We start from the raw sequence: 126133 nt of genomic DNA on the forward strand, positions 1-126133 counted from the left end.
GCTGGGCACAAGGCTGAATAGGGAGCATGAGAGGGCTGAATGGACACTGCTAATGGAAATCTGAGATCGAAGGCATCAGGGGCACATGTGCACCTAAACTGGAGTATCCAGAGGGAGACACATCTCGGAGTAGAACCTGGGGAAGCTCTGCAGGAAGTTAGGCAAATTAGGCAGCAACATAGACCATGAGCCCCAAAGCAGCTGGCATTCCCCAAAAAACTCAAAGACTCAGCATGACTGACTCCATGAAGGAATCTCTCGCAGCGTGGACTTCCTTAGTGGGGTCACTGAGTCAGCTGCTCACCCAGTACCCAGTGTGACACATTTGTCTCCACTGCCTCAGAGGCACAGGAGGCCTGGTGCGATACCTTGGGTTAGCAGTGACAACACCCTTTCTCCCCCATTGGCTGCATCCCGGGAGCAATCTGTACACCGTCCCCTCCATCAATCACCTTTACCTGTGTCACTGACACCAGATGTGGGCCAGGTCAATGTCCCTGCCCAGTCGCTTGGTTGGCAAGGGTGCAATCTCTGGAAGCCTCAAAGTCACTCACTGAAAAGGCAGTGGAGAAATAAAGCAGGCACTGCCTTTCTCCTTCTCTGCTCTGTCCCATTTCATTTCCCTTTTCTTTCTGTCCCAGATTCACTTATACGATCAATGTCTAACCTGCAGCACTCACTTGTCTGGTGTTTCTTTTACTGAGCTTTTCCTCCATCAGCAGAAGCCTCAGATGTTCTCCCTAGGCAGCGTCTCCTGTGCTGCCCTGGCACCAGAGAGGAATCTGGAAGAGAGCCTAACAATGTAGGTGTGCTCTGATCATGCCTCCATTTCAGGCCACACAATCTGCTCAGCCATCTCCCAGACCAGTTTGCTCATACACTACGCCATACTCACAAAACACAGGAATGAGGCGTGCACATCTTTAGGCACCCTATGTGCCTTGACACCCCTTTGACAATTAATTATGCACCCTGTTAAGTACTTATGTGGCCACTTAGCCAAGTCAGCTGCTCACCCTAATGGGCTTCAAAAATTGCAGCCAGGATGTTAAAACAAACAAAACCACGTCTCTCTGTGTAAACCTTTTAAGGTTATAAGTTGCTTATGTTCATACCCACAAAATATGTGCCCTTCAAACAACTCGTTAATGTATGTCTATATTCCGGCATGCAGCAATTCCGTGCACAGACAGAATCGCATGCAATCTGCATAATCTGTGTGTACATACAGATCATTGCTGGGTAAAGAGACACACAAAAACCCTGAAGTCTTCCTCCTTTGACCCACCAGTCCATTGCCAGTTTCACAGGAGAAATCAGGATTGGTGAGAAAATGTACAACCCACTGTCTCCAGGCTGTGCATAAGTTTCTAACAGGTGCCTAAGTGAAGTACCTGCCCAAATGATTTAATCATTCTGGGCCAGATTTTGCTCTCATTACAAACGCAAGAAGCCAAAATAAATTGATTCAAGCTGATGAATTTACTCTAAGCAGAACAATTGAGAGAGCAGAAATTATAAAAGTGTAGAAGAAAGAAGTAAAGATAATGTAAGGGAACTGGGCTTATTTAGTCTGCAGAAGAGAAGAGAGGGGGGATTTGATAGCAGCCTTCAACTACCTGAAGTGGGGTTCCAAAAAGGATGGAGTTAGGCTGTTCTCAGTGGTGGCAGATGACAGAACAAAGAGCAATGGTCTCAAGTTGCAGTGGGGGAGGTCTAGGTTGGATATTAGGAAAAATTATTTCACTAGGAGGGTGGTGAAGCACTGGAATGCGTTACCTATGGAGGTGGTGGAATCTCCATCCTTAGAAGTTTTTAAGGCTTGACAAAGCCGTGGCTGGGATGATTTAGTTGGGGTTGGTCCTGCTTTGAGCAGGGGGTTGGACTAGATGACCTTCTGAGGTCTCTTCCAACCCTAATCTTCTATGATTCTATGATTAACTGGACAACTAATGAGTTTAATAAGGCTGACCTTGAGAAAAAGGGGACTGGCAAGTCAGGGATATGGAAAACCAAAACAACATACCTTAAGGAATGCTTGCTTCAGAACCTAGAGGAAATGGATGGCACTGCACCTGAGGTCAACTCCTTGCCAATACATCCTTGCTATTGTATTAATTGTACATTGGCACTTCTAATCAAGCAGGGCATGTCATACTAGAGGACTTAGGTCAACATGCACATTTCCCCTTTTAAACTGGACTCTATCTTACATATTTTGTTGTGAGCATTTCAATTCTTACTAATGACATTATGTTAAAAAAAAACAAACCCGACATGCATCACTTGGAAAAAGTGAATACCCCACATAACAAGGGAGCCTGATTTTCAAAAGACAAATGATGTCTCCAAACTAGCCCTTACACAGTTAGGCACTGTTAGCGCCCCGGGTGTCTAAATGCAGCTGAAATCTGGATCCACAATGTGCAGCACCTGACACAAAAAACCTTCTGAGCAATGCTGAAAATGATCAGCGCCAGTATTCCAAAACTCACAGTTAGAAGCTGCAAAGTCTTTCAAGAGCCATTGTCCTCTGAATCTATTTTATTTCCCTATCTCAAGAACAAATCTCCCCATCTGAAGCATCTTGTGGGTGAGAAGAAAAAGAAAGCACATAATATTAATCTGGCAGGTTGGAGCTGGGCATATTTCCTTTATCCATTTCATTCTTGTTTAAATGGTGATACACTACACGTTCCATGAGAGCGAAGTCAGCTGGGTAGAACTGTATTAGTGAGTCCTGTGACAGGGTCAGGCCAGATGGCTACAGGAGAGTGTTAGAAGGCAGATATATTAGTCCCAGATTAAGCAGGTCCATTTTCTTTGGTTAAGGTAACAGGGGCAGTTCCAGAAGAAGAAGAAGGAACTTGCTGGAACAAATTCAGGCAGGCAGGCTAATTAGGACACCTGGAGCCAATTAAGAAGCTGCTAGAATCAATTAGGGCAGGCTGGCTAATCAGGTCACCTGAGTCTAAAAAGGACCTCACTTCAGTTTGTGGCATGCGTGTGAGGAGCTGGGAGCAAGAGGCACTAAGAGCTGAGAGTGAGAATGCATACTGTTGGAGGACTGAGGAGTACAAGCATTATCAGACACCAGGAGGAAGGTCCTGTGGTGAGGATAAAGAAGGTGTTGGGAGGAGGCCATGGGGAAGTAGCCCAGGGAGTTGTAGCGGTCACACAGCTGTTCCAGGAGGCACTCTAGACAGCTGCAGTCCATAGGGCCCTAGGCTGGAACCCGGAGTAGAGGGCGGGCCCGGCTTCCCCCCAAACCTCCCAACGCCTGATCAGACACAGGAGGAGTTGACGTGGACTGTGGGTTCCACCAGAGGGGAAGGTCTCTGGGCTGTTCCCCGATGCACATGGTGGATCAGCAGAGACTGCGGGGATTGTTCTCCTTCCTTTTTCCCCAGGCTGGCCAGTGATGAGGTTAGCTGAGTGAACGGCAGGTTTGAGCCACCAGCAAAAGTGGCCAAAGTGAGGGCTGCCGTGAATCTCTGAGGCAAGCAAATCTGCAAATAAGCGCAGGAACCACCAAGGCAGAGTAGGAACTTTGTCACAGTCCTTATAACAAAATTGCAACTTCCATAGCAACTAGAATCTTGTTTCTCTTGTCTAGCAGTGCACATCACTAGGCAAGAAGATGCCTGACTGACAAGTCTGGGAGTGTGGGGAGCTGCTGTGTGATGTACTGGAAGATCAAAGCTGTCCTGATGAACACTTTCATAGTCCATTTGAAAAAAGATATCATTTAAGCTCTATTCTTCTCAAAACGTCAGGAGCCCTTTGTCCTCTAAGATCTCTGGGACTGCTCTCATTCTCCTTATTATTTTTCCAAAATCATCTGATCTTTATTCTTCTTAGTTTTAATTATATCTTTTTTCACTCACCCATTTCCCAGTGCAAAGCCTTTGCTGCCTTTGTCCATTGTGGCAATAGAAGCATATATTGCATTTAACCCACTTGAGAGATCTGCAGTATTCATGTCAGCCCAGACCCATACTATAGGCCATTGGGAAACCAGAAGTTGGCTAGATGGACTTCTTGCCTTTGGCAGTGTGTGAACTCCATTCTTTGCCTCAGAGCACTGAGAGACATATTGTTGTCTTCCTCCACACAGAATGCCCTTCCCTGTTGAACAATCAAGGCTTGAAGTTTCCAAAAGCAGCTAAAAGAAGTCAGATCTCCTCCCAAAAACAAGTGAACTGTAGTCGAACAGGGGAAGGATCCTCAGCCATTTCAATGCACCCAGATAAGTCCCCCAACAACCTTTATTAAAGCAATGAAGACTTTCATCAAAATGAGTGAAGCCAGCCAGTTCTACAGGCGTGCCAGTTGGGTACCAGCTATTTGATTTCCATTGTCTCAGGTTATCAGTCAGGCTGTGGCACCTGCTAGTATTTTGTTGGCACTGGTAGTTTTTTCAACTCGGAACCTCCTGTAATTTACAGGCAAATTGGTAAGTGTCCTATGTCAGATCTTCACAATGCTGTCTCCCCGGTTCAGACTTTGTACGGTGATTTCAACTTCCCGCATCTAAAGTGGACAACAGATTTGTGAATTTCATCACACAATGATAGAACTGTAATGATGTAAATTGAGCCAAATCCTACTTGCCTAAGTCACGTGAGCAGTCCCCATGAAATCAGTGCTGGTTGGCAGTTTCAGAATAATTTTACACATTACCGATGCAGAAATAGAGGCACAGAGCCGTTCAGTGACTTGCTTAAGATCACATAATACGTGAGTGACAGACCCAGGAACCGAGTTCTGAGCCCTCTGTTCTATCCACTAGACAACATTCCCCAAAATCTGTCAAATTATTCAGACTAATATAATGCAAAAGGAACCATATTTAACTTAAATCCTTAGCATAGGAATACTCATACTTCCAGGTATTCTGAACCGTTTAGAAAGTCACATAACAATTTTTTGTGCCCCAGATAATACCATTTTCCATACCTCTTTCTTACATAGCAATAGATTAGAGCAACTATCCCACTCAGTAACATTCCAGCACCAATTCCCACTGCAATATAGCGTTCATAAGAATTAAGCGCATAAGAATTTAACGTCAAGTGTTCACATCTTTCTCCACTGTAACCTGTCAGGCACCTAAAAGAAAAAGAAATCCACAAGAGTATTCAGAAAATCTTAACTTGAGACTGTAAGATGCCTATTACATTTGATTAATTTTAAACAATTTGCAATTAAAATGTGGAAGGGAACTAAACTGGGGTGGGCAGATTCTATTTTGCAGTCGGAACCCTGTATGTCAAAAAGCTGCTGGATCCCTCGCGCTGAGAATTCCCCTTGATAGAGGGTGTCGTGAGAGAACACTGTGCTCTGGTGATACCTAGCTGTTGTAATGACCATTGGGCCCACAGGCAACCAAGAATAGCTCTAGAAAGCTCCTTTGTGGCCCCTGCCCTGAGTCCAGCAGTCAAACAATGGACACAGCTGTAAATTTAACCCTTCAGCTTCTGATTTCAGCTCGATGCTGCAGTTCTGATATCAGAATGTGTCAAAAGCAGCTTCCAAGCACTTCATCTTCTGCTTTCGCTTTCTCCAGCAAGCTTTAATTCCCAAGAGTATGATGTTGTCACAGCTCTAGTGTCTTGTTAATAGAGAACCTGAATTTGCACAGTGCCTAACTTGAAGCATGTGCGTAGGTCCCACTGGCTTCAGTGGAACTACTCAGACATTAAACTTATGCCCGCATACAGATCAGAGTGCAGGTCAGGATAACAGTGATGTGTAACATACACAGGAAAACAAATATAAACTTGTTTACTTCTCCAAGAGCATTTATTTAAACAATCAATGTATTTACCTGCATATGGGTTTCTTGAGTTCATTATGAAAAGCACAGAGGCCATTAATACAATAACTGTCGTGTTCTTCAAGACAGGATTGCATAAGCTTCAGCGCAATAGGTTTCTTGGTGGAGTCTATTGGGAAAGATGTTGGGGAGGAGGGAAAGTTACATCTGAAGAAATAAAATGGTCTGAAAACAGTAATCGCGTCATTTTTAAACATACAGTCATTTACAAGAGAAAACCCCATTGCACGCAGGTTTAAGGTGATGTAAATATTGCTGACCAATAGCGACACTGCCAACTAAAACAGAACAGAGATGCTGGACACCTTAGCATGGAGTTTTTCAAACACCAGTTTTAAAGAAATGATTTCCTCTTCATTTCTAAGGTGCAGAAGTTTAATGAATATGCTGGATTCATTCCAAGTTAATGTCAGCATAACACAGCCTGAAACCCAGCAGGATAGGGGCACAGGGGATCAGCAGGTTCAGGGAGCTGTAACTTACCTTGCTGTTAGCCAGTGCTTCTGAATCTGGCCGACTGTGATTAATTTTAAATCAAAAGGACAGAACACCATGGCTGTAAGGCAGCTTGCCCATAGTTTGTTCCCAAACCTAGCAGCTGTTTTTGTTATGTAAATGACACATATCAGGACCATTCTTCAGGACTGTGGATAGATCACTATTTGTTGATAGAACGGAGCCAGAGGCCAACAGTAACAGGTCGCAGGATGGGGGGGTGGTGGTGGGGCAAAGGAACGGAAGGTCTCAAAGGCTTGCTGTCGGAGGAAGTATTTGTTTGAACAGGCCTCCTGACTGCCAGAGTTATTGATTGGGAGGAGCGGCCAATCAATGCCTCTTATTTCAGGGAATTGTTTTAAACATAGCCGAGTGAGTTCTTACCTGAATATTTCACAACACTTTCTTTCAGTTGTGACCGCAAGAAAAGCAAAACCATGCAGGATGAGAACACCACCACCTCCAAGTAACTGAAGTCTGGTATTGGTCTTTTGTCAAGCGGAAAGCTTCCCTCCTAGTACATGCTGAAACAATGCTCCAAAAGGGTGCACATGTACTGTATGTTGTTGGAGGTGCCGTCAGAGATGTAAGTCCAACGTCCTGTCCTGACCACTTGTGGTCACTGACGATCCCATGACACATTTCTCAAGGGTAACATTATTAATCCCCCATTTCCTGATCAAATTCCAATCGGAGTCATTCCATTCTGCCTTGCTACGTTCCCCCGTGCGCTCAGCTGGGTGAGCTCTTCCTCTTCTCATGCTAGTCTAAACAGCTCTAGATGGCTCTTGCGTGCCAATGTATTGTAAACCACGTCTGTCTGCACTTTGGTGACGAGTCAAGTGATTCTGACATATAGAGGGCCTGATTCTGTCACCACTACTCAGGCAGAGCGGCAGCTCCCTAAGTGAGTAGCCCCACTGCCATTCAAGATACTGTTATGCTGAGCGGGACTGGAGACTGCATCAATCACGTACCTCTTTTGAGACTGGATGCGAACTCACCCTTCAATTAACAGGATGAGTTAATCAGAAGCCCTTCCACCATCACGCCTGCACCGAAGACAAAAGGGGTTGTGAACCCGCCCAGGAGTTTGGACTGAGTGGGCGGGGGAGAGCTTTGCTGAGAGAGAGAGAGGACCTGACGGAACACAGAGGGGCCTGCCATTGGCAAAAAGCAAACAAGCCAAGCAGTAGCCGGAGAGTACAGTAGTGTTGCCAGCCATCTGGGTTCTACCTGGAGAACCCGGTTTTTGGCTTCTGTGTCCAGGTGCCATTTAGGATTGTCAGGTGCCCAGTTTTTGACCGGAAAGTCCGGTTGAAAAGGTGACCTGGCAGTGTACAGTCAGATGTACTGACTGGACACCAAGAGTCCAGTTACCACAGGGAAGGAGGCGGTGCCAGGTCATTAACCCACACCAGCCCCTGCTCAGCTGGGGCTGCCTCCTACCTGCAGGCAGGCTTGTTGTCAGGCTGCAGGAGCTCCTGTGCCAGCCCTGGAGCAAGAGGGGCCCAGCTGGGGAGGGAGGAAGGTGAAGATGATCCAGCAAGCGACAGGGGGAGGGAGGGAGGGAGAGGAGTAAGGGATGGGGGCGGGGCCTTGGGGGGAAGAGGAAGAGAAGGGGGAGGGGCCTTAGGACTCCTGTTACCAGCAATTAGAAAGGTGACAACCCTAGAAAACAGTGTGACCCTTGAAAAAGCTACAGAGAGTATTTTGGGGTCCATTGGCTAAAGAGGCTTGCAGCTGTAAGCTAAGAAGCGGTTTCCTGCTATTTAACATTTTCTGCACTCACTCAGAGACATAGGACTTCGTACATTCTTTGTAAACAAAACTGCATCAGATAAATACCTGATATCACCAATTGCATCCCCCAGCTGAACATCCCCAGAGCTCCAAACTGCTGCTCAGGGTCAAAAAGAGGCAAAGAGTACAACTCAACATGTGTATTGGTAGGAGCATCAAGCCTCAGGTTTATTAGGTGCTTTGGTATTTTAGGGAATGAAAGGGCCTATACACATTTATTCTTGAAGTAAGTAGATGGTTTATTCCTCCCTTTCAGGAAATGCTGCTGGAGTGGGAAGAACCCACCTTCATTTAAAATGAATTTTTTTAGGTTGTGAAGCAAAATTCTCTGCTGCTGTAACCACTGAAGTCAATGACTCTTGCTAGCAGAGAATTAGACCCTGTATCTAATAATCAGAGTAAAATGTCACACACTCTAAAGCATACCCATGTTAACAGAGGCTGGCCTAGCAATCAAGTAACAGTACAACAAAGCAGAGGCCTGGCAATAGTCTTGCAGGTCAGCTGAGGATGGCCGGGCTGTGCAGACAACGCACCCAGACCCTGCATTGCAGGAGCACGTTGGGTAGGTCCACACTGCAAGTAGACACCTGCAACTGACCCAGCCCACATGCCCCAGTCAGCTGGCAGGGGCCCGCTGCGGGTGTCTAATTGCAGTGTAGACATACCCTTTATGTCACTCTGTAGCAACTCTTGCGGCTGACTCAGAGGGTAGTGCTGACAGACTCTGGAACCACAACGAGAGCATAAGCGCAAACCCACAGTGTCACAAGAAAGTTAAGCTCTGCCTTTTGTTTTAAATTTCATGTACCGCAGCGATACTGGGTGTTGGGATGGTGCCGAATTGGCGTGGCCGTACTGAATGAATGGTGTGAGAACATGGCTTGACATGACTGAACTGCGAAAGAGGATTCTGGGAGCAGAATCCTTCTCTTAGCATCGGGCAGATGCCAGAGGTGAAACTGACTGGCTCCATGCTGCGTGTAGGATCAATACTGATCTTTGGGTCAGCAAATAAGTCCACCTGAAAGCAAAGAACATGTGTAGAACATCCTAAATGGAGCATGGGCTGATGGGGGCATATTGATCCTGTTGAAGGACATCACGCAGGGGGCTGAAGTGAATGATTGATAAGGGAGTGAATGTGGGGTAATGTTCAGTTGGCATTGCTCTGCAGTCTTCTCCAAAAGTAATAGCCACGTAAAAATTAGTAGCCACATGCCCACTGGGCACGCTTTTAAGACATGTGACTCCTTTGAGGAAAGAGTATAAAAATCAAGCAAATTAAATTACTGTTGGGATTCCTTAATTAACACTTAAAGAAGCAATGCTGCTAGACAGAGTAGCCAAAACTCTGCTCCGTGGGCTCAAGTAGGACTGTGACAAGAGGGGTTTCCAGGCAGCCGAGGCCTTGCCTCGGGGGAATTCGAGACAGACCAGAGGGCTGAGAAGACCAGACCTGGAAGGAAGAAGCTGTCTATAAAATTGGTAACCACCTTCTCTGTCTGCCAAGCAGGAACTGTGTGAGGCTAGCACAGGGCCTGTTTGTGAAAGAGAGACTCGTTAAGGAGAATGTATAGCTTTTAATGTCTAACATAGGAGTCATGTGTTTGATATAACCCTTTACTGCTTGTGTAATTCCTTCTCAATAAACTGCTGTGCATTGAAAATAATTACTGTGGATCTTTCTCATTGGTATGACAGTAATCTGCTCCACCAGGAGCCAGTAAAGATCCATTTCAGGGGTAGTAGCACCCCCTGTTGTCAACACCGGGAAGGTAGGATTATTCTGCTAAATATTTCACTTAAAACCATGGTATAATGGTTTAAATAAATTAAAAAAAATATCATTAACATTTGCTAACCTACATAGAAAAAAGCTCAAAATCTCCAGCTGTCAGAATAAAACTGTAATATTTTCAATCTGCATAAAAAAACCCTTCCTGGTTTTGTTTGGAAGTACCATTGCAAGTTGCCAAAAGGTGGCAGCATTCCATTTTTATACGATGAAAGTACAAAATAGCTGTATCAGACCTCATATTGTTATTCTAAATACATTTAAAACAGGAATGAAAACAGGCCTAGAAAATGTTTTGAGACAAAGCTTGGAGAGAATAATCTTGTAATTCTGAGGCCCAGTCCTACAGTAATTCTTCACACACACACAAAGCCCCCGCTGACATTGGAGGGAGTTTTGTCTAACTAAGGGCTGCAAGCTCAGATCTCAAATCCAGACCCCAAAATTAAAAGTGTTAAATACTGTAAGACTACAATTTCAAAGTAATTACTTTCAAATGAATTACAAAATTTGAAACAAAGAGAAAAACTTTTTTTCTAGTCACTGATGGAGACAATTCTACTAATTTAAATATCATATTATCCACCTAGGCACTGGATAAGCTGTTTAAAGAGCACATAGTGATACTGACCTTTGCAAAGCATTTTGTGATCTATCAATGAAAAGCATCATATAAGAGCCAGGTATTAGTTCCCATTTGCCCTTTAAGTCCACATGAAGAAAATATGCAGTATAAGCATGCCTATGGATGGATGTTTGCCACATGAGAGTCATACAAAGAGTGAATTTGACCTGATCTGACATGAAATCAAAATAATGGATAACTGAAGGGTTGATCATGACAAAACTGACAAACGTTATGGTTTGACACAGAATGACAGAGCTGCTATAAAAAAAAAAACTAAGTGTATATGTTATATAGTTACCATATATACCAACACACACACACACACACACACACACACAGTCCGATCATCCACATGCACACACACACACGCAAAATATCCAAAAACCATCGTGAGTGCCAGAGGTAGATTTGTATAAAGTACAAATGCCCAGCCTTAGCTCCAGACGACAATGCACTTAATAGAAATTGCATCAGACAGAGATCCATCATTTCTTCTGCATTAACTTTGATGCATACTGCCCCATTTCTGAACTAATCATCCCCAGGGATGCAGGTAAATGCATCAAAGAACTTATCTGACCGCAGTATGACAGCTGATCCATCAGGGTGCTATTTGGAGTAGGCTGTGCAAAACAGACCAGGAGCTGGCTGGCGGGCGGGCCTGCACAGGTTCTTTTCCCTGCATTTTGACACCGAGGATGAGAGTAGTATATCCACCCTCGCTTGTTGGCACTGAGCTAATGACAATGAGCATGTAGATTTTCATCCATGACCCAGCTCTTCTAACTGTCACCCAGTTCTGTCCCCCTCATCCCACTCTGAGTAAAACAAGACCCTTCCTAGCTCCCTGATTCCTTCCTGACGAACATTGGAAGATGTCCCCCTCAGGCAGGAAGAAATTCTCATATTCCCTATCAACTTCCAGGCAGCTGCCAGCCCAGCCTCCTGTCTCCCCATCTTGTTTCTTTCCTCTCGCTGACCTTGCCACTCAAGGTGACCCACCAACCCCTAATTTTTGCAGTTGAGGATGACTGTATATGACATGCAGACTAGGGAAAGGAGGAAGGTTCCTGGCTGATGGGTGTGGGACTCAGCTCCCTCTTGCCTGGATCCACAATCCCACAGGATAGTGCCATTTCCAACCTGGCATTCACTTGGGAGTTAATTAATTTCCTAAGGGTTTGTTATTAACATGCTTTAATTATGAGCTTCCTTTCTTCAGTATTTAATGACTGTTCCACCTACCTAGAAATGGAAGCTGCAAGAATGGAGTGAAGGGATGTGACCGGTTTCACACAGGAGTCTTTAAACACCTTCCTTCCACCCCAAAGTCCAGTCTTCTAACTCTTAAAGGGTTACAGTTTTTAAAAGCAGACGACTACTTCTATCTGCAAGCCCAAGGGTGTGATTGCATGCCTGTTTCTGTGCGCAATTGTTAAAGCCACCCTCTCGCTGACTGCAAATATCCATTTTATATCCGTAATGACAGCAAGGGCACAGTGAGGTGACACTGCTGCCCACGTGGCTTTGTTCATGCAAGCGAACCTCTCATTTGTAAAAAAATCTGGCCCATAATAAATTCTCCCACTCTAGTACAACCGGTATTTCAGACAGCAAAGCTCGTCAGTGAATCAGAACATAAATGTCTACAGTGATGTGACACCAAAGAGGACCCTTTTTTCTTCTTTATCCAATCCTGGAAGAACACCCATGTCTCGGAGAAACATAAACGCCAAGCCACATCATGGGCTCCATCGACAACAGGGGTGGGCAAAGTACGGCCCGCCAGCTATTTTAATCTGGGAGCTGCCTGGCCACGCCTCCACTTGGAGGGACATGCTGCTGCTTCTGGGAGCCGCTTGAGGTAAGGGCCGCCTGGAGCCTGCATCCCTGAGCCTCCCCCCGTGCCCCAACCCCCTGCCCCAGCCCTGATGCCCCTCCCGCCCTCCAAACCCCTCAAGCTGAGCCCAGAGCACCGTCCCGCACCCCTCATCCCCAGCCCCACCCCAGAGCCCTCACCACTCCCAGTGCCCCAACCCCTGGCCCCAGCCCTGATCCCTCTCCCGCCCTCCAAACCCCTTGGTCCCAGCCCTGAGTACCCTCCTACACGCCAAACTCCTCATCCCCAGCCCTACCCCAGAGCCCGCACCCACAGCCGGAGCCCTCAGCCCCCTCCCCGCCCCTGCCCATACCCCACCCCCTGCCCCAGCCCGGAGCCCCCTCCCACACTCTGAACTCCTCATTTCTGGCCCCACCCCAGAGCCTGCACCCCCAACCAGAGCCCCCTCCCCCTCCCACATCCCAACCCCAATTTTGTGAACATTGGTGGCCCGCTGTACAATTTCTATTCACAGCCGTGTCCCCCGGGACACTACAAAAATAATTTTCCCTGTATTGATACTCACACCTTCTGCTGGGAATTGGCCTCGTTAGCACTGATTCCCCCCACTTGATATGGCAACTCCCATCTTTTCATGTGCTGTATTTTTATACCTGCCTACTGTATTTTCCACTTTATGCATCTGATGAAGTGGGTTATATCCCACAAAAGCTTATGCCCAACTAAATTTGTTAGTTAGTCTCCAAGGCAGGGGCGGGCAAAGTTTTTGGCCTGAGGGCCACATCGGGTTTCCAAAATTGTATGGAGGGCCGGTTAGGGGAGGCTGTCTCCCCCAAAACAGCCAGGTGTGGCCCAGCCCCGCCTCCTATTCGATGCCCCCGCTTCTCGCCTCCTGATGGACCCTCACCCCTGACTGCCCCATCCACCCCCCGACCCCCACCCCTGACCATCCCCGGCACCCCATCCAACCCCCCTTCCCATTCCAGACTGCCCCCCGGGGACCCCTGCCCCATCCAACCCCCCCATTCCCCGCCCTCTGACCGCCCTGACCCCTATCCACACCCCCGAGCCCTGACCACACCCCTGAACTCCCCGGCCCTCTAGCCAACGCCCCCTTACCGTGCTGCCTGGAGCACCGGTGGCTGGCAGCTCTACAGCCACATTGCCCAGAGCACCGGGTCAGGCCGTGACTCTGCAACTGCGCTACCTGGCCTCCCAGAGCACGGCGCAGTTGCAGCGGGAAGAGGGGGCAGCGGGGGAGGGGCTGGGGGTGAGCCTCCTGGGCCAGGAGTTTAGGGGCCAGGCAGGAGGGTCCTGCGGGCCGGATGTGGCCCATGGGTGGTAGTTTACCCACCTCTTTTCTAAGGTGCCACAAGGACTCCTAATAGTTTTTACTGATACAGAGTAACACAGCTACCCCTCTGAAACTAGTAGAGATCACTCTCCTTACAGTGTGTATGGTAAACATCCATTTTTGCATGGTCTGTGTGTATATAAATCTCCTCACTGTATTTTCCACTTTATGCATCCGATGAAGTGAGCTATAGCTCACGAAAGCTTATGCTCAAATAAATTGGTTAGTCTCTAAGGTGCCACAAGTCCTCCTTTTCTTTTTGCGAATACAGACTAACACGGCTGCTACTCTGAAACTAGTCGAGAAATATTCGCATTACAATAAACACTACCATTTGACTAAATGACAGTCACATTAAGAGTAGCTATCAATTCAGCTACACTCAGTAGATAGGATTTTTTTTTTCAGTCTACAAATGCTTATTTGAGACAATACAGAGCAGAGAAGAAATACCTTCTGTGTTGTTTTTTGCCCAGCTCTTCCACAGGCCTGTGGTTAGCGACGAAACAGTAATAGCTGCCTCTTCACCAAGTGCTACCATTGCTGTATAATGCAAACACATATTGGCTTTAGCAGGAAAACACTTTTGCATGAAGCTTATTTCATCTGTACAAATGTGTCCGTTAAATGGACTTCTGAATTAATCAACTTAAATAATGAGGATTTCTTTTTATTAAGTTCTTGCCTCTTTGAATTCCTTTTGTCACAGCTTAGTTATAGGACTGTGGGGAACAGAAAATGAGCTACTGTTTGTACAGTCTCCAAATACATATCCATGCTGTTATAAATCCCATTGTAGTTACTTTATATTGCATACAATATAGTTCACTAGAACATGCTACACAAGACATATCTACTGATAGATAGATAGATTCTCTTTAAAATGATTCTAAATGAAATCATATCTATCCAAAAATTCAGTGAAGTCAGAAACTATTGAAACTAATTTTGTTTCTGAATTCCTTTGAACTTTTTGGATTTTTTCCCCCACTGCTTATTACAGAAAGTATGAGTGAACTTTTCTTAAACAAATGTAACAATACAAAACCCTATGTCTATAGGACACCAATAAAAACCCCAATAAACCTACCTCGTAGCAAAATATATATTAGCATTCCAAATGCCATATCTAGCAGCAGATTAACAGCGGTTTCTTCTCTTCTTTCCAGAGAGATGAGTTGTTCTGCTTACCTGTGCTCATGTGTCTTTCTTGCACTTATACCATGAAGCGTCACCTCGTGTTCTTACCAATCAAAAAAAAAAGTGCATCTGGCAACAACCTAAAGCCTCAGGGCAACCACACATTCATTTAGGAAACTACCATTATCTAGCAATCTGTTTGGGTTTTCTTTTGAAACACCCGTTTCCTATTACCTGTAGGCATAATTGTGCATGCAAAGACACTATTTTATGGAGAAACCTGGTATCTGTCAAAGATGCAGTGAAGCAAAAGTCAGTGAAACTAAACCTATGTACTACTTACAAATGAGAGAGATTTTCTGTGTGGCTTGTATTTTGGGGGCCTTATATTATTCCTAGAGAGGAAGGATTGGCCAATGGTTAAGGCACTAGCTGAGAACTTAGAAGACACAGATCTCACTGAAGATGATGAGAGTGCTAGCTACCTCTCATTCAGGCTAAGTAAGGGAGCAATGAAATGTCCCTTTGTTTAGCGATAGCTGAAACAATGGGAGACCACTACCCAAAGTACTGGCTGCATAAGGCCGGGGCAGAGCCTTAGCCATGCATGCCAAGGGGTTTCCTTGGAACTGACTGAAAATGCAGGAGCAGGGGCATTCTTTGGTTGGAGCTACGTGGGTGAGAAGCAGAAAGCCTTGGGAAAGCCAGAGAAGAACTGGTAGCATGACTGTGAAAGGAAGCCAAGAGCTTCTCTCTGGGGAGACTACTGGCCAGGAAGGTAGACTTGGAAATTGTGAGGAAGAAAACTGACTCTTCCTGTTTGTTTCTATTGTGTGCAGGGAAACAGGACTCTGTTTACATTCTTGTAAATAAACAGGGTTGCACTGACAAATATACCTCACTCATATCACTTGTTGCTCTTCCTAATGGAAACAATCCTGCAAGGCCCTGCATATTGGCTAACAGCTCAGGCCAAAGGGCCTGATATAAGGAGCCATATAAGAACCTAAAATGGATTAAGATACCTGGAATATGGTACAGCATCAGTTACATTTCTATTAGCATTTACAATTAGGACTGGTCCCTCCCAAGGTCACTAATTTAATCAGACATAATAAAATATAGCGGGGCCTGGCCCAGTAAAGTACTTGTACATGCAAGTAGTCCCATTGCTCCTAACTCTCGCACATTGTTATGCTCACAGAACATTAGCAGCCACTTCCACTTTCTCAAGAGAGAGCTAGAGGGAGGGACGAACATTTCACAATGTAAGGATACTGTGGTACATCTCTAACGTGTCTCACTGTGTCAGGTTATTCTTCTGTGTTGTGTTCCTCTCAGTGACCCATGGAATTAGATCCAGGAGCTTCACTTGTCAGGAGGGAAATGGCGTGTTAGCCTTGCCCATTCTAATTCACTCTCCTGGTAATGCATTACAGCCAGTAGGTTTTGATCTTTTTCAGGTGTGGGGTGCAGCTTGTGTATTATGCCTAGGTGGGTAACCCTTGCTAATAAGTCACAATTCAGGAGGATAGCTGGATCAAGCGAGCTTTATTTTCTATATCTATCCATCCATCCACCTACCCACACAATAGAACTTAATTTATAGTACCCACAAGGTGGCTTCTTCATTATCAATAGGTTCAACAGGACTGTATCCTTATACCCTGATCCTGCAAACACTTATGCGTGTGTTTAAATTTAAGCACATACCTAAGGCTATGTCTGCACTACTGACTTTACAGCGGCACAGCTGTGCTGCTGTAAGGTCTTCTGTGTAGCCACTCTCCTGCCGGCATAATTAAACCACCCCCAATGAGCAGCAGGAGCTATGTTGGCAGGAGAGCATCTCCTGCCGACATAACACTGTCCACACCGGTGCTATTGTCGGTGAAACCTGTGTTGATCCAGGGTATATTTTTTCACAGCCCTGACTGACAAAAGTTTGGCCGACAAAAGTGTTAGTGTAGACAAAGCCTAAATGTATGCAGAATTGGGACATTGTTTGTACATGTTTGTTGACACTGTTTATGCCTCAGGCTTCAAATGTTCTTCCTGTAAAAAACACATTACAGAAATTATAATTTTATTCTGTTCATTTGGCACAACCGTTTTATTTCTTTCCTTGGTTTATACTATTTGGGCCACCATTAATTTTTCTAAATATGTAGAAAAATGTTAGCAGAAATATAAATACTTTTACTTTTCATTTTTGTATTTTATGTACATTTAAAGAAAATAGCAGGTATTTGGTGTTTAAAAGCTAAACAGAAAAAACTGTCATAAGAAAAATCAGTACAAATGTAACTTTCCAACATTTTTTTATTGTAGAAAGTACATTTTTGTATTTGAAGAAATATTCAGCATTATATTTGGGCTTTTTTCATTCAGGCAATCTACAAACTACAGGCAAGCATCAATGGCTCTTGATTAGAGTAAATAATCAAAACCCTCTCTACTGAGATTCAGAGATGTAAACAATGGCCCAATCTGACTCTGACTGACGTCAGTCGGAGCTGGAGTGGGCCCTCAGTGTTAATAATATATGCAATCATCATCAGAATGGCTTATTATTGGTATTGACTGGCATTCCCATTTTAATTTTACATCGCATTTGATTACTCTAATCCAGTTTTTTAACTGACCCTCTCTCTCATTGAATGAATAAGTGAGCATCAACATTTTTATTTCTTCTTTAAATGCAGATAAATATTCCCTATTCTCCCAAGTTTACCTCTTATTTTTATAGCAGTAGTGTCCTCTTCCCAATGTCACTCTTCTGTGGTCATTGAAGTTAATAGCAAAACTCCCATGGGACCAGGATTGGGCCTTATGGCAGAGACTAAGAACATAAGCTGATCACAGGAGGCAAGAGAGAATGCAGTTCATAGTTTTAACACAACTATTTCATTCTGGATGATCTTTTTCTCCCCTTTTATGTTACCAATGACACATTTCTATAGTAGGTTTTACTATAGACTTATTAATCCCAGTCCTGATCCTACTAAGTGATCCATGCATGGTCACATTGTAGGATCATCACATATCAAACATGAGCATGCTTAAAATGAAACACAACACGCTGCATGTGTATCAACATATTTGGCTAACAAAGCCTGGATTTTGAAGGAGACAAATTCTGGTTTCCATTCTAGTGCACATCGCTCCCACTGACTTCTGGGTGGGAAAATAAAGTCAGAATTTGGCCTTTTGTGTGTAAGCTTATTTTAGTTAAAAAAAAATGTACATGCTGAATGTGAGCCCTTTATGATTTCAGCATTACTGGCGTGCAGTTGAATCTTAGGTTTGAATCTTGCATTACTTGGGCATGCAAAATTCCCACTGACATCAACAGAAGTTTTGGATTTGCAAGGAATTTAAGATTTAGAATAAAATTTTCAAAAGTGTATAAGTGACTTGGGAGCCTAAGTTCAATATTCAAAAAAGTGATCTAGCATTTAGGAGCTTAAGCTTCATTAACTTTCAACGAAGTTTAGGGTCCTAACTGACTAAGTCACTTTTGAAAATAGGACTTAGAGTAAAATATTCAAAAGCATCTTAGTCCTTATTTTTTTTTATAAACAAGATTGACCTACAGAACAACAATACACATGTGAAAGCTGTAACTGCACTTTGTTTTACTCACAATTCAGCTGCAGGAGGTAACATAAGGTATTGCAACATTTTGTAAATCATCATCGGATTCATAATATTTTACATGAAAAAATAAATACAATGTAGAAATAAATATATTTGTAGTAAAAAATAAATGTTTTATGTATCAATAAATAGAATGACTTGGATTCATTTTTCAGTGTAGAGTAGCTCTCTAGTAAATGAGCTTTTTAGCAGTAATGAGCGTGTTCTTCAAGAGCATGGCAACAGTCATAGGTCCTACTCCTCCGGGGACTGGAGTGATAAAGCCAGCTTTCTTCTTTACCTCTAATATAAAGAGAAAAAATATACTACTGTAAGAATATTTCCAAACAATCTATTTTCAAAAGCTCTGATATTTCAAAAGTGCGCATGAATTTACTGTGTCATCAGCTGGAAATCAGCAGCGCATCTCAGAAAAGTTTGGGAATCTCACTTTGAAAATAAAAATGGAAGTCCAAGTCACCTATGCGTCTGGTGGATGGGATTACAGATGGACTTCCACCACCACTGTTCTAAAAATGTACAAACAGCCGGGCTGCGATTGAGGTTTGAGCCCTCTATCTCCAACCCCTCTCCTCAACCTGGCCTACTGCCTGTGGCCAGAATACAAAGGAAAGGGAGGAATAAAGAGAGAGAGGAATTTACTGGCTAACATGGCTTAGAGATCTGGGCTAAGACCAAAAGACAAAGTTGGGGCTGAATGGATTCAATGCCTCAAGTAATAAATTCTCACGGGGGTCAGTTTTACATAATCAGTTTCCCCAGGAAGCTGCTGAAAACTACACCAGCAACTCAGTCACAAACCTTGAAACATTACCGAGGGTTAGGACATTCTTTCATTACTCATGAGAAATATTAATGGCAGGATCCCAGACATTTAAAAAACAGCCTTTAAGGACACAGGAAAAATGGAAAACAGTGTCATGTTAACCTGTTGACATGGGAGATGGAATTTCTTGACACAATGTGCTACTTATATATTTTGCATAAGGTTAACAATTGGAACCCCAGGCTCACCACTTGCAAGGGAATCATTTAACTTTCAGAAAACCCAACAAATGATGGAATGCAATCAATAAATTACGGGCTAGTTGTGGTTCCTCTACATGGCAAGTCTATTTCTGCACTCAACTGCTGCAGAACATGTGATTTTTTCAGGTTGTACATCTTCACCTCCCCACTACCAGCTTCAGAATTGGCAGTGCTAGCTCTTAAGGAATTGCCAGAAAAATCAAACCCTGTTCTTGCCAAATGCATGAAACAGAATAGAGGAGTGAACTGGAATTGCTAAACAGTATTTGCCACCGAGTTGGACTCTGCATAGCATATGGACGCTGCTCGAGAATAGTGTGGGAAAGGCACGTACTCAGAGCATATATACGTGGATTAAGAAGGAAACATCTTTTTTTCCCCTAAGTGGACCATGTTCACCTCTGATGTAAGTGGGACTATCCCACCAAAGTCAATAATGGGCTGAAATTGCACCATTATTTTCAAATTAAGCATTAGATGAGATCCATGGAGATTGAGGGGTAGAAAATTAGGCACCTAAAATATGAGGAATAAAGTTACTTGCCAATACTACAGAATAATTAAATTTACATGTATCTGGTGCTCGATTGGTGAGTAAAATGAAAGATCTTAGAAAGAACTATTGAGAAGAGGAAATGAAGGGTTGCTATAAGTTTAATAGACAGGATATTAATTAATTTTCTAGTTTTTTTTTGGTAACAAACAATTGATTACGAATGACGATACCTCTCCATACTATTTTTTCAGTTAGGGCCTGATGCTGCATCCACCGAGGTAATTGACAAAGTTCCCATTGAGTTCATTAGCGCCAAATCAAGCCCTTACTGAGGCAAAATCTAGTAGTGGTAATTGAAGTTGATAGGGTTTTAATAACTCGATTGATGCCACCAGACACGTTGAAAGCTTTTTGAAAGGTGAACATAAATTGCAATGTGGTTTTTTTGCTTACATTATACAATAAGAATGAATTTGATGAAATAGGACACTCACTCTTAAAATTCTCAGATACATTATTTGCCTTTTCTTTTATTAGTTTTATAATTTTGAACTACTTACTACTCATTTTTTGATTGAATTTGATGTGTTAGTTTAGTAAAGTTATCACTGCACTGTCCCAATCAATTTCATAATCATTGAATGGAACTATACCCATGCCTGAACGAATATTAGCACATATCAAGACTATTATCCTGTTTTGGGGAATAACATAATACTAATTAAAACAGAATGTACCTCAAATGGAAACAAATTTGTTTCCAAGTGGAAATATTTCATGGTTTTCTTTGGGGTACTATTCAGAATGCAATTTATACCATCTTATTTACAAAGACATGCAATATACAACCTGAAGATGTTTTTCCTGTAGAAAGCTTAGCAATGAAAATCATGCATAGTATTAATTACCTGACATGTTGGTGACCCTGTTAGGACTAAATGCATAGGGTGCTGTTTTTCTCAGATGCTGGGCAGTTTCTATTCCTGCACTGTATGTTATGTACTGTACTGTATCATTATCCTGCAAAGGTTTAATTTTATACTGGCTTACATAACTACCTGCCTAGGGTCAATTTACAAACGACAGTTCAAGGGTCACATTTTTAAAATGAACAATAGGTGACTAAGTAAAGCCATCTAAAAATGAGTTTGCCCTTGCAAAAGGGTGATGGCAGTCTGGTAAATCCCTATCTAGAGGAGTAAATGTGGATGTGTTGAATGCATTTTTTGCAGACAAACTTCGGTGCCCAGATCTGAAAATTTGGCCCTGAAAGTTCTAAGTAGATTTGGTTTGACTGTGCAGCATGATAAATCAATGTGCGGTTTCTGAGATGGTGTTTGGATAGGACAGACTAATCAGCAGCAAATGACGTGTTGCATTACCAATGACTTTGTCTCACCTTCACTTTTAGGTGATGTAAAAGCTCTAGCCTCTGAATCTGCTTTAACTGCATGGAGACTCTTGAAACATACAGTGCCCTAAGCATTTATTTGGCAGTCTGGAAAATGCCAGTATTCTAATTAAGCGCTTAAGGGGAACGAGATGTCATTTTGCAGCTTATTTAGAACTTTAAAATATTTCTTTGATTCTTAACAAGAAATGAAAAGCAGATTGTTTCCTTGACAAACAGGATCCTCTACTTTGGAAACAGTCTTCATTTGCTAGGTTCCTTTAAAGTTAAGAACTTCAGACATCTAAGAGGATTAATCACAGAAGAGTAGATGACAGTGCTCTTATGCCAACCAACTAGACTCACTCTTGTCAACAACAACCAGATACAAACATAACTTCACTCTTTGAACTAAACGTTTGTGGGTAACAGTCTCAAGGAGCAGTCTGCAACTTTTGCAGATCAAAAGTTGAGCTGTGTACAACACTCACGAGAGCATTTTGGCACAAACATTACATTTAGCACGTTATTTACTCCAAATTGTCATTAATTTAAAATGTAACTTTTTCATTATGTATTTCACACAAAGTACTATTTTTTCCCTATGTGAATATCTAGGCTGTGATTTTCCACTTTGTACAATAGTTGTACACCAGTATAACTCCATTGTTTCTAATGGGGATGGGGAATGGGGGGTGGGGGTGGGGTTGGATAGGCTTGGGAGTCCCGGGGGGCCTGTCAAGGGGTGGGGGTGTGGATATGGGTTGGGGCAGTCAGGGGACAGGGAGCAGGGGGGGTTGGATAGGGGGTGGAGTCCCGGGGGGGTGGTTAGGAGCAGGAAGGTCTCAGGAGGGGATGGTCAGGGAACAAGGAGCAGGGTGGGTTGGATGGGTGGGGGGTTATGAGAGGGGCAGTCAGGGATAGGAAGTGGGAGGGGGCGGATGGGGCCAGGCTGTTTGGGGAGGCACAGCCTTCCCTACCTGGCCCTCCATACAATTTTGGAACCCTGATGTGGCCCTCAGGCCAAAAAGTTCGCCCACCCCTGGCCAAGAGCCTCAATCCACATGGTAGAGATGCTTGCAGATATTGGCCAATTTTTCAAAACATCCCACTCATGTTGGATGCCCTACCTCAGACCCTTAGGGTATGTCTAAACAAGGAGTGCTTTGCTGGTATAGCTATACTTGTATACTAGCTTGGCAAATCGCACCTAGTATGAATGCAGCTTATACTGGCAAAACTGAGCTTTTGCCAATATAACTTAGTTTGTTTGGGAGTGAAGGGGTGGGGGTGGGGAGCTGGAATAAGCTATAATGGCAGAAGCTCAGTTTTGCCAATATAGGGCTTTTGCCAACATAGCTCCGTCAGGGGTCACACCTCATCATAATCCTGACCAACATAGCTAGGCCAGCAGAAGTTTGTTGTGTGGAGCTAAATTCTGATTTTCAGAAGTGCTGAGTACTCCCAGCTATCATTGCCTTCAACAGGAGCTGTCCCCTTTGGTCCAAAAGAGAAGATCCAAACACACCAGGACTACCTGAGTGAGAAAGCGTGCGAGTTTGAGCAACGTCTGGATATAACAATGTATTTAATAGGTTTGGGGTGTAGTAGGCACAGAGAGACAAATTAAGCAATGAACTGACAGCTCTTTACACCAGGAGTGAATTTGATTCAGAGACCAACAGCAGTAAGAGACAATCTGGATGGAAAAAGTCAGGCCTGATGCTGCTTGGCAGTCCATAGCTAATTTCACATTGTCTCTGTACTTGGACCAACTCAGAACACCTGAGAACAGATATGGTGTGCGTCTCTGCGTGGTCAGAAACTCTGGATGTTTTGTGTAGAAAATATGCTATGGGTACTTCAAAAAACTGTTGCAGCCATCAAATTTACTATCTGCTGCAAAATCATTATTGACATATGGAGGCTCTGCTGCAGCCTTCCTGCCAAATCTATGAAACCCCGGACTCTGGAAGAAGGAAGGAAAAAGAAGGATTTTAGTTAGCCGTATGAGAAACTCCAGGCAGTTATCAGCAAATGCCAGGTTATCCTGGGCACATCAGAAGTCGCTGTTGAGAAAAGACCCAACCTGAACTCTGGGGACAGAGTTCACCTGCAAATCAGAGACAAGAGGGGAGGTTTTCAATAGCACCTAAGGGAATTAGGAGCACAAGTCTCACTGACAGTCAGTGGAACTTGTGCTCTTAAGCCCCTTGGGTGGTTTTGAAAATCTCCCCCAAGACTAATAGGGGGAAATACTTACAAATTCAAACATGGTGATTAGGCTCTTTGACATCAATTCATGTACATGGAATAGCTGGTACATGATAAAGTGCTGCATAAAGCCCATTGTGTCGGGCCTGCACCAAAATACTTATTCCTCTTTTGAAACTTACTAAAGCTATTTACTTTAATGATACTCTGTGGAAGTGAGTGCCACAGGCTAATTATATAATGTTTTGTATGTTGCACAACTATTCCCTATTACAATTTTTATGTTTATTTCCTTTGAGTCCCATCAGATGTCTGTTTTATCCTTATATTCTGGGGAAGAGTAAGCATGGACACCCACATGATTTTGATCCTCATCTCTGCTCAAATGTGAAGCTTGAAAACTTCGTTTTATTATAGTTTCTTTGAGCATAAAGAGAAATTTTATAAATACCATAAAGTAAAACTTTGTAAGATCTTCAAAAACAGGTGTAGAGAGCCATCCTGAACTCCCTCCAGCAGAGGTGGGAATTCACCCCATTGTCCACTTTTAAAGCATTTAAAGCTTGCTTTAGTTTTAAATAGCATCTTTCAGTATTTATAAAGCAGGGAATCCAAGATGTTAGTTGTGATGTGGCAATTGAAGATCCCACCCTGCTGTTAAAGGTGATCTCAAATCATACGGCTTTGATTAATCCAAGCCATATTTATACATGTTTCTTATAAAGAAAATTTAAATTTGGATTGCCCATGTGAGAATTAATGCCCCACTTTCTATTCCAGTGCACATTTTTCTATGTCAAGGATGGTTTAATAGTACAGAACAGCTGAGATTAGGGAGGGTGGCAGGATGGAGACAGGTGACATTTTAAACTGTTACTGCATATTACTGCTAGCCATTTAAAGCATCTTATACTCAACCTTAAAAAAAAATCAGATGTGTATAAATATGAATTCAGCCAAATGGTCAGATTTGTATACTAACCGATTATAATTCAGAGAATCATTAAATTAATTCTCAGTACAATACTTTGCTCAATTTAAGATACTGTTGGTGAAAACAAACACATTAAACAAAAATGCAAATATCTAATAACTCAGATTGTGATTACCATATCATTTTCACTCGATATAATGGCTTGCTCCACTTCTTAACTGCTAAGTCGAATAATTTGCATGTAAATGTTTTACTTTACAGCCTATATGCATCAGATTGTTGCTGGTTCATTAGTATCGGTGAAAGTTTCACTAAATCATTAATCAAAACAAAACAATCTCCCTATGGCAATGTGCAGCTAAGTACTACCTATAACTTCAGTGGCATAACACAAGTTAAAGTTCCTCCCTCCTTCTGGGATCTTCCCTCACCCCAGGTAAAATCCTGAGGAACAAGCCACAGCAGAACTTGTCAAGACATACACAGCACAGTACTATATCTGCATGTACAGAAACTTTGAATCATGACCTGGCCATCCGGATATAGCTTTATGTTATATTCAGAGTGTCAGATAAACTTTTTAAAGAAATAAAGAGAAATGTGGCTCACATATTTAAGATGTGTTTATGCAAATTATGTTCCCTTGTATATACTAGTAGTTTGTGGAACTTCTGTTTACTATATTTTGTTGCAGTTCTGAACAGCATCTGCTATGTAACATTTCTTGTACCATTTTACCATCTTTTACTTACTACTGTACAAAGCAGCAGATGAAGAGAGCATTTTGTTACAACTATATTTTCATAATAACTTCCTGTATATCTCTACTTTAAACATGCAATTATACATACGCACATACATGTCTAAAATATATCTAGGATCAAGCCTGTTGCTCTACTCATGAGAGTAATTTCATTGACTTTAACAGATCTTTATGTGTGAGTAAAGCAAGCAGGGTTTTGTCTAGTTTGTGTGTGTGAAGCTCTAGTAGTCTTTTAAAAAACATTTTGAATACAATTGCGCTGTTGGACTTAGAGCCTGTATGCCAAGACTTGAAAGATTATTTTTAAAAAATGTGAATGAATTTAATGCATATCAAAAATGAGGGGCCAATAGCTAGAATGTGGATAGGTGTAAGCTTCCCACACACAGCTCTGCCAATAAACTTTAATTTTGAACTGTAACAATCCTGCTATTCCAGTCTAGAACTTCTTTTGAGCAGACATTGTCAATCAAGACGTATTGTGCAGTTGTTTGGTAATACATTGCACAAAAACAGGATACTAAAATGAGATCAATGTGCACATTGTCATTTGTGATCTAAGATAGGATAATTTCACCAAGATTTTCAGGATCAAAAGATTTATATATAGCAAGTCTTAGCATGGAGAAAATTACTTAAGCAAAATTAATATTTTAAAATACGAGTTTCCAGTGGAAGTGCAGAAAGATCCTTGATAACAGCAGCTTGACCAGTGATGCTGTAATACATACTATATGCAATTGGAGTCCCTAAACTTGTTGGGGTCTGGGGATTGCTTTCTCTTAGTGGTCATGGACACAAGATGCCTAAAGGGAGCAGGGAAACTTGGGGAGGAAGCGGCACCACAGCCCTTTGCCATTGCTTCCCCTGCACCTGTCATCAGTGCTGGCATGCATTTTATAATTATACGTCCCAGTTTCTTTTAAAAACAGTCATACTTGGGCTCTTTAATAGAGTATGTATTAAGTTTAGATACAACTTCTTGCTTTGTCAATACACTTCTTCAGGTGAGGAGAAAAGATCCGATTTGACAAATTAATTTAACCATCTCATTTTTAAAAATAATCAAATACCTTAAACCCAACTTATCCAGTACTTTTATATCAGAAGGGGTATTTTTCTTACCTTCAAAGTCCACATCCCCTACTAATTTGGTTTTCCCTGTCAGAGGGTCATGGATATGGTTGATGCCTACATCAATCACAGCTGCACCTTCTTTAACCATATCAGCTGTAATCAACTTTGGAATACCTGAAATCACCAAGAAATATTTGATTAACACAGCCAGATACAGAACTAAGTAATCTGCTCTTAATTATAGAAAATTTTATATAATTGGTTTATTTTTTCAGTATCTTTGTCATAGTTTTGATACACAGAAAACACCATGGTTTTAATTAGATTTTGAGGGTCAGAAACAAGGTTGATGTCAAGAGGTTGTGTCTACAGTGAGCAAATAATTTCAGTGAGGCTATGTAAGATCCTATTTCTACAGCACATCCTTGGATTCTTTGATTTCCCATATATTTAATTGTTAAATACTTGACATTCCAACCATTTACCTGAACAGCGTACAATATTGTTTACGTAACATTGCTGACACAAATTTTACTATTCTAGAAGCAGATAAAATATTGCAACTGTTCGACATATACATGCAGCCACTAGGAGATCTAGCAAGACATTGGGGACTCAAGATATGCAGGTGACACACAACTCTATCTTTCACTACATATGAAAACACCACTGTCACCAAGCTAACCCAGTAATTGACTGAGATCAGTTCATGGATGAAGAATAACTGCTTGAGGTTGAACCTGGGCAAGTGGAGATTACGTTACTGGCAGAAGTAAATGCAGAGAAGTTTGTAGCTATGAAACAGTCTCCTTTGGTTGAAGATAGACACCCAAAATCGGTTAGTCAGTCCACATTTTAGGAGTGCTCTTGGATTCCTTGCTGATGCTAAGCAAGTGCAGAGCAACCTCCATAATAACACAAATAAATAATTCTGCTACCTATAGCTAGTTAGGAGATTGCATCCCATCCTGATGGATGATGACCTGGCCTCAGTAAAACACACCTTCATTAACTTCTAACTGGACTACAGAAGTGCAGTCTACCTGAGCGTGAAGCCCTCAGCAACTAAGAAATTCCAACTGAACTCAAGTGCACAGTGCATGTCTTCAACCAGCCATCACGAATAAAAACAACTTAATACACATAAAAAGAAAAACTCACATAATTCCCTTCAGCTCAGAGAGAAGATGGGAGAAAGAGAAAACCACAGATGATAGTTACGTCACTTAAAACACTATACAGGAAGATACCATGGTGATGAACGTGGTATAAGAACCAGAATAGAATGGAAGGTTATCTCAATATTTGCAGTTTTAGCTAAACTTCCTTATAATCATTAGAGGAAATAACTAGAATTCTACAAATGCCAAGGTTGTTATCCAAGGTAATTGGTAAGCATAAGGGTGACCTCTTTGTAGACACACATGCAGACTGATCTTACTCCCATTGAAGACAACAGCAAAACTCTTTTGATGTCAATGGAAGCAGGAATGGTCCACAAAGACTCTCTTCTTTGCAAGGATCCTCATCGGAAGGAGCTTGATTTTAACACCCAGGCTTGTGCAGAGAGATGACTGCTCTAATCTGGCTTCCAGGCTCTGCTAAAATCCAGCATAAGCTCTTTGAACCATTTCAACAATTCTCTTTGACGCAGAGAAAAGCCCTACCTGTCAAGAACAGAATTTTAGTGCCATTTTTTTGAACTGTGTTCCAATATTTAAATAAACTTATAGTGTTTTATATTTTTAATGTGACTTATTGCTATGGCTTTAGAGACAACAACAATAGATCTGACTAGACATCAGACAGATCTGCCTGGCTAGGCAGCTAGTTAACTAACAGTTCCCTCAAATGTTAAGACAAATACTATATGACACCTAAATCATTATGTGCTATTGAGGAATAAAGTATAGAAATACTTGTACATTACCTCCATATTATATTTTATATGATCTAAAAGGAATGACATGTTATTCTGATAAGTGTAACCACTCAAAGCCCTTTCCAAATTTTCTTACCTATTACAGAACCCCCCGCTTTTTAAATGAGAAGACATTCCATCTTTAAAATAAAATACAGCCTTGCTTCATGTGTTATAAGGACACCTTCATTCTCTTGACTCTGCCACTCTTTAGTAATATGGGCATTCTAATACTCTAAAACAGAACATCTGCAGTGCCCCTCAGAGATATATGTTGTAAAAGGTTTCCCTTCTCCCACTAGCTGGGTCAAAGGCAGGAATGGTTTGAGAGAGCTGTGGGGGGCAGGAGAATAGAAAGCAAAAGTGAGTGTTTCTGGATGCAAGCTGTTTTAGGGAGAAAGGGACTGCTGTATGAGAGAGAGGTGATACAACAACATTTCTCTCTATATATTGTATATAGATGAGCTTGAAAAGTGTTGAAAGAGGCAAATTTTCTAATATACGTTCCAATAATGTTGAGAGGTGCTGGCCTATGTCTATTTCATCAAACTGTTACACAATAAACTGGAAGTTGTACTGGTAATAGGACCACTCCACAATTTTATGGGGGGAAATTATCTGAGCGGCATAGAGTCATACTCTACAACTCTTATTAAAGCTAGCAGGAGTTGCACAGCTAAATCCTTTATAATGATTTGAGAACATGCCCCATTAACACAGTAATACTTAAACTAAACAAAAAAAATTGCTTGCTCCTCCCCCACAACCACCCCCCAAAAAAATTAACACAGTTATTTAATTCTGCCTCAGCACAGAGGGCTGGACTAGATGACCTCTTGAGATCCCTTCCAACCCCACATTTCTAGGATTCTGTGATTTACCAAAGTCTCCTTTGCATACCAACTGCTACGAGATCACTGACTCCTAACATGCTTTACGTCTAATATGTGGGAAATCCTTAAATGCATAGGTTTTGCAGAAAAAGCTAATTATCTATTTTTTCAAAATCACAATTTAGGCAGAGCTGTTTTCTGCAAGAAATGTGAAATAAGAACACTTGAGGAAATGAATAAACCATTGGCTTGATAAAATGCAGACTTCAAAAACTAACAACTAAATGGAAGATAGAGTATTGCATCATGAATAGCATTTATTGCAGAAAAGGAGTCAAACTGAGAGCCAGCCTGCAAGTGGGCCTGCTATAGATGTGTTAGGGAACACACAAGGGCCTCCTCCTGCTGGCACTTCCCACATACAGCCCTGTCACAACTGTGGTCCCACCACAAATGGGGTGGGGAGGAAATAGGTTCATGCCCTGAACTCCCTTCATCCTAGCAGCAGAGCAAGCCAGGCACATCGGTGAGAATATTGCACCATCCCAGAGAAAGATGCAGTCTGCACAGTTCCTGTGAACTCAGGGAAACTTAAAGGGATTATGCCTTCCTGAGGCACGATCTCTCCCGGAGCTTCCACTGGGGCTATGCAACTCCATGCCACACCCAATGCAGGGCTGTGTATACTTTGCCCAATCTAGCCCAGATATATCTCGTATTGTGTAATGAGTGACATGAAGAAAAAGTGTAAGCAACAGGTATTGCTGAATTGGTACTGAACGCAGTTTAAATGCAAGCACAGCCAACAACAAACTCTGTTCAGAAGCTGTGATTAAACCCTGACAGTAAGTTCTGATGAACTACTAAGCAGCATTTATCTACACAGACACGCTAAAGAAAATGATTCCACATCCATTATTATTTTCTACTTATAATTTGTGAATTCTGGTTAAGAGCACAGTCTAGTAATCACCATATGGGAGATCTGAGCTCAAGACCTGAGCTAGATTTCCTTGCTCCTAAGCTGGCATGTGAAGAAGTGCATTTAGCCTGTCAGGGAAAGCAGCACCTCACTTCACATTTGAACAAAAATGATAAGCCTCAGAGTAAGCCATACCCATATTCATCTGGAAGGCAGTTAGCAAGGCTTGGGGTTTGGAGTGTGGAGGAGTGATCGGGGAGGTGAAATGACACAAATCCTGTGTACAGCAAGAGGGGCTTGAATGACCACTGTGAAAAAAAAAAATAGAAGAACTACATAGACATTGGCCAAACTTGTTTCTAATGTTGCTAAGATATTAAAAATACCATTAAAGCAACATTTGCCATCCAAAGTTGGAACTCTGATCACTTCTTTATTTAGTAAAGAAAAGCCCAATCAAAACACAAGTATTTCTGTCTACATATCTCCAGTAATATCAAACCACTGAACTTTCCAGTTACTAATTATAGAAAATCCATTCTTTCAACAGCCCATTCTTCCGTTTACCTCCTTATACTGCAATTGTACAAAACAAGGATGAATAATACATACATAATACCAAAACACCACATTTAATTTGCCAAGACTGCCCTTAATTCTAATAGCAAAAGAAAGACACTATTGTTACCTGAACATGGCCTCCAGCTGATTTACGGAAACCCTACTGTCAGAAGCTGAATGACTCACCATTTTTGTACAGTACAGAAAATGTTTTAGTTTATATAATTATACCTGTATTAGCTGTGCACTGACTGGTTTCCATTCCTGAGTTCATCCTTAAGCTTCCCTAAAGGGAAGGTGTCATATGTGATGAGAAACTAGTTTATGAATCTGCAAAATTTGAAGGGCAAAAACTGAGGGCCAAATCTCTTCCCTTACTCAAAACAAGTGGACCCACTGAAGCACCCTCAGCAAGCATGATCACAACCCACTTAGATAACACATTTAAAACAGATAGTGGCACCACAGTTGTAGAAACCGAGCACCTGGTGAGTTTTTAACATTTGCCATTGTAGTATTAAGGACACTTAGTATTACCTGCAGCTACTATTATAATGTCAGCTAGTTGGGTATGGATCTTCAGCTGCTCTTTTGGAGTATATCTGTGAGTAATTGTCACTGTAGCATCACCTGTAATGTAAAATATTCACAATTAATTGTCATTTATAAAACTCCCACGAAGTATTTATTAACATGTGGAAATGATTCATTAGATTTTGGCATAGTAAGAACACACACTTGATCAAATAAATTCCTGTCTTATGATCTGATACGTCATCAGATATATTTCTTTTTTATGACTGGACACCTTTTTTTCAGCATATGCAGAATGCCATTGCTTGCCTTCCCACAGGTACAAAGAAGTGCAACCATATCAGTCTCATCCTTCAAAAGCATAACCCAGTGCAGCTGTTTAACAGTGTGGACTAAATTCTTTTCTGGGTTAACGTCACTGAGGTTCATGGAATTACATGAGAATGAATTTAGCCTCATGAATCTATTTTACTAAATGTGATGTGAGTATAGCATTATAAGATGCCTTCACTTATCACAACCTAAAACACTGGATATAAGGAGACTATGTTTATAACTTTCTCCTCATATGCCCTTGGTCATTCATCTCTCTCTGTGCCTACTATACACCTCTCTTGCCATTCTGTGGCACAAATTCTGGGGGAGACTATGGACTTCTCTGTGTCTACAACCAGAGATAACAGCAGAGTTACCTTCATATCTCTGCATTTCCCGCAGGTCAGATTTTAGTTTTCAATGTATATTTTGGAGAGGTTTGAATGTGCAACAAGTGGTAATGAATGTTAACAGGAGCAGCATTCATTCTTGTTGATATTTCCCTTTGGATTTGAAAATGGTTCATTGTGCAGGAAGGAGACATGCATGGCTCTGCCTCCGTTCTATCCACTACAGAGCTTGGATTGCATGGGGATTCCTGGGAGCTACAACACCAATATGGAAGTCTACCACCAAGGATTTTCTGCTTACAAAGCTCTGCCCCTGGCTACCATTAGTTTCACATTGGCGGCCAGCACATGGAATATCCCTGTTGATTGCAGTGTCCCTAGCAGATTTCAGAGAGGAGAGGATTTCTTTAAGAAACATTCATGCCCAAAACAATTAACAACACTGTCACTATTTGTGTATCTGATAAAATTCCTATTAGACAGACTTGAGAATGCCTGTCACTATGCCCACTTAGGGGAAGAAATTATCCAGACCAAATCCTATGGTATTATCAAGTGAGGTACCTTGGCTGTCCTATGCCTTCTTCTCCTAAACCCCAGGAGAAGCACAATGATAGCTCATCTCACACTGCTCAGACACTTATTATTCCATTAATATGGATACCAAAAAAAGTAGAAAGGAAAATGTCTCCCAAATATCCATTTCTGCTTTTCTCTCATTGCAGATGCAGAAAAGTCTTGTTCCACCATCTCCTGTTACTTGCTGTTAAACAAAGAGCTGATCACTCATCTGTGCCAGAGACCACAGGAAGAGTTTGCATGCATGGCAAATGGAGGCCTACAGTCTTTTGGGCTAACTCAGAAGCTTTGGAGACCTGCCCTTGCATGGGTGTATGTAGCTGGGCAAGGACAGTTCTTCTGTGGCTCCTAACACTAGACATGAAAAATCGTACAATTGTGGGGAACCTGACAGAGAACCTGAGAGAAGCCCATCATGCAAATCAAGGAGGTTTGTGAGCATGGGGACCATGCTTCCTGGTTGTCTTCCAAAAGCAAGGAGGAGATAATTGGGAAAGCAATGAAGGTAACAATCAGCAAAGGAGACTCTTCCTAGGCCCTGAGCCTGATTCCCCCTCTCTTTCTCTTTGCTATCTTCCCTGTGTATGCTGAACCTGTTCTACCCCATGCTGTTCACCCTCCATCCATTTCAGGTCCCCTGGCACATTGTCTCCTCTTAAAATTTTACATTACAATTTTCACTATTTCAGTCCCTGCCATCTGCTCCGACACCTCAGGAACATCTATTATTGATCAAATCTGCACCTCATCTCATTGATACACTTTTTCCTTGTTCTTCTTCCCTATCCATCCTTCATGTATCCACCCTACTGTGAAGGTCACTCCCTCTTCCAGCATATGCCTGTACTTTATGTGCTCTCCCACAAGAGAAATGAATCATGAATACTACAGTAATTGGCAGCAGGGAGACACCCAGAGTGTGGGAACAGATTCACTGAATCAGTGGACCAGAGGAGGTTACACTGAGAGAATTTAAAAAGCTGTTGCAAAACCCACCTATCTGTTAAAGCTTATCCATAGCCAAAGTTAAAAACAAACAAGGGGAAAAAAAACCAAATAAGCCAAAAGGAAACCAACAAGCATAGACTCATAGAAACTGGAAAGGGTGAATCCCCTACAAAGTACCCTCTGGACATCAGCATACTGTACAGATCTGATCTAACTGTTCAGCACTTAAGTTCTTTGTTGATGGGGTCCCTGGAAAAAAAAACCTGGATGGTTGGCTGGCTGAAACACAATTCTAAGTGACAGGAGATAGACAGAAAAGGTGATTAGGGATCAAAGGAAGGGCAGCAACTTTCCGTACTCAAATTCAGGCTCCAAGGTTGAAGAGCCTGGCTGCAGCTGACTTTGAGTGTAAGATGGACCATTCTTCTAGAATCTCTTAGCTAAAAGGTCTGCTGTGATAACAACACCCCCAATCATTCTTGTCAAGAATCCTATAGATGAAGCTTAGACCTTGAGGTTACTTAAAGCTACATTTTCCTCCCTTAGCATCTTAGGGATCAATAAAGGAAAGGAAATGCACAAAACAGATATTGTGGAAACAGAAAGGAGATATTATTTTTTCTGGAAATCCGCTGTCATATCTTTCGACCTACTGATTATCATTGGCACAAAAAGATTTAATGAGGGAGCAATTCCACTGGCAAAAGTTTTTCTTCTCCAAGGATCTCGCTCTCACATAAGTGAATTGATATGTTAGCCAACCTGCTTGCGTATTGAGATGCTTATATTAGATGAACCACTTTTATAGTTAATTTATTTTTTCCACCCAAATTGCAGAAGAACCAGATCTCCTCTTAGGAAATTAGCTAGATGGGTTTCCATGTTCATTGATATAAATAATAGATTCCAGATTGTCTGCACTGATCCATAATTGCTGAGATTTCAGAAAAGCACACTAAATGCCTCACATTGCCAGGACAATCTAGATTCTGGAAAACAGCCTGAGGTGTAGCTGCTATCCTGAATGGAAGAGCTTTATGCTGGTACTAATAATTCTGCATTACCACGTGCAGGAATTGATAATGTTGAGCTACTGGAATGTGTAACTCAACTCCTCCAAGCATAAGTAATGCCCCAGCTGAGCTGCTGCTGCCAGTGATCTCAAATTTCTTGTAAAGAACAAAAGAATTCAGCTATTTTACATCATTGCTTGGTATCCTTAAGCTTCAAATGAACGGTGAAGAAAAGGGTAGCATGCCTACTTCCTGTTCCATGCTAAAACAGCAACACCAGAGATGAAGTGCTGTAGACCTGCCCTCTCTTCTGGACTGATGGGGAGATCAAAAGGGATGAAGCCACAGAGGAGAAATGTCCATGAGGCAGCAATTAGAAACTGATGTTATCAGTTCCCATTCCCTTAGGGAAAAAAGTCGAGGGAGGGGAAATACAGACCCTGACATTATGGAATCCAGAGACAAGAAACATAGCTGTGTATCTAATAGGGGATCTCTGAAAGAAGAGTCACCTTTGCAACAGTAAATATGGGTACAGTTCTCATTAAGATTTTAGAAAGGAAGACTTTTATAAAGCTGAAAAGTCCTTCCACACCAACTTTCATCAAAGAAACTTCCTCTGAAGAGAAGAAATGCCAGCTTGTTTAGAAAAAAAATACCTTTCCTTCATGCACATAATCACACAGCCTTTTGAGCTACTATATTACAGGCCAGAGAGTCTGCAGTCAAGAGTAGGCTGGAAACTTAATCAGCTTCTAAGGCTGAACATTACAGGCTTTCCCTAGAACTTCTGAGGAAGGATTTGTCCTTAGGCAATCCCTAAAGCCAAACAATTAGCAGCTGCATTGAAGAACGGGCTTCACATCCACAGCAGTTATCATGGGACTTGTATGAACGTCAAAGTAGGGAGCTTTTCTGTTTATTTTGTGGTTAGGTTAAAATAGCGTAAATATATTTTTTCTATACACCATTACCTAAGAATTTCAAGAATAAACTTGGAGGAAAAGATTTTGCTGACTAAGGATTTTTGTGTGCTCCTGCTGAAATCACTCCACCAGCCTGCAAATATAGTTAGGATTGCAGCCTGGTTTCTAGAGCAACGGTTCTCAAACTGTGGGTCGGGACCACAAAGTGGGTGGGACCCCATTTTAATGGGGTCGCCAGGGCTGGCTCAGACTTGTTGGGGCTTGGGCCAAAGCCCGAGCCCCACTGTCCAGAACCGAAGCCAAAGCCCAAAGGCTTCAGTCCTGGGTGGTGGGACTCAGGTTACAGGCCCCCTGCTTGGGCCTGAAGCCCCTGGGCTTCGGCTTTGGCCCCCGCACCCAGGATGGTGGGGCTCAGGCTTTGGACCTGCCACCCGGGACAGCTGGGCTCAGGCTTTGGTTCCCCCTCCTGGGGGCATGTAATAATTTTTGTTGTCAGAAGGGGGTCGCAGTGCAATGGAGTTTGAGAACCCCTGTTCTAGAGAAGAATACAATTTCCTTTCTGAGGCCAGCATCAACTTTCCTGCCAGAGGGATCAGCTAGGGAGGTGTTGCCATCTGCAGGACAGAAGGACTTCTAGAAACATATCAGTATAGTTGAACCCAGCACAGGAGAAGAGCCCCATAATTGAGATAAGTCTGTAAAAAAATTGTATCAATTTATCAAAATTTTTAGATATGGGGGATTCCTCACCAGGAACACCTGTGACCTCTGATACAACCTAATCCTGATCAGATAAAGCTAGACAAGTTCTGTATCTTCTCTCAGCATCCAGAAAGATCCCCCTGTGACCCTAACTTTTTCAGCTTTAAGAGAAGCCTGTAAATCCATAGAAAATAATTTAATCAGATTATTGATGCCATCCAATTTAACCTTCCTCGAAGAGTCATTGTTTGAGGATTTGTATTTATTGTTCTAACTGGGTTCTTAGGAGGAAGAGGAAAACCTTTTAAAGTTTCTTTTAAAGGTGTGTGGGTTTGTTTGGGGGTAGATGTCTTAGTCTTAGAAGAAACTGGGGGTGACTATTTTTACTTACTTTTCACCTTTGCCCCTATTGGTGAAGGAGGAATAATTGTTGTCAGGGAAAGAACCACTCAGAAGAAATACAAAATGGGACTTGGTTTAGTGAGATTTGACAAGGAACAGGTGAATGTTCGATCAAGAGGTCATAAATGTTTAAAGTGTGGTTCTACTCTAAGCAGTGGCTGGAAAAATGACACTGTGGGGCTAGATGCTTATTGTCCTTCACTGATTTCAGATAAAATTCTTAATTTTATAATTAAAAATATGCATTTTTAAAAATGTTAGACCTTCAAGCTCTCCATGAGATCTGAAAGTCAAGCTTTTTTTCTTTTCTGCTCACTCATCATCATCAATTACCCTGACCCAGAATGATGTGCAAGTGGATTCCAGATGCTCCTTAACAACAGGTTGCTGTATGCTAGGTGGGGCTTCGTTGGTGGGATGGTCTTGGGAAATCACTGTGAGGTTTTTGATTTAACAGGGAAGTAGGGTCAGAATGAGGGAAGAATTCTGACTAGTATTTTACTTTTTAGAAGTCAGATGGTAAGAGGTAGCTGGTTTATGGGGGTAGGTTCAAACATGGCATGATGCAAATTATAACCCTTAATGTAACCAGGAAACATACACGCTTTTAAAAAAGATTTATACCATTAGATCATTTCACCACAATTAGTATATTCACTCTCATTTATAGATTAAAACAAGGAAAAGGTATGTAAAATGTATGCCAAAATGCTAAATTTGAGATTTCAAATTAATAATAGAAAATTCAATGAAGATTCCCTTAGCAACTATCTCCTTGCTCTCAGGGATTACAAGAATGTTGTCTACTATCTGAGCATTGGGTAATTTGACTACAATGCAGTAAAGAATACAAATATTATACACAAAAGAACTTCACTTTGTTTTATAACCAAAGATGTGAATACTGTTGCAGATTACAAATATCTATTATACTTGCATGATGTGTAAACTGAGTGTTTTGAGGAAACCAACAAAACGCTTCCCGTGTTTTATCATTTCCCTCTCACCTGGGCCCTGATTCTGGGCTTTGGCTGAGCTGAGGATGTGGGAGCCTCTTAAGTACAAAGGTGGCTGTACACTACTTTTGCACCTCCCAGATTAGACTACAGCAGGGCCACTCTAAATATGCTACACTGCAATGACTCCCCACAGAGCCACCTACCGTTACAGTGTGCCTGAAGTGCATAGCTCCATACCAGTATGACAGGGGCTGTATAAGAAAGGGAGCCAGTTCTGCTGGCTATATGCCTCTAGGGAATCCCCTCTAAGACTGGGAGCTTTCCATAGAGCCAGCATACAGGGGTCACAGCACAGGGCAGAATCGAGCCCCTTGTGTCTGTAATTCAACCATTTTATAAAGACTGATTAAATAGGGATGGAAATCATGCCTACAAAGACAACTTTTGGATCTCCTACAAAGCTCCTATCAAGCCAAATAAGGGTTAAACTGATAGAAGCATCTTTAATTAATTCATCCTCTAATAAGAAGTCACCCAAGTCCCAAGTAACGGCCAGCTTTTGGGTTGGCAAAAGCCCTGTTACACACCTACACATCCATCTTCCTTTCATTCCCACACTTGTTTTGTTATGGATGCTTTGATTAGAAGAATAGATAATTTAACCTATAAAACACAAAGACACCTCCCCAGAAGTACAATACATTTGACAGGGAGGAAAGCAGCACATTGTATCTTTGCCAGCCAGGAACACATTGGGAGTCTCAACATGGTGGTGGGGGTGGAGGGGAGGGCCGGGGGAGAGTAGGCTGGAGGCACGACCTGGGAGCAGATACGTGGTTGAGTGTTATGGGGGGAAATGTGACGAGCCAAAGGCATGATGATGATCTCCTTTATCAAGCTATACAAAAAAAATTGGATTCTATTAAGTGGTTGGGTGAAGCTTTTGGCCGAGTCCCCTGACTTGTTTCCCTGCTTCATTTCTCCAGTGTTCATAAATATAAAATCCTGCTTCAAAGCAGAGCCAATGAAAAAGCCACTTATATGTTGAATGGTACCTTATGCACCAGGAGGAAAAGGACCTATTAGTAACAATAGTCAGAAAGTAGAGGCTTCATCCTTGACAAATAAAACAAGCAAATAAAGTCCTACAAAGTATATGCAGGGTAGGCATTTAAAGGCCATGTAAGATAATGCTATCGTTTTAGAAGGCAATGTTAGATGACAGTGTATTGTGTACAATACAGAAATGAATATTGAGTCTACAGAGATATTCAAATTCTGGAAAGAGTACAGAACTTGACAAATTAGCTCAAGAGGCATGAAAAAGATTTCCTAATGAAGCAAGGCTCATTGTATTTAAAGATATGTTTTGAGAAAAGGTGACGGCACAGAAAGTGTTTTTATAGCTTTTAAGAACCTTTGGCGTGAAACAATGAAACAGGAAATATTTCCAGGAGGAGGGCTTTCAGAAAGCTGAGTGAATATTGCAAAACAGTATTGCAAACATTTTCTGGAATGAAAAAACAATGATGTATTTCAGTGGTAATTCATAACCCTTTCATTTGTTCTCACAAATATTCATACAAATAACTTTCATGTGCAAGAACGTTCATAGAAAACAAAAGTCTTACAAATACCTGTGCAAATATATAGTTGCAAAGTTTTGTGACAGAAGTATTTGCATGGTCATCTAGAAACTGACTTAAACAGCTCCAGTGACTTATTCAAGTCCTCCCCCTGTATACAAAATTTTCAGACATCCAATCATGGAACAGAAACAATAGCCCTGGGACTCAGATGTCCAGTCACACAGCATAAAAAATGAATTATGGATGGTGAATAGGAGTTGCTTATAATTTGTGAGAAATCCCATAGACTGAAAGATGTTTGCATAAAACATTAGTCAAATAAGCTTGAAAAAGAAGTTCATACAAGTTTAAGTCTGTTGATATAAGTAAATCTGCAAACAGACAAAGAACTAATTTACTCAAACAAACTATTTGCTACAAATAGTTTACATAGTTCTAGATATCAAATGTATATGGAGGAGTCATGCAATCATAGAATCATAGAATATTAGGGTTCGAAGAGACCTCAGGAGGTCATCTAGTCCAATCCCCGGACCAAAGCAGGACCAACACCAACTAAATCATCCCAGCCAAGGCTTTGTCAAGCCTGACCTTAAAAACCTCTAAGGATGGAGATTCCACCACCTCCATAGGTAACCCATTCCAGTGCTTCACCACCCTCCTAGTGAAATAGTGTTTCCTAATATCCAATCTAGATCTCCCCACCCACACTGTAATTGAGACCGTTGCTTCTTGTTCTGTCATCTGCCACCACTGAGAACAGCCTAGCTCCATCCTCCTTGGAACCCTCCTTCAGGTAGTTGAAGGCTGCTATCAAATCCCCCCTCCCCTTCTCTTCTGCAGACTAAATTATGAGGAGAGGCTGAGGGAACTGGGGTTAGTTATGTGCCCCAGCCCCCTAATAATTTTCGTTGCCCTCCGCTGAACTGTCTCCAATTTGTCCACATCCCTTCTGTAGTGGGGGGCTCAAAACCGAACGCAATACTCCAGGTGTGGCCTCACCAATGCCAAGTAGAGGGGAATAATCACTTCCCTCGATCTGCTGGCAATGCTCCTACTAATATAGCCCAATATGCCGTTGGCCTTATTGGCAACAAGGGCACACTGCTGACTCATATCCACTGTAATCCCCAGGTCCTATTCTGCAGAACTGCTGCTTAGCCAGTCAGTCCCCAGCCTGTAGCGGAGCACAGGATTCTTCCTTCCTAAGTGCAGGACTCTGCACTTGTCCTTGTTGAACCTCATCAGATTTCTTTTGGCTCAATCCTCCAATTTGTCTAGGCCACTCTGGACCCCATCCCTACCCTCCAGCATATCTACCTCTCTGCACAGCTTAGTGTCATCTGCGAACTTGCTGAGGGTGAAATTCATCCCATCATCCAGATCATTAATAAAGATGTTAAACAAAATCGTCCCCAGGACTGACCCCTGGGACACTCCGCTTGATACTGGCTGCCAACTAGACATCAAACCATTGATCACTACCCGTTCAGCCCGTCATTCCAGCCAGCTTTCTATCCACCTTATAGTCCATTCATCCAATCCATACTTCTTTAACTTGCTGGCAAGAATACTGTGGAAGACCATGTCAAAAGCTTTGCTGAAGTCAAGATATATCACATCCACCCCTTTCCCGATATCCACAGAGCCAGTTATCTCATCATAGAAGGCAATCAGGTTAGGCATGACTTGCCCTTGGTGAATGCATGTTGGCTGTTCCTGATCACCTTCCTCTCCTCCAAGTGCTTCAAAATGAATTCCTTGAGGACCTGCTCCATGATTTTTCCAGGGACTGAAGTTCGGCTCACTGGTCTGAAGTTCTCTGGGTTCTCTTTCTTCCCTTTTTTAAATATGGGCACTGTATTTCCCTTTTTCCAGTCGTCCGGGACCTCCCCCGATCACCACGAATTTTCAAAGATAATAGCCAATGGCTCTGCAATCACATCCGCCAACTCCCTCAGCACCCTTGGATGCATTAGATCTGGATCCATGGACTTGTGCATGTCCAGCTTTTCTAAATAATCCTTAACCTGTTCTTTCACCACTGAGGGCTGCTCACCTCCTCCCCATACTGTGTTGTCCAGTGTAGCAGTCTGGGACCTGATCTTGTCTGTGAAGACCAAGGCAAAAAAAGCATTGAGTACTTCAGCTTTTTCCACATCATGTGTCACTAGGTTGCCTCCCCTATTCAGTAAGGGTCCCACACTTTCCCTGACCTTTTTCTTATTGCTAACATACCTGTAGAAACCCTTCTTGTTACTCTTCGCATCCCTTTCTAGCTGCAACTCCAATCGTGCCTTGGCCTTCCTGATTATACCCCGCATGCTCGAGCAATATTTTTATACTCCTCCCTAGTCATCTGTCCAAATTTCCACTTTTTGTAAGCTTCCTTTCTGAGTTTAAGCTCACTGAAGATTTCGCTGTTAAGCCAAGCTGGTGGCTTGCCATATTTGCTATTTTTTCTGCACATTCTGCTATTCTTTCTGATTTAAGAAAAAGGTTTAACATTAGTTATGGATGTAGCTGTGCAGATTTTTAATTACATTTTAATGTAATTTAGGCCACATGTTAGGGGCCTAAATGACAACAGCAGTAAGTAACAGAATGATCAGGAAGCAGGCCGAACTTTCATTGGAGCAAATAAATTCAGATGGCAGTCGTTACAAAGAAAACATTGCGAGAACTGGTTCATTTAAATACTGTATCAACAATTCTAAGCATGGGAGAACAGAGGCAGATCCTGAATACAAGTGAAGGAAACTGAGGTATTTAACTGGCCCGAATATCTAAGCTGTGAAACAGGTCATTACTAACTAATTCCATAGCAATTTCTCTTTCTGATTATAAAACAAAAAGTGTCTCAGATCACTAATTCTTCTGAGTCTTGGCTGGTAGAAGCCAGAAAACTGTACAGTATTTTTGCCTATCAAACTTCACTCATCTAATTAGATCAGCATTGCAGACAGGAACTTGGAAAGTTAGTCCTTCTTTCTTAAACCTCATAACTAACAATATAAGAGAACTAATTCTTCTTCTTCCAGGGCAATGAATGGCAAAACTCCCATTGATTTTCATGAGAGCAGAATTGAGCCCAAAGCTTTTCACTGACTATAATTACTACACAAACATACAGAGAAGTTCCAAACACTAACTTTCCCACAGAGTCTTCATGGAAAAAACTATATGATTAGTAACAAGCTTTCAACATTTCATTATATTAATAATACATTTCACTACACTCCTACTAAACATGACTGAAATTAAGCAACACCCATGTTTACTTCATTTATGAATGATACTTCTGCAGTTCTAACATCAAAACAATGTTGCAAGAGAGTAATATCTTATTTAAAATTAAATAGCATTTGTTATTCTTTTTACACTGCAATTATAGCGGCATATCAGTGCCGCTATAATGAAGGAAGCATCAGTAATCCCATTATAAACACTTATTTTTCCTTATTTTCAGGGGGGACATAAATTGAACCATAACTACATTCCTCCAGGCTAAGAGTTAATATTATAGGTCTCAGGTTGAAAAGATACTTTGTTTTTCATTTATAAACGTTGATAAGCAGTATACTACAAAAGTGGTCAGATATATATACCAATAATTTAAAAGAACATCAAAAAAATTAAAAGTAATATATAAAGTTTGGAGAATGAGGGATGTATCTGTATTATTTTTATATAAATATCATGTGTACCTCAGTTTACCTCTGTGATATCATCCTGCCTGGCTCCACAGAATTAAATCAAAGGATGCTGTTGGGGGAAATCATCGGGAAATGAAACTATGGCAAAAATAATGTACAGTTCAGAGAACACACCCTGGGGAAACAATGAGGCAGCTATCAATTGGGAAATGCCCCTGGGCCAGATTCCAACTAGGTTGGCAAAGTTTACTCTTTCCCAGCCGTACCCATGAACATAGGGGGTGCTAAAACTTTAAAGATGCTGGTTTAGGGAAGAAGGAGGTAGAGTCAGTTGTCAGCAGCTCCCTGGAGGGCTGAGGGGAGAAGACTCTGACAGAGACACACTAAAAAAGCAACACAGAAACTGCAGCAAACCAGCTCTCTCTCTCAACCTAGAGATGGAGGTAGCCAGGCAGAAGGGAACTTACAAAAGCTTGCAAGGAAAGATTACGATGTAGGTAAAGACCTATGCATATAAATGTTTTTGTTGTTATCCTTTGTTGTGTGAATTATGTATATTTTGCTGAATAAACAATGCTTTCTTTTAAATAAAATATTTTGAGTCACTTTAATCAGCAGCTGTTTCGGGCACCCAAAGAAAACAGTTTACAGATGCCAAACACAGTTGGATCTTTTGGGTTAACATGGTTAGTAAACAGGAGACTGAAGACCAGAAATCAAGTCTAAGAGTGGTAGGACCACATGGTTTCACCCAGAGAGGGGTGAAGGCAGCTAAACCTCTCCACAAAGGGGTGCAAGTTGAGAGAGATTAAAAGGGGTCTAAAGTGCATCTCGCCCTGTAACCGTGACAACATGCCTGACAGAAGATACTATTTTAATACGATAAACAATTAATCATTATCAACAGTTTTAAGCTATATTGGAGCAAACAGTTTAGTTGTTTTGGATGCATTTTCCCATTAATATAACTTAAAACCCCATCCTTATTTGAAGTCAATGGAACTATTTATGTGCTTAAAGTTAAGAACGTGTAAATACTTTGCTGAATCAGAGCCATAGGTATATGGAGGCAAAAAGGGAGGGCCTGATCCAAAGGCCAATGGTAACAGCAGGAATTCAGCAGATGCTCAGCACCTTTCAGGATTTGATCCTAATCAGTTGTGTAAATTAATACTTATCACTCAGTAAGATGAAATCCAAATTAAGGGCCTTACATGAATAGTCCCATTTAAGTCAATGTAATTATTTGGGAGAGAAAGACAAACTGCATTCGTTGCATGGCTTTGAAATCAAGATGAAACAGTTGTTGCTGAGACTGTTCTCAGTGATGAAATATTGTGATTGGCCCAGAAAAAACAAGGGACAAGGAAGACAGGAAGATAAGGAGAATTTGGATTATGGATAGTTTGTCATACTAACGCTGTGAGCTAGAAACAAACGACCATTTCTGCTTTGAGATTTGTGTTTCTTAGCAAGCTTTCAGTAAAGTCCTAAGGATGGACATTTATAAAAAATTAAGTCACTGCATATCATTTTTAACGTTTCTACGGTCAACATTTCTTATAGAAAATTTAATTTCGTTTTAATCAACCCCTTTCTCAATACATTGTTGGAGACCACTGTCTAACTGCTTCAGTTGCGCTTATCATCAGATTCAGCGCAGAGGAATATCTATCTTGGGAGACTGTTTCTGCGTTTGTGTGGAATAGATTTGTTGGTGAGTAGAGAGATTTCAAATAGCAAGCTATGCACCTAAACAAGGTAAATGTAGGAACTATACACTAACAAGATTGCTAGGATGTGTTCCAAAAATGACAATTGGCCAAACTGAACATGTTCATTTTAAGTAGGGATTGATGAATCTCAGAAGTGCAGAGTTTGGGCTGAATTTGGATAAGTATTCAAAAGTTCAAATTCTTATCCAAACAATCTGAAACTCTTGAATTTAAACAATTAAGCTGGAAATTTTGCAAGAATAAATATTTTCATGAGATTACGAGCATGGTGTCTTCTGCATGGAAACTAGAAGGAAACATTATTAATCCAAACATATTCAGAACACAGAAAAGATTGTCAAGTATGATTCTAAAAAAATTAAGTGATGGTACTAGGGATGAACTGTTACATTTTCTCTGTCCCCCTCCCCTTTGCATATCTCTCATTTTGCGCATTTTCACTGATCAGGTTATTAAAGTAAATCATAATATTCTTGGACATACCTCCAGGCCTTTCATGCTCTCCATCTGAATGTAAAAGCATTGAAATAGGCATTCCTACATTCTTAGATCGTCCAGCGACAACAACATTTTTTCCAAATGTTTGTATTCCTTACAGGGAAAAACAAAATAAAAAATAATTCAGTTAGTCTAAAAGATCCAAAAAACCTCACCACTTGAACTTGACATGTCAGCCATCAGAAACAGTAAAGGAACAATTTTATCACCTATTCAAATTTCCTCTCAACGTTAAATTTAGTATATGTACAGTTGATCTACACCATCATTTTACTATTTCTTTTAGAAACATATTTTTTCCCCCTATTTTAGTGTTAAAAGAGGTGTTTTAATAATAGGGAATTTTTGCCCTCTATTTTATATTTTTCTGCAGAACTCATCCAATTTATCACTTAAATTATCTTTCATTATTGAAAACTGAGGTTTAGACAAACTCTAGTACAGGTACTTGCATATGATATTACAAAAATATGCAAAATATATTGGTGACCATAAAATTACATCATGAAAGATCAACGCATTGTTTTGACTATTCTCTCTGTACTCAATTTATTGTACATCTACTGGCTTTAAATATCTTATTCTATCTGCAGAATACTGCTCCATCCATCTTACTAGTCTTTAAATATTCTTTTAATCCTTTCTTTTCCATTCAGACCAGTACAGTAACATAAAAATATAATACGAAAAAGTACGTTTGCTGCCAAGTTTTGAAATGCCAAACCAACTTTTGACAGCAGTAATCTCTTCTGCAGTGCAGAGAGAACACTTATTTCATTTCAATGTATTCAACTAGTTAAATTCAATGACGAGTTCACTGAAAGTTAAGACATCAATTGGGAGTTGAAAAAGAAGGAAAACTTCTTTTCCTCTTCTGATTTATGAATAAAAACTTGGTGAAAGCGCATGGGATCTACTAGTTCAAAAATGTGGAAGCACATGGTGACCAGAAATAATCTGTTCAATTCACTAACTACAGATAATATTTACTTTGTTTAATACATCAGTTAGTTTATCACACGTTTTGAAAAACTTTATTTTACATTTAAAACTTTTCTTCTTATGCACCCAGCACATTTAAGGTAGCTTTATTTAAAAAAAATAAAAATAAAATTCTGTTTTTGTTCATTTTTAATTTAAGTTGAATTTCCATCCAAATAGAATTTGGCACAAATCACAAAAATCACAAAAAGTTAATCTAATAAATAAAGGCATAATCCTTAATTTTTAATATAATAAAATATTTAAAAGTTAAGAATCTCAATAAATAGAAATTAAGTTCAACTAATCTCTTAAATAAATGCATATAATACATCCTCCTGGTTAGCAAAAAGAAGCACCAAATTTATGAAAGGCTATATTTAGTAGCAATTCAACATGTTTTAAAGTATCAGAGGGGTAGCCGTGTTTGCCGCTTTTACAGATCCAGACTAAGAGTCCTGTGGCAGCTTATAGACTAACAGACGTATTGGAGCATAAGCTTTCGTGGGTGAATAACCACTTTGTTGAATGCATGTATTCACCCACAAAAGCTTATGCTCCAATATGTTTGTTAGTCTATAAGGTGCCACAGGACTCTTTGCCATGTTTTAAAGTTTACCAACTAATGAGAATCAGACTTTCGTTAGGAAATAACTAAAAAGAACAAATGCAAAACATAATTCAAATAGTTTATTTAAATCAAGCTTTCCTACTTGCTGATTAAAATTGATTATTTAAATCACTTTGATTTAAATTAATCCATTCTGCTGTATTCTATCATGTAAATTTCCTTGTATATGCCTTCTTGCCAGCATTAATTTTTCTTCTCCAGAACATTTCAATAGACATTTAGTTTCCTACCTGTTCGTTTTATAATTTCCCAAACAGCAGCAGCTGTGGCAGGTATAACAGAAGGTTGATCAAGACACAATCGTCCAATGTTGATAATATGGAATCCATCCACATCCTTTTCAGGTGCGACAATATTGCAGACTGTTCGTTCATCTATATGATCTGGAAAATTGTTATTTAAAAATTATATTTTTTCTCAACTGCCCACAGAAGTGAGTGCTCCCAGCCCAACTATTTTATTTTTAAGGAAAACCACATGTATTTTATTCAGTTCAACAGTCTGTCAGGTCACCATTATTATTCACCATGAGTAAACTGCCAATCTGATCTGGGGGAAAAATCCTTCCTAACCCAGCATATGGCAATCAGTAGTTTAACGGAGATCGATTTCAAACAGATTTAGTTAAACTATCACAACTTTTGTAACATAGACAAGCCCAGATACCTCATGAGTAAAAATTTAAATCAGTTGTTAAAATATAGCTGTTCATTGTTCTGTGTGAAAATAACATAGTGGTCTCAGTCCAGGTTCCAGTGGATTGATGTCTGTATCACTCAGAAATCACCACCATAAATGACAGTCTAAATGGAGTAGCCAAGGACCAAATGAGAAAGGAGGGTGAATTATCCTCTCACTTTTAGGCTATGTACACTACAGCTTATGTTGGCAGATGTTGCTCAGGTGTATGAAGAAAACACCTCCCTGAGCAGCGTAAGTTAAATTGACATAAGCGCTGGTGTGGACAGTGCTATGCCAGTGGGAGACAGGCTCCTGCCAAAACAGCTACCATTGCTCGTTGGGGGTGGTTTAATTATGTCAATAGGAGAGCACAGAGCAGCATTGGTGCAGCGGTGCTGCTGTAAGCTGCCTAGTGTAGACACAGCCTTAGAGGTGGCCCCTCTAGATCAGTGCAGAGGCCTAAAGGCAGGGCTCTGCAAGAAAGAGGGGAGTTTACAAAGCCACTACTATAACTGTTCTGAGGTTATAGAGAGGACTTCAATCCCCAGGCTTTGATGTGGTACCTTTCACCAGTTCTAAATTCACAAGAAATACTTAATGAACAGCTCTCACCTCCACCCTTGAATCTGTTAATATCGCTGCTGCTTTTCAGACAAAAACAATGACTCCAGAGCTAAAAGTCAGCACACTCCAATCTATTCCCAGAGTCAATCATTATTCAGTAAATCAGACTTTGTCCTACTTACTTATGTTACACCGCCATCATGTGGCTAATTCATTTCACTGATTGAAAACTGTTGAAATTAATACTAGATAACAATAAAGTTTTGCACTTAAAAAAATAAAAAATACTTTCCAGCCACAGATCTCAAGACAGCTTATATGTCTACATTACAAAATTAGGTTGATTTTACAGAAGTCGATTTTTCAGAACAGATTTTATGCAGTCGATTGCGTGCGTCCCCACTAAGCGCAGTAAGTCGGCGGAGTGCATCCACAGTACTGTGGCTAGTATTGACCTTTGGAGCGGTGTACCGTGGGTAGCTATCCCACAGTTCCTGAAGTATCCGCTACCCATTGGAATTCTGGGTTGAGCTCCCAGTGCCTGATAGGGCATATACATTGTCTCGGGTGGTTTTGGGTACATGTTGTCAGTCGCCCCTCCCTCCCACCGTGAAAGCAATGGCAGACAATCGTTTTGCGGCTTTTTTCCTGGATTAACCATGCAGACGCCATAGCACTGCAAGCGGGAGCCCGCTCAGCTCACCGTCACCACTGCTGTTGCGGGCAAGTCTACTGTGGGGGCTGCTGTGATCCAAGTAGCCAATGCAATCACTGACGTTCTGTTATCAAGGGTAGTGACTCTGGGAAACGTGCGGGCCTTTTTAGATTTTCGGTCCATCATATTCCTGTCCTTTGTCACTGGTGAAGAAGTCTTGCAGCCATACATTCCACATGTAACAGCTCCAGGGCTCTTGATCTTTTGCCTTGGCCACATAGCAGCAGGTGCCTTCGCATCAATGGTGAACGGCTCCACCGCTTCCGCTGCAACTCTGCTATCCTGATCTCCTGCGAGCTGGAGGCTTCTGCCTCAGGCTGCTCTCCCAACTTGCAGCACCGCGTGGTCACACCTACCCCAGCCAACCCCTTGTTCCCATGGCTCATGAAGCCTGGACAGTAGTAAGGAGCAGTTCAACTATAGGCTGAGTAAGTGCAGAATGGTGGTAGAATGTGCCTTTGGACGTTTAAAAGCTCACTGGCGCTGTTGGTCAGACCTCAGTGCAACCAACATTCCCATTTTTATTGCTGCTTGCTGTGTTCCATAATATCTGAGAGAGTAAGGGGGAGATGTTTATGGAGGGCGTGGGAGGTTGAGGGAAATCGCCTGGTGGCTGATTTTGAGCAACCAGACACCGATTAGAAGAGCACAGCAAGGAGCGCTGCGCATCACAGACACTTTGAAAACCAGTTTCATGACTGGCCAGGCTACGGTGTGACAGTTGTGTGTGTTTCTCCTTGATACAAACCTGCCCCTTTGTTGATTTTAATTCCCTGTAAGTCAAGCACCCTCCCCCCTTCGAAATAAAGTAACTATTGTTTTGAAACCATGCATTCTTTCTTTATTAATTTTAAAAAATTGAGATAATGGACAAGGTAGCTGTGGGTGGTTTTGAGTACATGTCGTCAGTGACCTCTCCCTCCCTCCCTCCCTCCATGAAAGCAATGGTGGACAATCATTTCTCCTGGATTGCCCATGCATACGCCACAGCACAGCAAGCGGGAGCCCGCTCTGATCACCGCTGCAGTTGTGAGCATTATAAACACCTCACATTTGCCCTTGGAGATTTTGGCATATATATTGGCATTACATCTTTTGGAACAGAGTTCTGATAGCACGGATTTGTCTCCCCATACAGCGATCAGATCCAGTTCCTCCCGTTCGGTCCGTGCTGGAGCTCTTTTACAATTCTGGGACTGCATGGTCATGGCTGATGAGCTCGCCACGCTGGCCAAACAGGAAATGAAATTCAAAAGCTCCCGGGGATTTTCTGTGTACCTGACTAGTGCATCTGAGTTGAAAGGGCTGTAAAGAATGGTCATAATGGAGCATTCAGGGATAGCTCCCGGAGGCCAATGCCATCGAATTGCCTCCATACTACCCCAAATTCGACCCAGCGATGTTGATTTTAGCGCTAATCCCACATCGGGGAGGAGTACAAAAATCGATTTTAAGAGCCCTTTAGGTCAACAAAAATGGCTTCACTGTGTGGACGGGTGCAGGGTTAAATTGACCTAATGCTGCTAAATTTGACCTAAACTCATAGTGTAGACCAGGGCCAAGAGATAGTAAACCTTAAAAACTTTTGTGAAGTATAGATTATTTACTCCCATTTTACAGATAGGGAAACTAAGGCACAGAGAGGTGTCCAAGGTCAAAGAGCAAGACTGGCAGTAAAGGTGGAAACTTGATCTGATTCACAGTCCTGTACTTTATTAATTATTATTATTATTATTATTTGTATTACAGCAGACCTTAGAAACCCCAGTCAGGAGTCAGGGCCCAATTCTGCTAGGCACTGTACACATGTGTACCAAAAAGACAGTTCCTGCCCTTAAGAGCTCACAATCCAAGTGCATGATGAGACAGCAAGTGGACACAACAGAGGAGAACACAAGGCAACAGACTATGATTAGCTCAGTAAGCAGTAGTCACAGCACACCAACTGCCTAGCCATTGCTGAGTCTTTTGTAGGCATCACAGCATGGGTGGGCTTTTAGGAGAGACTTAAAGGAGGATAACAAAGTCTTAGAATGAGCTTTGTGTAAAAATTCACAAAGCATAAGAGATAACATGAGAGAAAGCATGAAGCTGTTTGAAGGAAAACTGGACTAATGGGTGATAAAGGTTAGCATCGCCGGCGGAACAGAGGTGAGGTTGATCACTTGATAGCATACAAGACGAAAAGGTAGCATTGAAATATGCCATAAAAAGGCCTTAAAAGCGAAGACAAATAGTTTGTTTTATGCGGTAGAGAAGGGGGAACCAATGGAGGAATGCAAAAGGAAGTGACAAAGCAACAAGTCAAGAAAATTATCTTTGCAGTAGTGTTTTCAGTATATTTAACGGGTGGCGGGCAAGATGACTTTTATCAAGACTTGAAAGAAAGAGGTTGCAGTAGTCAAGTTGGGAGATAATGAGAGCCTGCAGGAGAGTTTTAGCTGTGTTGACAGAGAGGAGAAGTTGAATCTTAGGGTGTGTCTACACTGTGAGCTAGCCGTGTGTTACCCACCTCATGTACGTATACTTGCACTAGCTTGCTTCAAGCTAGCATGCTAAAACCAGTAGAATAGCCATGGTAACATGGTCAGAGGCAAGTGGTGGCACAGGCTAGTGGTTTAGCTCAAAAAGAGCTAGCACAAGTACGTGTACAGAAGCTACATATCGCACCCCTAGCTCGTAGTGTAGACGTATCTTTAGAGACATTGTCCAGAAAGAAGCAGCAAGATTTAAATGTGGCCTGGGATGTGTGGATTTAGAAAGAGGGCAGAGTCAAAAGAAGATGCCAGGATAAAGTGACAAGGAGGACCAGAGTGTTGTCCTTGATGACAGAGAGATGTAGGGATGTAGAAGGGTAGTTTGGGAGGAGGTCTACACTGTGGACCTTACAGCCACTGAAAGGTCTCCTGTGTAGTCGCTCTATGCCGGCGGGAGAGAGCTCTCCTGTTGGCATAATTAAATCACCCCCTAACGAGGGCAGTAGCTATGTCGGCGGAAGAGTGTCGGTCAGGGTGTGTTTTTTTCATACCCCTCATCAACAAAAGTTTTGTTGACAAAAGTACTAGTGTAGACATAGCCCTAAGAAGCTTGCTTTAACCATGATACCGTATTTCCTCTGGGAAAAAAAATAAATCTCTCACTTCTATTCTAGCTACTATTTTATCAAATGATGTTTTTCTTTGGAAATTAATTAGTTGGATATTGGTTTGTTTTCACATAGGGAAAAAACATGCAGAAAATGCTGACCAAAGGCTATGATTAGCAGGTATGAAGGGGTCATCTTTAATGAAAAACTTTGTGAGCAGAACAAGTAATCTAAAAACAGAACAAAACGTTCGTATCCCATGAAAATGATAAAGTTGGCCATGGTCAAGTACAAAACAGAAAGATGTTTGACTCAATGCAAACAAAATTTTCTGTGATGCTAATTAAGAGCAAGCACTTTATTTAAAATGTTTGTGCTTCTTTGCCCTGATCTACACTACGGGGTTAGGTCGAATTTAGCCACGTCGACCTAAAGGGCTCTTAAAATCGACTTCTGTACTCCTCCCTGGCGAGGCGAGTAGCACTAAAATCGACCTTGCTGGGTTGAATTTGGGGTAGTGTGGATGCAATTCGATGGTATTGGCCTCCGGGAGCTATCCCAGAGTGCTCCATTGTGACCGCTCTGGACAGCACTTTGAACTCCGATGCACTAGCCAGGTACACAGGAAAAGCCCCGGGAAATTTTGAATTTCATTTCCTGTTTGGTCAGCGTGGTGAGCTCAGTAGCACAGGTGATCATACAGTCCCCAAAGAATCGCAAATGAGCTCCAGCATAGACCAAAAGGGAGACACTGGATCTGATTGCTGTATGGGGAGAAGAATCTGTGCAGGCCGAACTCCAATCAAAAAGAAGAAATGCTAATATATTTGCCAAAATCGCACAAGACATGGTGGAGAGAGGCTTCAACAGGGACACACAGCAGTGCTGCATGAAAGTTAAGGAGCTCAGCAAGTCTACCAAAAGACAAAGGAGGCAAACAGTCGCTCCGGGTCAGAGCCCCATACATGCTGCTTCTATGATCAGCTGCATGGCATTCTGTGGGGGACCCTACCACTACCCCACCATTGTCTGTGGACACCTGCAAGGGGGGAGTCTCACACAACAGGGAGGAGGATTTTGTGCATGAGGAAGAGGAGAATGCGCAGCAGGCAAATGGTGAATCCGTTCTCCCTGGCAGCCAGGGCCCTTTCATCACCTTAGAGCCAATACCCTCCCAAGGAGGGATCCCCGACCCTGAAGCCGGAAAAGTCACCTCTGGTGAGTGCACATTTGTAACTACACTACAGGGGTTAAAAGCAATTGTGTTTAATGTTTGATTTGCCCTGAACAATTGGGATGCATTCGTGGCCACTACAGATCCTGGAAAAGTCTGTTAACATGTCTGGGGATGGAGTGGGAATCCTCCAGGGACATCTCCATGAAGCTCTCCTGGAAATACTCTGAAAGCCTTTGCAGAAGGTTTCTGGGGTGGGCTGCCTTATTTTGTCCTCCACCGTAGGACACTTTACCACGCCAAGCCAGTAGCAAGTCGTCTGGAATCACTGCAGCACAAAGCATGGCAGCGAATGGTCCTGGGTTTTGATCGCATTCAAGCAACACTTGATCTATATCTTTCTGTGTTAGCCTCAGGAGAGTGATATCCTTCATGATCACCTGGTTGAAATAGGGGAATTTTTGTAAGGGAACAGTAAAAGGACCCCATTCATGCTGGGCTGTTTGCGTTTGGGTAAAAGGGATCATTCTGGAGAATAGCCATGTGGCGGAGGGGAGGGGTGAAGGGATCATCCCAGAGAATAGCCATATGGTGGGGTCAGGGGAGGTGTGTGCTGCACATCCACCCGAAAACCGCAGCCCCTCCTTTTAAATGAGAAACCCAACCGGCATTGCTTGCTATGGGAAAAGAGGGCGCTGCAGTCTGAAACCATTCCCACATGTTATGAAGGTGTAAGAAGCCAACCCTGCATACCCTTTGGCTTACCATGGCTTCCTGGAAACCGAATTCTGTTGCCCAGCCGTGTGTGATGTGTCACCATACCGGCAGGTGCTCAATATAGAAGGCAAAATGCTACCTTGTACCTAAAGCACATGTGTTGTCTGCTGTTAAATTTATTAAATTTTACTCTCCCGTTTTCTCCCCCTGCAGGTGCAAATGTTTCTGTGCTCCCCATATCATCTCCGTCCCTGAGGTTATTGCAGATTAGAAGGTGAAAAAAAAAAGCACTTGAGATGACATGTTTTCCAAGCTCATGCAGTCCTCCCACACTGATAGAGCACAGCTTAATGCATGGAGGCATTCAGTGGCAGAGGCCAGGAAAGCATTAAGTGACCATGATGAGCAGAGGCAGGAGGCAATGCTGAGGTTAATAGGGGAGCAAACGGACATGATGAGGCGTCTGGTGGAGCTGCGCGAAAGCCAACAAGAGCACAGAACCCCACTGCATCCATTGTATAACAGCCTGCCCTCCTCCCTAAGTTCCATATCCTCCTCACCCAGATGCCCAAAAACACGGTGGGGGAGGCTCCAGGCACCCAGCCACTCCACTCCAGAGGATGACCCAAGCCACAGAAAACTATCATTCAAACAGTTTTGATTTGTAGTGTGGCTACAATAAGCAATGTGGCCTTGTACTTCCCTCCTCCCCCACTCCACCCCACCCCACCCAGGCTACCTTGTCAGTTATCTCACTTTTTTTTTTAAATTAATAAAGAAAGAACTCATGGTTTCAAAACAATAGTTACTTTATTTCCTTTGCCAGCTGTGATCAAAGCGGGAAGGGTGGTTGGCTTACAGGGAATTAAAATCAACAAAGGGGGTGGGTTTGCAGCAAGGAGAAACACATACAACTGTCACATCGTAGCCTGGCCAGTCATGAAACTGGTTTTCAAAGCCTCTCTGATGTGCAGCATGCCTAGCTGTGCTCTTCTAATCCCCCTGATGTCTGGCTGCTCAAAATCAGCCCCCAGGCGATTTGCCTAAACCTCCCACCCCACCATAAACGTCTCCCCCATACTCTCACAGATATTATGGAGCACACAGCAAGCAGCAATAACAATGGGAATGTTGGTTGTGCTGAGGTCTAACCTAGTCAGCAAACAGCGCCAGCGAGCTTTTAAACATCCTAAGACAGATTCCACCACCATTCTGCACTTGCTCAGCCTATAGTTGAACTGCTCCTTACTACTGTCCAGGCTGCCTGTGTATGGCTTCATGAGCCAAGGGACCAAGGAGTAGGCTGGGTCCTCAAGGATAACTATTGGCATTTCAACATCCGCAGTGGTAATTTTCTGGTCTGGGAAGTAAGTCCCTTCTTGCAGCTGCTCGAACATCCCGGAGTTCCTAAAGATGCGAGCATCATCCACCTTTCCTGGCCATCCCACGTTGAAATGTCCCTTGGGATCCAACAGTGCTTGCAGCACCATTGAGAAGTACCCCTTGCAGTTTACGTACTGGTTGGCAAGGTGGTCCAGTGCCAAGATGGGGATATGCGTTCCGTCTATAGCCCCACCACAGTTAGGGAACCTCATTGCAGCAAAGCCATCCACTATGACCTGCACATTTCCCAAAGTCACCACCCTTGATAACAGAACATCAGTGATTGCATTGGCTACTTGGATCACAGCAGTCCCCACAGTAGATTTGCCCACTCCAAATTGATTCCCAACTGACCGGTAGTAGTTAGGCATTGCAAGCTTCCACAGGGCTATTGCCACTTGCTTCTCAACTGTCAGGGCAGCTCTCAACTTTGTATTCCTGTGCTTCAGGGTGGGGGAAAGCAACTCACAAAGTTCAAGGGAAGTGGTCTTACGCATCCGAAAGTTTCGCAGCCACTGGGAATCATCTCATACCTGCAACACTATGTGGTCCCACTGGCCTGTGCCTGTTTGCTGGGCCCAGAATTGGTGTTCCACTGTATCAACCAGCCCCACTGCTCCCCTGATGTCCCAATTGCCACAATCCATGCTTTCAGGAATGTCTGTGTCCATGTCCTCCTCACAATCATCCTCATGCTGGCGTCTCTTAGCCAGGTTCTGCACATATTTCAGGATAACGCGTGAGGTGTTTACAATGCTCACAACAGCAGCGGTGAGCGGAGCGGGCTCCATGCTTGCCGTGCTATGGCGTCTGCATGGGTAACACACGAAAAAAGGCGCGAAATGATTGTCAGCTGTTGCTTTCACAGAGGGAGGGAGAGAGGGGAGACTGACAACATGTACCCAAAACCATCCGCGACAATGTTTTTGCCCCATCAGGCATTGGGAGCTTCACCAAGAATTCCAATGGGCAGCAGAGACTGCGGAAACTGTGGGATAGCTACCCACAGTGCACCACTCTGTGAGTTGATGCTAGCCATGGTATTGAGGATACACTTCGCCAACTTAATGCACTGAGTGGGGACGTACACTGTATAAACTCGATTTCTAAAGATCGACTTCTATAAAATCGACCAAATTTCATAGTGTAGACATACCCTTTGAGATGGAGGGGAATACATAGCAGCTGCCAAATGCCAGTATGACACACAGCACCTCAAAATGAATATGGGGAACCAGGACCCTATCTCTCCCTCAAACCACCCCAAGGAGTGTGTTGGGCTCATCAGGAGAAATATATATGGCCTGCACACTGGGACTCAAGCAAAGGATTGTGTCTAAAAGGTAAAGGCCTAAAATGGTTAAATCTCTTGACATTTGCACTACCAGACTGCATCTGCCATAGTATCCATGGGTGCGTACTGAGTTATGTAAACATGAACATCTCATATGCTTGTCCCATGCTGCACACGCGCCGATCTGAGTGCCACCTGTGAAGGGACACCTCCATGTACACCTATACAGGGGTCACATTAACTAGTGATTTCTGGAGCTCCACTTCTGTGAATTAACAAGTAGTTGGAGCAAATCATTAAGTAGTTCAAAGTACTTCTATCAAGAAAGGTTTAACTCACTTGTAAAATTAGGACTTCCTTGCAGTCAGTAACAGTGAAGCAGTTAGCAAAGCAATCAGATCTTATATTTCTAATGGCCCATTTTTATAATTACTGTTGCTCATATATTTGTGTGTGTTACCTAATCAGTTTTTATTATAACAATTATATTTTAATATGATAAATTATTTTCCTTGACACACATTTAAATACCATATTGTGTCTGTGCAGTGTTCCTATTCTATCCCATCTCACAGAACTGGAAAGGACATTGAAAGGTCATTGAGTTCAGTCCCCTGCCTTCACTGCAGGACCAAGTACCATCCCTTATTTTTGCCTCAGATCCCTAAATGGCCCCCTCAGGGACTGAACTCACAACCCTGGGCTTAGCAAGCCAATGCTCTAACCACTGAGCTATCCTGGGCAGCTGGAGAGCGGTGGCTGCTGCTAGCAGCAGCAGAGAAGTAAGGTTTGCATGGTACGGTATTGCCACCCTTACTTCTGCATGGCTGCCTGCAGAGCCGACCCCTTAGTCAGCAGTCGCCACTCTCCGGCAGCCCAGGTTTGAAGGCGGCAGCACAGAAGTAAGGGTGACATGGTACGGTATTGTCATCCTTACCTCTGTGCTGCTGCTGGCGGGGCATTACCTTCAGACCTGGGTGCCCGGCCAACAGCCACCGCTCTCCAGATGCCCAGCTCTGAAGGCAGCGCAGAAGTAAGGATGGCAATACCGCAATCCTCCTAAAATAACCTTGTGATCCCCTTGCAACTCCCTTTTGGGTCAGGACCCCCAATTTGAGAAACTCTGGTCTCCCCTGTGAAATCTGTATAGTATAGGGTAAAAGCACACAAAAGACCAGATTTCATGGTCCACGACGCGTTTTTCATGGCCACAAATTTGGTAGGGCCCTACCTATGAACAAAGGCTAAAGGAACTGGAAATGTTTACTTTGGAAAAGAGGAGACTGAGGGGGAACATGATAGTGGTCTTCAAATACTTGAAAGCCTGCCATAAAATAGATGGAGAAAAATTGTTCTCTCTTGCCACAGGGGGCAGGACAAGAGGCAATGTGTTCAAACTACAGCATGGCAGCAATGTGTTCAAACTACAGCATGGCAGATTTAGATTAAATCTCAGGAAAAACTTTCTAACTGTAAGAACAGTAGGACAATGGAACAGACTGCTTAGGGAGGTTGTGAAAGCTCCTTCACTGGAGGTTTTCAAAAGGAGGCTGGCTAGCCATCTGTCTTGGATGGTTTAGGAACAACAAATCCTGCATCTTGGCAGGTGGTTAGACTAGATGACTCTTGTGGTCCCTTCTAACCCTAGGATTCTATTCTGGGGAAAAATCTGGAACTGGGAATGTGTTGGGATCACCCTGTGGGGATTTTTAAGACTGGTAAGAGACAAGGTGTGGCTGCAGCACACAAGAGACACAGAGCTGGGAGTGACTTATATGCTGGAGGCTGTTTGTGAGCAGTCCAAGCTGGTGGCTTCAGCAGCAAAGCATTGGAAAGGGCACCCCAGGTTACAGGGCGGAGTGACACAGCTACTCATTAGTCTGGACTGTACCCAGGTATGTCACAGCTTCCCCATCCAGTGAGAATAACCCCACCCCCTCTCACACACAGCACAAGGGAGTGGGAGAAAGTCTGCACAATTTATAAAGAGACTGACTTATAGAATAATTCCTGTCCACCTTCCAGAAAATACATGAGATGCACAATATTCCGGGGCATGAACAGATACCTATCCTCTTAATCAGATTAACAGGGAAATTTGTGCATTTGATAAGAAACCTCAGATTCAATAAGAATAATCTCCACTGTTTCATTCATGAGATATAGGACAAAATAAGGAATCAATATTAAATATCAGGTGTAAGCATCACACAGCAGACTCATTATAATCAGCAGTTTCCTCTAAAGAGCTTTTTATACCAATGGGGTGCAGCTTGTATACACAAGTTGTTTACAGTTTTTCCCTTACCATTGCCCAAATTTAAAGCATATAATAAAACTGCATTACTTACCTGGAAGAGGTAGCTGGATTAATATACCATTAACTCTTGAATCATGGTTTAATTTGGCAGTTAGATCTAAAAGTTCTTCCTGAGAAATGTCTTTAGGCTTCAGTATTATCTCACTACAAATGCCTGATAAAAAAGCAAAACAAAAGACATTTGCATAGTGAAAGCTTTTTCTAAGGTGAGCGGTGACATTTTGGGTGAGATTTTCAGAAGTGCCCAGCACTCGCTCAACTCTGCTCCTATTGACTGTCTTCAATGAGCACTTATGAAAATGTCACCTTTTCTGTTTAATTTTAATAGTATGCATATATAATTCATGTGTAACCTTATAAAGAAATTCATAGGAAGTTAAATGTCTTAATTCAGTTAGTCTAACAATATTAAAACAGATTTATATACGTTTGGAAAATCCTAATAAAATAATTTGTCAAGCAACATCATAGAATTGTAGTTGTATTGATATCAAAGTGATTCAGATTTCCATTTACACTGTGGTGTTAATTCAGGAGGTCTGCTTATTCTTCCAATGTAGTCATCATTAAATGTATTTTTCTGCAGGATCTTAGAGGAAACATCTATAATAATAAAAGTAATTCTTCTATTGATAAGACAATATAACACAATTCTCATTTTGTCTTATATACCAAGTTCTCCATCTTCCCTATGAATTGAAATAATAAAACGATAGGGGAAAAATAAAGATTTTTGCAACATCATATGACATTCCTGAGCAGTTCAATTTTTTTGTTTTGTTTTTAACTTAATACAAAACCTAGTGCATGAAAACGATACAATTTAATCTAAAAATATATAAAGCCAACTGACTATTAGTGGGCCAATTCATTCTTTTCACTACTACAGGTAATAATGTACAAGACAAGTATTTTTGTTTAAAGCCGGTGTTCTTAAGGACACCTATCTGTTTTATATTCTTATACCACACTCATCAACATGGTGTCAGAGCATCCTGTCCCATAGTATAATCTATAACCCTTTCCAAGCAAGGTGAACATGTCAAAATCGAAGAAGATGAAAATAGGGGTAAAAAGCAAAACTGTAACAGGATGGTCTGCCTCCTTTAAGGTAGTGGGGACACAGAACCAGCTAGCACTGTTAAAATTAATTATATAATCAGTATATCTCCTGTTATTCCTTTCTTCACTGCTACTGAATTTTCACTGTGATCAAAAGACTGATGTAAGGTAGGAGGTGAAATTCTGCCTCTATAGAAGTAATGACAGGTTTCAGAATAACAGCCGAGTTAGTCTGTATTCGCAAAAAGAAAAGGAGTACTTGTGTGGAAGAAGTAATGTGTCTATTAGGTAGAATGAAAATAATATTGTAGCTGAGCAACTGGCTGCACTACATATATTTGCTAGGAATGACAGTTTTCTTTATGCCGAGATGTAGATGTACTTCTTGTAGTTACACCATAACCGAAGGGTACAAAAACTGATTTTAACCTATTTTTAAAATTTTGTTAGGGAAGACCTGAATCCTTTTTCTCCCTCTCATTTTTCAGGAAGATGGCCTAGATGACCTTATATGCTTTATTTTTGCTTGAGGAGGATAGAAGATGTGATTTTTTTGTGAGGTTCTTTGTGGTTTCACATAATTTTCTTATTGTTTTAATGATGATATCTGAACCAAAGAATGAATGTGCTTTGTCTTATGAAAATAGGTACCCTCTTTAAGCAAGAATCCTAAGCCCGCTCTAAGGAATATTGAAAGACGTGTTCGTCAGAAAGTTTGGGCAACTTAATCCTAGCCAGGGATATTATTGCTATAAATGATACTTGGTAGAAGCTATTAAAGGGGACTGATTTCAGAAAGATATCCATAGCTAAAGGCATGCATTTTTAAAATAGTATCTAAAGTTAGGCAACTAAATCCTTATTTAATCATACAAATAAGTGGCCTGACTTTCAGAAGTGAACGAGAACTGAGCATGCTTAGAACTTACATTTGAAGAAATGAAGCCAGGCCTTTAGAATGGAGAAATAATCAGCCTCTGAGATGGAATTGTAAGCAGAAGCTTTTCAGAATTTTGATAGTGCAAAAGAGGTAGACGAGTTATGGGGAGTAGCTGTGAGGCAGTGTGGTCTATCGGACTGGGCCCTCAACTGCAGAATCTATGAGCTATTTACACTATTCTTAATGCTGAGACTGCTGCTTTTTGGATTTAGAGGTGTGACGCTGTTGCTTTTATTTATGAATCCAGAAAGAAGGTATTCAATGGCAAAAGGAATTCCACAAGGTACTGTGGCTATAGTTTTATATAATGCCTTGCAATCATGAGATTATGATATGAAATTTTCCTACAAAATGTAGCTACTTCTTTTGAGATGTGTCAATTCACAAGCTCAGTTCCCTCAAATTCTAGGATATTAGAACTTGTTTCTAGGGATTCAGGTGGCTGTCCTAGTTATAGAGAAAGATTAATTCAGATTGGAAAGGTAATCTCTTAAATTTATCTAAAAGTTTAAAATAAGTTATCCTGGGGTAGCTTTTGGGGAGGACCAGAAACTGGAGTGACTTCCACTTGATTACCTTTCATCATCTGTCTTTCCAGGGCAGGCAAATACAGGGTATTGCCAAAAAGCACCATACAAAGAGTTGAGTAGCCATAAGCATTTCCCCCCCTGTGGTTTCCCTTAGTTTCTGATCTCTGAGGAAAGCATGCAAATAATTTATTCAAAAACATTTAAAGTGTAGAAAATTACTTCATTGTAGGCCAACACCACTCTCATGCCTAATATTAATATAATATGAACATAGTTTTCTTTGTTTGCCTTTTGACTATATTCCTGCAGTATGACAATACAATATTGTCCACAGTATGTAAATCATTGGTATTCAGAAAGGGAAATGATGCAAAATGAATCCAAAGATATTGGTCATTTTGAACAAGAACAAAATCTCTTTCTTAATATGCAGACATTTGTTCTTATTCATCACATACCTACAGCAGCAGCTGCCTTCATCTTATTTCTTACATATGTATGACTGGCTGGGTTGTCCCCTACTAAAATGACAGTGAGATGAGGTCTCTTGTTCCCGAGGGACATCCATGATTCTACATCCCTCTGGACTTCTTTATAGACTTCTTTAGCAAGCTGAGTCCCTGAGATAATGATTGCTTCATCACTATAAAGACAACGATACAAATTCAAGCATTAAAAACCTACAATCTTAAGTCAAAAATTTCACAATCAAAATGCCTAAAATACTCAGATCTACTGTATTATATATTTACAAATGTTGGGACCAATGGAGATAGATCTGCTGTTTGAATGATGTATAAATGATAGTATAAAGCTCAAGTATGGCATGCCAGTTGCTTTCTAAGCCATAAAGAAGTGGAAGGTCCTGCGTCCAGAGAACCCCCACACATACAAAAGGGCAGCTCAGCCACCTGTGTGGCACTGTTGCTTCACTTTCCTCAGACACAAAGCTGGCTGCATCATGTTAATCCCCAGAAGTCCATGGGATTGGGAATGGAGTCTGGGGATAAAGTCCAAGGGAATCTGATTAGAGATATCCTTCCTTAAAACCTTCCTGTGGCTCCCCTCCTCCCCCCGCCCCACACCCACAAAGTAGGAGATACTCCTGCCCCATACTTAGTTCAAGGCTATAATTGTCCTGTTATTTACAATATAATCCCTTTTATCAGATCTAGATGGTGCCATTTCCTTGCTTTCCCAGGGCCTTCTTGAGATAAGGCGGTGGGTGAGAACTAGCTGGTGGAAGCTCAATCTAGATAAAAGAGGGGATATTATTTCATAGGATGAAGGAACTGAAATCCAACAGGGGTTGGGAATGCTCCATTTATGAGAACAATTAGTTCACCAGAGTTTCTCCAAATTTATAAAGGTAAACATTGTTGATGCAAAATAAGAAGAATTAAAAAAATATAAATAAAGCTAGGTCACAGAGCAGTTGGATTAGATAGTTCTAAAGTCTCTCCTAAATAGGTAAGGCCTTGTCTACACTACAAAAGTTTTGTCGACAAAAGTGATGTCGACACTCAAAAATCGACATAATAAAATCCGAAAGTCATGTTCAGACTCACACCCTCTGAGCAGAGCGCATCCACAGTGGGGGCACTATCATCGACAGTGTGAGCAATGCACTGTGGGTACCTATCCTACAGTCCAGCTCGACACTTTCTGTTGCTAGGTATTGTGGGAAGGCAGAGCGGATCGCGGCGCAGCTTAGGACCGGGCTCAATGTCCCATGATGCATTGCTTTCTGTCCCAGCATTCCATGAGCTTCTGGCTTTCTTTTGCAGCATTTTTGCAACGGTCCTCCTTTGCTGTGCACCCTAGCATCTTTGTGAGAAGGGATGGATCCCGCCCTGCTCTCCTATGTTCCGTTACCTCTCATGAAGACACAGCAGATGGCAGTGCAGTTAATTGTGAAGTTCCTAACTGAAGACGACTCACAGACGCCTGACATGCTACATGATATGGATAGGAGCAACTTTAGATTGCTTTTGGCACTCACAGAACAGCTGCATAGGGTAGACCATTGCTTTTGGGCTCTAGAAACAAGCACTGAATGATAAAATTGTATCGTCATGCAGTGTGGGATCATAAGCAGTGGCTACAGAACTTCTGGATGCGGAAAGCCACCTTCCTGGAACTGTGTGCAGAACTTGTCCCAGCAATCCGGTGCAAAGACACCAGGATGAGAGCTGCCCTATTGGTAGAAAAGCAAGTGGCAATCGCTGTGTGGAAGCTACCAGTCAGTTGCAAATCAATTTGGAGTGGGGAAGTCAACCTTTGGGGCTGCGTTAATGCAAACGTGCAGGACATTAAATCACATCTTGCTACGAAGGACCGTGACTCTGGGAAATGTGCATAAAATAGTGGACGGCTTTGCAGAAATGGGTTTCCCTAACTGTGGAGGGGCGATAGATGGCACACATATTCCAAATTTGGCACCAGACCACCTTGCGATGGAGTACATCAAAAGGAAGGGGTACTTCTCCATGGTGTTGCAGACGCTTGTGGATCACCATGGGCATTTCACTGACATCAACAGAGAGTGGTCCAGAAGGTGCATGACGTACACATCTTCAGGAACACCAGCCTGTACAGAAAGCTACAAGCGGGGACTTTCTTTCCAAACCAGAAGATTCCAGTGGGGGTTGTTGATCCTGGGAGACCCAGCGTACCCCTTACAGCCATGGCTCATGAAACCTTACACAGGACACCTGGACAGCAGTAAGGAGCGGTTCAACAACAGGCTGAGTAGGTGCCGGATGACAGTTGAATGTGCCTTTGGCAGATTAAAGGCACACGGGCGATGCCTTTATGCCAGGTTAGACCTTAATGAGGATAATATTCCCATGGTCATAGCCGCATGCTGTCCTTGCATAATCTCTGTGAAGCTAAGGGTACAAGGTTTTCTTACGGGTAGAGTGTTGAGGCAGACTGCTTGGCTGCTGATTTTGAGCAGCCAGATACCACAACTATCAGAGGATCCCAGAGGGGGGCAATTTGAATCAGGGAGGCTTTGAGACAACAATTTGAAAATGGGAACCAGTGACGTATATAATTGTGATTGGTGCTTCGATGTTACATTACAAGTAGTTTTCCTAGAAAACAATGGTGACATTTGGGGCCTTACGTTCCAGTAAGCACATGATTAACATGCCTGTGCATTTATTGGTAGTGCCTGCAATCTCAATTTGCAGGAAACAAAGATGAGTTATCATGCGAAAACTTTGCTTTTATTGCACAAGAAATAGCACACACAAAAGATGCTTGGTGGGAAAGGAGGTACCAGGGAAGGGCAGACTTTCACAGCTGTGTGTAAATCCACCTATCATTGTGAAAGTTGTCTGAGGGGGTGGAGTGAGGGGGAAACTGAGAAGTCCCGGACAGTGGAAAGGACTGTGCGGGTGGAGTTTGGGTGGGGAGGGGCATGGAAAAGAGTTCTGAATATGCTGCAGGGGAGGGCAGGCTCAGATCTGCTCAGTCTGCAGCATTATTAAGGACTTCAGCATCTGCGTTTGCTCCTCCATTACTTTAATCATCCACTCAGTTGCATCCTTAAACTCCTGATTCTCTTTCCTGTCCTGCTGTTTGGCTTCCCAGCTCTCCTTCCATTCCCTTTTCTCTGCATTGGAGCAGTGCAGTACCTCCCGGAATGTGTCTTCTTTGCTGTGTCTTGGGCGCTTTCTTATCTGGCAGAGATGCTCCGCCAGGGTGCGGGGGGTGCTCCTGAAGTCCACATCTACCAAAGCACAAGGGACAATGCATAGAAGCGGGATTGTTAAATTCACACACAGCATTGAAACATCTCAGTTAAATACACTTTTTGCAACATAATCACTTTCTCACTGTCCCTTGGTAGGCACACATCTCTGCGAACACCCAAAGCATGGTGAGTGTTGGTGGGGGTGGGTGCTCCACATGGGGAAAAGAGCACACACTCTGCAAGGGTTGTGGTGTAGCCGACTAGGGAAAACATTCTAAAATTCTCCCACACTTTTCCACAGGCAGGGGTAATTCTAGCAGACATCTCACTACTAAGGGTAAGCAGGGAAACGAGGGTACATCTACTCCATGCTTGCAGCTTCCGCCCTGCTCCCTATGCTGCTCTCCTGTGTGCTGCTTTCGTCCCTGCACAAGAGGTTGCCGAATGGCATGAGAAAATTTCCTACAGTGGGAGAAGGAACAAAGCTGCTCTGTTACGGAACTTTCCTGGAGATCTCTCTGGAGGATTCCCTTGAGATCTCACCGTGCATCAACACCCTGTTCCACTGTACCGATTAGCTACACAGGGAAATGTCCAGCTGACAGAAACATAGCCATCCATCCACATTTCTATACACCCAACCCACCTCCACACTATGCAAATCACAGCCATCTCCTCTACTGCTTTGCTTGCCAGAGAGCAACTGCTGAGACTGGCTAGACACCTCTGGAGTGGAGAACAGTTCCTGGCTGCCTGCCCCCCCCAGGCAACCCCCTCGAGAGCTCCACATCGTCATCTAATTCCACCTCTTCATCAATAACTTTGTCTTCCAGGTTAGGTCCTCCTTCCGCCACCTCCAGGCCCACTGAAGTATCCACGAGGCTCTCAGCGGTGGAGGTGGGGTTGCCTCCGAGGATAGCGTCCAGCTCCTTATAGAACCAGCAGGTCTTAGGTGAAGCACTGGAGTGACGGTTTGCCTCCCTCACATTATGGTACGCCGGCCTCAGCTCCTTTATCTTCGCTCTGCACTGCAGCGGTCCCAATCATAGCCCTTTTCGCACAGGCCTCGAGAAATGTGCCCGAAGGTATCCCAATTCCTACGGCTCAAGCGCAGCTGTGACTGCACAGCCTCCGTTCCCCATATCCTGATTAGATCCAACAGCTCCACAATGGTCCAAGCGAGAGAGAGTGTTTGGTGCAATAACCTGCCATGGTCACCTGGGAAGAAGCAATGAGACCTCTCCATGCTGATCTAGCAGGAAATGGAATTTCAAGAATTCCTAGGGCTTCCAAGCGGGAGGGACGGATGGTTGTTTACCTGGCTGCAGGGCAGTGGAGTTCAAATTGCTGACCACAGCGGTCACGATGGGCATTGTGGGACACCTCCTGGAGGCCAATTAAAGTGATGAAATCAAGTGTGGTGTCTACACTGGCACTTTGTCGAGAAAAAATTAGAGGAAATAGACATATGTCTCTCATCGGAGTGGTAGTATTTTGTCTCCAAAACCAGGCATTTTTCCCGACAAAAGTCACATTGCAGTGTGTATGCATTCACTGTTTTGATGACAAAAGGCAGTTTTTGTTGATAAAACTTGGTAGTGTAGACAAGGCCTAAGAATCAGAGGCAGAGTAAGTGGGTTCTAAACACTGTCTTATTAGTAGTCAGCATGCTATATGTTGTTCGGGATACAGACCGAAGAAACATTGAGGATTTTTGTACCATTTCACAGCTTCACTCTCTCTCTTTCACACATCCAACAACTAGAGGTCAGACAAATTCTATAACTACAAATAACATTTTAAAAAATAAAATCTCTCTCTCTTAGAAGGGGGTTAGCACTTTACAAGCTGAAGTAAAGTATTGCAGTTCATAAAGATAGCAACTCCCCAAACTTTAAGGCTCAATCCTGTACATTTTACATAGCCAGAATTCTCACTGATTTCAAGAGGTGCATGAAGAAAATAGGATCTGCATTTTATAAGCAGGAGCAACATTAAAAACTTGTCCATCGTGACATTCAATTGTCCCTGATTGTAATATGGTCTTTAAGTAGTAAGTACACCTTGAACTGTACTTGAAAATAGGATAATGGACTATGGAGTACAGCTTAATAGGTGGCCTGCTAGAAGCACTGCTAAGCAAGTGAGCGGCTGAATTCCTCACTAGCTGCAGTTTTTTAGTAAACTTTAGCCTTCTCTCTCGGTCTTATTATAACAACATTTAACCTTAACTGCCACTCTTATGCTGCTGATACTTAACTGAACTTATATTTCAGCCCCTTTACCAACTCTTTTCTGTTGACTTTGTCTCAAATTGAGTTTGCAGCTTTCTCTCAACATCCCTCAGTTAACTCTTTGAAAATGGAAGTCATTCACTTGGACAAGAGCGTCCTCAGGATCAATTCCATCTTAGACTCAGACTCGCCTGTCTATACCCCCACTGTTTTCCAGTCTCACCTGTCTGATATATGTAAATGTGCATATTAGCTCTGTGCCAACACTGCCGGCATTTAATATGACCCTGCTTTGACTCCCTCTCCTCTGAAGTAATTATGTGTTTGTTTCCTCGAATATTTCAACTCCTTATCTTTTCACACATTCCAAGGAAAACCAAGGAAGCCAAGCATGATATATATATATTTATTAAATATTGTTTCTAGACAGGAATAGTATATCTTTCTATATTAAGATATGTCTATTATATCTGACTTCATTTTATAGATAACATTTAAACTTCTGAAAGTAAGATTTACAAGATATATATGAAGTGCCAAGTACCAGTGGACATGTCTACTCTTCCTCCGAAACATAGAACTGCACATAGGAGGGTACCAGTGTTCTATTCTTACACACAACATCAGGATAACTGCTGGTAGTCCACATATCCATGATACAAGGATCAGAATCCTATAGGAAGCTTGCTCCCACTTTTCTAGATAGGAAGCAGGATTATGAGCAAGACACCTCCCACTCACACATCTTGTTTCCTTCTTCTGAAAGAGAAATATGGTTTTCTGTCTGTACATACGCACATGCACACACTATGCAAGGGACCAAGCCCTAAATTGAACTCAGTTCAGAGCAGAATAAGTGAATTATATGTGAGTAACAAGAATAACTTTGTTTAGAAAGTATTTTTTAAGAAAAGGTGTAATACTACCAACCCAGGCGGCATCCTTGAAAGTTCGGTGGTTGATATAAACAACCTAGTGAGAACAAACTCCATTTATTCCACAGCAAAGCCAATAAAAACATAAATATGTATCAGCTTAAGTGGAACCACTAATATACAGTTGATGTTCTTTTCTTTTCATTCAAAAGCTGGATTTAGCCATTTTCTCCCCCCAATACTTTGTATTGGGAAACACTATCCTTCCTTAACTATGATACTAGAGATAGGAGACAGGTGTAATTTCATGCTTCTCAGTTATATACATGCCCTTATTTACCCTTCATGTGGTTCTCTCTCATCTTGCATGCTACATGCTTTGGCTATTACAATACTTTGGCACTGATCTCTCCTTTTCTGCACTTGTTATGCCACTTAAATATTGATAGTCACCTGTGTTGAGCAATGCTACATGTATTTAATCTGCTCTTTAAAAACATAAAAAGAACAGGAGTACTTGTGGCACCTTAGAGACTAAAATTTATTTGAGCATAAGCTTTTGTGGGCTACAGCCCACTTCATCGGATGCATAGAATGGAACATACAGTAAGAAGATTTTATATATCTTCTTTATATTTATATACACACACACACACACACACACACACACACACAGAGAGAGAGAGAGAGAGAGAGAGAGAGAACATGAAAAGGTGGAGTAAGAGGCTAATTAATTAAGTTATATCTCTTCTTGCTATATGTTCCATTCTATGCATCCAATGAAGTGGGCTGTAGCCCACGAAAGCTTATGCTCAAATAAATGTGTTAGTCTAAGGTGCCACAAGTACTCCTGTTCTTTTTGCGGATACAGACTAACATGGCTGCTACTCTGAAGCCGGTCTTTAAAACATATCATACAGTATATAAGTGAAATCATATTATTCTCATTTAGCCTCCTAGTTTTCACTGTAATTGTATTATCAAGGGACTAATTTTCTTAATTCTACATCCAGTCTAACCTTCTAAAACATCTAAGCGCAAGCTTGTATCCTTAAAGAGTAACGCCAGCTCCATGGCATAGGTCTAAAAGAGCTGTCATCACTCAAGGCTTACAGACAACAAAATATTTAGGACTCTAACATCCATCAAGCTGAAATTGGTGGTATAAACTAATATGGTTTAGAGCATGAAGTGCCAAATAAAAAATGCAACAGATCAATATAGTGCATTAACCTTGGTCAAGAACAAACTTTATGCCAATGTATTATGCCAATGTATTGAGAGGTAACAAATTTCTTAGACAATATGATATACCTGTACCTACTTAGTGTTCCTTCTAAATATAATATAAAGCAAATCAGACGAGCATAAGCAAGAGCTAATTGTAAATGGTAACAGCTCACAGGAGAATGTAGCTTTTTCAATTTATTTTAACAACCTAATGGAGGGTTGTTCCTGCCTAGTGGTGCATTTTGCTGAAATCACTGACATTCAAATCATCATCAATGCTTTAAGCAACAGAGATCATCTTCAAGAAGACCTAAACACATTAAGGGAGCAAACTATTAAACAGATGTTGGATTTTAATATGAGCAAATTTAAGAGCTGAGATGGATTGTTTAAAAACTATAATACAAAAACTATAACATGCAGGGTAGAGTACTGCAATATACTGGCAATGAAAGGAAGGTTTCAAGTTAGCACTAATATGAAAATGGACACAATGTGTTCAGCTAAAGCACAGAAGGTCAAAAGGATTCCAGGCTACATCAAAAGATGTAAATAAACGTAAGCGAAACAAGAAAAATTATACCATTGTAGAAGGCCATGGCAAAGCCCACCTGGAATGCCATGCCCAGTTTCAGGCATATTACTTCTGCTGGATAAAAGTCCAAAGAAGATGAAAACTCAAACAGTAGTGATGGCCTTATCTATGATAGGCCTCTATAAATTGAAGATAAGACTAGTGGGGGAGGGAGGCATTAAAGGCACACTTTGTATGTAAAAAGAGCCTGTTAAAATGTAGTTATCACCTCCCTTCAAAAACAAACCCAATCTTGCTAAATCTTCCCAAAATCCTTAGGCTGGTCCCTTTGTAAATGGATACCTTTTGGAGGGGTAGGAAAATAAATAGTTTTGCCAGTCTATCCAAAATTGCTAACGCTGGATGGGTCTGCTTAAACTCAGCAACCAAAACAAAAAGACACATGGACATGTGTAGAAAACAAACAAAAGCATGCACTAAATCAGTCTTGCGCATTTTTTAAAGAAAATGTAACACCCATACACTGAATCTTCTCTCTCACCTTTACCAAGATGGTAAGGCTAATATAGAATATATTGTGGTCAGGCATGTAAAATAAGTCCTAAGTGAGCTGACACACCAAATTTTTCTGCCTGGGTTAAAAACATAGAGAACATTTTCCATTTTAGAGGTTATTCAAGTGTTTTGAATTTTTAACCCCCCAATGTAATTGCAGAAAGCCCCTTAATCAAGTTTGAAAAAAATAAATAAATAAAAGGATTACCGGAAAACCAGTGTCTTACTGGGGTATAAAGAGCATTATATGCTAGGATGATTATTTATATGTAGGGGATTAAATTTTTAAAATGATCAAAAATTCCTGTTTGTCCCCAAATTGGTTCTTCCATGTATTCTTTAATTTATAAATTAAAATTACTTTAAGGATGCTGGAATTATTTTATTAGCAGTTTTAGAGATGAAACTCATCTTTATCAGAAAAGATATGTGACTTCGTAAATTGCACTTTGTAAACTAGGTAACTGTTAGCTAATAACAATATTTTATTTAAAATATTATTTGTACCAAGGAAAATGCAAGTGAACTATAACACTACACACAGCTCACTTAAGTACTTCTCACTGAGTACTTCTGCAGAAACAGATCATAGCTGTTTGGTATGCAACTCTATTTTAAAGGAAACTCTCAGTTTGAAACTGGTTACATAAAAGGAATAAGAGTTTTATTTTGTCAAGTATCAGAGGGGTAGCCATGTTAGTCTGGATCTGTAAAAGTGGCAAAGAGTCCTGTGGCACCTTATAGACGAACAGACGTATTGGAGCATAAGCTTTCATGGGTGAATACCCAATTTGTTGGATAATTTTGCTAATTATTAATCTTTGCCACTAAGGACACTAAGCTTTAGTTATCTGTGTATTACTTAGGATGATAGAACTCTGAATTGCCAATGAAGCTATTATTGATTACTCCCTCTGGATCTGATTGTGAACCCTTTCCTCACTCAAGACTCATTGAAGTAATGAATCAAACCCATCATGTGAAATCTTGGCCCCTTTTGAAGGCAATGGGAGTTTTACCATTGATTTCAAAGTGGCCAGGATTTCACCTCTTTTCTTTAGCATGATCCATGGGATCCAACCATCTTATTTTTACTGTATTATTTATGTATGTCCATCTATGCCAAGGAGAACTCTGGGAGTTATCGTACCACACAATAGCGTACCTTTGAGATCATAGCTACACTCTCCAGCCTTGAAAATGTTTGCTTGCCTGGCTTTAACATTAGAGTTTTAACACTACCTTAATATATTGCATTTTTTATGTTCTTTAGCCTTAGCCATATTATAGTTTACAAAACCTTAGCACAACTGTCATCAATACAAATTCCCTGAAGAGCAAAGATTAACAACATTTTACTCATTCAGCAATCTAACATCACAACTACCATATTATTCCCAGACTATTAAAAATGCCTCCCTAATCCACTGGGCCAGCTATAAAATGAAAAAGATACACGAGGTGACACACCAGGAGCCAAAATGTAGATAGTTCTGTGGCACAAATCAGTGTTTGGTGCAGAAGTTCACTGTTTGCTGTGCCTATAGTTGTTCTCTGGAAATACAACAACATGAAGAAACCTCTTTCCAGAAGGAGAAAAGATAAATAAAATAGATTTGGGGGCTTGCCTCCTCTTCATATATACTAAGTGTACAGTCTTGTCAAAATAATCACAGGCTGCCTCTTTTTTCTTGCAGACTACTTCATCTTCTTCCTTTACTGGCCAAACAGCCCGCAAAAATTTTGCCCAATTTCCACTTGTGTTTAAATTATTTCAAGTCAAGGTAAGGACAAAGAAAGAATAGTTATGCGTAGGCTATCATATTGATTTTTAACATTATTATATTCATTCTTCAAGAAGTACAGATATTAAATGCTTTGGGGCTATTCATAAACACTTATTCTTTTTATCATGTTTTATTCAAAAAAAACCATTGACAGAATATATTAATATATTTTCACAATTAGCCATATTTGCCACGTGTGTTGAAACATCTCAGTTACACAAATAAGAACTCCTGAGACTACTATAGTAGATATACAATGAAGGGTTTGTTTTTTTTAGGTATAACATCAACAAAATTTATTTATTTCAACATTTAAAAAAGGACTAAACTTGTGCATGTCAAGTATTAGTGCAGTAGAATAATAAATTATTCTTCATTTGTAGGATAACTTTATAAAGCACAATACCAATAATAAATGGTTATTATAATTAGATTTTCTACTTAAGTAAAATAAATTGCCCACGTTTTGTTGTGACAGTGATCAGTATGATTTTTTTTTGGAGAGGGAGAGGCTAACCACTCTATATATTCAATACAAAACCATCACCCAATTTCTTGTGCAATTACACCTACAAAGGTTAAAAATTACCAATGCAAAATGTAATCTGATATTTTCAATTACAAAGACATTTATAACGAGTTTTAAAAAGGGACACCGTCAAGGTTTTTAGATTCAAACTTTTGACCAATTTTAAATTGATGTATGATGAGTACTGTCCTTTGAATTAATTTTTAAGCTGATTATTTGATCAAACAAAAAATGTACTTAGAGGAAGTAATATTTCTTCAAGTCTCCTAAAACCAGTATTGTGCACCTTCTCTACTAGAGCAACACTTAAATTACTTCCCCAAAGTAACGTCAATCAAGTACATGTCTACAGACAGGAAGATGTTTTGGCACGACAATAAGACACTAAAATAACATGAAAATTGTTGATGATTCAAGATATAAGAAAAATATAGCTACAGATGTTTAGACTTCTAAGAAGATTAAGAAGATTAAGATTAAGTGCAATTAAACACAATTTAGGGTAAAATTAATATTAAGGATTATTTTAAAATATTACTTGGCAGTATCCCTTTAATGATAAAAAAAAAAAAACAGGTCTAGGGGGCATATGGGGGAAAGCAGACAGTGGTGAATTCTGGAAGATGGAATCTCTTCTCTCTGCTGGTCCTAGAAGAGAAAAGAGAAACCAATAAGAATAAACACACTGCCTTGTATCCACCCCAGCCTTGTCCCACAACTCAACATCACGCCATTCACAACCTGATTCTACTTCTTCATGGCACTGTTTTGCATGAATTATGTTATATTAAGAAATATATCACTTTTCAGTAGAACATTCTGGAAATTCTAATTATGAGATTTTTTTTCCACCATACCTAAACTGCAAATTTTTACTATCGCTTCAAAGCCTCCTGCTAATATCTACCAACTTGCTGAAAATTATTATTTGGAACTACAGTTGTATGTGCAGAAATTGAAAACCAGTTCCCGGGAGTCCATGTGGATATAAAAATCAGAAGATAATGCCAAAGCAAAAATATACTCCTTCCAAAGTAAATGTTTTCTATCTTGTGCATTTCTCTCTTTAAGATTAATCTATATTCTTTCACATCTGCAGCAAACATTCTAAAGAAGTGTAAAATACCAGTTACATTGAAAGCAAAGATCATGTAATGTAAATTCTATTTTTCACCTTAAATATGAGGGTTTCAACTATTTATTTGCTTACTAGCTATCCACAGAAGCTTAGAGTACATTCTCTTAAATTCTGTAACTGCTATTAATGCTAAAACGAGTTTTAACATACTTTAAAGGAGGTGGTGACAAATACACTACAAAAGATATATAGAAGTAGTAACACACACACGGTTGCTCTGTCTTGTATTAGTGGGCCTAATACAAAAACATTCCAAATAAGTTCATTTCCTAATTCAAGAGACCATCAGGGACATAAATTCTCTAAAGTAAAACAAGCATAGACTGCTACTAAAAAAAATTGAGATTTTCTGAATTCAAATAGGATGATTGTTTTGCATGAGACATCTCTAACTTATGCTTCTGAAGAAAGCCAACGATCCAGGGATTCCCTATGTAACTGAGGCAACTATTTGAACTCTCTTTTATAACAGCAGGCAAATACTTGCACGTTTGGCATTTGGACTGGCAAACTCCTGTAAATTATTTCAATTGTCCATTTAATCATAATTGATTCTGTCTAGAAGGTATTGTTGAAAGAGAAAAACAAACTGAAAATTCTAATATTTTGCCATCTCTCCCTCTGGCACCGCGATACTCTCAAACTACTTTCCTTCTATTCTGAATTATGATATTGGTGAGAAAAGTGTATGCAACTTTTCATCAAGGAATGGAATTTCAACAATTTTTAAGCATAAAAAAGCCTAGCTTAAACCTTTCCCCCTCCTCCCCCCCCCCCACTTGCCTACTCAGGTCAAAATCTAGACAACTTACTCCAAATAAAGCAAAATTTATATATGTATTAAACTACTAAGTCAGAAAACAAAATATCAGTACTTCAGAAAAACAAACATGAGATTTCACTTCTGTTCACTAAACAAGTCGATGAGAGTAACAGTTGAAGAAAAACCTTTTTGCTCAGACCTTGTTTACACGGGCAAGTTCAGCCAGCTATATTTAACATAGTTTTATCAGTGTAACCTCCCTATGTGGATGTTCTTATTCCAGTATAAGAGTGGTTTTTTTCCGGTTTAGCATAAACTCCTTCCCAAGCAACATAAATTAAACCAAAAAAGATACTCTTATGCCAGAATAAGAATGTCTACACAGGGCAATTATACTCGTTTAACTATCAGTTTAAACCCTCACCTTAGGTTACACCACATGTTTTTTCCCTATATAGACAAAGCCCCAGTAACTGAGCTCTGAGAAAGCCCAGCAGGGAAATAATCTGGTTTTATATTTCTAAAGCTTGTATAAATTTACTATAGTACACAGAGAGAATAATTCTTCTTAATAAATGCAGTAACTGATAAAATATAACAAAGATAAAGTTGCCTAGCATCAATTTTAGAAATACTACAAACCCAGGAGATCACATAGTCCATTACATCCTGTCCCTTTCAATCTCTGACATCCCAATGCCCCTAAGATCAATACACTCAAAACCATGTGATTTGCTGAATTCATTATCATAGAAGCAATTATTTTTGGCGGATCTGGAAAACGATAACAGCAAAAAGCACCACATATCCAAAAAACTAGTCATACAAAAAGGCAATGTTTTTCAACATCCATCTCAGGAACAATGGGATCAGTTCTCTCCACTATTTTCTAGAACAATGAAAGAAGAGCTATTCGGGTGGACATTTACTTAATGTTGTCACAGTAGTGCTGGCAGATTGTTTCCTTTTAGAATTAGTGAAGAGAAAATAGCATTGCATCCATGTAGGATATTTTTCATATGATGTACTTAAAGTCCAGTGTTACTAATATTTATCTCGGAACAGACTCTAGATAAAAAAGGGTCTCTGTTAAGGGCCTCTTCCATATCCAACAAGAGCAAAGAATTGTCATACCAGGGTACCAAGAGTACTTATGCATTAAGTTAGCAAACCAGCAGGCGAGCACATTAAATTATATGTTACACGGTTGAGGTGGGAGACTTCACAAGGCTTCTGTGATATATTGAACAAACTTCCCACAAAAAATATTTAGTCCTTTTTTGTACGAAGTTCTTGAACAAACGATACTAAAACACAATGTATCCATCTACAATATCTTTCATTTCTTTTTTTCATAATACATACAAAAGGACAAACAAGTGCCACAATATTATATTGTCTTTGTATAAAGAAGAATACTCTTTAACAAAGTGAAAATATTAGATTGTGGGCTATTAACACAGAAGCAATTCTGGACCCAGAACAAATGGTAGCAAAAAGGGGCTCTTGGTCAAATAAAAGCTTTTAAAAATACAAATAAATTTCCAAGTACCCCTCCCGGGGGCAATTAAGGTTCAAAACATGTTTACGGTGTTTGTTTCTGGGCATTAAGGATTTTCTTAGGTTTCAATAAATCCATTAACAAGTCCATTTTCAGAATAAATATTTTGCAATTCTATCTCCCTCATTCAATCTGTCTGAATGGCTTGTGACGCTGGTCTACATTTAAAATTTAGATCAACATAGCTACTTCTGTGAGGGCTATGAAAAATTCACACTGGATAGCTATGCCAATAGAATTCCCAATGAGGACACAGCCTGGTCAAGAGAAAAATGCATCTGTTGACCTAGCTACCGCCATTTGGGAAGGTGCTGTTGCTACACCAATGGAAAAACTCTTCTGTCACTGTAGGCTGTGTCTACACAATTGGGTTATGCCAGCACAGCTACTGTGATGTGGCTATGCCAATACAGTCCCTGTAGTATAGGCCTATCCAGAGACTGTATGGAGAGATTAATCAGGGAGCCCAACTGCCAAATGTAGGTGCTTACATAGGTGCCCAGACACTACATTTTAGCTCTCAGTCGGGCACACTGGCAACTCTTATGATTTCATTGCACGTCTGACAATGTTTGTAGTTTTGTTTAAACCTCCACCTGCTGGAGTCAGAGGAATGCATGCAAATCTCAGCTTTTAGTGCAGTGGTTCTCAGACTTTTGTACTGGTGACCCCTTTCACCTATCAAACCTCTGAGTGCGGACCCTCCACTCTCATAAATTAAAACCACTTTTTTATATATTTAACACCATTATAAATGCTGAAGGCAAAGCGGGGTTTGGGGGTGGAGGCTGACAGCTCACGACCCACCATGTAATAACCTCACGACCTCCTGTGAGGTCCCGACCCCCAGTCTGAGAACCCCTATTTTAGTGGATAAATAAAAACAAGCGGCCCCCCCGGTTGCAGAGCAAGGCTAGAGAAGGAGGCGCGAGGGAATCCTCGAGGCCCAGAAGGCAAAGAGACAGACCTGCACTATTTCGGAAAGAAAAAATCTCATGATTTTCAGGCAGAATCTCAGGATTTCCCGGGCCTGGCTAAGGATTTTTGCACACCTGGGCTTGGCCACCGGCTCCAACCCAGGGCGCAGTCAGAGCCCTGCTGGCTGGTATTAGGGGCTGTCTGGCAGGGCAGGCACCCATTTCGACACCCAAACATGGGAGTTGGGCATCTCACTGGGGTGCTCAACGTCACAACTGGGGTCACCTGGTCTTAAAGCCCCCCCCGCCCAGGAGGGGCTGAATGGGCATAGTGGTGCCGGGGAAGAACGGCTCCCTGAGGCCGGGCCTGCCCCGGGGGGCCGAGCCCCGCCCCGCCGCGCGCGCGCTGCCGGCCCCCGCCCCGAACGTTCGCGGAGGAGCCGTTAGCATCGAATTCCAGCCGTTAACCGCCGCCCCCAGCCGCCGGCGGGAAGGGCAGCCAAGGGGCTCGCGCATCCAGCCCCAGCTCCCCGCCCGGGAGGCGGCTCCCGCGGGAGGGAACTGACCTTCCCCCACCCCCGGAGGGGCTCGTACCTGGCGGCTCTGCGCGGGGAGCAGCTGCCGCTGTAGCCGGCGGGCCGGGGTCGCCCTCTCCCCAGGCGCAGCAGGCAGGAGCGCAGCGAGGAGACGCCACCGACCGCCGCCATGTCCGCTCTTCATCCCCGCCGCACCCGGAGAGCCCGGGCCCCGCCTCCCTTCCACACCCCGAGGCGCCGCGCCCCAGTCCCACGGGCGCAACGGCGGAGGAGCCGCAGAGGTGTCAGTGGAAGGCGGGAGCCCAGGGTCGGTGGTCACGGCTCTGGGAGCTGTAGGCCCCGCGGGTGGGCGAGTGCCCCGGCCCCAGGTGTGCCTGTGGGCAGGTCGGGTTGGCTCCAGTCCTCAAAGGTACTTAGGCCCCTAACTCCCATTGACAGCAGTAGGAGATGGGCATCTCTGGGCCTCAGCTCCGGACCTCCGATGGCCTAACCGCACCTCCGCGCCCTGGGGTGCCGTGAGAACAAAGGCCTTAAAGACTGTGAGGTGTACTGCAGCCCTGGGGCCATGGGCAGCCCTCGCCTGGCCTCACTAGCCCATGCCCCGGCTAGCTGAGCTCAGAGAGTATGTTTATGCTGCAATTAAACACCTGTGCCTGGCCCCTCTAGGCTGGTTCCAGCTCTAGGGGCTACACAATTGCAGTGCAGAGAGGTTCAGGCTCTGCTCTGGGTCTTCCCAGAGGCCAGGCTCTAGCCCAAGTGCAAACATCCACATTGTAATGTTATAGCCTCGCAGCCCGAGTCAGACAGGGGTCTGCTGCAGCGGTTTTATTGACCTATGCTAAGTGACAGGAGGATCAGAGAGAGGTGTAAAATTACCATTCAAATCCCCCCTCCTCAGACATATGCTACAAAACCTTCCATCTCCACCAGGAAAACATCCCTCCAAAGCCAGGGCATCTTCCTCTGAACTGGTCAGACTCTGCTGGCCTGCAATCGTAGAAATGTATGGCTGAAAAGGGCATGGAGATCCCAGATGTCATCTAGTCCAGCCCCCTGAATTATTTTAACAGGATGAAATACACAGGCAGGGTCAGGATAAAAGCAGAGGATATGTCTGTATCGCAGATGTGACTAAACAAGTGCTAGCTGGGTAGTAGCCTCCAGCACACCATGGCCCCGCTGTGCTTAGTGATGTCATACATGTTGCCAGCTATTAATAAAACACTATATGTTAGCAAACTTGTAAGTCATACAAGCTTATACATACTCCTACAGTAGTTAATAGTGGCAGCAAGCCAAGGATATTAAAAAAAAAATGGGAAGAAAATTTAAAATTGGGGTATAAAGAACAAATTCCAGGATCTTGTGAAAAAAGGGGGGCCTTACAAAAGAGGCAGGGATCACCACTGCTAAAATGTTATGAGAAATAACCTTAAAAATTATAAAACAAGGAAGGGGTTTGATTTCCTTATTGAAAGAAGAGGCAGCAGCATATTCCCACAGCGTGATCTCTAATAATACATGTTTATGTACAATGCACAGATACTCAAGGATGTCTAATAACAATTTATATATTGAGACTGTGTTTACATAGGTCCTTAGAAATTACACTTGGCTGCATCTCAGTACATAGTGCCTCACTCACTTATTATTTAAATGTATCTGCATTATACACAAACCTGGTATTTTTATTTCTGCATTTCTTATTGTTCTAAGTTAACAAATTCTTACTTTTAAAATTGGAGACTATTTGTTGATGTATTCCTGATTTGTGATCCTTGCCATTTGTTGTAGTATCCAGTTTTGCAAAGTATAGGGCTTATTAATGTGGGTAGAGAGCAGCACTAGATGTAACGTCAGCTGGTATACATGATATTACACACTCAAAGGCCATACCAGTTCTATAGTACACCACTGATTTGAATGGAACTATGTTGGTAGGGTGCTGCTTTTAATATACTGTACATCCATTGTCCATAAAGCACTAAAATTTTGATTATAAACATTTGAATATGACTGTGAGACTGTTGATCTTAAATTCAGAATCATAGAACCACAGGGTTAGAAGGGACCACTAGGGTCATCTAGTGTAACCCCCGCCAAGACAGAAAATCTACCATCTAGCCCGTGTAACTTCAAATGATGTTTTATGGCTTATTCTCCTGCCTTCACCCAAGCTGATGTTCAGTACACTTCACTTAGCGCTCCTCATCAGATTCATCTTTCAGAGGAACATTTCCATCTATTGTCATTCCTTCCTGTTCTGTTTGTATGGTCTTCCCAGTGCAAGCCTATTCTGATGACTGCTCTCTTTTGTTGCCTCTCTCAAATATTATTGCTCCTTTTTGTCTTGAAAGGAGCTTTTAAATCTTACTCCTGATTTGTGTGTGTAGGAGTGGGGCTTCCTTAAGAAACCAATGATGAGATCCTAAAATAATAGCCGCACAGCAGGCAGCCAGTCCAAATAATGATGGCAGCATCAGCTGCAGTATGCTTCTCGTCACAGTTCGCTAATTTTGTTGCTAGCTGGTGGATTTTGCTGCATTGTGAAAGATTCAAATGTGACAGTGAGTTTGCAATTTCTGCTTCTTGAGACTGACAAATTAGCTTATGGATACGAGCATTGTATCACAAACTGAATAACCATGAAGCACTGATACAGAAAATTTACATCCACTTTTTAACAATGATATTGTAATTTTCTCTAATATTGTATATATATATTACATACATCTTCTCTTTTGCCCTGCCAACTTCTCAGATAAAAAAAACAAACAACAGCAATCACAAACTTCACACACAGTCTAATATGTCTTATATTACTTTATTTAGGTTTATTTAAAGAAAGGAACACTTAGCCAAGGCACCTAGATTCACTTATAACCATTGTCCCACCCACCTCTGACTCTTCCTGTGTTATTTCTGGTTTGTCTAAAACTGATCACTTTGGGGGCATGTAATGTGTCATCTGCTTTGGAAATTTATGGTACCAAATGATGATTATAGAACAAAATTCTCTCTCTAACTCCTTGAGCTTATTCAGCACATGAAGGATTGAAGGTTAGAGAGAGAGAGAGCACACATATACAAGAGGTTATCAGCATATAAAATAATCTCCTGTCCATGGAATATCTAGAAATAGCTGTACGTGTGTGTGTAGTCAGTTGGTTCGACAATGATGTTTTCATGTTATCTCTTTTTGTGGATTCTTGAGTGACTCTGATGTCCAAAGCGTGATGCGCATGCTCGTGAGCAGATCAGGCAAACAAAATCAGTGGTTTGCATCTTGGTAGCTATAGCAGTGGTATGATGCTTTTCCCTTGCAGCTAACAAGAGATTATTTCTGTACTTTTCAAAGGCTTGAAAAGCTCTGAGTGCTGTGTGTTGCCATGCTGATCTATTTAATGCAGCCTTCTCAAGATCATCTGGGTTTATTGCACCAAGGTGTGTGCAGTTCTTGATGCTGTCTCTGTAATGCATTCTGGGGCAGCCTTAATTCCAGTGTCCTTGTGTCAATTCCCCACAGAAAATTTTTCTGGAGAGTTGATATTCAGGCATCCTAATGATGTGTCCAACCCAGCGTAGTTGGGTTTTTAATCAGCATGGCCTCGATGCTTATGTCATTTGACTTTTGGAGAACTTTCAGGTTGGTAATTTTGTCCTGCAGATCCCCATACTGGTGTGCAGAGATCGCATATGGAAGGCCTCCTAGCTGTTTGATATGCCATTTGTATGGTGTCCAGGTCTCACAGCTGTAGAGGAGGGATATAAGCACAAAAGCATTATAAAGTTTTATTTTTGTTGAGAGGGTTATGTTGCGGGATTTCAGGACTTAGTTACGTAGCTTTTCTAATGATTGAGAAGCTTTCTCTATCCTGTTCATGATCTCTTTGTCAAGAGATCCATTATTGGAGATGTTGCTGCCGAGATAGGCAAAACTGTCAAGTTGTTTTAGCTGGATTCCACTAATGGATATGCTAGGGGATATGGCACGGAGCAGTGAAGATGATTGGTGCAACACCACAGTTTTCTCCAGGCTGATTTTGAGGCCACACAATTGTGATGCTTCAGCGAAGCGATCTACGATGCATTGGAGATCTCTCTCTGTGTGCACTAGAGGGCACAATCATCCTCAAAGAGTGCTTCTCTTATTAGTAGTTCTGTTACTTTTGTTTTTGCTTTAAGCCTTGTAAGATTGAAGGCTGAGCTGTTGTGTCTGTATCTGATGTATATGCCTCTGTTGAGCCCATTTGTAGCATGGTTGAGAACTTGCGTGAAGAAGAGATTGAACAGTACAGGGGCAAGGACACAGCCTTGTTTGACTCCGTTTGAAATGGGAAATGAGTCAGTGAGCTCTCCATAAAAAAGTACCTGACCTTGCATCCTTTATGAAATAAACAAATGATCTTTACCAGTTTTGGTGGCAACCAAGTTTGCTGAGGATCATCCATAATCCTTCTCTATTGACTGTGTCAAATGCTTTTGTCGGATCAGTGAAAACACTAAACACATTCATGTTTTATTTGATGCATTTTTCTTGTATTTGCCTGATACTGAAATTCATGTCTATGGTGCTACGACCAGGTCCGAATCTGCACTGAGTCTCAGGTAGATTGGCTTCTGAGACAGATGAAATCAGTCGGTTCAGGAGGACACGAGCAAAGATTTTTCCAGCAACAGATAGGAGAGATATCCCACAGTAGTTATCACAGACCAATTTGCTGCCCTCATTTTTAAATAAAGGAACAATTGTGGCATCTTTGAAGTCTTGTGGCATTTCTTTGTTGAAGTCATCTGGCATTTCCCAGATGTCAGTAAGGATCTTCTGGAATGTTAGTTACCACCTTTGGACCCGCAGATTTATATATTTCTGCCAGTATTCCATGTCTGCCCAAGGACTTTCCTGAGCTGATCAAACTGATTGGCTTTTCTATTTGTTCAAGAGAGGGTGGTGAGTCAAGGTGGTGCTGAATAGGCTTTTGAGGTATCTGATTAATAGCACTTGTTTCAATTGACGATGGTCTGTTCAGTAGTTGGCTGAAATGTTCAACCCATCTCTGTTCCATACCATGTTTGTCTTTGATGACTGTCCTGCCATCAGCCATCATGAGCGAACCTGTGCCCACTTTTGAAAGTCCATGTAGTAGCTTCAAGGAATCCAAGAATTTCTTTTTCATTTGTTTCTGCATACATTTGAGTGTCTTCTGCTACCTTCTCCCACCATTTATCTTGTATCAAGTGTAGTTGTCTTTGTGCCGTGCTTTGCAGGTGTTTAAATCTGTCTCTCTTTGAGGTGAACTGAATATCATTTTGCCAGATTTGGAAAGCCTCATTTTTTTCTTTCAGGGGTACTGTGATTTCCTCATCATTTTAATCAAACTAGTCACGGTGACCAAGGACATCAGTTGCAGTTTGTTTTTTTGTACTGTGTCTCTGAATTCCTCCCATGAGACAGGGTTATCACCAAGGTTGGTTTCTAGTGCACTTTGTAGCTTGTCTCGATAGGATGCATGGTTTAGTTTAACAATTATCAGGGGACATCTTGATTGTTTTGGGGTGTTTCAGGCATGTGGGTACAACGTGTAGATTCAGTATTTGACCTAATCATTCGTCCAACATTCTGCTCCATGCATGGCTCTGATGACCCTGGTATCCCTATGTCACATTGTCGGACAACGATGTAATCTATTAGATGCCATTGTTTGGATCTGGGGTTCATCCATGTAGGTTTATATTTGTCTGCCTGTCTGAAGACGGTATTTGTAATTGTCAGGCTATGTTCTGCACACTTGCTTGGGAGTAGGAGACCATTTTCGTTCATTTTTCCAATGCCATTTTTCCCAGTGACACCTTGCCAGTTGTTATCTTTAGGTACTCTTGCACTGAAATCTCCTAGAATGATTAGTTTGTCACTTTGTGGTATTGATTTGATGAGAAAGTCGACATCAGAATAGAGCCATTCCTTAGCATCGTCAGGGCTTGTAAAGGTGGGCGCATATGCACTGATGATGGTAGCAAATCGCAACTTATTTAGTGGCAACCAGAGTTTCATGAGTATTTTGTTAATGCCTATTGGAAAGTCTTCAAGACATTGCAAGAGTTTGGTCTTGATGGCAATTCCCACTCCATGGAGTCTATCTTTGTGTGGTTCTTTTCCCTTCCAAAAGAAGGTGTAACCCTGTGATGTTATTGATATGAACTGTGACCATATAGATCATTGTTGCAACCAAGGTCATATGGTGGCACCAGATCTTGTACAAAGGAGGTCAGGTGGGGTGTCCATGAAAAGGTGATGATTTGCTGGTTGTGATTATGCTTTCTGTATGCATGTATTATTTTTGTATTTATGGTTATAAGTATTGGCTCTATACTGTGTGTATTTCAAACTTGTGCTGTGCTTCTGGGTGATATCCCACATGGTTTGGCGTCAGCACTGCCTAGCCTGCTTGATGGCCCATTAAGGACCATCAGCTATACAACTGACCCATTGAGAGAAGGCAGATACCCCTTGTGACCCAGCAAGGCATGCAGGGACATGCCTATGGACAGAACTCTACGGTTTTTCCATGCTATATGCTGGTTAGCTTGTGTTTGGAACAAAGGAAGCACAAGCCACATGGCAAAAGGACTATAAAAGGCAGCTGAATCATCTCCATTTTGTCTTCAATCCTGCTTCTTACCTCTGTAGGAACTTTGCTACAAACTGAAGCTCTGAACAAAGGACTGAATGGCCCATCCAAGCTATGGATGTGCTCCAGAGACTTGATTTGAGCCTGCAGTTTATTCCATCACTGCTACAAGCCTGAACCAATAACTTTGCCATTACTGTATGTAATTGGTTCCGTTCAACCAATTTTAACTCTCATCTATATTTCTTTCTTTTTATGAATAAACTTTAGATTTTAGATTCTAAAGGATTGGCAACAGCATGATTTGTGGGTAAGATCTGACTGGTATATTGACCTGGGTCTGGGTCTTGGTCCTTTGGGATTGGGAGAACCTTTTTTCTTTTACTGGGGTATTGGTTTTCATAACCATTCATCCCCATAAAGAGCGGTGCTGGTGGCGATACTGGGAAACTGGAGTGTCTAAAGGAATTGCTTGTATGCCTTCTGGTAAGCCAGTGAGGTAAAACCAAAGTCCTCTCTGTTTGGCTGGTTTGGTGTGCCTGAGCAATAAAGGACACCCAGCTTTGGGCTGGGACTGCCCTGCTCTAAGCAATTTGTCCTGAACTGATACTCTCAGTTGTGTCCCGCCAGAGGCCGTATCGTTACAAACCCACAGCCGGTTCTGTAACAATGCCCTCGTCTGCCAATCTAGTTTCACTGCGCTCTGCAATGTCAATGTCATACCGGGCTAGCTCTTTTGAAAGGAGAGCTGTTCTTCTTTCAAATCGAGAGGTGTTGTTTTTGTCTGTCATAGGCTTGATGTTCCAAGCAACAATCTTTAGTGCTTTTTTAATTATCTTTGGTTTTTGACCATGTTGAGGATGATCCACCAGTCGCGGTAAACTGGTCAGATTTAATTTGGGCAGACAATGTTTGAGGCACCTATTCTAGCCCCTTCCCTTACAAAGGGAGAACAGTACAATCCTAAAAAGGGCTGCTCTGTCACCTGAGGTGTTGCCAAGCTTCCCTGTTGCCCTTTGATCAGGGATGGGCGGCCAATGTCCACTCTCAAAAGGGCAAAGATAGAGAGACGTCTGTTAGCAGAAGAGCTTCTCAGGACTCCTCATCTGACTCAGGTTCCCAATCTCCAACTCCTCTAAGGAGTAATATTTAAACAAGTTTTAAAATGTTCAGGAAATTACCTCCAAAATGTAGGAGAAAACTGGCATGTTCTGGGTATAGCCGCAGTACCTCTGACATCACCAGAGAGCCCCAGAGCTAAAGGTTCTGCTCACAAAGTTTTCATACATGGAAAGAAAAACATAATAAAAAGGAATTAAATAGAATTGTGGTGTGTGTTTTCTTCACCATCATCATTTAATTCAGTTTCATCCTCATCTTCATGGGCATCACCAAAGAAAAAGAAGACTAGGAAACCCATTCAGTCTAAGTCCAAGAGAGGAAAAAAAGAAGTCAAGAGGAAAGTCAGGATGTTCTTCACAGGAGGACTAAGTGAAGCAAGAGGATCTTTTTCCAACTGAATAATTTGAGACAATATTATGAAAGGTGATGAGGATGTGCCCATTAGAAAAGATTCTAAGGAATAAGAATAGAGGATTTGTACAGAAATTACAACAAAGTATTTTCAAAGTCTGAACCACACATTCCCCTTCATGCCTTTTTGGAAAAAGTAATTGTGGTCAACTGGGAAACACCAGCGAAGTCTATGAGATTGTCCAAGCATGCCAAAAAATTCTACAATGTGCACAGCAAAGCAGATTTTGTCTCTCTTCCCAAAGTGGACAGGGTAGTTTCAGCACGAATCAAAGACACTGCTGTCCCAATGGAAGGGGACTTTTTCCCTGAAAGAACCCAATGACTGCAGAATGGAAATATCACTGTACTATATGTTTGAGGATGCATCTTCCTATCTGATGGTTCTGTTATGGAAACATGTTTTGCAAGAGCAGTACTAGCTTGGACTGACAGTTTGGCAGCCACACTGCCAAAAAAGGCTAAGAAATCGTTACAGTAAGGTTCAGACTTAAAGAAAATCTCAGTGGCTTCTGTATCCATAGCCAGTGCAGCCAGGGATGCTTTGATGTTTTCAGCACACGCCATGGCCTTCTTTTTGTCCACAAACTTCTCACTCAAAGGAGAATGACTGGTATTTGCTGGATGTAAGGTGAGCCTTAATGTTTTATCTTGAAAGAACTGAGAGCATAAGAAAAACAACAGCCTTCGTGGTCTCATTTCATCCAAGAATAAGAGGTGCTAAGAAATCTGAATCATCAGTCTCATGGTGGATATGCTGGTGCATTGCTGAGGAGTATAAACAAAAGGACTCAGTCCTCCGATGGGCATCAGAGCTCACTTAATATGAGTGGTAGTGGTACCATGGGCTGAGAAAGGGTAAGACCCTTACAATTAAATCTGCATACATTTACCAAATTTTACAAGATAGATAGTCAGTCTTCAGCCGTTGCTTCGGCAGGCAGGTCCTGCATGCTGTGGTGATTTCTCTCAGTGACTTTATTTTGTTCTCTCTCTAGGAATTTTGTCATTTCTAAGACAATCCCACACTAAGGATCTGTAGACCTAGCCCTAAGAGAGAACAGGACAATTTGTGGTTGCTTACCTGAAAAATGTTCCCTTCTTTGAAGGAATAGGTCCATAGATCCAGCCCTACCTGGAAAAGGGAGATCTGTAACTTATGGTTAAAGTTCTCTACAGTAGTTAAATTTTTCTTAATATTCATAATATTCTCTTGTTGAATATCAGTATTGAAAGCGGCTGATGCAGCGTAAGAGATTTGTGTTTTGTTTTACAGTCTGGAGGAACTAGTTTTAGATGTATCTCCAAAGTCAGGGGTCTTCCAGAAGTTGGGGACTAGTCCCTCGTCAGCTGTCCAATCGGCTTTGATTCTGCCCACTTCAGCTACAGACACAGGATCTGTGGACCTATCCTTTAGAGAGAGGAAATTTTTCAGGTAGGCAACCACAAATTTTCCTATTTTTTCATTCCCCTAGACTAAGTTCAGTGGAGTCAATCCCCTGCTCTGTTTGATGTAATTATGTGACTGCATGGGATACTCAGATTCTGGAGAATTTAAACTTTTATTTAAAACAAAATGTTTCTGTCCCTCTTACTTGCAAAGTTAACCTTCCAAGTTTGAAGCAAGTATAAATCATTGCAACAATGGCTCTGGGAGGTATGAACTCCCTCATATCTTATTCATCTCATGGGGATGCTGACCCTAAAGCTTAATGATGACACTTTAAATGTCAGCATTAACTAGTTCAGTGAATATTAACTGTTTCATTGCTGATCATTTTAGCAGATAGAATGGGAAAGGGAGTGAGAGAAACATATAGAGGAAACTGGGAGTTGTTGAAGGGAGAGAAATTCAGAGGAGAGAAAGTCGGAGAGACACAAAGACAGGAAAAGCAGAGAGAAAGAACGCAGGACGGAGAAAGAAGAGAGCCAATGAGCAGAAAAAGGCAGTGGTCTTAAAGATGAGCATTAGAAATGGTTGAAATTTTTCAAAGGAAAAGTTTTTTCATCAAAAAACCTTTTTCTTTTTTAATGAAAATTTTGTGAAAACCTTTTATTTTAATTGTCAACGTTTTTATATACATTTTATCAAGTGTTATCAAAGTGATTACAAGAAGATTTCGTTCATTAAAAACTCTTGTAAATTGGCAAACAAATAAATTGGTAACCATTGTCTCATGGTTTCTATAACATTTGCAATCAATGTTATTATTAAAAAATGAAAATTTGTAAGACAATAAAAATGGGTAATTTCAAAGCTTGTGAAATGGAAACAACTGACATTTTTCATGATTTCCCCCCTCTCCGAGTTTTCAAGCTGCTCTAGTGAACATAAGAATGGCCATACTGGGTCAGACCAAAGATCCATCCAGCCCAGTATCCTGTCTACTGACAGTGGCCAATTCCAGGTGCCCCAGAGGGAGTGAACCTAACATGTAATGATCAAGTGATCTCTCTCCTGCCATCCATCTCCACCCTCTGACAAACAGAGGCTAGGGACACCATTCCTTACCCACCTGGCTAATAGCCATTAATGGACTTAACCTCCATGAATTTATCGAGTTCTCTTTTAAACCCTGTTATAGTCCTAGCCTTCACAACTTCCTCAGGCAAGGAGTTCCACAGGTTAACTGTGCGCTGAGTGAAGAAGAACTTCCTTTTATTTGTTTTAAACCTGCTGCCCATTAATTTCATTTGGTGGCCCCTAGTTCTTGTATTATGGGCACAAGTAAATAACTTTTCCTTATTCACTTTCTCCACACCACTCATGATTTTATATACCTTTATCACATCCCCCCTTAGTCTCCCCTTTTCCAAGCTGAAAAGTCCTAGCCTCTTTAATCTCTCCTCATATGGGACCCATTCCAAACCCCTAATCATTTTAGTTGCCCTTTTCTGAACCTTTTTTAATGCCAGTATGTCTTTTTTGAGATGAGGGGACCACATCTGTATGCAGTATTCAAGATGTGGGCGTACCATGGATTTATATAAGGGCAATAAGATATTCTCCATATTATTCTCTTTCCCTTTTTTAATGATTCCTAATATCCCGTTTGATTTTTTGACTGCCAGTGCACACTGCGTGGACGTCTTCAGAGAACTATCGACGATGACTCCAAGATCTTTCTCCTGATTAGTTGTAGCTAAATTAGCCCCCATCATATTGTATGTATAGCTGGGGTTATTTTTTCCAATGTGCATTTCTTTACATTTATCCATATTAAATTTCATTTGCCATTTTGTTGCCCAATCACATAGTTTTGTGAGATCTTTGTGAAGTTCTTCACTGTCTGTTTTGGTTTTAACTATCTTGAGCAGTTTAGTATCATCTGCAAACTTTGCCACCTCACTGTTTACCCCTTTCTCCAGATCATTTATGGATAAGTTGAATAGGATTGGTCCTAGGACTGACCCTTGGGGAACACCACTAGTTACCCCTCTACATACTGAAAATTTACCATTTATTCCTACCCTTTGTTCCCTGTCTTTTAACCAGTTCTCAATCCATGAAAGGATCTTCCCTCTTATCCCATGAAAACTTAATTTACATAAGAGCCTTTGGTAAGGGACCTTGTCAAAGGCTTTCTGGAAACATAAGTATACTATGTCCACTGGATTCCCCTTGTCCACATGTTTGTTGACCCCCTCAAAGAACTCTAATAGATTAGTAAGACATGATCTCGCTTTACAGAAACCATGTTGACTTTTGTGCAACAATCTATGTTCTTCTATGTGTCTGGCAATTTTATTCTTTACTATTGTTTCAACTAATTTGCCCTGTACTGATGTTAGACTTACTGATCTGTAATTGCCAGGATCACCTCTAGAGCTCTTCTTAAATATTGGCGTTACATTAGCTGTCTTTCAGTCATTGGGTATAGTAGCTGATTTAAAGGACAGGTTACAAACCATAGTTAATAGTTCCGCAATTTCACATTTGATTTCTTTCAGAACTCTTGGGTGAATGCCATCTGGTCACGGTGACTTGTTACTGTTAAGTTTCCAGGTTAATTCCAAAACCTCCTCTAGTGATACTTCAGTCTGTGACAATTCCTCAGATTTGTCACCTACAAAAGACGGCTCAGGTTTGGGAATCTCCCTAACATCCTCAGCCATGAAGACTGAAGCAAAGAATTCATTTAGTTTCTCTGCAATGACTTTATCGTCTTTAAGTGCTCCTTTTGTATCTCAATCATCCAGGGGCCCCACTGGTTGTTTAGCAGGCTTCCTGCTTCTGATGTACTTAAACATTTTGTTACTACCTTTTGAGGTTTTGGCTAGCTGTTCTTCAAACTCCTTTTTGGCTTTTCTGATTACATTTTTACATTTAATTTGGAAATGTTTATGCTCCTTTCTATTTACCTCACTAGGATTTGACTTCCACTTTTTAAAAGATACCTTTTTATCTCTCACTGCTTCTTTTACATGGTTGTTAAGCCACGGTGGCTCTTTTTTAGTTCTTTTACTGTGTTTTTTAATTTGGGGTATACATTTAAGTTGAGCCTCTATTATGGTGTCTTTGAAAGTGTCCATGCAGCTTGCAGGGATTTCACTCTAGTCACTTTAATTTCTTTTTAACTTACCTCCTCATTTTTGCATAGTTCCCCTTTCTGAAATTAAATGCCACAGTGTTGGGCTGTTGAGGTGTTCTTCCCACCACAGGAATGTTAAATTTTATTGTATTATGGTCACTATTTCCAAGTGGTCCTGTTATAGTTACCACTTGGACCAGATCCTGCGCTCCACTCAGGACTAGATCGAGAGTTGCCTCTCCCCTTGTGGATTCCTGTACCAGCTGCTCCAAGAGGCAGTCATTTAAAGTATCGAGAAATTTTGTCTCTGCGTTTCGTCCTGAGGTGACATGTACCCAGTCAATATGGGGATAATTGAAATCCCCCACTATTATTGAGTTCTTTATTTGGATAGCCTCTCTAATCTCCCTTAGCATTTCTTTGTCACTATCACTGTCCTGGTCAGGTGGTCAATAATAGATCCCTACTGTTATATTTTTATTAGAGCTTGGAATTACTATCCATAGAGACTCTATGGAACATGTGGATTCATTAAAGATTTTTATTTCATTTGATTCTACATTTTCTTTCACATATAGTGCCACTCCCCCCCTCCCCCCCCGCACAACCTGTTTTGTCCTTCCGATATATTTTGTACCCCGGAATGATTGTGTCCCATTGATTTCACTCCACCAGGTTTCTGTGATGCCTATTATATCAATAATGGATACAGTTACCAATTTTTTTGTTTAACATGAGGCACTCTAGTTCACTCATCTTATTATTTAGACTTCTAGCATTTGTGTACAAGCACTTTAAAAACTTGTCACTGTTTATTTGTCTGCCCTTTTCTGATGTGTCAGATTCTTTATGTGAATGTTTCTCGTCTGATCTGGCCCATATTTTATCCTCTTCCATCCTCTCCTCCTGACTAAAACCTAGAGACTCTCTCTCTATAGACTCTCCTCTAAGAGAAGTCTCTGCCGATCCACATGTGCCTCTGCAGCAATCGGCTTTCCCCCCTCTCTTAGTTTAAAAACTGCTCTGCAACCTTTTTAATGTTAAGTGCCAGCAGTCTGGATCCACTTTGGTTTAGGTAGAGCCTATCCTTCCTGTATAGGCTCCCCCATCCCAAAAGTTTCTCCAGTTCCTAATAAATCTAAACCCCTCCTCTCTACACCATCATCTCATTCACGCATTGAGACTCTGAAGCTCTGCCTGCCTACCTGGCCCTGCGTGTGGAAGTGGAAGCATTTCTGAGAATGCCACCATGGAGGTCCTGGATTTCAGTCTCTTTCCTCGCAGGCTAAATTTGGCCTCCAGGACGTCTCTCCTACCCTTCCCTTTGTCATTGGTACCTACATGTACTACAACCACCGGCTCCTCCCCAGCACTACACATAAGTCTATCTAGATGCCTCGAGAGATCCGCAACCTTCGCACCAGGCAGGCAAGTCACCATACAGTTCTCCTGGTCATCACAAACCCAGCTATCTATGTTTCTAATGATCGAATCTCCCATTACTAACACCTGCCTTTTCCTAATGACTGGAGTTCCCTCCTCCGAAGAGGTAACTTCAGTGTGAAAGGATACCCCAACATCATCTGGAAGGAGGGTCCCAACTATGGGAAGGTTTCCCTCTGCTCCCGTTTACTGCTCTCCTTCTCTGGGCCTTTCATCCTCCTTAACAGCTCAGGGGCTGTCTGACCAGAAGTGGGACAAATCTACAGTGTCCCGGAAGGCCTCATCAACATACCTCTCTGCCTCCCTTAGCTCCTCCAGTTCTGCCACCCTGGCCTCCAAAGCCCATACACAGTCTGAGGGCCAGGAGCTCCTTGCACCGAATGCACACATACGCCACCCACCCACAGGGCAGGTAATCATACATGCTACACTGAGTGCAATAAACAGAATAGCCCCCACTCTGCTGCTGGGCTTCTGCCTGCATTCTCTCCTACAGCTACCTAGGTTAATGATAGGGTTTTTGTTTAAATCAAGAAGTTTTGATTATAGTTTAAAGAATGGCACCTTTCGCCAGCTTTCCACGCTCCCTCTCGAAACTCCCTGTTAGCAGTCGCTAGTCGCTTGCTCACTGCTTTATAAAGCCCTGGCCTTCTTGATAGCCCCGCCCCCAACTAAGGCTCAGCTAATGAACAGAGGTTTCTAGATTTCAAACCTTGTTTAGAAGCTCACAGCTTCCAGCTGCCAGCCACAGCACACAGTCCTTCAAACAAACAGACAGACAAACACACACAAGCTCACCACACAGCAAGTAACCCCCAAACACAAACACACACTACAGACAGCCACTTACCCCAAGGGTCCTGTATTTGTAGTGAGCATATTTTCCCACAAAGTGTTGCTCAATACAAATATAAGGTACATAAAACATATCAGTTAACTTTTGTGCAAGCTTCTCTTTGACATCAGCTGTGAATATCCCACCCCACAGGCCATGAATAAAAATGGAATTATGCCCTTTCCACCATATGAGCTTGAAACCCTTGTCCTTGATTATCGTCTCCCCTGCTCCCTCCTGGCTCTGCTACAGACTTCCTGTGTGACCTTGGGCAAGTCATTTAATCTACCCTATGCCTCACTTCCCCATCTACAAAATGGGAAATAATATGTTACCCCACAGGGAGGTTGTGAAGATAAAATCCATTAACGATTGTGAGGCACTGAGATACTATCGTGCTGAGACCATATAAATACATAGATAGATAATTGCATGCTGTATCCTTGAACACACCAATTTTGTCTGCTCCTACAAACATCTCTGATATACTATGTGAACTTGAAATAAAGGCTGATCTCCAAGTAATATAGAAAAGATATTTAAGTTAAACTACTATTGTAAATTGGGGAAATACTTTGCCAAGCACAAAGAAAATGGAGGTGTTTATGGTGAATGCTTGTTATTTATGGCTTCTCCAGGTCCATGTCCCTGGATGCTCAGAAGCTGTCTGTAGTGATTTTGCAAAGAATAGTGGAGTGTACAACTGTCCTGGTAGCAGATTTCTGGTAGTGGTTAGCAGAGCCACACAGCTATTAGCCTCCCACTATGCTGGGTCCCATAACCCAGTCCATTATAGACCTGAAAGAGATGTCATTATTAAAAAGGTTTGTGCCCTGTGTAAGATGGGAACATGCATGTCAGTCATTAATTCAAAACACATGGAAAAAACTAACAAGTATGAATTCTTTGGATTAATATCTGAGACATTTGTTATGTTAAAACATTTAAATAGTGAGGCATTAAAAAGGATGGTTAAACAATATATCTCTGCTATCTTCCATGCCTGCAACACCACAGATAAGTGGTTCATCAACAGAGCTGCACTTGACTCATCTGGAGGAGAAAATTCAAGCTATCCTTCTAAAAGAACAAATTCACCATGTTAAAAGATAGTTTGTGTGCCAAAACATACATGAAAATAGTTTGTGATTACTTATTCATTTTCCAGCTCATTATTTATTGCTTTCAGTGGTCACATAATTCACACAAATAACTTGCAATTTGCATCCAATTCCATATGGAGGAGTGCATTCTGTCTCCTGCTAATATGTTGTTTGTTTATGCCTGACAGAAAGTGGGGATGAGTGAGTGAGCAGAATTACCAAACGATGATTTGGCTAGGATGCCTGGGTTCACACTTATCATAGAATATCAGGGTTGGAAGGGACCTCAGGAGGTCATCTAGTCCAACCCCCTGCTCAAAGCAGGACCGATCCCCAATTAAATCATCCCAGCCAGGGCTTTCTCAAGCCTGACCTTAAAAACTTCTAAGGAAGGAGATTCCACCACCTCCCTAGGTAACGCATTCCAGTGTTTCACCACCCTCCTAGTGAAAAAGTTTTTCCTAATATCCGACCTAAATCTCCCCCACTGCAACTTGAGACCATTACTCCTTGTTCTGTCATCTGCTACCACTGAGAACAGTCTAGAGCCATCCTCTTTGGAACCCCCTTTCAGGTAGTTGAAAGCAGCTATCAAATCCCCCCTCATTCTTCTCTTCCATAGACTAAACATCCCCAGTTCCCTCAGCTTCTCCTCATAATTCATGTGTTCCAGTCCCCTAATCATTTTTATTGCCCTCCGCTGGACTCTTTCCAATTTTTCCACATCCTTCTTGTAGTGTGGGGCCCAAAACTGGACACAGTACTCCAGATGAGGCCTCACCAGTGTCGAATAGAGGGGAACGATCATGTCCCTCGATCTGCTGGCAATGCCCCTACTTGCCGAGCCATTCGGTCCCTAGTCTGTAGCAGTGCATTGGATTCTTCTGTCCTAAGTGCAGGATTCTGCACTTGTCCTTGTTGAACCTCATCAGATTTATTTTGGCCCAATCCTCCAATTTGTCTAGGTCCCTCTGTATCCTATCCCTACCCTCCAGCGTATCTACCTCTCCCCCCAGTTTAGTGTCATCTGCAAATTTGCTGAGGGTGCAATCCACACCATCCTTTATATCATTAATGAAGATATTGAACAAAACCGGCCCCAGGACCGACCCTTGGGGCACTCCACTTGATACTGGCTGCCAACTAGACTTGGAGCCATTGATCACTACCCATTAAGCCCGACAATCTAGCCAACTTTCTATCCACCTTATAGTCCATTCATCCAGCCCATACTTCTTTAACTTGCTGGCAAGAATACTGTGGGAGACCGTGTCAAAAGCTTTGCTAAAGTCAAGGAACAACACGTCCATTGCTTTCCCTTCATCCACAGAACCAGTTATCTCGTCATAGAAGGCAATTAGATTAGTCAGGCATGACTTGCCCTTTGTGAATCCATGCTGACTGTTCCTGATCACTTTCCTCTCCTCTAAGTGCTACAGAATTGATTCCTTGAGGATCTGCTCCATGATTTTTCCAGGGACTGAGGTGAGGCTGACTGGTCTGTAGTTCCCAGGATCCTCCTTCTTCCCTTTTTTAAAGATGGGCACTACATTAGCCTTTTTCCAGTTGTCTGGGACTTCCCCCGATCACCATGAGTTTTCAAAGATAATGGCCAATGGCTCTGCAATCACATCCGCCAACTCCTTTAGCACTCTTGGATGCAACGCATCCGGCCCCATGGACTTGTGCACGTCCAGCTTTTCTAAATAGTCCCGAACCACTTCTTTCTCCACAGAGGGCTGGTCACCTCCTCCCCATGCTGTGCTGCCCAGTGCAGCAGTCTGGGAGCTGACCTTGTTCGTGAAGACAGAGGCAAAAAAAGCATTGAGTACATTAGCTTTTTCCACATCCTCTGACACTAGGTTGCCTCCCTCAGTCAGTAAGGGTAAGGGGCCCACACTTTCCTTGACTTTCTTCTTGTTGCTAACATACCTGAAGAAACCCTTCTTGTTACTCTTAACGTCTCTTGCTAGCTGCACCTCCAGGTGTGATTTGGCCTTCCTGATTTCACTCCTGCATGCCCGAGCAATATTTTTGTACTCTTCCCTGGTCATTTGTCCAATCTTCCACTTAAACACAAAAAAGAAGCTTACAAGATCAGCAAGGATTTCACTGGTAAGCCAAGCTGGTCGCCTGCCATATTTACTATTCTTTCTACACATCGGAATGGTTTGTCCCTGTAACCTCAGTAAGGATTCTTTAAAATACAGCTAGCTCTCCTGGACTCCTTTCCCCCCTCATGTTATTCTCCTAGGGGACCTTGCCCATCAGTTCCCTGAGGGAGTCAAAGTCTGCTTTTCAGAAGTCTAGGGTCCGTATTCTGCTGCTTTCCTTTCTTCCTTGTGTCAGGATCCTGAACTCGACCATCTCATGGTCACTGCCTCCCAGGTTCCCATCCACTTTTGTTTCCCCTACTAATTCTTCCCGGTTTGTGAGCAGCAGGTCAAGAAGAGCTCTGCTCCTAGTTGGTTCCTCCAGCACTTGCACCAGGAAATTGTCCCCTACATTTTCCAAAAACTTCCTGGATTGTCTGTGCACCGCTGTATTGCTCTCCCAGCAGATATCAGGGTGATTGAAGTCTCCCATGAGAACCAGGGTGTGCGATCTAGTAACTTCTGCGAGTTGCCGGAAGAAAGCCTTGTCCACCTCATCCCCCTGGTCCGGTGGTCTGTAGTAGACTCCCACCACGACATCACCCTTGTTGCTCACACTTCTAAACTTAATCCAGAGACTCTCAGGTTTTTCTGCAGTTTCATACTTGAGCTCTGAGCAGTCATACTGATCTCTTACATGCAGTGCAACTCCCCCATCTTTTCTGCCCTGCCTGTCCTTCCTGAACAGCTTATATCCATCCATGACAGTACTCCAGTCATGTGAGTTATTCCACCAAGTCTCCGTTATTCCAATCACATCAAAATTCTTTGACTGTGCCAGGACTTCCACTTCTCCCAGCTTGTTTCCCAGGCGTCGTGCATTCGTGTATAGGCACTTGAGATAACCCGCTGATTGCCCTTCTTTCTCAGTATAAAGCAGGAGCCTTCCCTTCTCACGTGCTCCTGCTCGTGCTTCCTCCTGGTATCCCACTTCCCCACTTACCTCAGGGCTTTGGTCTCCTTCCCCCGGTGAACCTAGTTTAAAGCCCTCCTCACTAGGTTAGCCAGCCTGCTTGCGAAGATGCTCTTCCGTCTCTTCATTAGGTGGAGCCAGTCTCTGCCTAGCACTCCTCCTTCTTGGAACACCATCCCATGGTCAAAGAATCCAAAGCCTTCTCTCCGACACCACCTGCGTAGGCATTTGTTGACTTCCACGATTCAACGGTCTCTACCCAGGCCTTTTCCTTCCACGGGGAGGATGGACAAGACCACCACTTGCACCTCAAACTCCTTTATCCTTCTTCCCAGAGCTACGTAGTCTGCAGTGATCCGCTCAAGGTCATTCTTGGCAGTATCATTGGTGCCCACATGGAGAAGCAGGAAGGGGTAGCGATCCGAGGGCTTGATGAGTCTCGGCAGTCTCTCCGTCACATCGCGAATCTTAGCTTCTGGCAAGCAGCAGACTTCTCGATTTTCCTGGTTGGGGCGGCAGATAGATGACTCAGTCCCCCTGAGGAGAGAGTTCCCAACCACCACCACCCGCCTCCTTCTCTTGGGAGCAGTGGTCGTGGAACCACCAACCCTAGGACAGTGCATCTCATGCCTTCCGGTCGGCGGAGTCTCCTTCTGCTCCCTTCCCTCAGACGTATCGTCTGGTCCACTCTCCGCATTAGTACCTGTGGAGAGAACATGAAAACGGTTACTTACCTGTTTCTGCGTTGCTGGTACATGGACGTTCCCCTTTTTCTTCTCGAGGTCACATGCTGCCAAATTTCTTCACCATCCTCCTGTCCCCGATGTGCAGCCTGCTCTGAATCTTCAGAACCTTGTGCCCGTAGAAGCATATCCTTACGTCTGTCCAGGAAATCTTCAGTTTCTCTTATGCAACGCAGGGTCGATACCTGTTGCTCCAGACCTTGAACCTTCTCTTCCAATATGGAGACCAGCTTGCACTTTGTACAGACAAAGTCGTTTTGTCCTGTGGAAGAAAGACAAGCATAGCACATCCAGTGCAGGTCACAACACCTGAACACCCCCCATCCATATTACCTTCCTTCTACGAGCTTCCTCAGGAGTTGTAGTACTTACTCAGAGAATCCGGCAAGATGTAAGCCTCAGTGGGCTCTCCCCAGGCGAACTCCCAGGCAAACTCCTTCTGTTCGCTGCTTACTGGCTTTTATACAGTCAGGCCCACTTAAGGCTCACCTGGAACAACGCACTCCCAGTTTCCACCCTTTTCAAACAACCAATCAAGCACATGGTCAAACTGTCCTCACAACAAACACTTCAATCCTTGCGGGGGGGGGGGGGGAGGGAGGTGAAAAACCCATATAAGATATTTAAAACTCTATACCAGTGGTCCCCAACCTTTTTAAGTTGTGCCCTCCCTTACCCATAATGTAATCTATTCGCAACCTCCCAGGAGCCAGGGATGGGAGCGGGACTGGAAGCTGAGGCTGGAGCTGCAGCCGGGGCCAAGGCCAGGAGCGGAGCTGCGGGGAGCAGGGTGGGGTCAGAAGCCAGGAGCGGGAGCTGTGGTCAGGAGCCAGGCTGTGATCAGGGTCCAGGTCTGTAGCCAAATCTGGGGCATCAGCTAGGGGCAGGGCTGGGGCTGGAGCTGGAGCGGAGCTGGGGGCAGAATGGGACTGGAGTTGGGCTGCAGTCAGAGGCTGGGGCTGAGAGCTAAAGCCGGGAGCCCAGGCCTCAGCTGAGGATGGGGCTGGGGCAGGTTTGGAGTGGAGCTGGGGGCAGAGCAGGGCTAGGTGGAACTCCCTCTGGACCCCCCTACAAGGGCGCACTCCACAGTTTGGGGACCACTGCTCTATACATATACAAATGCTGCATAGCAGATATCCCATCAAACAGCACTGATTTTATGCATTTTAATGTGTACAGTTTTAATCCAGATTCATTATATTTTGTATAAGTCATGATTATCACATGTGAGAGGGTCACGTGCAATAGAGAACATGGTCTGAGCACCTGTTGGAAAACCAGCCGTCTCTTCAGAGCTTTCAAGTAACTCCGGTGGTCTCTTCTTGATGGGAAAAATCATAAAGTACTTACTACTTAGAGAGAAGAGGGAAGATAAATAGATAGTGAGTAGTGTATTCTGAATGCTGGTGTGTTACTTTTTGTGTTATGTAAATGAAAAAAATGCATCTTACTCAAAAAATCTCCAGGTTTTTGGACCTTCAGTCTTGAGATTTATGTCAAAGCAAGGTCTAAAGGTTCCCATTCTGCACAGTCATTGTGATCTCATTTACCTGTAGGCAAGATTTTATATCACAGCGACTCCCCCATCCCTCGCACACCCATAAAATCAACTTCTATTATGGGACAATTACGGAAATCAAAGTACTTGTCAGGTATGTTTAGAAAACAATGCATGGTATAGAACTAAACACTAGATGGCAGCAACTACATGAGTTCAGAGGCTATGTTAGTTAAATGTTACTGATCCACACTATTGCATATTTCCAGTTCTTGTGCAACTTCCTATGTGAACATCAATACAGTACTTTTGGGGGGAAACATGTGAAATGCACAAACTAATCTTTAAAAATGTCACACATGCTACAGTAACAGTGGATTTAGCTAAGACCATCATGATGTAAAATAGAGAAAATTAATCACAAGAAATAAGATCCTCAAATATTTCTGCTAACGTTAGCATTATAATCTCTATAAGGATCTTTCTGATAGATAATGGCAGTGTAATATATCTAAATGCAAGAACAACTGGAGACCACACAGCATGTGCATAGCTGATGACATCTGAAGTGGCAAATACACAAATTCCTCTGCAAGAACTACATTCATGAGAGAGCGACTGTCTTCAGTGGGAGCTGTGGGGACTCAGCATCAGGCCACTTATTTAGGAGCTTAAATAAAGATATAGGCAGCAAACTTTAGGCATGCCTTCTCAAAAATCTTTGTCTCTGTAACCATGTAACCGCTAGGTGTCATTAGAGTTTACACCAATGAGAATTCATATGGGAATTAGACTGTCCTGTGGGAATAATACTCATGAGAATTAAACTGTCTTGTAAAAATATATATGATTTTCCCTAGAATCAGAAACAAAAGAATTCTTGGACTAAAGGATAAACTGGAGTCATCTGCACATGTTAGAGATTAGCAAATAATAAAATATCTTCTGCCTCAACTACTTACTGATGCCTTTCTTTAGTCACAGAACTACCAATGCTGAAACGTCATTTGCTGCCCTCAAAGAGGCAATGCTTCTGGGAATGATGGTTTAGCGATTACTAAATCAGCACTGTTTGGCACAGAAATGTCATTCTGGGGAAGAGAACATTGGAAGCGATGACATGAATGAAGTAGATTGAGCCTTTGGCTGACCACATGCTCTGCCTGTGTTGTATTATCATCTGTATGTTCATCCAGGAAATAGATGAGCTGTTTTCCCATTTAGTTTTATGTCTATTCGAAGTTATTACTGTAGCACTTGATATATGAAGTGATACACTTGATCATCACACTTTTAAAAAAGATATTAATGACACACAGCAATGACATGTATGGGCCATTAATACTACCCTATCTAAAACACTTGGTTCAAACTGTGCTTGCATGTTGTCTTTCAGGTAGTATCTAGTGTGCTTTGTTTTAAATTGATATAATCGTTATTCTTGCATATCAGTAGCATATAAACTGATGTGTTGAAATATACAGAAATGGGGCATTATGTACAGTAAGCAAGGAGGGAGAGGGGGAAACCAGAGCACTCTCCAAAAGTTCAGAAAAATTAAAAATTTGCAATCTTGAACATTTTCCTTATAGAATCATAAACACTAGAGGTGTTAGACATATTCAGTCATCTAATCTGTCTGACAGCCTGTGCAGAATGGTCCCTACAATATATTTCCTTGAGTTCTCTCATTTTTAAAACTCTCAAATAGTGAAGTTTCTACCATTTTTATTGCCAGCCTAATAGATTGCAGTGCAGTACATTTTTTCATTATTCATTCCAAGCTTTTCTTTTTAATTTCATACCATTACTCCCTTTGTACCACCATAAATGTTACCTCTCCACCTTAGCTTTCACTTACTTCCAGTATTTATAGGTGTCCTGTCTCCTTCCCCACTCTTAGCCATTGCTTAACCAAGATAGTTAATCTTTTTTACCAAGATGTTGTATCCATTTTTAATCTTATAAATTAAAATCAAATGTTCCCTTGTCACCTAAAGTGATCCTGCCTACTAAATTAAAGCTTCTCCTTCTCCTACCATGTTTCTCAATACAGGAGTCACAGGAGTCCCTTTAAAATAACAGAAAATAAAATATTCTATGTGAAATGTAAAATGTTTTGCCCATAGTTTGGGGACCCAGATAGGCCCTTAGCTCAGAATGAGTTGGCTTGAACATTGCTCATAGAAAAAAAAAAAATAGTGAGTCTCTAATGATAACATATATTTATACAGTGTTCTTAACAAAAAAAAAAAAAACACTGGATGCTTAACAACAAACAAAAGCAGCAGCAAACATATTCCTTCAACTGGATTTTAAGCGGCATCATGGTTTGGGTATTATGAATGGTAAGAGGACCTGAGTACCATAATCTATGGGCACAATGATATAAAGCTTAAGAGAGGTAGCCTTGCTAGTCTGTATCAGCAAAAACAACGAGGAGTACTTGTGGCACCTTCTAAACTAACAAATGTATTTGGGCATAAGCTTCCATGGGCTAAAACCCACTTCAGAGGTTTTAGCCCATGAAAGCTTATGCCCAAATAAATTTGTTAGTCTATAAGGTGCCACAAGTACTCCTCGTTGTTTTTAATGACATAAAGCTGTGATTTCCATTGTCATGATGTTATTACCAGAACAAACCAAGTAACATACCAATTCAGTTAATAATGAACTGTTAGAAATGTATAATAGGAAAACGTAGTTCAAATATGCTGGACCAGTATAGGGAGACAGGTATAGCTGGAACAACATAAATGTAACAGGTTTAGCATCTAAGTGGCGATGGAAGTATTCAAAGGTTTGAGAAAGACCGTGGGCATACACAGTCTCTGTTACCAATGATAGCCACAATAACCCCAAGTAGAACTGAAGATTGTTTCAAATTGGAGAGAGTTGTATGCCTAAATCTCAATGTGAAGGTCAGGGCTCAGGAACAAAGATTGTGGAGTGATAAAATAAATTTAAATCTCTGGTATTGGCTGAACATAATTTGATGAGCTGGTTTGGTTGGTTGGTTGGAGTTTTTTAGATTAGATTGGCTGGGATCAGAGAGCTATAGACACAGAAGTGACATTGGAGCCATGATCAAGCCGCTACCCCTTCCTACTTCTCCACGTGGGCACCAATGATACTGCCAAGAGTGATCTTGAGTGGGTCACTGTAGACTATGTGGCTCTGGGAAGAAGGATAAAGGAGTTTGAGGTGCAAGTCCTGTTCTCGTCCATCCTCCCTGTTGACGGAAAAGGCCCAGGCAAGGACTATCGAATTGAGGAAGTAAATGCATGGTTATACAGATAGTGTCAGAGAGCGGGCTTTGGATTCTTCAACCATGGGATATTGTTCCAGAAAGAAGGATAGCTAGGACCTGATGGGATCCACCTAACAAAGAGAAGGAAGAGCATCTTTGCAGGCAGGCTTGCTAACCTAGTGAGAAGGGCTTTAAACTTGGTTCGCTGGGGGATGGAGACCTAAGCCCAGAGATAAGTGCGGAAGTGGGATACTGAGAGGAAACACAAGTAGGAGGTTGCAGCAGGGGAGGCTGTGAGAGCAATACAGCAGTGCACAGACAATCCAGGAAGTTTTTGGAGAGTGTTGGTGACAACTTCCTGGTGCAAGTGCTGGAGGAACCAACTAGGGGCCGGGCTCCTCTTGACCTGCTGCTCACAAATAGAGAAGAAGTGGGTGGCAACCTGGGCAGCAGTGATCATGAGATGGACACGTTCAGGATCCTGACATAAGGAAGAAAAGAGCAGCAGAATACGGACCCTGCACTTCAGAAAAGCAGACTTTGACTCCCTCAGGGAACTGATGGGCAGGATCCCTTGGGAAGCTAATATGAGGGGGAAAGGAGTCCAGGAGAGCTGACTGTATTTTAAAGAAGCCTTATTGAGGGTGCAGGAACAAACCATCCCAATGTGCAGAAAGAATAACAAATATGGCAGGCAACCAGCTTGGCTTACCAGAGAAATCTTCAGTGAGCTTAAACACAACAAGTTGCAGTGGGGGAGGTCTAGGTTGGATATTAGGAAAAACTATGTTACTAGGAGGGTGGTGAAGCACTGGAATGGGTTACCTAGGGAGGTGGTGGAATCTCCATTCTTAGAGGTTTTTAAGGCCTAGCTTGACAAAGCCGTGGCTAGGATGATTTAGTTGGCGTTGGTCCTGTTTTGAGCAGGGGGTTGGACTAGATGACCTCCTGAGGTCTCTTCCAACTATAATCTTCTATGATTCTGTGATTCTATGTTGGGATATTAATAAGGGTAGTAGGATCTGATAAGTTCCAACCCCTAGCACCTCAGTGTAACATAGAAGCTACCTATGCATGTATTTTTGTTCACTACCACCTGTATGCACAGGTGATGGCTGTCATGCCCAAAACCCATTTGTCCAGATGAATCACACTGATGCACAAAAGATGTACTCACAGAGTTGTCCCTGGGAAGTAGATTGACTTTCAAGTATTAAGGCCTGGATTTTCCAATGTATTTGGGCACCTAAACATACAGATAGGTGCCTAAATCCTCAGTGTTTTGGTCAACACTGGGTTAGTCAAATTTACAATAGTCAAATAGGTTCAAATATTTTCCCCCAAACTCTTTGCTCTTCTGAATACATTTACTTTTGTTGTGCAGAACCATAGGAAATAAGCACGAGATTGTTATTGGGTGCTTTTGCTCTTTGATATTAGTAGAAAGATAAGATGTTATGTGCTCACAGCTGCCTAAGGGCTTCAGTTAAAGCACAATGCAGTCTCCACATGGTTGACTTTCCAATTTTATTTTGTAAGCTCTTTCATAATTTTTCTGAATTTAACAAATGTAAATATTTATATTATTTTAAGTACTTGGTTAAATTATAGGGTAAAAATTATGCAAGACTTTCATCAGGACTCACAGGTTACGTGATGTGTGTGTTATAGTACAGAATTTATTCTCTCAATTCTAAATTCCAGAGAAAAGGCGTGCTGGAAGTTGTTTTCCTGTTAGCAGATGTCAGTGAAACCACATTTTACTTTTCTGATACGTTAATGCAATCAGCATTATTAATGACATAAGAGGAAGGTGTCATTACAAATTTAAGACAAAGAAACAAACTCTTGAAGTCAAATTCACATCATATTTCCCAACCAGCTCATGTTCTAACAAGACCTCTTCTTGTTACATCCAATTAGTTTTTGTTTCCTGCAAAGCATTCAGTAGATTTCCACTAGAACTGATTTATTGTGTTAAATCTAAGCATGGAATGCCTGTAACTTTTGCCAAAACATTCATTTCCAAAGTAATTACTTGGAATGAAGAACTCAACATGCTCTCACTAAGAAAGTTATCTCCAACTCATTTATAAAGAGGTCAGCTCTAATACACTCCATATTAAAAACAATTACAAGGTCAGGTTTTCAGACAGCTTCCATGTATGATACACTCATCAAAAACTGCTTGTGTATAAGAAATTGTCATCTTAACCTTTGGGCACTAGACATTTTTACATTAAAAATATGTTCATTGTCCCAAGGATCTCTCAAAATTCTATCCATTTTTCAGTGCAGTTCACATTTTATATGCTACCATCTTGTTCCCATGCTTAGGTGTCTGCATGATCTAATCACCATAAAGTGCCCACCTCCTTAGCATACAGACATTGTTACTGTGCATGAGCAAGAATCTCAGGGACTTCTGTCCAATGCAGTACCAAAATCCTCCACTTTTCCTAGCCATCATGGATTGTTTTTCATACAAAAGCTGCTGGGCTTTTCCTCAGTTCTGTTACTTAGGGAATGCCTTTATGAAGAGATTGACAAGGTGGATGAGGTAATACCTTTAATTGGATCAACTTTGCTGCTGAGAAGGACAAGCTTTTGAGCTTCACAGAGCTCTTCTTTAGATCTGGAAAAGGTAACTAGAGTGTCACAACTAAATACAAGATGGGATAGGTTGTTAAGCATAAACATAACACGGTGCAAAAAACACAATTATTGTAATGAGCCATAAAACCAGTATCTCTGTTCAGACCAGGACTTTTAGTGTCTAGTAGAATCATGAATTCAAGTTCCCATGCTCATCTTTTGAACGTGCTTTTCAGGTTTCCTTTGAGGACTAAGACTGAGAGGTCAGATATGGAGTGATCGCTTTGTGAAAAGTGTTCCCCCATAAACAAAAGTGTTACCCACTTATGTTTAACAATCTGTCCTGCCTTGTATTTAGCTATAACTACTCTGGTTATGTTTTCCAGACCAGAGGAAGAGTGCTGTGAAACTCAAAAGCTTGTCTCTTCCACCAACATAAATTGGTCAAATAAAAGGTATTACCACACCCACTTTATCTCTCTCGTATCTTGGGCCCATGAGGGCCACAACACTGCAAACATTCAGGAAGAGATGTTTTGTTCTGTGCTATGTCTGCTCGTATGAAATTTCAGTGTTTGGGACCCTACACCAAGAAGACCCTGCCAATAGTCTGAACCTGGGCTTCATCAACTACAGTGTGCCAACAATCAAAACTTCCATGGAGCAGCATGGAAGGAGAAAGGGTTCCTGAGAGAACAGGCCTAGTTCATTAATATGGGTTACAGAGATTAATTTAATAATAAATATAAGCTAATGCTGGTTGCAGAGCACTAGTATTATATGATCCCTTTGGGCTGTTGTGCTCAAGAAGTGAGATACCATGTGAAAGTGTTTGTAAGCTGCTGGGGCCTGGGCAGCCTATCTAGTGGGTGAACCAGGCCCTTGCCTGATGGCTGCAGTGGCAGTTTCATGACAAGCTAAGATCCAGGGATAAGGCACTGGTCCAAGGGCGTAGCCAGAGTCAGGGTCAAGGGGCTAAGCTGAAGGTCAGAACCAGAGTCAGAGGCCAAAGCCTAAGCCAACAGGTAAGTCAGAGTCATGGTTAGAGAAGTAGCCAGGGGATGAGAGACGGAAGTCAGAAGTCAAAGTCTGAGCCAAAGGGAAAGCTGTAATCATAGGTACATAGCTGAGAGTCAGAGCCAGGAGTCAGAAATCCAAACAGACAGAAAGGCTGGGGCTGGAGCTGGAGCAGGGCTTGACCAAGGATTGGAGTAGAAAGTAGAAGTGAGAGGTAGGTAAGCACAGCCACAGGCATAGTATATATTGAGCAGCCACTGTGCTGCAAGACTCAAGCATCAGACTGTTGGCTCCCCTGCCCAATCAGGAAGTGCAACCATCTGGAGGGAGCTCATTGGGCACAGCTGATCTTTCTGGGTTGCCTCATGACCAGCTGGGAGCCACCAGTGCCCCCGAGAGTCATGGACTAGTTTACTCCTGAGGGAATTCTGCACAAAAAATTAAAAATTCTGCTCACAATATTTTAAAATTCTGCTTATTTTATTTGTCAAAATAACACAATGATAATCACACCAGTTTCAATTATTTTTGGTCATTTATTTCAAAATACCTGTCGACAAGTATGTCTGTAACAATACAGACAACAAAAAAGATTCAGGAAATGTTTTTTGACAAATAGATTCCTTACTGGGCATATTAATACAGAACTCTGAGTAATAATTCATTTAAACTACAATACAGAACCGTATTTCCCAAACCCCTCAGAAGCAGTGCAAAGGCTTGAGGGAGTCAGGGGTAAGTCAGCTGAGGGAGAGGGAAGTAAATTGCTGGGAAGCAGCCTGAATGTGAATTTGGAAGGTTGTTGGGTATGGATGGCAAAAGTATGGAACAGGTTTTTTGGGGGGTGGGGGGGATTTTTAGGGAGCTTCCCCAATGCAGACCCTGGCTGACCCCTAGCCTCCAATTCAGTTTGGCACACCTGCCCCCTGTCCCCATGTGTTCCTGCATCCCCATGTGTCCAGGCACCCCTAGCCACATGTGTACTGCCACCCCCACTCAGACACCCACTCCCCCCATCCCCGTGTGGCCCTTCACCCCTCCCCCATTCCCAGGTGGCTCTGTTCTCCTTCCCCCATCTCCAGATGTCTCTGTCCCCCACCCAGACATCCCCTTGTCCCTATGTGTCCCTGTACCCCCTCCCCTTGTCCCTATAAGTCTCTGTGCCCCCATTCAGCCACCCTCTGTCCCTATGTAGCTCTGCATCCCCTCCCCCATCACCACATGCCCCTGCACCTCCCTCCCCCCGTGGCACTATGCCTCCACTCCCATTTGGCCCCTGCCCCAGTCTGTCCTTCCGCACTAGCCCTTATGAGCCCCTGTCTGACCCCCACCCCCAGTACCCCACACTGTCTGTCTCCCCATAGCTCCTGTCTCCGGGCCTGGCCTGGCCGGCACTGTGAAGAAGGCAGACGCTTTCTCTTCCTTAGCTGCAGGGAGCTGCTACTTTGTTCTAGCGCCACAGCGCCCTCTGGTGGGCAAAGGGAGGAACTGCAGAAGTTATTTTCTGCTGGGAGCTGCTGCTGTTCTTGCACCACAGTGCCCTCTGGTGGGCAAAAGGTGGAACTACAGCAACATTTTGGCAGAAGCTTTTTTCTGGGTAAGAAAAATAAAGATATGCACAGCTCATTAATTATGCACATGCACAGTAGCACAGAATCCTCCCAGGAGTACTAGTTGCAGTTTCTGTATAGTCTTCCTCTTCAGCTCCAGGCAGACTGAATTGACATAGTCCAACCTGGAGGTGGCAAATTCACAGATCACTGTGGCTGTCTTCAGGAGGACAGGACAAAGTCTCTTTACTAATAGAAAATGGCAGAAGTTTGTTTGTTTTTTGCAATTTTGGGTGTTCAGGAGCAACAATGAGTCCAAGAGGACCACAAAGCAGCATACCACTTTGACAACTGGTGGCAGGAATTCTCAATTGAAGATGTGATTGAAGTAGTTCTCAGTTCTTCAAAGTGCTCTTTTCTCCCTATCACAATCACCTCAGTCCTTCTTCAGAACCATGTTTCTGCTCAGAAGAACTTTCACAGCAAGCAGGTAAGAGATTGAAGGGGTAAAGATGTTGAACTTAATTTAGCTCCAGAAAGAAAAACCTTAGAGCAAGTGCAAATTAGCCCTGTGAGAGAGGTCCCCTGCAATTTTAATTCTTGTTGAGAGAGTTTTCAGAGAAGAGCAGGGGATCAAAAAGTAATGGTGGTTGGATACTCATTGGAAGAGAGATTCATGGTGGCTTGGCACTTCGTTACCTTTTGCAGATACAGTCTGCTATGATCAGCTGGAGAATTTCGGAAAATATAATTGATTTGGGTATATGAAAACACACAGCTGATTTAGAATACTGTCTCTTTTGGAAAAATAATTTTCAGAAGAATTTTTTGAAAGCTATATTTTCAAATATGTAACAAAGAACAAACAGATTATTTATATGACTTGGGGTGGGGATAGGGAAAAGAAAGTGTAATAACTTAGATGTTGGTGACCAGAGTTTTCTTGGACAGCCAAGCTTCCCTGGACAAAATGAAACATCAAGTGATTGCAGATTCAGATTATAACAAAAATGGCATTTGAAAGTAAGTTCTGTTTATGTCTGTATTTGAAATATGCTCATCATTTGCATTTGGTTGTTGTAAAGATTTATTTATTTTTCGTCTTGTCAGCATCATAAGAACATAAGAATGGCCAGACTGGGTCAGACCAAAGGTCCATCCAGCTCAGTATCCTGTCTGTCAATAGTGGCCAATGCCAGGTGCCCCAGAGGGAGTGAACCTAACACGTAATGATCAAGTGATCTCTCTCCTGCCATCCATCTCCACCCTCTGACAAACAGAGGCTAGGGGCACCATTCCTTACCCATCCTTGCTAATAGCCATTAATAGCCATCCTGGCTAATAGCCAGCATGATTAAACCATGTACCCTTTCTAAACTGGAGAGTTTAATACCCTAACATGAACTTATAGAGATAACAATTCAATTAATATTTAGGGGAAACAGCCAATTCACTAGTTTATAAGAACACATAACACTTGATATAATAGTGTGTTGTAGAATACTGCTATTGTATGCTAATTAGATAAATTTACATTTTGTTAGGTAAATAAGGAAATTCGCCTTTTTTTTTTTTTTCAAAAAGCCACTGATCCTACACTTATCAAATACAGAAGAATCTGTTCAGGACAGGCAGGAAATGAAAAACGCAAAAAATCAATAAACCACAGGCGGATTTACAGCTAATGAGAAGGAACTTTGAAAGTGCCAAACAGATTAAATTAGCCGGGATCATCTATCCTGAGGTGCATGGGAACTGGCAAGGGACTAGAGCAGAGAGCCATGCCATTGGCAGGAAGGGGAACCTGAAGGAAGCTGCTGAAAGGGTGAGGCCCCCCTCTCTTATAAATATAATTCATATCTCTCATTACTATGTGAAATGCAAGGCCAGAAAACATAAGGCTAGATTCCTCCCTAGTATAGTTCCATTCCCAGAATAGCTCCATTGAAAACAGTAGATGAATTTCACCCACAGTAACTATGTTCTACACAGAAAACCTGCATTTTTTCCTCTATGCATATTGAGCACAACTGTCTGTAAATGAAGGGAATAAGAAACAGTCTGATACGCCTCCTTATTTAACCCACCCAGGCCAAGAACTCGAGACTTTGTCAGGGCCTTCCTGGGAACACTTCAAACTTTTTCTTCATTTAAAATGGTGACAAAAAATTAACATTCAATGATAATTCAATTTAAAAAAATGAATCAAATATTTTTTTTCCTGGAGAGATTTTCATAAGCATCAGGTATGCCTCCGTTTTTACTTTTCAATTGAGTTTCAAGAAATTCAACTTTTTTTCTGCAAAGAAATATTCGCTCAGATAATTGCAACTAAAATGTACTCAGCATTATTGGTATGCACCCTCAAAACATCCCTTGTAGAGGTCATAATTAATAGTTTGTCATTTATAGACAATTCTTCAGCTTCCAGTGTTGGCAACTGAATCCAGTGCTTTTTTCAGTTATTCCTCCATATCTTTGTATGTTATAAACAGCCTTTTTATAAACAGAGGTATTTATTATTAATCATATTTATTACCATAGTGCCTAGGGACCAACCAAGAATGGCCCCTATTGTATCAGTAATTCTACAAACCAGAACTCTGACCAGAAATGCACTTTCCAGTTACACCAAATTTAGGCCAACAAAAATGGCCATAAGTGTTAAGTGACCTGCAACAAATGATTTCTGGTCAAAAGCCCTGTGATCCCTGCGTTTGGCCTAGCCTAGGTTAATATCTTCGGATGACACAAATGGCTTTACAAGCTACTGAGTATGTTCTCTATATATTTCAAATGTATGTCCTATATATTTTTGCTTAACACTTTCCCCATATATTATACAGATATGCACCTTGAAAAAGGAAACTAAAACTTTTGGGAACTAACATTTACCAGTTAGAGACAATTACTTAATAAATGGGATAATTTGTTAATATTTCTAGTGCCATTAGCTGTTTTTGTTCTTGGGTCATGAACGCCTATTCCAGCAACAACAATACATAACTGCCGAAAAAGAGGTGACAAATCCAGACTTGCTCAATAATATACTCCCCGGCCCCAAACTAATTTGTTAAACAAACTGCAATAATGAACATCCGACCAAGATGGGGGAGGGAAGAAATAGGTCTAAGACTGATCATTGAGCCACAATTTTAAAGTATAACAAAAATAACTGGAAAGTAGCCTCAGAGAAGCAAAATGAGTGTTTCAGAACCAAGGAAGGACTGATTTTGTCAACCTTTTGGCTCAGATGTTTGGCTCAAACTATTGCCAGTACATGCACTTTAAAGATTATCCCTTGGACAGGTTGGGTTTGCACATATACATCCTGTCACCTACATGCGCAAGTGATAATGCTCAAAAGCATACCTGTTCAAAGATGGGCATGCACACACTGGGCTTGTGCTGAAAAGGTGTCAATTTGGGTCTCCTCCAGTAGCTCTGTTTTCCGGTCTTGTTCTCTTTGTTTGCTGTTCTTTGATGCTTATTTTTAAAAAAAATCTGTGCTCTGTTTTGCCTTTATTTTGGAATAACACTGGTACTTTGCTGCTTATTATGTGAAGATGACATCATCATTGAAAAGGGTAGCATCTTTCTCTTTGTCCACCCACGCTCAGACCCCTGAGATTTGCTACTTATCACTTCTCTGATCAAGTAAGGCTAATCACAGCTCCCTGGAATCCATCAATGCCGCTCCTGTCCTGAGACACAGAGAGATTTCTACATAACTGGGTGAGGCACTTCCCCAAGGAGTGAATGCTGTCTACTCAGCACATCCCAGCATTTGTGGGTGTATCTGTAGAATCCTTTTTCCACTTGGATCTTCTGTGTAAGCAGCCAGAGGCTTATTGCTTCGAAAAGAAAATCTTCTAGCCTGCAAGAGGTAGCAATTAAATTATGAACCTCTCTTAATTGAAAATAGGAAGTGATACAAAGAGGAATGATTTGATACTTTGAGATTAAAGAGTTACATGGGCTTTATGCTGGTTTAGCATATATTGAAGTGGGAGCTGCAAAGGAAAACAAACCAAAAATATAACAACCTTACAACAGTAACAAGTCCACATTGCCAATATTTTTAAAAATATTTATAGTTTGTTGGTTTTTCCTTTGTTCACATGAGTAAGGAGCATTCAGCACCGTTGGGATTCAGAAGAGGCTCCGTTAATTGGTGTTCTCCAGGGTTATACAGCTTACCCGTGCCTAGAGACTAATGGCATATTTCACAAAGATTCACTAACATTTTACTCACAGTACAATCTAAGTGAGCCATGATACCAAGGACATTGATGTTCTTTCAAGGGATGTGGAGTCTTGGTTCACATCTAATGCTAACTACTCTAACATCAGTAAGGAAAAAAAAACCTATGTGAAAAAATAAAATCAGATTCACAGCTGCAAAATTTAAATCTCACTGCACACCAAGAAGACAGGTGTAGTGCATATTAGGATTAGAAAAATGTGTTTTGGCAACCACTAAGGCAAATGAAATTCTTTTAAGATGCCTTGCCTTGAAAGTATTTATGTGTCTTGTGACAGGGTCAGGCCAGATGGCTACAGGAGAGTAACAGAAGGCAGATATATTAGCCCAAGGTTAAGTAGGTCCCTTTTCCCTGGGTAAGGTAACAGGGAAGGTTCCAGAGCAATCAGGAACCTTCTGGAGACAATCAAGACAGACAGGCTGATTAGAACAGCTGCAGCCAATCAAGAAGCTGTTAGAATCAATTAAGGCAGGCTAATCAGGGCACTTGTGTTTAAAAAGGAGCTCACTTCAGTTTGTGGTGCGTGTGTAAGGAGCTGGGAGCAAGAGGCGCTAGGAGCTGAGAGTGAGAACGCGGACAGAGGCGTATAAGCATTATCAGACACCAGGAGGAAGGTCCTATGGGGAGGATAAAGAAGGTGTTGGGAGGAGGCCATGGGGAAGTAGCCCAGGGAGTTGTAGCTGTCACACAGCTGTTCCAGGAGGCACTCTAAACAGCTGCATTCCACAGGGCCCTGGGCTGGAACCCGGAGTAGAGGGCAGGCCCGGGTTCCCCCCAAACCTCCCAACTCCTGGTCAGACACAGGAGGAGGAGTTGACCTGGACTGTGGGTTCACAAAAAACAGCCAAACTGAGGGCTGCCGTGAAGCTCCAAGGTGAGCAAATCCGCCAATAAGCACAAGACCCATCAAGGTAGAGGAGGAACTTTGTCACAGTCTAGAAAACTAGATTGAATATATTGATACAATGCAGTATTCGATGTGAATGGAGAAGGAGAGGAAGAGCTTTAGGAGAACCACACATCCTCCCACAGTACATTTTTCAAAAAACGCCTGTTGCAATCCTTGCAATCTGACCCATGCCAAAGATAAAACATCAGAAGTATTTATCATCTCTAGTGGGAATGGTTTGGCAGTATCCAGAGAGAGGGTGACTCCGAAGTCAGAAAAATCAGCCTCACTTTCCCTTTGATCTGAGTGTCCCCTCCAGCATGTCTCTAATCAGCGCATTGCCCAACAAGATCCCTGTTTTACGTACAGGCATCTTTTTGAAGTACCAAGTCATGTATAAATGTGTTATGCCAAAAGCCACATAATTAGTACTGCTGCTCAGGCCAGTCCACACAAAGTTGCCAATCTTGCAGCCTCAATCCCCGAGGTTGTTATAATTCTATACGATCTTTGTTAAGACCTGCCTTAGGAAGCAGTTTGTAGCGCATATCAACAACTTTATTGAACCTACATACCAATGAACAATGCTACAGATTTTCATTTGCTAGTAGATGGTGTTCTTTATATAAGCGATCTACAAGTCCAGAGATGTGTCTCTTTTATATAAATAATTTATATTTTGCTGTTCATGCTTCAGAGCTGAGTGTTATTGAATGGGAGCTGAGTCATGCTGAGAGCTTTGCGGTGATCACTTGAACTCATGGCGGAATTAGATGCATCTCCTTAGGGCTTGTCTGCATGGGGAAATTGACTGGAATAGCTATTCCGCAATAGCTATTCTGCAATAGCTATTCCAGTCAATTTCCCTATGTAGGCAAGCCCTAATCTAGCCTTGGCTGGCACCTCTGCATGAAAATTTTTAGTCACTACTCCCCATGGCTCAGTGCCCTAGTTCTAAACGTTATCATTTAATGAGAGGAATGATGTTCGTGTGGTGAAGGCACTGAACCGGGACTCAGAAGATCTGAGCTTTCAAAAGAAAGTGTTGCCAACTTCAATGACCGTATCATTAGCCTTGTGATATTTGGTGGTTTTTTCCTGAAGCCCCAGCTCCTGGAATCAAGTGATTATGTGAGAGTCTTAGTTTTCACTATAAAAAGGTAAGTTTCTGGCCCTCATGGCTGCAGAGAAAAACTTGATGCCTAAAAGGCTAAATCCTATAGTTATTTTTGTTTAAATAATATTTTTAAGCAAATCTCATTTGGAACCTTGACTTGTGAATTTGGAAATCTTGGGGCTGGCATTACTACCAGAATAAGCGATGAGGTCATGTTGAGTTCTTTTGAAAATCTGGTCACGAGTGTCTCAGTGGGAGTTTCTGGGTACTGAGCACCACTGAAAACCTGTCCCTTATTTAGATACCTAAACAGGAGCAGAGCTCTTTTGAAAATATAGCTACAATTGGATGTGCAGAGTATTTGAAAATCTGGACCTAATGTCTTTGGAATATTTGGCCCATACTCTGTCCCTGTTTGTAAGACAGAGAGAATATTTCACAAGAGTGACAGAAGGATACATTCATTAACAGTTGTGGAGCACAGATACAGCAGTGATGAATAGCTTACAAATAAATGTCACCGTAGCCGTGAACCTTCCCCAATTCTCTTAGCTGGCATAGCAGAGTTCTGAACCCTAGGCTTTGCAGCCGGAGAGGCTGAGCAAATGGCCTTTGCAGGATAGCCCCAGAAGACAGACAGGCCATCTTTGATAGCTGCATAATATCCCAAGGATAACCCCTGGTGTCAAGGTTCCGTCCCCACTCTGAACTCTGGGGTACAGATGTGGGGACCTGCATGAAAACCTCATAAGCTTACTTTTACCAGCTTAGGTTAAAACTTCCCCAAGGTACAAACTATTTTACCTTTCGCCCTTGGACTTTCGCTGCCACCACCAAACGTCTAACACCGGTTACTGGGAATGAGTCCGTTTGAAAATGTCTTTCCCCCAAAAATCCTCCCAAATCTTACACCCCCTTTCCTAGGGAAGGTTTGATAAAAATCCTCACCAATTTGCATAGGTGACCACAGACCCAAACCCTTGGATCTTAAGAACAATGAAAAAGCATTCAGTTTCTTAAAAGAAGAATTTTAGTAGAAGTAAAAAGAATCACCTCTGTAAAATCAGGATGGTAAATACCTTAGATTCAAAACATAGAGAACCCCTCTAGGCAAAACCTTAAGTTACAAAAAGACACAAAAACAGGAATATCCATTCCATTCAGGACAGCTTATTTTCTCAGCCATTTAAAGAAATCAGAATCTAACGCATATCTAGCTAGATTACTTACTAAGTTCTAAGACTCCATTCCTGGTCTGTCCCCGGCAAAAGCATCACACAGACAGAGAGAGAGAGAGGCTTTGTTTCTCCCTCCCCCCAGTTTTTGAAAGTGTCTTGTCTCCTCATTGGTCATTTTGGTCAGGTGCCAGCGAGGTTATCCTAGCTTCTTAACCCTTTACAGGTGAAAGGGTTTTTCCTCTGGCCAGGAGGGATTTTAAAGGTGTTTACCCTTCCCTTTATATTTATGACACCTGCTCAGGAGTTGGAATCATCAAAGAAGAGCCTGCCCTTGGAACACAGTCAAAAGTCACTTCTCTAAGACTTCTAAGCCAGGTGAGGGCTTAGTGAGGCCCTGTGTGGTGAAGCAAGGCATTACAGACTGTTGGGTAAATCTGTGAGCTAGAGACGCAGGGAGAAGTGGGGTCAGTCTGTGTCCTACCTTCTAAATAAAAAAATCACATTTCTGTTCACCATATTTTAAACTGGAAATTAGTCACACATTTTTAAACTGTGAGGGTAGATTTTCCATCTCTTGACATTTTTAAATCACAGTGAGTTGTCTTTCTAAAAGATATGCCGTAGTCAACCATAAGTTATTAGGCTAGCTACAGGAATTGCTGGGTGACATTCCATGTCCTGTGTAATGCAGGAAGGCAGACTAGCCACTCATAATAGTCCTTTCTGGTCTTTGAATCTATACTTTGAGTCTGTTCTCTGTTATAAAGCTTTGCCAACCCCCAAATCTTTCTCAGTTTTTTAAATGAACCTAGGACAGGAATTAGGGATTATTCCTCTGCTTCTCTTTGACATTGTGCTCCCTATCATTCAGTTAGCTGCAAACTCATTTTAATTTTTTCCCCTTTTTCCCAGTTCATGCACCATTGAAATCACCAAGTTTAGCCATTAACTTCAATCAGAGCTGGATCAGGCCCTGAGATGGAGCCTATAGTCTGCGGATCTACCTGCTATAGGCTGCAAACTCCAGAGGGTCCCAAAATCACACATACATGAGCAGATAGGATAGTTCATTCACTAATGGCCCACAGTACACATATACAATATGTTCCCACAAATGCAGCTTCTTAAAGGACTGATATCAGTGTAATCATATGGCAATAGGGAATCAAAAAAGTGAACATGGACCATTTGTTGCAATGGCCACTCAGTACAAATATCTTCTGTACCATTGTTTTGCGCTCTGTGAATCTTACTTAAAACGCTACCCTCCTCACTCAGCATAACATTATTTGTAATTTCAACCCAACTAGTGTTGGATTTCAGGCTCACTAGCACTGGAAACAAGAGAGAGGCCATTCATCCCACTGGCATGCATTGTGCTAAAGAGAATCATAATCAACTCATGTAGTTTCAATGTGTGACAGGTTGGATCACAGAAACCCCTTTGGGACTGACACCTGATGTGCCTAGACTATCTCTGAGCCCATTTTCCCTGCCAGCTTGAGACTTTAGTACCTTGCCTTGTTTGAGCCAGACACGCTAGCCTGCTGCAAACACAGATCCAAGTCTGAACCACGGCCCCCACAAGCTGCAGGCTTAACTGAAAACAGCTTAAGAAGTGCTCCTGTCTCCAGCACTGAGATACCCAGCTCCCAATGGGGTCCAAACCCCAAATAAATCGTTTTACTCTGTATAAAGCTTGTCAAAGTTTGACTCAGACTCACAATTTATCAGACCACTCTGTTTTATTAGCAAAGCTGCTCTGCTAATACATTTAGAAGTGAGCCCCCCCCCCCCCCGAGTGGGGCTTGTCTTTTAATTTATACAGTTTTTTGGAGAACAAGTTACAGAGAAGTTACAGACAAAAGAAGAAAAAGATTTTAGTCACCACCCTTCGAGATGCCTGAGACCAGTCATGTATCTTCAATTACCTGCCCCCTTAACAATCTCCTTTAACAGCTTCCAGTTAACTTAACTAATTGCCCTTCACACCTTCCATTCTGATACCTGCTTCTTAGAGGTTCTGGCTCTATCTTAATTGCTTCTCCATTCAAAAAGCTAACTGTCCCTACGTATGCTCCCTCAGATACTTTGTAACATGTTTTGGCATGCCCTCTCATATACAATGTATCCAGCATGTCCCCTTATACAACGTTATACTTATACAATGTTATAATGTACACAATGTTACAATGTCCACAAGCTTTTATGGGATAAACTCATAAATTGTTTGCCTTCTATAATACTGATAGAGAGGTTTCAGGGTAGCAGATGTGTCAGCCTGTATTCGCAAAAAGAAAAGGAGTACTTGTGGCACCTTAGAGACTAACCAATTTATTTGAGCATAAGCTTTCGTGAGCTACATTGAGCTTATGCTCAAATAAATTGGTTAGTCTCTAAGGTGCCACAAGTACTCCTTTTCTTTTTACTGATAGAGAGATATGCACAGCTCTTTGCCACCCCAGGTATTAATACATACTCTAGGTTAATTAAAAAGTGATTTTATTAAATATAAAAAGTAGGATTTAAGTGGTTCCAAGTAATAAGAGACAGAAGAAAGTAAATTACCAAATAAAATAAAACATGCAAGTCTAAGCCTAATACAGTAGGAAAACTGAATACAGATAAAATCTCACCCTCAGAGATGTTTCAATAAGCTTCTATCACAGACAGGATGCCTTCCTAGTCTGGATCCAATCCTTTCCCCGGTACAGCCCTTGTTCCAGCTCAGGTGGTAGCTAGGGGATTTCTCATGACTGCAGCCTCCTTTGTTCTGTTTCACCCCCCTTAAATATCTTTTGCACCAGGCAGGAATCCTTTGTCCCTCTCTGGGTTCCCACCCCCTCCTTCTAACTGGAAAAGCATCAGGTAAGACTTCATTACCCACTTGCCAGCCCACAGGTATACAGGCAGACTTATAAGTAAACAGAGCCATTTACAACCAATTGTCCTGGTTAATGGGAGCCATCAAGATTCCAAGCTACCATTAATGGCCCACACTTTGCATAATTACAATAGGACCTCAGAGTTATATTTCATATTTCTAGTTTCAGATATAAGAATGATACATTTATACAAATAGGATGACCACACTCAGTAGATTATACGTTTTGTAATGATACCTTACAAGAGACCTTTTGCATGAAGCAGATTCCAGTTACATTATATTCACACTCATTAGCGTATGTTCATAACATCATATGGAGTGTACTATCACACAATGCTTTGATTATTTTACCTAATCCTTTTTCAGCAAGCTACTGCAATGGTCATAAAACTGGGCCAGAAGATGAGCAGTTAGAGAAAAACATTTGCAAGATACCTAAAAGTCAATAGACAATGTATTTGATTGCATAATAGTTCATGGATTCTTGCCTTTGTCATTACCACGGTAGTACGATGCACAAACATAGAACATGAAGAACAAAGCATTATGCAAGGAGAGTTTTTTATCCATTTTAGTTAATAGTCCCATGAAACCTGAACTTAATTCCAGATGCCACGTGCAGTCTCTGGACCAGGTTCATTCCTGTTCCGTGCTCTTAGGAAGTGACGTAGACCTTGGCAAAGGGTTCCCAGCAGTGAAGAGCTGTGATGGATCCCACAACCTCCCCTCTATTTTGGATGTGACTTCCGTGTATCCAGCACTATCAAGAGAGGGGACATGACGACAGTGGCTGTGGATGTGCTGACTCAGCACACCCTGCCTGTAGTCTTTGCCCATAGAACACCCCTGAAGCTCCTGGTGGACTTAAAGCAGTCACACTCTGACATTAATCTAACCACGCAGTCTGGGATTTTCCAAAATGACTACTAGAGTTAGGTTTCAGAGTAGCAGCCGTGTTAGTCTGTATCCACAAAAAGAACAGGAGTACTTGTGGCACCTTAGAGACTAACCAATTTATTTGAGCATAAGCTTTCATGAGCTACAGCTCACTTCATCAGATACATTCAGTGGAAAATACAGTGGGGAGATTTTATATACACAGAGAACATGAAACAATGGGTGTTACCATACACACTGTAACGAGAGTGATCAGGTAACGTGAGCCAACTTCCATTAAATTTCAGCACCCACGTAGGGTTAATCGTGCAAGATTTCCAATAATAAAACCACTAAGGTATTCCAGGCAATGGATTTCATGGACATTATTGCATTTCTCAGCTAGTTAAAGTCGCTTTGCCTTTGGCCTCCTGCACCAAACAGCACCCCAGGCTTGCGGTAATTAAGTAGAAATGCATAACCTCTCTAGTCTTATTATGCAATTAAAAGGGGTAGCAGGGTGCTGGTTCAAAAACACCTAATTAGCCGCTGCCCAGTCAGCTCCAATCAGGGGAAACAGATTGGGGCTGATGGGAAAGGCCTGATGCTGGCCTGAGGATTGGCAACACTTGCTGGCCTGACAAGCCAAGGACTATAAAAGCAGGGAGGGGGCCAGAAGCAGCCAAGGAGAACTCAGTCAGGGTGGGAACTGGAGGCCTCCTAGCTGAAGACTAACTCTGCTTGTAAAAGAGGTTGAATAATCCTGTAAAGCTTGTAAATAGATAAACACTGGTGGTGGGATAACTGTAGGTTAATAAAGACACAGGTGTTGCACAACCCTGAAGCCTCTCTGAGCCATAGTGGGGTCAGCAAGTGGGCCCCAGGAAGAGGGGCGGGTTGTGAACCCTGCTACAGAAGATCATGAAATGTTTAGCCAAGCGATCATTCCGATTTGGCCGAACATCTCTACCAGCTTTGTCCTGGAAATTACACACCTGGGATCAATCTAACTAGCTTCTTTTATCCCTTTTCATTAAGTTTAAGGGATCTAGGGATATATATCCCTTGGGTTGGTCACGGGGCCTGTTGCAGAGACATCCAGGACAAAACTGAATATTTCTTATCTAAAACAAAAAAGCACGGACACTGGCTACTTTCAAAATACATTTTTTTAAAAAAATCAAGAAAAATAGTTAAATGTAATGCTTTAATTTCTGAGTATTTTTGGTGTTGCTATGCAAACGCCATTCTTACATTTTCCCAAATGAAATAGCTGTCTAGAAATAAGATAGAGCCCTTTCCCTTATTGCATACAAATGAAGGCCCTGGGTAGTGATGTAAGTTTCTCTGGCATTCTGATGGCTACAATAAACCCTTGAGAAGAAGGCCCAAAGGCAAAGTTATGTTTACTCTCTATTAAACACCACACAAAGAACGGGCTAGAGCCCCAACTCCACCCAAACTCTATTCAGAGACAGGAAGGTGGCCACAGGCACCTGATTATGGTTCCCTGACCTGGGGCTGGCCAGCCCTAGCAGAAGTTAGAGCAGATGGGCATTGCTCCCTTTTACACCAGCACAGAATTGTTTCCACACATCCCTGACACCTCCTCTCCTTTAAGGCGCCTTTGTGCCCGGGTGGGGTATAACTGGCACAGAAAGCACCGCTATTCAGCATTTCCAGCTAGAATCTGTCTACTGTGTGCTTCCTGAATGGCACAACATGGATAAGCAGAATGGGCTGGATTCTCCAATGCAAGAGTCCTTTGTCTGCTATACGATACTATCAAACATAAGAGGGACAATTTCCTCCTTATAACATAGGTGAAATGTTTTCTTCTGATAGAGAAGCTGCTGTATTCAGCAACAGCACAATTTGATTCCTCTGGTCTCTCACACAGTTGTAAATCAGGAGCAATGCCATTGAAATGAATAGGCACATTGAAGTGAGGCTGGTGAAAGAGAAATAAGAACCAAGTCCTTTGACTCTTCAATCTTAAGAACTATCTTCAGTAATCCGCTTAGTCCAGTTTGCGTTTTACATCTACTTTACAGCCCCTATGCCAGACGGTATATGTTTAATATTTAAAGGGAAACTGTGCCAAGATTTCCAAAATCAGATGCCTAAAGTTTGGCTCCTAAATCAACCTTTGACTGCAGTAGGAACTGCTGGATGCTCAGTGATTTTGAAAAATCAGAACTTTATTTAGGTCCCTAAACATGGACTTAGGAGCCTAGGTTTAGCCATTTGATATTTAGCCTATAGTTCTCTGTTCCTCAGCACAGCGAGCTGCATGTGTATGGGTTAATAAGCCTCTGACCTGGAATGAATGTTAACAAATTCTTAATTGAAATAACCAACAGCAGCTGATGACTGTGGTGTATTGACAACTGTTAAAATTGTAAGCTATCACTTTAAATTTAAGTGTTTTCCTGGTCTTGCTTGCAAGCTAGGGGTTCTGTAGGGAAGCATGTGATTAGAGGCAGAGTACATCCAGTCTAGAATACTTTGGGGCCAAGTTGTGCCTCTGTTTCAGGGAGTAGCCTGCTTTATCTCTGGTTCTGGGTTATTCTAAGGGCTTGTCTACCCTTACTGGGGGATTGACAAGTGGTGATCAATGCATTAGCGGTCGATTTAGCAGGCTCTCCTGTTGACTCCTATACTCCACCGAATCAAGAAGAGTAGGGGGAGTCAATGGGAGAGCATCTCCAGTCAACATCGTGTAGTGTGGACCCCACAGTAAGGAGATCTAAGCTACATTGATTTGAGTTAAGCTATTCATGTAACTCAAATTGCGTAGTTTAGATCAAATTTCCCCTGTAGTGTAGACAAGACCTAAGAAACAAAATCATGTTACATTGCAACCTTCCAGCAAGAGCATTTCATCTAATTTCTGTGTTTATGCCATGAACATAACAGTGACCATCTTACTAAACATCAATGGTACCACAAGAACCCGACGTACAAAATCAAAGCCTTGAATCTGTATTACTTTTGGTTTAACACTTACACAGAGAACTTTAACATTAAAGCAATGCGTTTACTCTAAGCATTAAAGATCTTAATATGATTGATAATATTAAAGTAACTTTGAATTAGGCTTATGTCTGATATTGGGATCCTCATTAGCGCAAGATGGTTGCCAAGGCACCAGTTTAAGAAGACATCCCTATGCAGGCAAGCTGTTAAGCATGTGTTTAGCTTTAAGTGTGTGCTTAAGTCCCATTGACAGACCAGTACAGAGTTAAAGGCTTTCCAGAATCATCTCTCAACAGCATTAGGTTCTGTTGGAAATATCAATAATGATGAAAAGCATTGGGGAACATATATCCTGGGATAACTCCACTGAAGTCAGTGAAGTTACATTTTGGATAACGTTAACACTTTATTCTTAGGATTAGAGTAGCAGCCATGTTACTGTATCCGCAAAAAGAACAGGAGTACCTTAGAGACTAACAAATTTATTAGAGCATAAGCTTTCATGGGCTACAGCCCACTTCATCAGATGCATTGACTGGAACATATAGTAAGAAGATAGACAGATAGATAAATAGATATACACACCTACAGAGAAGGTGGAATCTATCTATCTATCTATCTATCTATCTATCTATCTATCTATCTTCTTACTATGTATTCCATTCTATGCATCCGATGAAGTGGGCTGTAGCCCATGAAAGCTTATGCTCTAATAAATGTGTTAGTTTCTAAGGTGCCACAAGTACTCCTGTTCTTTATACTTTATTCTTATACATTGCGTGCATTTATTTAAGGATTGTTTACCACGTGAACTGGCATATTTAAAAGCCACAGGGATACATCTTCCCTTTACATAAAGCAGTTACTGTACACATGTACATTTTTTAAACGTAACATAATTGTGACATTTTTTGTGAAGCAATAGAATCTATTCCAAAATGAGTGACCTAAAATTGAAACTTTACACAATATTTGTTTGACCATAATGGATAATTATGGTTTACAAAAAAATTTGCCACATACCAACACACACCAGTTCCAGACACACACATTGTGAAGTGGGTGCATTTTTCTAATATTCTCAGAAAAATGAAGTTTGCCACATTAGCACTCGCTTTGTTCCCAGATGTCTTCATCCTTTGCTTATTCAACACTCACCATATGACACAGTCTGAAACCATTAACTGGCATTCAAGCGTGCCCGGTTTGTTTGGTGTCACTTCTTGCTAGGAATAGCTAGTTAACACTTCATCCATCTACTTTGGGACTCAAATTCATCTTTTAATCTCATAAGAGATAAAAAATTAAGAGTGTAAGAAAACTCAAATCATGCCACAAACATTAAAATAACTAGGAAAGTCTGATAACAAGAACTGGAATTATACTTGTTCCCTGGAAAGAAGGTACCTGATAATTCACCAAGAGGGACCCTGCCCATGTGAAGATACAACCCTATGAGTTATTTGTGATTTATTGATTTCATTCCTCTCCTCTTCTTGGTCTATGCACAACAGAAGATTTTTGCCAGTCTTTATTTTAGGTCAGACGGATTAGAGAAGCAAGACTGGATTGCAGCAGATTCAGAATCCTGAAAACCTAATATAATCAGGAGTAATGCTACTCAGGTTGAGGATGTTATACTATGGCCAAGGGAGAGGGGAATCAGGCTAAATGTCTTGTTACAAGGGTGTGTTTATTTGTTTGTTTTAAACCTCAGCAAAAAAGCCACAAAATATTTATAAATGCATTACACATTTTATGGTATTCAAATCCACAAGATCTTTCTGAATTTGAGACATTATCACAACTTTCTAGAGCACTTACCTTCATAAACACAATGTTCCCAAGGCCATGCAGTACACAAACTCTTGAGCTGCAGGCCCCTTGGCAGTGGATAACGGAGACCCTGCTGAAAAAAGAAACTAGAAAAGCACTTCAATGCCAGGTTTGGCAGAGCTATATGAAAAAGCAGGTCTTCCTGAACCAGTGAACTCCATGAGATATTACAGCCCTCAGCAAGCAGATTAGGAACCCTGAAGGAAAGTTAGAAAATATCAGATATAGGTGGAAATATAATTCTTTAAAATAAAACTGCAAAGACAGATTCTGATCTCAGTTATAAAGGTTTAAATCTACAGCAACTCAAGCCAAAAGAGTTACTGAGGATTATACTGGTATAATCAAAATCAGAATTTGGCTCTCTTGTTGAATCGTAGTAAATATAATCATAGAATGCCAGGGTTGGAAGGGACCTTAGGAGGTCATCTAGTCCAACCCTCTGCTCAAAGCAGGATACATTAGCATTCTTTCTTTTTTTTTTTTTTAAGAGTGCACATGCCTAAACTGAATAACCACATGATCTAGTTATTGTGATCTTTGTCCTACCTTTATATATTGTGTCATATCAAAATTCTAGACTAAGATTTTTGGGGCAGAAACCCATCTTGTTTCATAAACAACTAGCATAGTTTGGGATGCTGTACAAAAGATGAACAATGACATTCTTTAAGATATTGTTTTCTATTATGTCACCATTTTATATATTGCCTACACTTACGTTTCAAAAATGCACTTCTGTGCCATTTCAATATACTGGTGAGTATTCTTGCAGAAGATTGCTGGCTTTTTAAACTATTAGCCTAGGTTGTAATACCTGTATAAACCAACCCTCCTTAACTGAGGCTTCTTTAATCCAGCTAAACACCCAAAATTCAGCAATCTTAAATTATGGGCCCCCTGGAAAGTTTCAGGATGCTGTTAAGTTTGTCCTAATTCAGATCTTATGTATTGAACTCAGATGGTTATAATTTAGGGTAATATTTTCAAAAGACAGTAATTTAGACAACTATATCTTGTTGACTTTCAATAGGATTTTTGAAAATGGGCTTAATGTTCCTGAGTCACTTGGGCATCTTGACAATTTTACCCCAGTGAACATATTTCTCTTCAAATGTGGCTTACTTCAAACTTGGTTCGCAAAACATGCCATCTTCTTTTAGCTATCCGAGCACCACATTCCTAACAGGAAGCTCTGGGGATTACATATGTGTTCAAATAACTGAAATGATTTGGCTACAACTTTCCACACAGAACTTTCCACACCTGTGGGCTGAGAGCAAGCATGGAAAATTTCATATTTAATATTAATGGAAAAATGGAATTATTTAGATTACATTTGTTATTAAACTTTAGAGCTACATCATAGCTTGTGAGTGAAATAGGAAGGTTGGGGGAAAGATGACAAATGCTTCTAATCATGAGAAATTAACATGTTAGAAAGGTGATCTTTTGCTGTGCCAAAAGCCACAAAGGAGAGGTCAGAGGACATTTCTGCCAGTAAATACATTACCCACTTTAACCATGTCAGCTTCCTTAGCACTGTTTGACCGCGGTGTGGTAGGTGGAAAAGACTATTCAGTGCCACTGATAGCACCTATTCAGACAGCTGCCTGCCTGCAACTGGACAGACAGAGGGTACTTATATACATCCCCCCCCCTCCCTAAGGCAGAGCACAAGAAGAGAAGACACAGAAAGATAGGATTTCTGTCTAAAAAGCCACTACTCAGAAAAAAGCTGGGATATTGAGCATGGAAAGTAGAAACCAGGAGAAGAGAGACACTAGATCAGTACAATTAGATATTTTGCACTATATCTTGTTGCATTATTTTCCTGTGGGATCTGTTTTGCAATTTCTCCCTAGAAAACAACAAAAAAAAACCAAACAAAAATCCTATGAAAAGTTTTTAGTTAGATATAGGACAAACAAAATGGTAAATATCCTTGCAAGGTCACTATATTTTCTTAATCAAAATGCCATAAAATTGTTGTGGAGAGTATTTGGTACGGCAGGAAAGATATCAGAGTTTTGTAATATGAATTCTATTTGCTGTTTTAATAAAGAGGAGAAGACAGGTCCTTTGGTTCTGCCTAACCTGGGAAACAGAGTACACGGGTGCTGGTCATTACTCTTTTGGGAAAAGCACTTAACCTTTTAGTGCCTCAGTTTTCCCATCTGTAAAATGGAGATGGGAACGGTTCCCTACCTCACAGAGATGTTGTGAAACTTAACTCCTGAATGTTTGTAAAATGCTCTTTGATCACCAGACAAAGGATTCCATTGGTTTACTGGAGTATCTGAGAACAGAATCTGGTTTGTATACAGTGGGTACAGAGTATTATTTATTATCATTAAAGTCCTTGTGAATGTTATGGCAAATACCAAAAAGGGACTGCTTCCTTTTGACCTAAAATGACGCATTACAAAGAAGAAAAGTAGCCCTTCCAAACAGCAAGCTTTTAGTAAGCATAAATAAAGTTAAAAACTGTTCAAGGTCCCAAATGTGCATTTAAGAATCATAAATATGTACCATTTTTAACACTGAAAAAAATTCTTCATTCGTTGAACCTGACAGGTGCTCTTCAGTTGAGTTTCACTGTGCATTGATTCCCCCGCCTCCCCTCATGTGTATCAGTGCTTTCCTACTATTTCTTTCATCAAAGAGAAAAAAATCCACATTTCCTTGCAACATTTGATGACTCAATGAACAACTTATCTAGCGTGCTAAAGCAGATGCTTTTGTGAATCAGGGCCATTGTGTAAAGAAACACATGAGCTGGCTAAATCCCACATTCCTCTCTTCCAGATTCCCTACCTTTTTGATTCCTCATTCTTCTTCCTCTTCCCCCTGATCTTGTGACCCTCTCCAACTATTTTCCCTTTTATCAGTTACTCTCCAGCTCAGCTTTGCTTGAAGGAAAAACTCTTTAATGCATATATTAGCTTTTCTGTGGCATTTAGCATAT

At 41.7% G+C, this 126133-nt stretch overlaps 2 protein-coding genes across 2 annotated transcripts; both read right to left on the reverse strand.

Annotated features, from left to right (window-relative positions):
- Positions 1-2277: 2277 nt before the first annotated feature.
- Positions 2278-14884, reverse strand: EPGN (epithelial mitogen; the record flags this gene model as incomplete). Its single annotated transcript, XM_084627348.1, has 5 exons — positions 2278-4533; positions 4960-5112; positions 5831-5948; positions 14211-14300; positions 14848-14884. The coding sequence occupies 5 exons, from the start codon at positions 14882-14884 to the stop codon at positions 4500-4502; spliced, it is 432 nt and encodes a 143-aa protein (XP_084483474.1). The 3' UTR covers positions 2278-4499.
- A 3799-nt stretch (positions 14885-18683) lies between these two features.
- Positions 18684-77527, reverse strand: MTHFD2L (methylenetetrahydrofolate dehydrogenase (NADP+ dependent) 2 like). The gene is made up of 8 exons (XM_084627142.1): positions 77403-77527; positions 61440-61624; positions 58481-58603; positions 46747-46899; positions 44890-44997; positions 31235-31327; positions 26509-26634; positions 18684-18839 (listed from the first exon to the last, which is right to left on the reverse strand). Exons 1-8 carry the CDS (start codon positions 77513-77515, stop codon positions 18727-18729), a joined length of 1014 nt encoding a protein of 337 aa, XP_084483268.1. The 5' UTR covers positions 77516-77527; the 3' UTR covers positions 18684-18726.
- Between the last annotated feature and the right edge of the window lie 48606 nt (positions 77528-126133).

Source organism: Lepidochelys olivacea (genome assembly GCF_965140295.1).
Source record: "Lepidochelys olivacea isolate rLepOli2 genome assembly, chromosome: 4".
Classification (NCBI taxonomy): domain Eukaryota; kingdom Metazoa; phylum Chordata; order Testudines; family Cheloniidae; genus Lepidochelys; species Lepidochelys olivacea.

Coding starts and splice junctions, on each gene's coding strand:
- MTHFD2L (XM_084627142.1), bottom strand. CDS start 77,515: ATGGCGGCGGTCGGTGGCGTCTCCTCGCTGCGCTCCTGCCTGCTGCGC. Junction 31,328..44,889: donor AGAGCATGAAAGGCCTGGAG/GTATGTCCAAGA, acceptor TTTACATTACAG/GTGATGCTACAGTGACAATT. Junction 18,840..26,508: donor AGGGGATGTGGACTTTGAAG/GTAAGAAAAATA, acceptor TCTTTATATTAG/AGGTAAAGAAGAAAGCTGGC.